The sequence below is a fragment of the Eretmochelys imbricata genome, chromosome 6 (genome assembly GCF_965152235.1).
Source record: "Eretmochelys imbricata isolate rEreImb1 chromosome 6, rEreImb1.hap1, whole genome shotgun sequence".
Lineage (NCBI taxonomy): Eukaryota > Metazoa > Chordata > Testudines > Cheloniidae > Eretmochelys > Eretmochelys imbricata.
The window spans coordinates 28,657,111-28,778,710 of NC_135577.1; the positions used below are offsets into that span (position 1 = coordinate 28,657,111).

Below are 121,600 nucleotides of genomic sequence, written 5' to 3' on the forward strand. Positions count from 1 at the left end.
TTATTATTATTATTATTTATTATTATTTCAAAGTGTCAGAAACCAAATAAAAAATCCTCTGCTTTGTGCTATCCTCAAACAAACAAAAACCTGAACCAGAAGCTAGATTAATTTCAACCTTTTTTTAAGAAATATGTTATATAAAGACATTGCCTCCTGGACTAAAACCCTGTATCGTGTATATTGTGTTTCAGCAAGTAATGAACTGTTTTGCTGAAGTATAATTAGGGATTTATAATGGAAACGCTGGTACAACCTTAACTATCCCATTGCAAATGTGACACTATTAATTAAGGGATCTCTGGTGTGCAGTATGCTCCTTGGTGAATTAGCCTGGTGGAAATTTATTGGCAATTTGCAAATTGGTTTCCAGTTTTGTTTTTAGCTTTTCCCTCTTATTACTGTACAAAGGAATTTTGATTCAGATAATTTGAGATTCTGTTTTACTTTACATTTCTCTTTCATCTCTGCTAAAGAGCACTCTCCCTCCCCTTTTTTTCTTCCATGCCTTAGGTGAGGGCTGTGGCATCTGATGATTCAGCTGGGGAAATCCTGGAGATGTGGTATAATGACTGTATCCTTGGTAAGTCTATTTAGTGCCTGTTTAGTATTGTAGGAGATTATTGCCCTGACCTCAACAACAGGCCAAATTCTGATCTCAACTCCACGTATAAATCTGATATAACTCCTTTGAATTAAGAAGAGTTACTCCCCATTTACACTGGTGTAATTGAGATCAGATTCTTGCCCAGTAGCATTGTGTAACTGGTACCTAGCATTTATTCTATTAGCAGACCTAGAGTAAGATATAAATAGCTTATTAATGCATTGTGTGTGTGTGTGTGTGGGGGGGGGGGTTAGATTGCCTCCTCCCATAGAAAACCCTCTGGAGGGGGATGAAGTTGGGGAATGAAAGACCACAACATTCTTTTTGTGGAGTTTCCTCTGAAGCAGCTTGTGAGGTGTGTCCGACCTCTCCCTTGTGGCCTCAGAATATGTGCTGATACTGTGAGGTCCCCGTGGATCTGATGGAAATCACTGAAGGCCGAGGTTTATTTGTACACTGTCACTGTGCGTTCTCACTGGCTTTTGAGTCCCCAGCCCTCCCTCAGCACCCTGTCAGCAGTGCACAGCTGCCTGCCTGCCTGCCATTTTCAGTCCTTTCACAGGGGTTTTCATAATGTGGAGAACTCAATTTACTTTTAAGTAGATTCCCCATTAGGCTGGTGAGTGAATGCTGTCTGCAGCCCACACTATTCCCATGCATGGATTTCCTCACCCTATAGAAAGGTGGGGGTCATGCAGGAAGAGTGGCAGCCCATCTCTGCTCAGAAAGGGAGCCATCCACTCTAAGGGAGGATTCTCTCTGCTCAGCAATCTTAACAGGAAAATCTGTCCCTGTGTTATTCTGATACACAATTAGTACTTTAAGGATGGCTTTATCATGATTTGAGCCAGTTTTTTCCAGACCTCCTGTATCACCAAGAATTTTGTTTCCTTTTTCAGCATGATATAGGATTTTAATCATCCTACTGAAAATATTTTGTACCCCTTATGGCTTGCCTAGGCATAGAGTTATTCTTGAAAAACTACATGTAGATACTCTTATCCAGAGTAAGAGTCCCTTCTTCCAAAATATCTTAATCCACTTTGGAAGTGGATTAAGCTAAACCAGAAAAGGCACTCCTATTCCAGAATAAGAGTGTTCACATGGAGTTATTCTGGAATAGTTATTCCATTTTAAATTCACACCCTACCTTATTCTGGAATAAATTTAATGTGTAGACAAGCCCTTAGATGCTTATAAACCCCTGGAATGCCTTAAACCAGGGGTTCTCAACCTTTTTCTTTTTGAGGCTCCCCCAACGTGCTATAAAAACTCCACGGCCCACCTGTGCCACAGTTGTTTTTATATAAAAGCCAGGGCTGCTGTTAGGGGGTAGCAAGCAGGGCAATTGCCCGGGGCCCCATGCCACAGGGGGCACCACAAAGCTAAGTTGCTCAGGCTTCAGCTTCAGCCCCTGATGGTGGGGTTCGGGGGCCTCAGTTGCAGCCCCATGAGGCGAGGCTTTGGCTTTCTGCCCTTGGCCCTATCAAGTCTGATGTCAGCCATGGTTGGTGGACCCCCTGAAACCTGGTCACGGCCCCCGCCAGGGGGCCTCGGACGTCTGGTTGAGAACCACTGACTTAAACTATGACTGTACTGATGAGTGTAGAAAAAATTCCTCCTGCATTGTTGAGGTTAGATAATTCAAAAGAGCTTGGCTTGTATTCTGGCACCTAAATGAAGAGCCTAAATTTTTCAACGCCATGCAATCACCACTGTTTTCAGTGAGAGTTGTTGGGTGCTGAGCACTTTCTGAATACCTGATCATTTCATTTAAGTGCCTACTTAGGGAGTGAACTCTTTTGAAAAATCTGGCCATTATAATGACTGGCCTCTTAGTAGTGGGACCATTAAAATGCATCACTTCACAACCATCATACCTCCCCAGGCAGTTTTACAGCCCCCCCCAGCCCCGAAGACAGGCACAGATGCTCATTAGCCATGGAAGCTATTTTTGTTTAAATTTTAGCAAGTTACCCCAGCCAGGCACTCACTTAGGAATGGCATATCCTCTTCGCTGTGGGCACACTGTGATAGGGTTGGTTGCTACGTGGATAAATTTGACTAGCAACTCTTAAACTCAACTAATGTTCTTTGGAAGCATGAAGGGCCATTGGCTACCTACACTCTTGCCCCTCTGTTGGGAGGTCATTGTGCTCACTCATTTCAATAGGAAGTAAGAATCAAGGGATCATGCACCCACAGTCATGTGTGCTGGCAATAGAGTCTTCAGAAAGATATTTACGTAAGAATCAGGCAACTAGTCCAGAGTGTAATGGTGATCATTGCAACCCTCTCCCAGGGAAAGAATAGGTGCTTTCAACTTGTTGATTTTACATAGGAAGCCCCTCATTGTGTAGGATTTAAAGAAGGAGTGAACAGGTTCTGGGCTCCTGTCAATAGTGAGTCCCTGCAAAGAATAAGATAGCAGGTGGTCACAGTTGTGAACAGCAGTATGAAAATACCTGTTAGCAGAACGTAGGTAGGCAAGTAAGAAACAGGCAGGTTCCCTTAAAAGGTAGTCTTCTATGGGGGTGGTGTTAGTTTGCTCCGGAAAACCCTTCCCACAGCTTACTTTGCCTGCTCAGAGGATGCTCAAAGATTTAAGCGTAAGCCAGTTGGTGGAGAGGCCTCACTAATGCTAAATATCTCCATGAATGCTTTGGCAATACCTCTGAGTATACGCTGAATACAGAATTACAGTATTTCAGCTTCTGTACATGGACTAATGCGCATGTGACCTGTTTTTATCCCTTGTATGTTGTTGTCGATCGTAGGCCATATTCTAGTTTCCGTGAAAGAAACTTTTAGCTGCTTGTGTCAACCTTGAACTTCATGAGCTGCACTGCAGAAGTTTTGCATATTAGGAGTGAAATTCAGTTGAATTTCCATGAATTTCCTCCATGCCACTTAAGCCCAGTAATTGCCCGAAGTGACATGAGGTGAGGGAAAAGTGATTAGCTGGCACAGGGGCCTTGACCTCTGCATCACCTTTAGACAGGCTAGTGTGGAGTGTAGCATTGAGGATGAGCAAGGGGTAAGGCTACTGGATCTGCAGTTATGTGGATCTAGCTGTCTTAATATTTCTCATAAATGTCCCAGGCTGGGGGATGTGGTAATTTTGCTTCCCAGCCGTTTTGCGCTATATTTACATAAGGCCCAGCTAGATGAGCCCATCCTAGAGCCCTTAGATGTTAGAGGTAATATTTGCAGATTATATTGTGACCTCTGGTACCAAATGGCACTGTGGCAAGAATTTTGTCCATTGTGGAGGAGCATGTGTTTTAAACAGAAGCAGGAGGTTTCATTTCCTCTCACACACTTATTTTTCTTACATGAGAATCCAGGAAAAATGTAACTGTGCACTTTGTGCCATCCTCGTGAGAGCAGAGGTGCTTGGGTGGAGACAGCTCTTCCACGTGGCTGTGAAAACAAGGGCCCAGATTCCGCTCTCAGTTATACTGGTGTAACTCTGGAGTAACCATTGTTCCTGAGATTGAAGTTCTCCATTGGAGTTCCTCTAGATTTACACAAGTTGTAGCTGCAATTAGAATCTGTCTTGGAGCTTATCTCACCAGACTTCTGTGCCTCCAGTAAACTGACTGCCAATTAACTTGAGGAAGTTAACATGTTTGGAAAGGTTGGTATGGACCCTCCACATGTTTGATCCAAGCTGTTTGTTTTTTACCTTAAACTGATCCCTTGGGTAACCTGGTAACCTTTGTACCTTTGATCAAACATGGGCGGGGGAGAGCACCCACATTGGTCTTTACAAATGTGTTAACTATCTCGAGTTATTAGGCAATCAATTAAAGAGAGGTGCAACAGTCTACTGAAGATGTGCCCTCGCTGTGTTTACTCTGTTGCTTCCGTAGCTGAGACCCTGTTACTGCTCCCCTTGTTTCCTCTCCTGCTGATTCCACTGCACACCCTTTATCAGGTTTCAGAGTAACAGCCGTGTTAGTCTGTATTCGCAAAAAGAAAAGGAGTACTCGTGGCACCTGAGAGACTAACCAATTTATTTGAGCATAAGCTTTCGTGAGCTACAGCATCCGACGAAGTGAGCTGTAGCTCACGAAAGCTTATGCTCAAATAAATTGGTTAGTCTCTAAGCCCTGGTCTACACTAGGACTTCAGGTCGAATTTAGCAGCATTAAATCGATGTAAACCTGCACCCGTCCACACGATGAAGCCCTTTATTTCGACTTAAAGGGCTCTTAAAATCGATTTCCTTACTCCACCCCTGACAAGTGGATTAGCGCTTAAATCGGCCTTGCTGGCTCGAATTTGGGGTACTGTGGACACAATTCAACGGTATTGGCCTCCGGGAGCTATCCCAGAGTGCTCCATTGTGACCGCTCTGGACAGCACTCTCAACTCAGATGCACTGGCCAGGTAGACAGGAAAAGAACCGCGAACTTTTGAATCTCATTTCCTGTTTGGCCAGCGTGGCAAGCTGCAGGTGACCATGCAGAGCTCATCAGCAGAGGTGACCATGATGGAGTCCCAGAATTGCAAAAGAGCTCCAGCATGGACCGAACGGGAGGTACAGGATCTGATCGCTGTATGGGGAGAGGAATCCGTACTATCAGAACTCCGTTCCAGTTTTCGAAATGCCAAAACCTTTGTCAAAATCTCCCAGGGCATGAAGGACAGAGGCCATAACAGGGACCCGAAGCAGTGCCACGTGAAACTGAAGGAGCTGAGGCAAGCCTACCAGAAAACCAGAGAGGCGAACGGCCGCTCTGGGTCAGAGCCCCAAACATGCTGCTTCTATGATGAGCTGCATGCCATTTTAGCGGGTTCAGCCACCACTACCCCAGCCGTGATGTTTGACTCCTTCAATGGAGATGGAGGCAATACGGAAGCAGGTTTTGGGGACGAAGAAGAAGATGATGATGATGATGATGATGATGATGAGGTTGTAGATAGCTCACAGCAAGCAAGCGGAGAAACCAGTTTTCCCGACAGCCAGGAACTGTTTCTCACCCTGGACCTGGAGCCAGTACCCCCCGAACCCACCCAAGGCTGCCTCCTGGACCCAGCAGGTGGAGAAGGGACCTCCGGTGAGTGTACCTTTTAAAATACTATACATGGTTTAAAAGCAAGCATGTGAAAGTATTACTTTTCCCTGGCATTCGCGGCTCTCCTGGATGTACTCCCAAAGCCTTTGCAAAAGGTTTCTGGGGAGGGCAGCCTTATTGCGTCCTTCATGGTAGGACACTTTACCACTCCAGGCCAGTAACACGTACTCAGGAATCATTGTACAACAAAGCATTGCAGTGTATGTTTGCTGGCGTTCAAACAACATCCGTTCTTTATCTCTCTGTGTTATCCTCAGGAGAGTGAGAGATAATTCATGTTCACCTGGTTGAAATAGTGCTTTTCTTCAGGGGACACTCAGAGGAGCCCATTCCTCCTGGGCTGTTTGCCTGTGGCGAAACAGAAATGTTCCCCGCTGTTAGCCACAGGGAGGGGGGAGGGTTGAGGGGGTAGCCACGCTGTAGGGGGAGGCAAAATGCGACCTTGTAACGAAAGCACATGTGCTATGTATGTAATGTTAACAGCAAGGTTTACAGTGAAAGAGTGTAGCCACTGTTTATAAAATGTGTCTTTTTAAATACTGCTGTCCCTTTTGTTTTCTCCACCAGCTGCATGTGTTTCAATGATCACAGGATCTTCTCCTTCCTAGAGGCTAGTGAAGCTTAGAAAGAAAAAAAAACACACTCGCGATGAAATGTTCTCCGGGCTCATGCTGTCCTCCCACACTGACAGAGCACAGACGAATGTGTGGAGGCAAATAATGTCAGAGTGCAGGAAAGCACAAAATGACCGGGAGGAGAGGTGGCGGGCTGAAGAGAGTAAGTGGCGGGCTGAAGAGAGGGCTGAAGCTCAAATGTGGCGGCAGCGTGATGAGAGGAGGCAGGATTCAATTCTGAGGCTGCTGGAGGACCAAACCAGTATGCTCCAGTGTATGGTTGAGCTGCAGCAAAGGCAGCTGGAGCACAGACTGCCACTACAGCCCCTGTGTAACCAACCACCCTCCTCCCCAAGTTCCATAGCCTCCACACCCAGACGCCCAAGAACGCGGTGGGGGGGCCACCGGCCAACCAGCCACTCTGCCACAGAGGATTGCCCACAAAAAAGAAGGCTGGCATTCAATAGATTTTAAAGTTGTAAACTTTTAAAGTGCTGTGTGGCATTTTCCTTCCCTCCTCCACCACCCCTCCTGGGCTACCTTGGTAGTCATCCCCCTATTTGTGTGATGAATGAATAAAGAATGCATGAATGTGAAGCAACAATGACTTTATTGCCTCTGCAAGCGGTGATCGAAGGGAGGAGGGGAGGGTGGTTAGCTTACAGGGAAGTAGAGTGAACCAAGGGGCGGGGGGTTTCATCAAGGAGAAACAAACAGAACTTTCACACCGTAGCCTGGCCAGTCATGAAACTGGTTTTCAAAGCTTCTCTGATGCGTACCGCGCCCTCCTGTGCTCTTCTAACCGCCCTGGTGTTTGGCTGCGCGTAACCAGCAGCCAGGCGATTTGCCTCAACCTCCCACCCCGCCATAAACGTCTCCCCCTTACTCTCACAGATATTGTGGAGCACACAGCAAGCAGTAATAACAGTGGGAATATTGGTTTCGCTGAGGTCTAAGCGAGTCAGTAAACTGCGCCAGCGTGCCTTTAAACGTCCAAATGCACATTCTACCACCATTCTGCACTTGCTCAGCCTGTAGTTGAACAGCTCCTGACTTCTGTCCAGGCTGCCTGTGTATGGCTTCATGAGCCATGGCATTAAGGGGTAGGCTGGGTCCCCAAGGATAACTATAGGCATTTCAACATCCCCAATGGTTATTTTCTGGTCTGGGAATAAAGTCCCTTCCTGCAGCTTTTGAAACAGACCAGAGTTCCTGAAGATGCGAGCGTCAGGTACCTTTTCCGGCCATCCCACGTTGATGTTGGTGAAACGTCCCTTGTGATCCACCAGAGCTTACAGCACTATTGAAAAGTACCCCTTGCAGTTTATGTACTCGGCGGCTTGGTGCTCCGGTGCCAAGATAGGGATATGGGTTCCGTCTATGGCCCCACCACAGTTAGGGAATCCCATTGCAGCAAAGCCATCCACTATGACCTGAACATTTCTCAGGGTCACTACCCTTGATATCAGCAGATCTTTGATTGCGTGGGCTACTTGCATCACAGCAGCCCCCACAGTAGATTTGCCCACTCCAAATTGATTCCCAACTGACCGGTAGCTGTCTGGCGTTGCAAGCTTCCACAGGGCTATCGCCACTCGCTTCTCAACTGTGAGGGCTGCTCTCATCTTGGTATTCATGTGCCTCAGGGCAGGGGAAAGCAAGTCACAAAGTTCCATGAAAGTGCCCTTACGCATGCAAAAGTTTTGCAGCCACTGGGAATCGTCCCAGACCTGCAACACTATGCGGTCCCACCAGTCTGTGCTTGTTTCCCGAGCCCAGAATCGGCGTTCCACAGCATGAACCTGCCCCATTAGCACCATGATGCATGCACTGGCAGGGCCCATGCTTTCAGAGAAATCTGTGTCCATGTCCTGATCACTCACGTGACCGCGCTGACGTCGCCTCCTCGCCCGGTATCGCTTTGCCAGGTTCTGGTGCTGCATATACTGCTGGATAATGCGCGTGGTGTTTAATGTGCTCCTAATTGCCAAAGTGAGCTGAGCGGCCTCCATGCTTGCCTTGGTATGGCGTCCGCACAGAAAAAAGGCGCGGAACGATTGTCTGCCGTTGCTCTGACGGAGGGAGGGGCGACTGACGACACGGCTTACAGGGTTGGCTTCAGGGAGCTAAAATCAACAAAGGGGGTGTCTTTACATCAAGGAGTATTTCAGGCAGGACTTCACGGAGGGTTCCAATAAGAAATGGTGCACCTAAGTTATTGTTCTTATTGGAACAAGGAGGTTAGCCTGGCCTCTGATTGATACATGACTAGATTTACCTCGCTGCACCTTCCCTGTGAGTGACTGCAGTGTGACCTAGAGGAATGAGTCCCCTAGACGGGGGAGGGGGGGAAGCAAATGAGTACAAAACAGATCTGGTCTATTTCTTGTTTTGATCCACTCCATCTACCTTTTACATCTTTGGCTGGCAGCAGATGGTGCAGAAGGACTGCATGCCATCCACATCTCATGGCTGCTTGGCAGAAGATGGTACAGTACGACTGCTAGCCATCCTCATCTCTTGCCTGCCCGGCAGAAGATGGTACAATATGACTGCTAGCCATCCTCATCTCTTGCCTGCCCGGCAGAAGATGGTACAGTATGACTGCTAGCAATTCGTATCGCCTGCCTGCTGACCATAAGACTGACTGCAGGACTAAAGAGAATGACCTGGTCAAGTCACTCCAAATTTAGTCCCTGTGCCCATGTCTGTCTAGGCGCTCCCAGCCGACGTGGCCAGGAGCACCTGGGACGTGACGATGACGGCTACCAGTCGTACTGTACCGTCTGCTGCCACAAGGCAATGGGTTGCTGCTACTGTGTAGCAATGCCGTACCGCGTCTGCCAGCACCCAGGAGACATACGGTGACGGTTACCTGAGCGGGCTCCATGCTTGCCGTGGTATGGCGTCTGCACAGGTAACTCAGGAAAAAAGGCGCGAAACGATTGTCTGCCCTTGCTTTCACGGAGGGAGGGAGGGAAGGGGGGCCTGACGATATGTACCCAGAACCACCCGCGACAATGTTTTAGCGCCATCAGGCATTGGGATCTCAACCCAGAATTCCAATGGGCAGCGGAGACTGCGGGAACTGTGGGATAGCTACCCACAGTGCAACACTCCGGAAGTCGACTCTAGCCTCGGTACTGTGGAAGCACTCCGCCGAGTTAATGCACTTAATGCACTTAGAGCATTTTCTGTGGGACACACACACTCGAATATATAAAACTGATTTCTAAAAAACCGACTTCTATAAATTCGACCTTATTCCCTAGTGTAGACATACCCTTAGGTGCCACAAGTACTCCTTTTCTTTTTGCACCGTTTATCAGTGGCCCTGGGGGAGACACACACAGCATTCACATGCCCAGAGAGGGAAAATCTTAAAAGAACAAAACAAGCAACTACGGGTGAGCAATTGAAAAGAAAATCAGTCTCTGTCATGTTATGTTATAGGAGTCTTGAAGATTCAAAGATCCGCCTCATTTGTACTAGATAGTAAGGGCTCAATTGCCAGCCCTTTATAGGTGTGGAGCTACAATGGAGAGATTGTGCCGTGGGTACTCTGTCTTCCTCCGTCTGCTCCTTGCAAGGTGTGTGTGTGTGTGGGTGGAAGGTAATATGGGAAAGCAGTCTGCTCCGTTCATGGCTCTGCCTTCTCCTCTGAGTCCCAGGAGGAACAGGGGTGAGCAGTCCCTTGTACGCCGTAGAATGCAGGTAGCATAGGGGTTGCTATTGTGTGTAGCCCTTCCACAGCACGCTTGGACGCCTTGGACGCCCCTCCAATCCTGCATTCCCATGCAAGGGCTGCAAACAATCTGGCCCTCAGTATTTTACATTTATAGTGTAGGACATATTGTGGTGGAATCCAGCATACTTGTTTAGATTATATACATACAGCACAGCTGAAATGCCAGCAGCTGTGTGTGGAGAACAGCAGCCAGCACACAGCCTGCTGACCAGTCATCTCACCATTACCTTGTCCTCCCCCGTCTGTTTTCTACTCATGCTGTCTCACATTTTACACTCGGACTATAAACTCTTCAGGGTAGGCACTGACATTTTGTTATGTGTTTGTACAATGGGCCTCTGGGCCCTCCCACCATACAAATAATACTTAGGTAGGCGGTGCACACTTCCTAGCTTGTGTAGGCTGAGCTTATTGCAAGCACCAGGGTCCCCCTTCTCCCTGCCCCATGGATGAGGTTCTCTGAGGGATCCTGGCATGGGGGAAGAGGGGCATACAAAGCCAATAGTGGGGGGAGAAGGAAGGAGGGTATGGGGGCAGACAGAGCCCTGGACATGGGGGGGTAATGGGGATTCACACATTGTCTACATCCTCTCTTCAGGAGCCGTGGTCCTGCTCCCAGCTCAGGGGGATGCGGAAAGGGGTGAGGGAGGGTGCGAGGTACAAAGTTTGGGGACCACTGCCCTACTCTATAGACAAAGGCAGAGGTGCTTAAGGCTGTTGTGTGATATAGGGATGTACAAATTTAACCGGTTAACTGATAAGCATCAGTCTTATCGGTTTCAGTTCAGGGTTAACGATTAAACTCCGCTGCCGGCTGGAGCACAGGCCCTCACGGCCGCCCGGGGCAGCAGCCAGGAGGGACCCCGAGTACGTGGTTGGTAGCGGAGTCTCAGGTGCAGGGCTGTGACCTCGGCCGCGGGGGGCCGGCAGCGGGGACCTGTATAAAACGTGGGGGTGCTGCAGCACCCCCTGCACCCATAGTTCCCCCGTTAAACGTTTCACCGTGTAACCGATAAAATTTTAATTGGTTACACGGTTACTTTTTTTAACTGCTATTTACATCCCTAGTGTGATAAAGAGCTGGCAGGGGCTTTATGTGTCCCCCATTTCCCCTTAGTTTTCCAGTTTTCCTCAAAAGTTAGTTGCCTAGAACGTTCCCTGAATCATAGAATTGATCAGACACAGCATTCAAAAAGTTACTCCATTACAGACAGACAGACAGAAATGCCTTTGAGTTGAGTATAAGGTCTTCGGGGCACAGCCAGTAACAATTAGATGGCATCAAAATGATAACAAGCAAAAGGAATCTTTTGGCCTAGACCCTAAACTTTATGAAATATGGCCCAGGAGCGCATGTTCATGCAAAGCAGAGAGTACCTCACTGTTTTAAAGTCTCATCTGAAAAAGTCACACGTGCATTAAAACGTTAAGGTACTCAGTTTATATAAATGGGAAGAACGAAGGCTGTGTTGAGCCTGTTGAGATTAGGGTTGCCAACCCTCCAGGATTGTCCTGGAATCTCCAGGCCTAAAGATTAATCTTTGATTAAAGATTATGTCATATGATGAAACCTCCAGGAATACCTCCAAACACAATTGGCAACCCTAGTTGGGATGCCACATCAAATTTTATTTATGCATAGCTCATTATGCCATCCCTTCCACTGTACCAATATATGTGGACCCCCATTGACTTTAAAAAGGACATGTTATGTGTCTGGCATGTACTGAATTCAACAGGACTCTGCAAAGGCACAGGGGTCTGTCAACCCATATGGATTCTGTTGCTTTCTTGGGGCCTTAATCTATAGTGAATATATAGTTTTACTTCAAGCACTACATTCAGCTGCTGAAGCTTTGTACAAAACTGAGAGCAGGGCATTCAAAGCAAAAAAACTGAGGGCCTAATCCAAAACCCACCAAAGTTACTGGAAGGATTCACATTTACTTAAACGGGCTTTGGATCAGAATTTAAATTAGGCCCCAGTTAAGGAAAATATCCCTATTTGTGACACACTTAAGTAGATGCTTAAATCCAATTGAAGTCAGTGGGATTTCAAAAAGAAAAGGAGTACTTGTGGCACCTTAGAGACTAAAAAATTTATTTGAGCATAGGCTTTTGTGAGCTACAGCTCACTAAATTTGTTAGTCTCTAAGGTGCCACAAGTCCTCCTTTTCTTTTTGCGGATACAGACTAACACGGCTGCTACTCTGAAACCAGTGGGATTTCAGTATATGCTTAAAGTTAAGCACGTGTCTAAGTGCTACCCTGGAAAGGGGATGAATTTAAGCACACATTTAAGTACTTTCCTGAACTGGGACTTCACTGTAGACCAGTCCAGCTTCCAACAATGTATAGTTACAGACACCTTAACCTGAGGGGTTCCGGTATCTCTGACTGATGCGTACGTAATGAAGATGTAAAAATACAATAAATTGGCAATCATCTTTCTCACCATGTGAGAAAGCAAAGAGATTGTGCCAATCAAATATGCACATTAGATGACTAAGTGCTCCCACACTTTCAGTGTAGGCAGGGAATATGCTATGCTGCCACATATGTGCACCAGACACATACCAAATGCTTTTTATTCTGACTGTTTTGTTTTGGGGGTTTTTTTTAGATGAGAGTTCAGCTCACTGAGCAGGATGTTTATCTCTGTGCCTGGAAAACAATATTGATCATAATTTTTAATGGACAATAGCGTTTTTAAAACAGATAACCAATATGGATGCACCTTGAGTGACATCAGTACCTAAAGTGGTTGCTATAAATGTTCCTCAGGAAAGATTTGAGCATCACGCTTAGCATTTGAGTATATTAGTAAGTACTGAATGAACTTTTTTTTTTCTATCAGAGGTGTTGCTGGAGACGGGAAAGTTTCACACGTAAGCCATATGATTTGGGTTTGATTTTCTTTCCTTGATAAATATATGTGATAAAAAAACCTAACAAAGTTGTATTAAGGAAATTAATTCCATCTAATTCTTGCTCAGATATGCGTATATGAGACAAAATATGCATTCAGACACTACTAGGCCTAGTGCCAGAGAAATAGCTCTTAATAAATACCCATACATGGTTACAGTTATTTGAATTACAGTAGCACCCACAGGCCCAAACCAAGATCAGGGCCCCGTTGTGCTAGAATATGTGCTAGGCACATAGTATGAAACCATCCTTGACCCAAAGAGCTTACAGTTTAGACATGCAAGGCAAATGGGGCAACAGAGACACAGAGAGGTGAAGTGACTTGCCCAAGGCAGCACCACAGGTCAGTGGCAGAGCCAAGAATGGAACCCAGGTATCCTGAGTCCCAGTCCTGTGCCTTAACCACTCGATAATAATGCCTCTTAGATAGATAGAGTGATAGGGAGTATGTGACTAAAAACCAGTAGCCTGTGGTCAAAAGGAGGGCAGATCTGAGAGAGATTCTAGGAAGAGCAGACCTAGGAGTCAATATTCCATCAAAAATGTAGGGGCCAGTCAGTGGTGTTGGAACTGAGGGTGCTGCCACACTTCGTGCCTTGAAGTAGTAATAACAAACACCAAATACACTGTTTCCATCATCAACACCCCACTGTAAAAATTGTTCCAGCTCCCCTGGGGCCAGTCAAGAAAGTGCCAGTGAGGAAGCCAGGCATGGAGTGTATAGAGGCCCATGGAGGTAAAGAGCGGGAAATTTAGGCTGCAGAGCACACGTGGCTGGGAACCCACAGTAGAGTGTGTATGTGGATTCCTCATATACCACCACACCATGAGTTGGTGCAGTAACCCCTGGAGGAGCTGAATAGATCCCAGTGTGGCTGAAGACAAGGTGAAAGAGGACAGATCTTCAGAGGGAGGGTTGTACCCTGTAGAAGATCCTGGGGTAGAAAATTTGGTTTGGAGTTTATATTGGACTTAAACCCCTGGAAGGGGTGGAGTTTTGGACTTAACTGGAGGGCTAAATAATTGCAAGGACCTGACAGCACTGGGAGCTGGTGAATGACTGACACTAAGGGGAAACTGAGGCAGAGAAAGGGTCTGATGCGTGGTTTAAAGAGATCCTTCTGCACAATTCCTATCCAGCAACACACCTAACCCCACACATATAACCCATTTACTTCAGTAGGACTTACCATGCTTAAGTGCTTTGCTGATTCAGGGCTTCAAAGGAAAAGTGGGAGAATATTTCTCCAACAGCATCTTGTGCCATAGTAGTGGTGATGGTGATATGTATTATAAGCCCCACAGGACTTGTTTCCATAAGTTGCCTGTGCAACGACTGTCTTCCAGAAACGAAGACTTCTCCGTTCTTTCCAGCAAAAGAAAAGAAAAGAGTAGCAATTGCTAATCCTCTGCTGCCATCTCACTTTGTGAAATGTTTCCTCTTTCCTAGGTTTGCATTAAAATTCTGTGTAGCATTGCCTGCAGGTGTTAGTGTCTCTTAGCTACTCCTGCAGAGCCAGAGCATGTGTGCGGATGGCTGCATGTACAATTGTGTATGTGCACGGGCAGAGCCTGGGGCTATGTCTGCGCTTAAACCGCTGCAGCGCTGTAGCACTTCATTGTAGGTACTCGTTACGGTGATGGGAGGGGTTCTCCTGTCGCTGTAGTTAATCAGCCTCCCCAAGAGGCAATATCTAGGTCAATGGAAGAATTCTTCTACCGCTGTCTATGCCAGGGGTCAGGTCAGTTTAACTATGTCACGCAGGGTTGTGGATTTTTCACATCCCTGGGCGACATAGCTGGTTGACCTAACCGTTTGAGTATAGACCTGGCCTGAGTTGAAGCTCCCAATGAAAAATCAACCCAAGATCTTAAAATATGAATTTGTGCTAGTACGGTGCACTGGGTGAAGGTAGTTCTGCTTCTGTGAAATACTCTAAATAGGCTTTTTAGTATTTGGCTGTCACTATGCTTGAGTCTCGCAATTCCTTAATAGTCCGTTCGCCGTGACTTATCCTTCAGAGGTTTCAAATACTACAATAGAAACTAGGCTGAATTCTTGTCTAACTTGGAGCCTGACCCTGCAAACACTTATGCACATGAATAACTTTTCTCCTGTGTGTAGTTAGAACTACTCACGTGAGTATAGTTAAGTGCATACAGAAGAGTTTTAAGACACTGTGGCCCTGTTTTTTAAAATCACGGGCTGCCTTTAAAATTGCATTTTGATTTTAAGAGTCTTCTCATACTTACAGGCACATAACAACAGCAGCTTGGCATATCTTTCTGATTTCCTGCTACTATGGGAATGTCCATTCGAGAAAAGCTGTGTATGGGCCAGCCTACCTGAGCTAGCCCCAGTCCAGTGCTGTAACAACAGCGGTGAAAACAGAGCAGTGTGGGCTTCAGAGCAGGCTACAGAGCCAAATCCATACCCAGGGTCCATGCTGGGCTTGTGCTATCCGCACTGAAGCCCATGTGGCACTGTCATCACGGCGGCTGTTACCTGTGCTAGGTGGAGCTCAGGTAGGCTACCCCATGCACAGCTCTTGCCGTGTCGACATGCCCTGAGGACTCCCACACATTCAGATATGCCTGAAATTACTTATGTGGAATGCCGTCAATATCAATTTGAAACGTCAGTCAGGTCTTTTAGTGATTATGCACCAAAGCAGTAGAATCAAATAATTGTGAACAGCTGAATTTCTTCTCGTTTAAGTCAAAAATGGGAGATATGCATGTTTTTCCCTCCCTGTAGTTAGTCTTTAATTATGACGTGCTGTGAGTATTGTAAAGGCCAATATATAACTCATACTATGGTGTCAATTTGTGTAGCTCCACTGAGTTCAGCAATAGATCTGGCCCAGTTATAATTGTGTTGCTTTGTAAAATCAGAGCCGGAGGAAAATGTTAGTGCTGGCTCTTCTTATATTTTTCCTGACGTTAAAGGCCTGATTCCCCACTGCCTTGCACCTGGGCTAGTCATTTATACCAGCGCAAAGTGATTTCAAAGTGGATATAAAACTCTACTGAATCTGAATGGTTGTATTTCATGCCCATGTTGCACCCATGACAGTGACTACATAAGGTGCAAGAGAGCGGAGAATCAGACTCTGTGTCTTCAGAGACATTGCTGAATCAGACAGCTTTGCTTGCTTGCTTTCCTTCCAGTACACTCAAAATGTGTTTAAAATGGGCAAAAAGTCAGGAGCATTTAGTGGGGGGCATTTTTGAATGGTCTCATCCCTTCAAACTAGTGAAAATCAAAAGTGTGCCTATATTGCTGGGGGGAAATGCCTAATTCCAGAGGGCATATGAGAATCTGCCACAGATGCCAAGCAGACAAGCAAAAATAAGATGCAGGGACTGACAAGGCACATATATTAAAAGCCAAATTATGACTCTTACAAGACAGGTACATCGGGGATAGGGGAAAACAGCATTGTGTCTAGGTGCTAGGGAGAGCCAGTGAGAGGCAGCTCTTGCTTCCTATACATTGAAAAGTGTGTAGCCAAGCTTCAAACCGAGTGCAGTCATCCCTATGCTCAGAGATCAGAGCCACCCACACAGATATATCTCCTTCAGGGGTGCCTTCCTGAACACACACAATTCTTGGCCAAAGGAGCTCTGGGACCAAGGAGGGACCTGATACGTCTTCAGATATCTTAAGGGCTGTTACATGCAGGGTTGTTATAGCCTGTTGGTCCCAGGTTATTAGAGAGAGACAAGGTGGGTGAAATAAATGTCTTTTATTGGACCAGCTTCTGTTGGTGAGAGAGACAAACGTTTGAGCATACACAGAGCTCTTCTCCGGGACCTGAAAGCCAACAGAAGTTGGTTCAATAAAAGGTATTACCTTACCCACTTCTTCTCTTTAAAGGCTGTTACAAAGAGAATGGGGATCAGTTGTTCTCCATGACCGCAGAAGCTAGAACAAGAAACAATCAGCTTAATCTGCAGCACAGGGGCTTTGGGTTAGATATTAGGAAAAATATTCGAACTATAAGGTTAGTTAAGCTCTGGAAGAGGTTACCAGGGGAGGCTGCGGAATTCCTGTCATTGGAGGCTTTAAAGAACAGGTTAGACAAACAGCTGTCAAGGATGGTCTAGGTCAGGAGTCTCAAACCTGTGGCCTGCGGGGTTATTTTCTGCGGCCCGCCAGCTCCCTGCGGCCCCCCCCATCATTTACCTAGAACGGCTCCAGCCCGGAGCGAACCAGGGGCAGGGCAGGCTCCCTCCCTGCCCTGCCCTGCCCCTGTGCCACTCCGGGAAGCAGCCGGGACCTGGGGGAGGAGGGGGCACAGGGGTCCGTGTATTGCCCTGGCCGCTCCTCCAGGTACCTCCCCCGAAGCTCCCATTGGCTGCGGTTCCCCATTCCCAGCCAATGGGAGCTTCGGGGGAGGTACCTGGAGGAGCTTTAGGGCAACACACAGATCCCTGTGGCCCCCCGCTTCCCCTCACCGCCCCCCGCAGTTCCCGGCCGCTTCCCGGAGTGGCACAGGGGCAGGGCAGGCAGGCAGGGAGCCTGCCTCACCCCGCACCCCTCCTATACCCCACCCCACTGCCCTGAGCCCCCTGCCGCATCCTGACCCTCTGCCCTGAGCCCCCTGCCGCACCCTGCACCCCTCCTGCACCCCCTGGGGGCAGGGAGGGGGCGGAGTTGGGGTGGGGATTTCAGGGAAGGGGTTGGAATGGGGGCAGGGAAGGGATGGGAAGAGGCGGGGCAGGGGTGGGACCTCACGGAAGGGGTGGAGTGGGGGCGGGGCAGCAAGGAGGGGGTGGTCAGTGGTGCGCCCCTCGGGCCAATGTACTAGTCCTCATGTGGCCCTCGTGGTCATCTGAGTGTGAGACCCCATGTCTAGATATACTTGGCCCTGCCTCAGCACGGGGGGCTGCAACAGATGACATCTCAAGGCCCCTTCCAGCCTTACATTTCTGTGATTCTGTGAAATTGGCACTGATAGAAATACCTGTGTATTGTGACTGTGATGGTTTACAACATATGACTCTATTAGGACTGGTTGAAAACTGTTCTGAGAAAAATTAGATTTGGGTCTAAATGAATTTTTTGAGGGGAAAGTGTCTGCCTGGAAAATTTTGACATTTCATCGAAAACCAGAACACCTGCAAACCAACAATTTTTGGCTGAAAAATAAAATATTTTCATTTAGTTATGCTGATGTAATGCCTCATGTCCCTATTCTCGTTTATGGACCAGGTTCCCATAGAGGAGAGCGTGGTGCATTGTGGGAAATGTAGTCTGACTACGGAGTAGTTCTCAGCCATAATATTTCAACTTTCTCCTGAAAATTTTTAGTGCTTGAATTTTGGTTGAAAAATCAAAATGTTCCTCAGAAATATCCTCCCAGCCATTTTCTGACCAGCTCTGAGGGCTATAAATATGATACATGGATTGTAAATGTGTCCTACATATAACTTTGCTGCTCTCAAAAAATGACATTTGAATGATATTTAACGTACAAGTCATGTGCAGAAAACATATTCCTCGCACTGAACCCAGTGTGCCCGTGTGGTTTCCTTCATGTTAAATTTGTTGTGAAACAAGCATAGATTAATCACTAGATTAAAGCAAGAGCAGGTATGTCTACAAGAGCTACAATTACACCTTAAATTGTGGTGTAGACACAACCTTTAATCTAGTGATTAATCTAAGCTTGTTTCACAACAAATTTAACATGAATTTTAGTCTTCTAATTAGTTAGTGAACTGGGAGTACTCAAGGCCGACCCCCTATACATCACATTTCATAAGGAGAAGGTTTTCCTTTGCCTCCACTCAAAATTCACACCTAAGGTAATTTCTGAGTTTCACGTAGATCAATCTATTTATTTAATAATATTCTTCCCTTAACCACATGCTTCCAATGAGGACAGGAAACTTCACCCTCTGGACGTCAGATGAGCTTTAGCGTTCTACCTACAAAAAACTAAACCAATTAGGAAAACGCATACGATATTTATTGGTATAGCAGAGCAATTGAAGCACAAGTGTGATCTACTCAGAGGCTCTCTAAGTGGATCTCTGGCTGTATCGCTTTTTGTTATCAGTTGGTGGGTCTGCTTTTCCCAGATGTGTTGAGGGCACATTCCACTAGAGCACAGGCAACCTCAATAGCCTTACTTCAAGAAGTTCCTGTATTGGAGCTCCAGCCACACCTTCACGAAGCATTATGCCTTAGCCCAGGCCTCTTCTGCAGATGCAGCTGTTGGGACAGCAGCATTGCAGATATCTATATCAACTGCGCCTCACACCCCTCTCCTGTTTGAATACTGCTTACCAGTCACCCACATGTGGAATACACATAGGGACCGGCATTTGAAGAAGAAATGGAAGTTACTTACTTATAACTAGAGATTCTTTGAGATGTGTGGTCCCTAACTGTATTCTACTACCTACCTTCGTTCCCATCTCTTTTGGATCCTCTCTGATTCATGGTAAGAGGAGGAACTGGAGAGCCTTTGGTCAATACCACACCTTACACCAGTGGTTCTCAAACTATTGTACTGGTGACCCCCTTCACACAGCAAGCCTCTGAGTGCGACCCTTCCTTATAAATTAAAAACACTTGTTTATATATTTAACACCATTATAAATGCTGGAGGCAAAGCGGGGTTTGGGGTGGAGGCTGACAGCTCGCAAGCCCCCATGTAATACCCTCATGACTTTCTGAGGGGTCCCGACCCCCAGTTTGAGAACCCCTGCCTTACACCCTCGCTTTGAAGCATGAGGGGAACAACTGTACAGGTGTGGACCAATAGACTCTACTTGCTAGAAAACTCTGGTCTCCGGCACATGAAGTGCATGCATATCCACGTGTGCAATACAGTTACGGAGTACACATCTCAAAGAACCTCCAGTTACAGGTGTGTAAATTCCATGCATCACCCCAAAATATTTCTTTTCATGCCTATAATGTAATAAATCCCCACTTATGCCTGAAAGACTTAGATTTTAATTTTTTTTATTTTAGGATTCTAGAGTGTAAACCACATAAGGACATAAACTATCATCTCAAAGGGCCGTGTGCCAATCAGACGAATCCTGGAGGAGATTTTGCAAGGGTTTACCATGTGACTAAGGGTACTCACTGCATGTCAGATGGTAAGTACAGAAGTTAATCGTTCATTGCATCACAATGACACTACAATACTGGAGGGGAAAAAAATCCAACAATATTCTTTTTGAGGATTTGTCCTAATTTTACTGTGGAATAAAGGGGAAAGGTAGAGAGGAAAGGGAAGAAAATGAATGCAGGTTGTACACATCTTCCAAAGCCCAGTTAACACAGAAAGAGCCCTTGTTGCTTTTTTTCCAGTAAAGGACAATATTCATGAACAGATCATCAATCCTGACAGGTCCCACCTTTCAGGAAGTATCTGTTCATCTTTCATGTTAATGCTGGGCTTTTCAAAGGCCCATAAGGGATTTAGGCACCCAGATCCCATTGAAATTGGATGGGATCTGGATGTCTAATTCTCTGCGCCTCCTTTGAAAATCCCAGCCTAAATGAACTTCATGGGCATCCAGTGGGTTTTTAGACTGTTCATCATACTTGTTAATGATACTGTGCTGAACAGTTGTTAAATGACTTAGGACCCAGTGGTTTAGGTGCTTGGCATTCTCAAGTCGCGTTGGAGTCAATGGGAGCTGAGGGTGCTCAGTGCCCCATCAGAAGTGTTTAGCACCTTGCAGGATGAGAAGCCGCTGAAGTCAGTGGGAGTCTGTGGGCTTTGAATCAGGCCCTTAGAATAGTAAATCTTTTTTTTTTTTTTAAGTATTAAGTAGAAGGTTGATTTAATTTGCTGGAAATCTGATATATTTGCCTTCCTGTTGCATCATAAATATGCTTTTATACTTCCATTAAATCAGCTTTTTATAGTACTCTGTAGGCCGAGCTACCTTGTATTCAATAATCCATGGCTGTTTTTATGGTACAAAAGTACTTTCAAGCTATGTGAATATGGAATCTGAACATAATTCCATGTTGAAAATTAAGCTTGTGGAAAAGGGGGTAATGTAATACTATACTGGAAAATGTTTGGTGGGAAAAATAATTCGCCTTACAAGAACAAGCTGGTCAGGTAAATGGGATTATTCCACCCACATTCTGCTTATCTCATTTCAGAAGTGATTTTTTGCAAGAGGTGCTGACCTCTCTTTTTTTTACATAAGAGTCCTGAGCACGCATAAGATAATTTCTCATGCAGATATGTCTGATTGATCCTCACATTCTCTGCTGAGAACTGGGATCAGGTGACAGTTTGGCCAGTTGAAGATCAATGTATTCAGTGTTCACTTGAGGGCAGGAAGGAAGTATCTCATAATGTCAATTCACATCACCATGCTAAGGCTTGCTCTTTGCAGCCTTTGTACAGTAAGGAGCTGATCCAAAGCCTTTTGAAGCCAATGGAAGTCTAGGCACAAAAACCTCACATTATTACTGTTCAACATTTATATAGTGGAGCACCTAGAAGCATCAAATAGGTGGAGGCCCCATTGTGCTAGACCCCATACAAATATATAGCAAATGGCAATCACTGCTTTAAAGAACTTGCAGTCTAAATGTTGGTATCTTTGTTAGTTTTGCCTGAATAAGGTTGTAGAGTTTGGTGTTGTCTGTTCTAAACATCCTTAAATTATTTTGTGTTAATTTCAGAGAGTGGTATACACAGTTCTGCTCACAACTCCACTCCTATAACAGACACAAAATAATATTTAAAAAACACTGTGTAAATTCATATCTGGTGTAACTACACTGAAATCAATTGAATTGCACCAGGGATGAGTTTGGACCATTGCCTATACAAAAATCACATATTTAAAAATAAATATTAGTGTTTTCCTGTATTACTTACAATACCTTCTATTATTAAGACAAAAAGATGTAAAAAAATCAAATATACAGTCCTTTTAGCCATTTATGATGTAGTTTACTTTTTGCATTTTTCTTAGCTTGGACTATAAAATGAAACTGACCAGTTTCACTTTTATGTTCCAGTTAGTTTCACTTTCTGCTTTGTATGCACCAACATAATGTTGTGGGTTTGGGGCTCATAAAACTGCATAAGGAATAGTTAAATGAAAATAAGTCTTAATTTCATGAAAACCCTTCTGTTCATATGAGGCTTTGTTTCCCCTTCCATTTTTACTTACCATAATTTAAATTTTGATCCTGAACTAAGAAGAGAAGTGCCCCAAAATTGGATTCTGTTTGTCCTAATTAATTTTCTACTCACTGTGGACCAGATTGTGACCCCTTACTCCCATTGGTGATCACACAGACAGTCCTATTGACCTCACTGGAATTTCTTGGATGTGTAACAGTGTACGGCGAGTAAGGGTTTGTCAATCTGGTCCTATGTGCTTACACTATTTCTGTTTCAGAAATAAAATATAGCAAAACACACTTTGGAACGAATGCTTGCTGCTTGGGGGAGCAAAGAGGAAGGAAGAAAGATCATTTTTATTACTTAGTAGTTTGATGAATACAAATATAGGGACTGCTCATTTAAAAATGAGCTTTCATTACATGGGCATTCCATGATTTCATTATGGCAATTGTAAACAAGAGTCAGCATTTATAATGAAGGCTCCATTCAAAAGGACAGGTTCATGCTTGTGAAATGTATTTGCATAGTAACATATCAGTGGAGTTTGGCTAACCATATGTTTGCATATGGAAGTCAAATAGAACCATGGAAAAATCTACTTTTTCACCGTGAAAAAGAAAATCAACCTGTTTTAATGCAAGATTTGCACTTTGTCGTCGTCTTCTTTTTTTTTTTTTTTGTAAAAATCAATCATGAAGGAGCAGCATCCATAGCATACTGGGTGATGCTAGTGGAGGTCCCAATGAGAACACAAAAGAACATCGGCACTCAAAAGGAGTAACTCCTGTTGGCAAGCTTAATATTTGTTACATGAGGGTGACACACCAACAGTGAACGTTCTGCATTTGTCAAGATTTTGAAGCAGAAGTGGTGGCACAGTGGTTAGTGCATGAATCTGAATCTCCTGTGTGGGAATGAGAGCCTCCCCTGTGGTATATTGGTTAAAAGAGTTGGAGAGATTATAAAGTACTCCTTCCTTTCTATGCATAGCCCCTTCCAGAGAACAGTAAATGATAAGGGAATTGACTCGGTTTTCTTCTCTTTCTTTATCCCATGCATTAATCAGTTTATTTCTAGTTTTCTTGCCTTAAAACTATTTATTCTCCATGGGCCTGATCCTTGGCTATTGTAGACTGGCATAGTTCCATTGATGCCAATTTAGGAACAGGTCCCCAATGTGTTCTTATTTTCTATCCAATCCTTAATTAGTGGCAATATAAGAATTACACTTAAATATTGTCTTTGTTTGATGTCAAAAATCATCATACCATCCATACCAGGGATAGTGCTACCGGTTTTGATTTCTAAAGGAGACTAATAGAATTAGGTGCCAACTCCCCTACAAATTCAACACCATTGAAAATGCCAGCCAGAGTGTTCTGCACTGAATTGGATTCATTTTACTGATAAACCATCCAGGTTTATTTTTTTCCCTTTAATAATAATTTTCTTTTAGATCACAATAAAGAGACTCCAGCTCTTCACATTATGCCACTGAGAAGGAAACCAACGATCAGACCATTTCAGCAAACCCTGTTGAGTTACTTTAATAATTCCTTTGGAAAGAGGTGTGAACTTGGCTTGTTCTGTGCAATGCTGGCATTTTACTGCTGGTGGTGCCTTTGCACCTTTGGATTCCAAGCTGCACTAAGAACTTGCTGCTGTGCGAGAAGGCAAATAGGAATGAACAGTTTCTGTATCCTAATCCTCCCTAAATACCCATTGAAGATGGTCCTTTTCTTTCCTGCAGGTGCTTCCTACCCTGCCTCTGTCTCTTATTTCCCATTGCAACAGTGGAATCATTAACATTTTTTGCTGTGTATTTTACAAGCTTATCCAAACTGATTGAAAGATCAAGTGGTCTCTTGTCTGTTTGATAATGCTGTCTTGTGTCTACGGGAGAGGGATTATGGCACGGTGGCTGCTATAATGAACTGACATAGAAGGCTGATGAGCAATACATTGGGTTTATATGTTCAAATTCACTGATTGCACCAGTTATTCTTTTTGTTTTCAGTCTTTGTACATAAACTGAAGAATATCAACAGTACAATTAAAGATACATGAAGAGGTCAAACCTGATCCTGAAAAGGGAATTGAGGCAAACATGCTTGCTTATCAGGGAGCTTTCTAGATGTTAGCAGAAGTAGGTAGTGTATTTAAAAGCTTGATCTTGCAGTCCTGTCTCAGGCAAAACTCTCATTGGTACCAGTAAAGACTGAAGGATCTATGTTCAAAAATAAAACAAAACAAAAAACCCAACAATATTTGACAGCCTCTCAGGGCAAGGTTGCAAAGATGTAGCAAAATAATCTTTTCTTTTGTGCATCCAGGCTACCACAGCTCCCAAGAGAATCTTAAGGGGCCAGCTCATCTAAGTTTCTGTCGCCATTCATAGGGCACCCTTGACATAGTCTCCTGGCTCTCCACAGGTCTCCCAGTGCAAAGCTTTATCTTCGGAAAGGTCAGTCATAAAGATAAAAGAGATCCAGGACACAGCACAAACCAGACATCAGGGTACACCATGTCATGGCATATCTTGCAGCTAGATGTGTCGCCTCTTTAATAAGACCATGCTCCACCTATGTGGGAATGTGATAGAACTTATATCATTCCCAATTCTGGGTAGTTTACATGTACATAGGAGTTGATATCCTGCAATGAGACCCTTGTCGCTTTCTTGTCAGTGACGTCAATAAAGACTCCATGCCTAGCAAAGGCAACACAGAGTACATATTCTGCATGAATATGCCCCATTCATAGATACGCCCAGCTTCCCTTCCACAAGTGTTCAGGTGAAGGGCTGCCAGAGACATAGGAGATGGAGGTAGGGCTTCTTACTGAGGCTCTGAGATCAGGGTTGAAGCAGGGAAGTTCTTGTTTGCTGCGCTTTTGGCTGATGTTTGCTTTGTGTGATATGAGATATTGCCTGTTGCTGTGTTTAGTTTCCACTCTGGTTATGCCTCCTCTCTATGCTTGTCTTCTATAATGTCTTTTTTCTTTGTTTCTATTATTTCCCCCTCTCTTCCCTCCCTTCCTCTGCTCTGTATCACTAAGCTTATCCTCTTTTCCTCATTCCTCCTTTTTTTTCTTGAGCCTCTCCATCTTCTCTTGTCTTTTTTCTCTGTCTCATTTTTTTCTTTTGCTTCTATGTTTGTTGCCATAGTCACTTTTCCCTAACACATGCCCTGTTCTTTCTAGTGAAAGCATAAAAATGACCTTCAAACTTTAGTAGGAGGAACATTTTAGACTTTGAATAAGTAGCGAGTGGACTGTCTTTCAGGCATGCAGCTGCACACACTAAAGACCTGATCCAAAGCTCATCGAAAATAATGGGCGGACCCCCACTGACTTCACTGGGTATTAGACCGGGCACTAAAAGGTAGCATACCTAATTTGTGTGCATATTCATCACCGTTATATATTTATTGATCGACTGGGAAACTGGTTAATTACACGCCGAAACTAAGAACACAACTGCATATCAAAACTGTCTGAAAATCAGGTCTGTGCAGGCTTAAAAATATATTAGTCATTTTTAAGATTAGGGTCTTGTCTGCATGGAACAGTTGCAGCAATTTAACTTAAATCGTTTTTAAACCAAGTTAGTTAAACTGGTACAAAGCCTGGTTGGAGCCTCTTATTCTCATTTAGGAGTGGTTTATTTCAGTTTAGTTTAAATCTATTCTTAAGCAATTTAAGCTAAACTGCAATGAGCCTGCTTTAAACCAAATAAGAGTGTCTACTCAGACTTTTGCACCGGCTTAACTATCAGTTTCAAATCACCCCTTTAGTTAGACTGGTGCATTTTCCTCATGTTGACAAGGCCTAAGCCCAGAGAAATGTAATCTCTCTTCACTTTTCTCACAGATCGACAGCTCGTGATTTCATGTTTTCCCTCTTGAGATCTCAGCACCTTACAGCACAGGGAAGGATAAATCTCAATGGGAAGATACATTAATAAAAATTGCATTGAGAGGAGGGTGGGAGGGGAAGGCCTCCCCAAGAATGAGAGGTTTTAATGACGGAACATTTTCCTCATTGTATCACAGCTGTAGAAGAGGAGGAGGAGGAAGCCAGAGACTGCTCTATCTTTGTACAGATTCTTATCTCCTTCCTCCCACTCTTGATGGGTACCTATTGCTAATCGGGATCTGCTATGTACATTCATGGGGAAGAAGCTGATCAAAAATATCAGAGTCAGCAGTGGGAGGCCAGAATGTGTCTGGTTCTGCACAAGCTGGGAAGTGGGCGAAAGGAGCCTTCCCCACTTACAGCAGAGGCCAGCCACAATCTGGAGAGGGAGTGCAGGCACTGAGCCTGCCTAGTGCCAAGAGGGGCAGGGTAACGCCATCTGTCCCAGAGGAGCTGACAGGGTATGGAGGGGAATACATATGCCGCATTCACTCCCTGGCTGACAGACTATTAGCTGCAGTATGCACTCTTTGGGAGCTCCTCCTGTAGCACAAAGATAGAGCAGTCTCCTCCTTTGAGCCACCGTGTTTACCCAAGTAAGGCAAGGCATGTAACTGAGAGGAAGAACAGGTGGAGAAATCTGCCTTGGTGCACCTTTCCCAGGACTGATAAGATTCTGACTGAGCGGTCAACCAGACACGTAAACCACCCAAAATTCCCATGGATCTCGTGAGAGAACGTGACCCTGTTACTGGACTAGACGAACCTCAAAAAGACAGAGTGGGGAAGTAGGTAAACACTACAGAATCTGATTATGTGTCCCACCTTGTTTCAGTCTTTGTCATAGAATCATAGAATATCAGGGTTGGAAGGGACCTCAGGAGGTCATCTAGTCCAACCCCCTGCTCAAAGTAGGACCCATCCCCAGCTAAATCATCCCAGCCAGGGCTTTGTCAAGCCTGACCTTAAAAATCTCTAAGGACGGGGATTCCACCACCTCCCTAGGTAACGCATTCCAGTGTTTCACCACCCTCCTAGTGAAAAAGTTTTTCCTAACATCCAACCTAAACCTCCCCCAATGCAACTTGAGACCATTACTCCTCGTTGTGTCATCTGGCACCACTGAGAACAGTTTAGATCCATCCTCTTTGGAACCCCCTTTCAGGTAGTTGAAAGCAGCTATCAAATCCCCCCTCATTCTTCTCTTCTGCAGACTAAATAATCCCAGCTCCCTCAGCCTCTCCTCATAAGTCATGTGTTCCAGTCCCCTAATCATTTTTGTTGCCCTCCGCTGGACTCTTTCCAATTTTTCCACATCCTTCTTGTAGTGTGGGGCCCAAAACTGGACACAGTACTCCAGATGAGGCCTCACCAATGTTGAATAGAGGGGAATGATCATGTCCTTTGATCTTTTGGCAATGCCCCTACTTATACAGTCCAAAATGCCTTTGGCATTCTTGGCAACAAGGGCACACTCTTGACTCATGTCCAGCTCCTCATCCACTGTAAGCCCTAGGTCCTTTTCTGCAGAACTGCTGCCTAGCCATTCGGTCCCTAGTCTGTAGCAGTGCATGGGATTCTTCTGTCATAAGTGCAGGACTCAATACTTGTCCTTGTTGAACCTCATCAGATTTCTTTTGGCCCAATCCTCTAATTTGTCTAGGTCCCTCTGTATCCTATCCCTAACCTCCAGCGTATCTACCTGTCCTCCCAGTTTAGTGTTATCTGCAAACTTGCTGAGGGTGCAGTCCATGCCATCCTCCAGATCATTCATCAAAATATTGAACAAAACTGGCCCCAGAACCGACCCTTGGGGCACTCCGCTTGATACTGGCTGCCAACTAGACATGGAGCCATTGATCACTACCCGTTGAGCCCGATGATCTAGCCAGCTTTCTATCCACCTTATAGTCCATTCATCCAGCCCATACTTCTTTAACTTGCTGGCAAGAATACTGTGGGAGACCGTATCAAAAGCTTTGCTAAAGTAAGGGAATAACACATCCACTGCTTTCTCCTCATCCACAGAGCCAGTTATCTCGTCATAGAAGGCAATTAGGTTAGTCAGGCGTGACTTGCCCTTGGTGAATCCATGCGGACTGTTCCTGATCACTTTCCTCTCCTCTAAGTGCTTCAGAATGGATTCCTTGAGGACCTGCTCCATGATTTTTCCAGGGACTGAGGTGAGGCTCCCTGGCAAATGCTGCAGTACAGGAAATGTGATATTTTAGGAAAAAATTATCAAAATTCCTAAGAAACCTCGCGGCCACCATTGAGGGTTTCACACTTTTATTTCCTACTGTCAGGAAGTGGCAGCTTAATTTCATGAACGAGTCCTTTTGCAGTCACATTTGCATATGTGGAAATAGACGAGCTTATCTGTTGTGCTTTGTGTTTGTTCCATGGCATATTCTATTCTAGTCAAGTTCTGCTAGCATACTATTCAATATCTAAACCTCTCTATACTATATTCTATCCTGTTCAGGTTTTTGTATTACACTCCTTGCCATTGTATTTGAGCACCGGTGAGCAGTATCCCACTCTGTTCAGGTTCTCATACAGTGCCCACCACTGCGCTATTTCCTATATAGTGTATGCTATTCAGGTGCACCATACACCTTACCATACTATGTGAGTGCCTATATACTGTACTCTATTCTATTCTATTCAAACATCCTGCAACCCTTGCTGTGCTAGCCAAGTGCCTGGGTACTATAGTCTATTCTGTTCAGAGTCTTATGTGTCCCCACAGTATGCAAGTGACTATCTAGTTTCCCAAATATCTTGTTTTAATTTATTTTCAACTCAGATTTTTAGCAGAGAGAATTTATTATTTTAAAAAATAGCAATTGCACCTGGAAGTGAATAACCAAGATGATTTTTATTTTGTCCTTACAATAGAGGCTACACGTTGTTGGCTATTGCTATTATTGAGCTCTTTAAGTGAGAACAAACCTAATACCCCCCCCTCCAACACACACAAACAGACATGCCCCTTTTTATAACATATTTATTCATTAAACATACGTTTCTTTTTGAAAGACACAAGCTATTAGCACTTCAAAGTAGAACGCTTTTTTCACTGCTTTTCATAGAAACAGTGCCACAGTGTTATGGAAAAAAACCCATTAACATGCCAAATTTAATTAACTAACTAAATATTCCATTAAAGCTCTTTTCTGCTCCATCAGTTTTGACAATAGGTATATAAATACAATATGTTGATGACTGACCTTCAAACTAGTGTTTTTGCTTTGTTAAGTCTCTGCTGTGGTTTGAATACCATTGTCCCGTGTGCACAAAAAAGCCTCCTACCTACGGAAGCTGGATGGATGGCTAGATGGGTCAAATGAGGGAGGTCAAATCCTGACATTCTTACTCAAGCAAAATATCCTCTGATGTCAGTAGGAATTTTGACTAGATGAGGATGGAGGTGTCAAGCTTGCAAGAGGCTGGATAACTCCTGCAAGGTGCTGGATACCATCAAATCCCATTGGTTACTCTGGGAGTTGAGGGTTATTATAGTAAGCTCTTCAGGGCAGGGATTGTCTCAGTATGGGTATGTTTCAAGCTGGGGGGTGGGATGTCCAGCTTGAGAAGACATTTTCACACTAGCTCTCATCAAGCTGCTGCAGCTATATTCTGTTTTGAGCACACTGGCTCAATGAGAGCTAGCATAAGTATGTCTCCCTGAGGTGGGAATCACACCCCCAGACATACCCGTTGTTATGTGACATAGCAATGGTTACTTTTGTATCTCCCTCCTGAACTTTGCTGTGCTTTCCGTGCTGGTCTGGAGGATCTAGGCCTGGGTCTTCTCTGCATGACTTTAAAGATCCTATGGCACCTCTATAAGAGCAGGGGTTTGCTCAAAAGTCCTTGATGAAGTTCCATTATCCCATGGTGGTTCTGTGTTCCCTTTGGTTGCCACCTCTCTAATCCAGAGGCTGCTGCATTTTAGTGGTGCTGCATGTATGTAGTTTGTAAGGCCCGCTGGGGTCTGTTGAGGTGAAAGGCAGTGCCTTTAAGACAATGTTATATTTGCCTTAAGCAAAAGGACTTGCTATTTCCCTGGTCAGTCTCACTTCTCCTGCTTCTGTCTGTCTGAAACAGGCCATGGCACTTTTACTTTGAAAAGAAATAAACAGTGGATCTTTATTGTTCATTTCTGTCACAGGGTGACTGGCCCTTGAAAGGGAAATTGGTTCAGCCTCACCTGTGGGATACTTAGCTTACCTCCTCAGGTAGAGAAAATGAGCAAAGTCACATAACAGGCAGCCATGTGGCTAAATCAGAGTGTAGATTACTTTGACCCATTAAACTTTTACCCCCAATTGGGGAGATTGCAGATTATGTATTCCTTACGCCACCCTTTCCTAAACCGAATTTCGCACCCCTTGATAATCTGTACCTTATTCCCTGATAACCAGAAACTTCTATGCTTAAACTCTGTACTATTTTCTTTTTACTTCAACATCATCTTAATAAAATTATTAAATCTGAAGAGAAGCGCCTAAAGAGTGACCAGGAGGAAAGAAAGACTCAGTATAGGAAGCAGTGGGAGTTGCTGATAGATAAAGAGTAGTGAGAGGTTCAAAGAGTCTGGGAGTGGCATGGGGCTGAGAAAAGAGACTCTGAGGAAGAAGTGGCTGTGACCAGACTGGGAGGTTGGGTGATCCAGAGTGTGGAAGGAGAAACAGAGGTAGTGGTTAGCACAAAGCCAGACCAGGTAGGCAATGCTGTTACAATTTCCATTATGATGTCACTAACACCAGTGATCCTACTTTTGCTGCAAAAGGCCCACCCAATGGGCTGAGCTCCTCAGCTAGTGGGAGTTGAGAGCGCTCAGGAAAAATTGGTCTGGAGCTTTCAGGACTGGGCCTCAACTAAAGGAGAAAGTCTTGGGTGGGGGCTTGTCTGAAACTTCTATTTAAGCCCCAGGGTGAAGGATGGGATTTTCAAAACCAGTCAGTATTGGCCTAACTCTGGTCTTATTGAAGTCAACTGTAAAGCTCCCACTGGGAGTAGGAGTAGGGTGATGTAACTGCCTCAAATGTCTGTCCGTGCAAATGGAACATTCTGGACAGAATGACAGGAATAGTTGTACTGGTGAGAGGTATAACTGAAAGATGTCCTGGTTCCCACTGATACAAAACTGTCACCTGGACAAAGCAAGTAACTGCCCACCAACACACTAGCAGCATGCCAAGATAGCAGATGAGTTGCATATGCTTAAAAATATAATACACTTTAAATAATGCAAAAACTTCAGAGGGAATAACTGTCGTAGTGTTTTGATGTGGAAGCAATGAGCTGGGACAGCCATGTATGTATAAGAATGTGATCTGCTGTGTTTGGAATGAGATGAAATGTTGAAATCAGGTGCTCCTGAAAATAAATTGATTAATCAAGGAGGCCTGAGGAAAACAAAGGCATTTACCAGCAGTCCCAATCATACACTAAGGAGGTAAAACTGAGCTGATAGGCTTTTATGGCCATCTCTCTATGAATCTATCTGCCCAGGTGCTTATTCTGGTGTCTAGCACTGTAATAGCTGAGCACTGCTTCCCCAGTAGTGTGAGCAGTTCAAGGACAATACTTCACTTTTCAATTCTCAGGAAGAAGAGAAACATCCATTCTTTGGACAGTGCCCTTGGGGCTTACAGTTAATTTTAAGGATTGGTTCCCATAACCTGCCTTGCTCATGAAAGAATGTCTTTGGAGTGAAGGTAATTTTTGATGGTGACTCAGCTAGTGCTTCCTTAGGTGGCTTCAGGGAGGTAAGAAGGCATTTAGTAAGCCAGTTTATACCCCAACAAAATGTCATCAAAAGGTCCATTTTCTCAGCAGGGCGAGAGACGGCCCCATCACCCATGTGCATTAAGGTGCAAAACCCACTACTTCCCAACAGCAGAAAGCTACTTTCAGGCCTATTGACCAGTAGGCAAATAAATCACTAGGAAGTTAGAAACAGATGCCATTTATCCTGTATCACTGCTTAGACAGAGAGTTTATTTTTTATAAAACACTTTCTTTTCATCAAGCAAAATAACAATAGTAACACAAATACAAAATACACTTAAATTGCAGTCTTTAATTTGTGTGAATGGGCTACTGTATTATAAAAGTTTTTTTTAAAATTAAAATATTCCACACTTGTGATTACATTAAATATACCCTTAAGTGTGTGTCTGCCAAAAGGATAAAGATATAAGTAGTATTTTATTTTGGGCTATCCTCTTCTAAGGGTATGTCTTCACTATCCACCGGATCAGCGGGCAGCGATCGATCCAGCGGGGATCGATTTATCGCGTCTAGTCTAGCTCTCCCGTCGACTCCTGTATTCCAGCTCGGCAAGAGGCGCAGGCAGAGTTGACGGGGGAGCAGCAGCAGTCGACTCACTGCGGGTAAAGACACAAGGGTAAATCGATCTAAGTACCTCGCTTTCAGCTATGTTATTCACGTAGCTGAAGTTGCGTAACTTAGACCAGGTCTAAGAGTAGAACTTGGCCCTATGCATCTACATCTACATCTGTATTGTTGACAAATCTCAGTAACGTTATTTTGTCTCCATTAAGCTGATTTGTGGACAGTTAAAGCTGCAACTCTTTATTTTAGCTATAGAATTATAGAGCTTTTCTGTGTGTTTCCATTTTCAGAATTAAAGAGAGAGGTTGCTAGCTAGGACTGGTGTGGGAAAAAGAACATAGCTGAAGGCCATTTATTGTCTGTTAACAAAGCTTAGAGCACCCACAAATTACTCCCATGTATTCCAAAATCTTCACGGAAAAAAAACAGGGAAACAAAGAGAGATGTATCTTTTTTTTTTTTTTTTTAAATTAGACTGTAGTTAATTGTTGGTCAATAATCAGAAGGACCCTTTGTGAGCTGTTGAACAGAAAAGGAAGGAAGGTCCTTGTGCAAAGACAAAAGAAGCTTTGAACAGAGCTCTGATTGAAAGATGGCAAATGCTAATTATGTGTGGGTGTGACAGAAGTTAATATTCACTGCCTCTGCCCACCAAGGGTCTACATTCACTTTTTTAAAGAGCTGTAATTTGACACCACATTTAATATTTTTATTTTTAAAGCAAAACTAACTTAAGAGGCTCCAGCTGTTAGAAATATCATATGCTCTAATCTGGTATGGTTTCCAAGGGGAAAAAACAGGACAGCCCTTAGCAACAAGTCATGGGTTTCAGCCTGTAAATATTAACAGATCCTATTAAGAATAAATCTCTTGCTTACAGGATTTGAATAATCAAAGTACATTTTATATATGCACACATGGGGCTTGATTCTGTTCTGCTTATGCTAGTATAAATCAAGAGTGACTCCAGTGAGAACAATAGAGTCATAACAGTGGACCACCAGTGTGGGAGGAGAATCAGACCCACAGTATATGATGTAATGGCTAGTCTATCACTGCTGTTTTCTGACTGGGTTTTTACTCCTGCTGCTGCTCTTACCATTTGTATCAGCTAGTGGAGTTTCTTCTTTAACCTGAAGTGGGAGAAGCCTATAGTTTTGGAGCAAAAAGCCTGATGAGGGCCTGACTCTTCTCTCACACAAGTATAGCCCCCTCACTTGTGGAATTACTCCTATTTACAGTGGTGTAAAGGCTCAGTATTTCATGCAGAGTGCTGTCTGTGAGCAATGTAGCTGCTGACCATGCTGTCTGTACTGCATGCATGATGAACATGAATTTGTTACAGATGGGCAACCTGGTGGGCTGATTTAATTTAGTTTGTTACTAGATGGGCTATGGGTATTCACTACTATGAACGCCATGTGGGTGGGAGCACTCAGTGTAATTTGTGAGGGGGAGTGGCCCTTTAGAAGGACTAGGCATGCCCAGGAAGGACATATTCAGCAGTATCTAGTGCCATCAGCCCGGGGGCCGGGGCGGGGGGGAGGCCTAGCTGTGTCTTATTCTCAACCTTTGGTGGAGCCAGGTCTGGGGGCACATGACCCTGGCGGCTACATCCTTCCCCTCCCAGGAAGGCTGTGTGGATTAGGACCTGTAATGCAAGATGCAGTTTTTCAGATAATCTGGATTGTTTGCAATGGAAGAACAATAAGAGGTTTAGGGTGTTGTCTTTCAGAAATCATGTTTTTGTTTTTTTTATGTACAATCTGCTAAACAACCTGAAATGATCCCTTTAGGAGAAAAAAATAGGTGGGAGGGAAGGCATTTTAGGGCTTGTCTATACTGGGAATTATTCTGGAATACCTATTCCTGATTAATTCAGTGCGTGAACACTCTTAATTCTGAATTAGTTTAATTCACTGGAATAAGAGCATCCACGAGGGAGTTAATCAGGAATACTTCATCTGTTTTAAATTCATACCCTTGTTTATTCTGGATTAATGTTCATGTGTAGACAAACCCTAAGTGTAACATTGCCAGACAGAGGATCCTAATGGAAACACTTTGGGTCCATAGAGCCCAAGCATACTTTCAAGCTTGTAGGCTGCACAAAAAGCAATACTGAGCCCAGAGTCCCAGCATTAGCTCAGAACAGATTCACTTTCCCATGGGGGAAAAAAGCACACTACACTCTCTTTTGAAGTGCTAATTGTGCTAAATAACACAGAATCATTATCCAGGTTTTACCAACCCCCCAGTTTTCCCTCTAAATACAAACAATAATACTAAGTTATGAATTACCCTGAAAATTAATCAGAGTTGTTCTGACTCAGTATGAAAAGTCAGTGAGTTTCACAAGTGATGTTTCAGAACATTGATTAATAAAACTAGGAAATGTCTGGACATTTTTTTCCTCAATGACCTACAAACTGTATTCTCAAGAAATCTCATTTAAACAAACAAACACCTACTGTCTTGGTAATTTAATGAAATGTATTTTTCTTTTGCACCCAAGAAGAATTGAATCAAGAGAGACCTAAACCTGACTGAAAGCCTCTCTCTGTAATGATTTTGAATTCCAAGTTCACCCTTTTGGCTTAAGTTGGTATGTGAGTGGAAAGGGGATGGCCCAACAGATCATTCAATATCTCATTGTGCTATCATGCAAGACACCAAGGTTTGGAAACCACTCACACATCTTGGGCTTCACTGCAAAAAAAGGTATGTTTTTGCAGCAGTATAACTAACGTGTGTTAGCAATCCTGCTGTGGAATCCTGTTGTAGACAAGGCACCCGTATGTTTAACCATGAGGTAGCTAGATGAGGTCAGCACTGTGCTTCCCCGACCCCACCAATCTGTGGTTGACCTGGTGGTAAGACTACAGTGCCTTGTTGTTACTAGGATGTTACCGTGGGAGGTTAACACGCATTAGTTGCGCTTCGGTGAAAACATACCTTTTTTGGCAATGAAGACAAAGCCTTAGAGTGCCAAATTCTGTGCTTAGATCTGCAAGCATAACTCCTGTGGAAGTCAAGAGGGAGCTATGTGAGCACATCTGACGGCAGCATCTGGCTTTGAAGAATAGCCTCTGTCAAGTTCACTTCCCAAGTTGTTCCCAGTGAAAAAAGGATTACTTCTTAACTCTACTTCCTCCTTCTGCCACCTAGGTGCTCAGGGAAAGAGTAGCTTGACAGAGATAGGGATGAGAATGAGTTTTGGAAGTGGAGTGCCATACCCAGGCCCTATGGCGGTGGGATGTACCTTCATTGGGGAGCAGAGGGTTCTGCTTCCTTTCTGGATGTGTTGGCCTATTTTACTGTCTTGTCATTTAACACTGATCCTTGCAGAAAAGACCTTGCTGAGTGTAGTTGTATTTTGTTTTAATCCTCTTGGGTCATTCCGCTGTCCTGCTGTGATTTATTGCCCTGTAAAAATATTCTGGATAACCTAATTCTGTTAAGCCTGTGGGGGTTATTCCATGCTGATGAGAATCTCATTCAGCTCTTTGTAGAATGTTACTCCATTTCTTTAGTTTCTCATTGAACTGGCTCATCAAAAGGAAGAATATGATGGGCCTGATCCTCGTCTTATGAGTGCAGGGGGCTGCCCCCATGGCTGCATATCTGGGCTAGGAGCCTTAATATTCTCTCAATGTAGTGTAATTTACAGAATTATATTTCACTGACAAGTAAAAAGGATCAGTTCCAACTCTGTTCTGTATAGAGCCAGTAGGAAAATTTCTACAAACACAAGACAAAGCTTTGACCAAAATAAAAAATGAACATTTTGAATGTTTTTCACAAAAATTGCTCCCTATTTTCCAAACTCCTCTGTGTCATATGCGCAGGGGAACATATACAGCCCTTATTTATGCCTGTGTAACCTCACTGCAGTGAATGGAGTTGCATGGGTGTGTCAGAGGGCAAAAATATGTCCCACTGTCTGTACTTTGAGTCTAGAATGGTGACACTAATGTTCTTTAGTGCCTCAAAAGGAAAGATACAAGCAGATCTTGCTTGTAAGCTAAAATGCTGTGCCGTGCTCTGAGTCAATTTAATTTCACCCTTGTGTCTCAACCAGTGGGAAGTATAATGAATAGAAGTCAATCTGCTTTGTATGTGTGGCTAGAGGTTTTAATGAGGTTCCCCAACCCCCCACCCCAAGTCAGGACTCTTCCCTGTATGAAAGCACAGAGCAACAGTTTGGGGAGCATTACTGTCTTCGGTTCTTGCAGTCTCCCAGCTAAACAAATTAGAAACAGAATATTTTTACACTTGCTGTGTAATTTGCATCTGTGCTGTAAATGAGATAAATGCCATTTGAAAATGACAGAACAAAATTAAATCTTTGCAAGACTGTGTTAACTGATATTGCTCTTAATTAGTATTGGGTGAAATGTTGACATGCTTTACTCAGTTTTAAACAGGAAAACTCACATTGGGTTTCAAGGGATGTTTGCCTAAGGGCTGAGTAAAAGGTCTCAGGATTTTACCGTTGGGGCCAAATTTAGGCTTCTACTCCATTTGCTCTGTGGCAGCTGGAAAGCCATTTTTAACTGGTTACCTGGGAAATCCCTTTGTGGAAAGGGCATCTTTCCATTGGCCCCTAGTGTGTGGGGTGTTATCCAGAGAGCCTCTGTGCTTTGGCTACCAGAACAGCTCCTTGGGGCCATGAATAGACATAAAGTAGAGAAGCCTTTGGACTAGGGCTGTTGGTTAATCGCAGTTAACTCACGCCATTAACTAATAAAAATTAATCTAGATTAAAAAAATTAATTGTGATTAATCGCACTGTTAAACAATAGAATACCAGTTTAAATTTACTGAACATTTTTGGATGTTTTTCTACATTTTCAAATACATTGACTTCAGTTACAACAGAGAATACAAAGTGTACAGTGCTCACTTTATATGATTATTTTTAATTACAAATATTTGCACTGTAAAAATTATAAACAAAAAACATAGTATTTTTCAGTTCACCTCTTACAAGTACTATAGTGAAAGCTCTTTATTGTGAAAGTGTAATTTACAAATGTAGATTTTTTTTGTTACATAACTGCACTCAAACACAAAACAGTGTAAAACTTTAGAGCCTACAAGTCCACTCAGTCTTACTTCTTGTTCAGCCAACCACTAAGACAAACGAGTTTATTTATATTTATGGGAGATAATGCTGTCCGCTTCTTATTTCCAATGTCACCTGAAAGTGAGAACAAGCATGTGCATGGCACTTTTGTAGCTGGTGTTGCAAGGTATTTACGTGCCAGGTATGCTAAACATTTGCACAATTAATCACAATTAATTTTTTTAATCACTTGATAGCCCTACTTTGGACTGGTCTCATTTACATCAGTGTCGCAGGCTAGTCATTTACAGGGAGTTAGACCCAGCCTCACTTGTGATGGCTGGAGATTAGATGGCCTTGTTTAATTATTAAACCAAGCTGGGAAGGGTCATGGGATGCCTACAAAAGGCTGTGAGAGCTCAGCTAGGGAGAGGGAACAGCTGAAAGGTGCTTGGGTCCTCTGGCAGGTCCCGGAAAAGGGTGGTCTGGTAGGGAACTGTAGGGAATTGTAGAGTTACAGGAAGGAGGATGGCTCTTATGATTGGCCCTAGGAGAAAGGAGACTCCCAGATGGAGAAAGCCCAGAGTCAGTGCACTGTAGGAGAACAGCAGGAAAACTGAGAACTGAGCCCAAGGAGAACTGAGAAGATCCTTTTGTTTATGTTATACTTGGAACTGTTGTCTTAAGTTTTTTACCAGCACCTTGTCAGGTGATGCAGAGAGAGACTACTGCCTGGGAGAGTTTCCCTGGGTGGAAACTAAGGCAGGGTGAATAGTGCCATGGTGGTCCACAAGGGGGTGTTGCTAAGGCTGACCGTATCACACAGAGATTGGATCAATCTCAAACTTGTCCCCGAATCTGGGGGCTAAAGGTGGTGAATAGACACTGTTCCCCCAACCCCTACTCAAAGCTGCTTTCACTGAGATTTAGACTCCTAAGTCATATTTGAAATTTTTATCTTTAGTGTCTCAATTCCCCATTTTAAAAAATTGAAATAATAATAGTGCTTTCCTAGAAAGAGGTTACTGTGAGAATAAATGCATTAAAGATACCATGGTAGTGGAGGCCACATAAGTACCTAAGGTAGGTAGAAAGAGAGACTTGGTGATGACCTAACAAGTAATCACTCTGAACACTTACGGGTGACAGAATCTGGCCCTTAATTATTGGGCCAAGTGATGTCCTCTGTTATTGGGCCAAGGGATGTCCTCTGTAACTTTAGAGAGATCACATAGGTGTAACTGAGGGTTGAATTGTGGCTATTATGTTGAAATCCTAGTCAGCACAATCCTGTCTGCCTCATGCTCATTATGAAGGTTCAAATGTCCATAACTGCTTGCCCCTGTTAAACGGTGAAATGTCTCTGAAAGGATGGTGGGTAATTGCTGTTGTCATTTTAGAACCTTCCTTAAAGCTTTAGAATGAAACCTTTGCGTATAGCCTCCAACAATAGAGACCACCAGGTTGCCAGTGCAAGTTTGTTCCCTTCAGTATATCTTCTAGCAAAGTTAAGACTCTGAAGGGGGACTCAGGAGCTCTAGATTCTATTCTCAGCTTTGCCACAGACTTCCTCAGGCAAATTATCCATGCTCTGTGTCTCAGTTCCCCATCTGTGAAATAGGAATAATACTTCCTTTCTCCCACCCTTTCTGTCTTGTCTACGTTGATTGTACAACGGTTGGGAAAGGGATTATCTCTTACTATGGGTGTATATGTAGGTCCTAGCACAGTGGGGCCCAAATCTTGGTTGAGCACCCTGTAGTACTAATACTATTAATAAAAAATAGTGCTGTGCTCAAGGCTGGAGTTTCCATCATTTCCCTTGGAAGATTGCACAGCTCTATCAATTTCAATGTCAGGAATATTTTTTCCCTGGTATCTATATCTAAAAGTTCCCATTCTATATTGCATCCTTTTACTCCTAGTTATTCCCCCTTTGTATCATCCTAACCTTTAAACCTTTGTATATTGTTGGGAACATAGAATTGTCAGACTGGATCAGACCACCTGGTTCATCTCGTCCATTATCCTGTCCCCAATAGTGGTCAACACCAGCTGCTTCAGAGGAAGGTGCAAGAAACACTGTAGTAGACAATTATGGTAAAACCTGCCCCAGGAAAAGTTTCCACCTAACCTCCAATCCTTAGAGTTTGACTTACGGCCTGAAGACTTCTATCCCTCCCAAAATTCTTGTTTGTTTTTTTAATATTGTATACACTGGAGATTTTCATTATCCATATAAATGTCTGATCCTTTTTTTAATCCTGCTGCTCTCCTTGGCCTAAGTGATGTCCTATGACAATGAGTTCTACAAGTATGATGACTGGCGTGCATGTGTATTGCCTTCCTGTTCCTGTTTGTTTCCTGGTTCCTGTTCCCTGAATTCAGTGCATGTGTATGTAGGGTTGGGTGTGTGCAGTTACTCAGGGACTGCTGCTACATACCTGCCATTTGGACTGTTATGTTTTGTTCAGACTGTTGCTCTGTTAACTGGTTCATGGTTATTACATGTTTTGTTTGACCACCTACTTGCGTGTCTGCTTCTGTTTGCTCGTGTTTGGAGATTGCTGTTCTAGGGAACTTCAGAGCATAACAGGCTAATAGTGCACTGTTTGTAAAAATATTGCCATCTTGGGTTTTGAGTTTGCTCAATTTCAATGACTGTCCCCTGGTTCCTGTATTACCAAACAGGGTGAATAGCGGTTCCTGATCTGCCTTCCCTATACGATTCATTCATGTCTCCTATCTAAGGTAAACACTCCCAATCCTTTCAGTCTCTTTTCACATGAAAGCTTTTCTATGCCCTAAATCATTATCATCACCCATCTCCTTCCTCTGCTGCTGCTCAGTGATATGGGTATCTGGTGCAATGGAATAAAGGGTCACAATCTGGCTCTATTGGCAATTAGCATTGAACCCCTAGTGGAAGGGTGTGTGTGTTTGATGAAATCTTGTAGGCAGTCCTGTAAAGTGGACTAAAGCTAGGTCTACCCTGTGAGCTAGAAGTGTGATTCACAGCTTGCATACATATACTGGGCTCTAACTCAACTCTCATTGAAATAGCACGAGTATAAATAGTAGTGTACCCGCAGTCCCATGGGCAGCGGAAGATCGGCTTAGCTATACTGAGTACGAACTTGCCTAAAACCAGTAGGCATGTGCTTGGTAAGGCTAAGCCATATCTCCACTGCCACTGCCCATGCTACTGCAGCTACACTTTTATACACATTAGAGCTAGTGTGAGGATCTGCAAATTGGAAATCACACTTCTAGGGGCATGGCTACTCTAGAAACTTCAAAGTGCTCCCGCGGCAGCGCTTTGAAGCGCGAGTGTGATCGTGTGCGAGCGCTGGGGGAGAGCTCTCTCAGCGCCCCGGTAATCCACCTCCCAGCGCTCGGAACCTGTCCACGCTAGCGCTTTAAATCAATTTTAAAAATTGAAAAATCACCCCCTGAGCAAAGCAAGTCTGAGCGCTATAAAATGTAAGTGTAGACAAGCCCTAGGTTGTAGTGTAGCCATAGTTAAAGATCGGATTTTCAAATGCACCTGACTTAGGCTCCTCAGTCAGTTTTAAATTTTTTTACCCTAACTGATTTTATGTATTTATTAAAGGCCAGAGTAAGGCCCCCCAGTCCTTACCCACTTTGAGTAGCACCCGGCTCTTGGAGGAAGGTACCACTCACCCTGAATAAGAGAGGCAGAGTGTGGCCCTAGCTGTAAATGAAATGCAGGCTTTTAAGGCCTTAAAAGCAGTTACTGCAAAAGTACAGCAACTGCCTCTTCTCAGACTTTGTACTAAGCATTGAATCTGTGCATTATGAAGGAAATGAAAGGTTTGCTTCATTCTTTTCAAAGGAGTTTTGATGTGTGCAGGAGTCGGCTGTGTTAGAAGAGCGTACATTATGTTCGTCAAAGTGTTCATCAACAAATAGGCAATGTGAAAAATGTTCATTATTAGCTCATATCATTGCTGCTACGGCTCTTGAGAGGAGGAACCGTACTCAGCCATAAAAATCTGCTCCAGGCTGACAATTTGCATTCACTTCAGTTCAGCCCAGAAATGAATAAATTGCAGATTCTAAAAGAAATTAATTAGGCTGTTTTTAACAAAAGAGGACCCCTCTCCCGCAAAAAGCAGCACCTTTGATCCAGATGCTGTTTTGCTTTCCCCTAACTTAACTTAAAAGAAGAAGGTTGCATTGAAAAATGTATAGCCCATTCACTGCTAACCAATGACTGAAGAACCTGATCTTGCAAACAAATTCACACATATTTAAATGTGTAATCTCATTGACTTCCGTAGAGCTACTCACAAGCTTAAAGTTAAACAGATGTACGTGTGTTTCCTGGATCATGGCAACAGTGAAGATGTGCCTTAATGCATTAATAACCATTATTAGGGAGGAAAATACTAGGTTAACTCCAGAAAAAGTTTGAATCATTTTGAACAAAAGATGATGTTCTTTATTTGTTTACAAAACACATTTGAAAATGTCTTTTATAATCACTTTATATATACCAACCCAGGTATCACACCAACCAAATGCATGTAACTGGAATTTATATAGCTAATGAATGTGTATCTTCCCTGCAAAAGTACAGGATGGGTTTGTGTTCACTTCTAAATAAAAATAATTGTCATTTGCATTGACATCCATTCAAATTTACAATAGATTAATGCTATTAAAATGTAGAAGAAATTATTATATTCTGGTTTTTAGTTGTCTATTTTGAATACTAAAAAGTTAACTCCATTTCTAACTATTTTATAATCAATTGCATTTCTTGGAAGAAAAAGTATGGCTCATTTCAAATAAGATCTTGTAGAAATCAAGTGACATCCTGTGATAAGAAACTAGAATGACCGGTGCAGGAAATGAAATCAGATATTACAGTGGAGTAGTAATCATGACTGGAATACAGGTATTGAAGGGTATGTGCTGTTCAGGAAAGGCAGAAATAAAGGTAAAAGTGGTGGAGTAGCATTGTATTTTAATGATTAGGTAGACAGTAAAGAAATTAGAAGTGATGGAATAGATAAAATGGAATTTGTTTGGGTCAAAATCACTTTGGGGAAGAAAGGTAATATAGGGTCCACTGGGATAGTCCTTGGGGTCTACTACAGACTCTCAGGATCCGATATGGATAGAGATGTCTCTAATATTTTTAGTGAAATAAATGCTACTGGGAATTGTGTGGTTATGGGAGACATTCATTTACTAGATATAGATTGGAGGACAAGTGCTACTAATAATGGTAGAGACCTTATGTTCCTGGAGGAGATAGCGGATAGATTTCCTCACCAAATAGTCACTAAACCAATAAGAGGTGATGCTATTTTAGATTTAATATTGATAAGTATCAAGGACCTCATAGAAGAACTGGTTGTAGAGGTCAACATTGGTTCAAGTGATCATGAGTTAATTCTATTTAAATTAAATGGAAGGATAAACAAAAACAGGTCTGCAACTAAGGTCCTTGATTTCAAAAGGGAAAACTTTCAACAATTAAGGAAATTCATTAGGGAATGGACTGGGTTGAAGAACTCAAAAATCTGTATGTGGAAGAAGCTTGGAATTATTTTAAGTCAAAGTTGCAGAAACTATCTGAGGCCTCCATCCCAAGCAAGGGAAGGAATTCATAGGGAAGGGTTGCAGACCAAACTGAACAAGCATCTTGAAGAGAAAGCAGAAAGCCTATAAGCAATGGAAGAAGGAATGGATCAGCAAGGAAAGCTACCACTTGGAGGTCAGAAAGTATAGAGAAAAAGTGAGACCTGCAGAAAGCCAAGCAGACCTTGCAAAGGAAAGTAAAATCAGTAGTAAAAGGGTCTTTAGCCATATAAATAAAAAGAAAACCAGGCAAGAAGAAATGGGACTGCTAAATACTGAGGATGGAGTGAAGATTAAAGATAATCTAGGTATGGCCCAATACCTAAGTGAATACTTTGCCTCAGTTTTTAATAAGAGTAATGAGGAGCTTCAGGACAGTAGCAGGGTGGCTAATGGGAATAAGAGTATGGAAGCATAAATTACCACATCCGAGGTGGAAACCAAACTCAAACAGCTTAATGGGACCAAATCGGGGAGCCTGGTTAATCTCCGTCTAATAATATTAAAGGAACTGGCACCAGAAATTGCAAGACCAATAGCAAGGATTTTAAATGAATCCATCAAGTCTTGATTGTACCATATGTCTGGACACCTGCAAATATAGTACCTACATTTAAGAAAGGAAAAAAATGATCCAGGAAACTACAGGCCCATTAGTTTGACCTCAATTGCATACAAAGTCTTAGAAGAAATTTTGAAAAAGAGAGTAGTTAAATGGTAAATGATAATTGGGTTAAAATATAACATGGTTTTATTAAAGATAGATCATGCTAGACTGGGTGGGTAAGTTAATATCTGTTACTGGATCAACTTCTGTTACTGAGAGAGACGAGCTTTTGAGATTATACAGAGCTCTTCTGGTATTCCCAATATGGAGGAGGACTGGAATATCATACAGGAAAATTTGGACAACTTTGAAAACTGGAGTAATAGTGCAAAGTGCATGGTCATGAATTTAGGGACTAACCACAAGAATTTTTTGTATAAGCTGGGGATTTATCAGTAGGTAGAGACAGAGGAGGAGAAAAAGTTGGGTGTATTGGTCTGTCACAGCATGACTGTAAGCCACCAGTGTGATGCAGCTGTGAAAAAGGCTTCTGCAATCCTAGGATGCATCAAGTGAGGTATTGCCAGTAGAGATCGGGAAGTATTATTATCACAATACAAGGCACTGGCGAGACCTCCTCTGGAATACTGTGTGCAGTTCTGGTCTCATATATTTAAGAAAGATGAATTCAAACTAGACCAGGTGCGGAGAAGGGCTACTAGGATGATCAGAGGACTGGAGAACCAGTCTTACAGGAGTAGACTTAAGGAGCTTGTCTTATTTAGCCTAACAAAACGAAAGACAGGGCAACAAAATGGCAGATGAAATGTAGTGTCGATTAATGCAAAGTAATGCACATTGGAAAACATAATCCTAACTATACATATACAATGATGGGGTCTAAATTAGCTGTTACCACTCAAGAAAGAGATCTTGGAGTCATTGTAGATAGTTCTCTGAAGTCATCCACTCAGTGTGCAGCGGCAGTCAAAAAAGTGAACAGAATGTTGGGAATCATCGAGACAGGGATAGATAATAAGACACAAAATATCATATTGCCTCTATATAAATTCATGGTACGCCCATATCTTGAATACTGTGTGCAGATGTGGTCGCCCCATCTCAAAAAAGAATGGAATTGGAAAAGATTCAGAAAAGGGCAACAAAAATTATTAGGGGTATAGAATGGCTTCCGTATGAGGAGAGATTAATAAGACGGGGACTTTTCAGCTTGGAAAAGAAGTGACAAAGGGAGGATATGAAAGAGGTCTATAAAATCATGAGTGGTATAGAGAAAGTAAATAAGGAAGTGTTATTTACTCCTTCTCATAATACAGGAACAAGGGGCCACCAAATGAAATTAATAGGTAACAGGTTTAAAACAAACACAAGAAAGTATTTTTTCATGCAACGCACTGTCAACCTCTGGAACTCCTTGGCAGAGGGTGTTGTGAAGGCCAATACTATAACGGGGTTCAAAAGGGAGCTAGATAGATTCATGGAAGATAGGTCCATCAATGGCTATTAGCCAGGATGGGCAGGAATGGTGTCCCTTGCTTCTGTTTGCCAGACGCTGGGATTGGGTGACAGGGCATGGATCACTTGATGATAACCTCTCTGTTCATTCCCTTTGGGGCACCTGCCATTGGCCACTGTCAGAGGACAGGATAATGGGCTTGATGGACCTTTAGTCTGACCCACTATGACCGTTCTTATGTTCTTATGAAAGAGGAGGGGAGATACAATTGCTCTCCATAAATACATCCGAGGGATAAATGCCAAGGAGGGAGAGGAGTTATTTAAGTTAAGGACCAGCATTGGCACAAGAACAAATGGCTATAAACCAGCCATCAATAAATGTAGTCTTGATATTAGATAAAAGTTTCTAACCGTCAGATGAGTGAAGTTCTGGAACAGCAGTCTAAAGGGAGTAGTGGAGAAGAAAAATCTAACTTGTTTTAAGACTAAGCTTGATAAGTTTCTGGAGGGGATGGTATGATGAGATTGCCTACAATGCCATAAGGCCTATCCACGACTGCTATTAGCAATATCTCCAATGGACAGAGATGGGCCACTAGATGTGGAGGGCTCTACACAAAAGTTACTACACAAAATTATTTCCCTGGTATCTGGCTTGTGGGTCTCACCCATATGCTCAGGGTCTTAACTGATCGCTATATTGGGGGTTGGGAAGGAATTTCCCCCCAGGTCAGACTGGCCGAGACCCTGGGTTTTTCCACCTTCCTCTGCGCCATGGGACATAGGTTTTAACAAGAGAAAATGGTGGATTATCTAGAACTTGAAGCTTTTAAGTCAAGATTTGAGGACTTTATCCAGAGGTTTTGAGCCTATTACTGGAGTGGGTGGGAGACAGTTTGTGGCTGCGATGCACAGGAGGTCAGACTAGCTAATCGTGATGGTCCCTTTTGGCCTTACAGTCTGAGTCTGTGATGAGTATCTATTTATTGTATTACCTCAGCAATGGTACAAAGCTGAGTGTAAACCATAAAGGGTGGTTCTACTCTGAAAAAAGAGTATGTACATTTGCATCTTCTTGCTCAGCGTATTTGGTCCCCATGTCACTTCAGAGTCACATAATTCATTTTACAGATTAAAATAATCATTTACTAGTTTTTAACTCCTGTTTAGCTCTTCCTCGTCAATGAGCTGGATTCTTTACGGGCTCATAAGTGTCCACAAAATTGTTAATAGAATTCTTATCTTTATTTTTTGAAGAAGGATTCAGGGGCCCTTGGACATTTTAGTTATTTTAGGAGTACCTTTCCATAAAGATGGCCTTAGGCGGGATGTGATCTGCCCAGATGGTATTTTTAACCTGTCATCGTGCTATCTTCATTCAGCAACAGTCAATTACTAGGCAGTGGCTCAAAAAGTTTTGGAGTGTAGAAAAATTACAGCCTGATGAAGAGCTTTTGTGATGCAGAGAACACAGGGACAAACTCAAGGGCTGATCCAAAGCTCATTGACAGACTGCCCTCCCTTTGGAATAGGCTCTCAAGCACTAGAAATTAAAATGACTGGTTGGGAATCTGCTCAGGCTTGCAACATGCTAGCTGGGACTGTAAGAAGAGGGGGAGGCAGTGTGCCATTCCCTCTGATTATTTTTTTCAGTACCCCTCTCTGGCAGCTTGGGTTCCTGTTCTTGCTTGTGTCCCGGCATACCGTAAGAATGGGCATGGGTGAATGAGAATATTTCTTCTGACTTGTTTCAGAGTAGCAGCCATGTTTATCTGTATCTGCAAAAAGAAAAGGAGTACTTGTGGCACCTTAGAGACTAACAAATTCATTTGAGCATAAGCTTTCGTGAGCTACAGCTCACTTCATCGGATGCATGCAGTAGAAAATACAGTGGGGAGATTTTATATACACAGAGAACACGAAACAATGGGTGTTACCGTACACACTGTAACAAGAGTGATCAGGTAAGGTGAGCTATTACCAGCAGTGGGGAGGGGGGAGCTTTTTGTAGTGATAATCAAGGTCGGCCATTTCCAGCAGTTGACAAGAATGTGCGAGGAACAGTGGTGGTGGGGGGGGGGGGGGGAATAAACATGGGGAAATAGTTTAACTTTGTGTAATGACACATCCACTCCCGGTCTTTATTCAAGCCTAAGTTAATTGTGTCCAGTTTGCAAATTAATTCCAGTTCAGCAGTTTCTCGTTGGAGTCTGTTTTTGAAGTTTTTTTTGTTGAAGAATTGCCACTTTTAGGTCTGTAATCGAGTGACCAAAGAGAGTGAAGTGTTCTCCAACTGGTTTTTGAATGTTATAATTCTTGACATCTGATTTGTCCATTTATTTTTTTACGTAGAGACTGTCCAGTTTGACCAATGTACATGGCAGAGGGGCATTGCTGGCACATGATGGCATAAATCACATTGGTAGATGTGCAGGTGAACGAGCCTCTGATAGTGTGGCTGATGTGATTAGGCCCTATGATGGTGTCCCTGAATAGATATGTGGACACAGTTGACAACGGGCTTTATTGCGAGGATAGGTTCCTGGGTTAGTGTTTTTGTTGTGTGGTTGCTGGTGAGTATTTGCTTCAGGTTGGGGGGCTGTCTGTAAGCAAGGACTGGCCTATCTCCCAAGATCTGTGAGAGTGATGGGTCGTCCTTCAGGATAGGTTGCAGATCCTTGATGATGCATTGGAGAGGTTTTAGTTGGGGGCTGAAGGCGACGGCTAGTGGCGTTCTGTTATTTTCTTTGTTGGGCCTGTCCTGTAGCAGGTGACTTCTGGGTACTCTTCTTATGCTCAAATAAATTTGTTAGTCTCTAAGGTGCCACAAGTCCTCCTTTTCTTTCTTCTGACTTTGTTTCTTTTTCTCCCCTCCCACCCTTCCCATATGAAATGGCAGGTGGACTGAGTGGGAGCAGTGTGAAAATGAAGTGGAGAGAGTGTGTGACTCAGCAGTTGAGCTGGGAACTTCTGAGCAGAAAGTCAGCTAACTGGGCTCAAACACTCAGGTGCAAGATTCCCATTCAGTTCCCCCAGAGATTAGGATAGACCCTTATGGATTAATGCACCGGAAAAAGTGGCTGTTTGTTTTTCTGCAGGCTTATTTACAGTAGAGAGGAGGAACACAAAATGGTTGGTTTGTTCTCGGAGTTTGTACAGAAACTCACAGAGCAAAGGAAGGATGTCCTGGTGGTTAAGGCACAGCCATGGGTCTCAGGAAATCTGGGTCCAGAACCTGGTCAAGACACTTGATCTCTATGCTTCAGTTTCCCATTTGTAAAACAGAAAATAATACTTCTGCTTATAGGTTGATCCCAGTTGGGAAGCCCAGGCACTGCCTTTACGCTAAAACTAATTAGTATATTTTCTTAAATTCATGCTCTGTACGGAAGATGCTGTGATTTCAATATGTTAGTAATTACATAGTGCCTAGCATGATGAGGCCGTGACCCTACCTAGGGCCTCTGGTGCAATTAAAATATACAAATAAGTGGTAATAATACATTTATGTAGTACTAATGGACTGACAGCACTGTGACACCTATTCGAATCTTGCTCTCTGAAGTGCTGTCTACCGTGGATCTAAAATCCAGTTCCCTTTTGCTGCTCCCCACACACAAAGAGAGAAGAGTGACAGATTAAAGGAGTTGGCGGATGTGATTGCAGAGCCATTGGCCTTTATCTTTGAAAACTCATGGAGATCGAGGGAAGTCCCGGGCAACTGGAAAAAGGCTAATGTAGTGCCCATCTTTAAAAAAGGGAAGAAGGAGGATCCTGGGAACTACAGGCCAGTCAGTCTCACCTCAGTCCCTGGAAAAATCATGGAGCAGGTCCTCAAGGAATCAATTCTGAAGCACTTAGAGGAGAGGAAAGTGATCAGGAACAGTCCGCATGGATTCACCAAGGGCAAGTCATGCCTGACTAATCTAATTGCCTTCTATGACAAGATAACTGGCTCTGTGGATGAGGGGAAAGCGGTGGACGTGTTGTTCCTTGTCTTTAGCAAAGTTTTTGACACGGTCTCCCACAGTATTCTTGCCAGCAAGTTAAAGAAGTATGGGCTGGATGAATGGACTACAAGGTGGATAGAAAGGTGGCTAGATTGTCGGGCTCAACGGGTAGTGATCAATGGCTCCATGTCTAGTTGGCAGCTGGTATCAAGTGGAGTGCCCCAAGGGTCAGTCCTGGGGCCGGTTTTGTTCAATATCTTCATAAATGATCTGGAGGATAGTGTGGATTGCACCCTCAGCAAGTTTGCAGATGACACTAAACTGGGAGGAGAGGTAGGGATAGGACACAGAGTGACCTAGACAAATCGGAAGATTGGGCCAAAAGAAATCTGATGAGGTTCAACAAGGACAAGTGCAGAGTCCTGCACTTAGGATGGAAGGATCCCATGCACCGCTACAGACTAGGGACCGAATGGCTCGGCAGCAGTTCTGCAGAAAAGGACCTAGGGGTGACAGTGGACGAGAAGCTGGATATGAGTCAAGAGTGTGCCCTTGTTGCCAAGAAGGCCAATGGCATTTTGGGATGTATATGTAGGGGCATTGCCAGCAGATCGAGGGACGTGATCGTTCCTCTCTATTCAACGTCGGTGAGGCCTCATCTGGAGTACTGTGTCCAGTTTTGGGCCCCATGCTACAAGAAGGATGTGGAAAAATTGGAAAGAGTCCAGTGGATGGCAACAAAAATGATTAGGGGACTGGAACACATGAGTTATGAGGAGAGGCTGAGGGAACTGGGATTGTTTAGTCTACAGAAGAGAAGAATGAGGGGGGATTTGATAGCTCCTTTCAACTACCTGAAAGGGGGTTCCAAAGAGGATGGATCTAGACTGTTCTCAGTGGTAGCTGATGACAGAACAAGGAGTAATGGTCTCAAGTTGCATTGGGGGAGGTTTAGGTTGGATATTAGGAAAAACTTTTTCACTAGGAGTGTGGTGAAGCACTGGAATGGGTTACCTAGGGAGGTGGTGGAATCTCCTTCTTATACAGGTTGACTGTGTGTTATATGAAGAAGAACTTCCTTATGTTTGTTTTAAACCTGCTGCCTATTAATTTCATTGGGTGACCCCTGGTTCGTGTATTATGTGAAGGGGTAAATAATGCTTCCTTATTCACTTTCTCCACACCAGTCATTATTTTATAGACCTCTGTCATATCCTCCCTTACTCATCTCTTTTTTAAGGTGAGCAGTCCCAGTCTTTTTATCTCTCCTCGTGTGTCAGCTGTTCCACCCCCCCCTAATCATTTGCATTGCCCTTCTCCACACTTCTTCCATTTCTAATACAGTAGGACCTCAGAGTTACAAACACTAGAGTTATGAACTGCCCAGTCAACCACACTCCTTATTTGGAACCGGAAGTATACAATCAGGCAGCAGCAGACACACACAGACAGAAAGACACGTGCACACAAAAAGCACAAATACAGTACAGTATGGTGTTAAAAGTAAACTACTAAAAAAATACAGGGAAAGCAGCATTTTTCTTCTGCATAGTAAAGTTTCAAAGCTGTATTAAGTCAATTTTCAGTTGTAAACTTCTGAAAATACAACCATAGCATTTTGTTTAGAGTTACGAGCAACCTCCATTCCCAAGGTGTTCATAACTCTGAGGTTCTACTGAATATCTTTTTTGAGAGGAGGTGACCAGAACTGCATGTGATAATCAAAGTGTGGGCATACAGTGGATTTATAGAATGGCATTATGACACTTTGTCATATCATCTATCTCTTTCCTAATGGGTTCATAACATTCAGTTAGCTTTTTTGACTGCCGCTGCACATTGAGCAGATGTTTTCAGAGGACTATCCACGATGACTCCAAGATCTTTTTCTTGAGTGGTAACAGCTAATTTAGACCCCCATCATTTTGTAGGTATAGTTTGGATTATGTTTTCCAATGTGCATTAATTTGCATTTATCAACATTGAATTTCATCTTCTATTTTATAGCCCAGTCACCCAGTTTTGTGAGATCCCTTTATAACTCTTTGCAGTCACCTTTGGACTTAACTATCTGGAGTAATTTACTATTGTCTGCAAACTTTTCTCCCTCACTGTTTCCCCACTTTTCCAGATAATTTATGACTATGTGGAACAGTACTGGTCCCAGTACAGGTCCTTGGGGGACCCTGCTATTTCCCTCTCTCCCCATGAAAACTGAGAGGTTTCAGAGTAGCAGCCGTGTTAGTCTGTATTCGCAAAAAGAAAAGGAGTACTTGTGGCACCTTAGAGACTAACAAATTTATTTGAGCATAAGCTTTCATGAGCTACAGCTCACTTCATCGGATGTTTATTCCTACCCTTTGTTTCCTACCTTTTAACCAGTTACTGATCCATGAGAGGACTTTCCCTCTTATCACATGACTGCTTCCTTTGTTTAAACCCTTTTGGTGAGGGACCTTGTCAAAAGCTTTCTGAAAATCCAGGTACACAATATTCACCAGATCACCCTTGTCCACATGTTTTTGACCCCCTCAAATAATTCTAATAGATTGGTGAGGCATGATTTCCCTTTACAAAAGCCATGTTTGCTCTTCCCCAACATATTGTGTTCATCTATGTGTCTGATAATTCTGTTCTTTATTATAGTTTCAGCCGATTTGCCTGGTACTGAAGTTAGGCTTACTGGCCTGTAATTGCCAAAATTGCTTCTGGAGCCTTTTAAAAAATAGGTCTTATATTAGGTATCTGCCAGCTATCTGGTACAGTGGGTAGATTTAAGTGATAGTTTATATACCACAGTTAGTAGTTCTGCAATTTCATATTTGAGTTCTTTCAGAACTTTTGGGTGAACACCATCTGGTCCTGGTGACTTATTACTGTTTCATTTATCAATTTGTTCCAAAACCTACTTTATTGACATCTTAATCTGGGACAGTTGCACAGATTTGTCACCTAACAAGAATGGCTCAGATGTAGGAATCCCCCTCACTTTCTCTGTCGTGAAAACCCAGGCAAAGAATTCATTTAGCTTCTCCACAATGGCCTTGTCTTCCTTGAGTGCTCCTTTAGCACCTGTCATCTCGTGGCCCCACTGATCGTTTGGCATTCTTCCTGCTTCTGATGTACTTCAAAAAATGTGTTGTTAGTTTTTGTGTCTTTTGCTAGTTTCTCTTCAAATTCTTTTGTGGCCTGTTTAATACTTTTACACTTTACTTGCCAGAGTTTATGCTCCTTTCTATTTTCCTCAGTAAGGATTTGACTTCTAATTTTTAAAAGAAGTCTTTTTGTCTCTAACTGCCTCTTTTACTCTGTTGTTTAGTCATGGTGGCATTTTTTGGTGCTCTTACTGTTTTGTTTTGTGTGTGTTTTTTTAAATTTGGAGTATACATTTAGTTTGAGCCTCAGTTATGGTGTCTCCATGAAGTTTGCTGGCATTTCACTCTTGTGACTGTTCCTTTTAATTTCTATTTAACTAGCCCCCTCATTTTTGGGTAGGTCCCCTTTTTGAAGTTAAATGATACTGTAGTGCAGGGATCGGCAACCTTTGGCACACGGCCCAAAAGGGAAATCCCCTGGCGGGCCAGGACAGTTTGTTTATCTACAGCGTCCGCAGGTTCGATCGATCGCAGCTCCCACATCCCTTGGCCCACGCTGCTTCACGCAGCCCCATTGGCCTGGAGCGGTGAATCGCGGCCAGTGGGAGCTGCGATCAGCCGAACCTACAGACGCTGCAGGTAAAAAACTGGCCTGGCCTGCAAGCGGATTTCCCTGATGGGCCGCGTGCCAAAGGTTGCCGATCCCTGCTGCAGTGGGTTTCTTTGATATTTCCCCTTACAAGGATGTTAAATTTAATTACATTATGGTCGCTATTACCAAGCGGTTCAGCTATATTCACCTCTTGGACTAGATCCTGTGCACCACTTAGTACAAAGTCAAGAATTGCCTCTCCCTTTGTGGGTTCCAGGACTGCTCCAAGGAGCAGTTGCTCCAAGAAGCAGCCATTAGGGAGATGAGGGAAAGACGGAACAGAGCAGAAGGAGAAAGGGAGAACTTAACTAGATGCGTGAAAGAGGGCAAGAGACAACATAAAACAAGAAGAAAATGAGGGCGGGAACATGCCACCAGCAGATGCACTCACTATTTTCAAATCTAAACTTATTTCTTAATCTCTTAACCACATCTTCAAAAAAGCATACCTTTTTGGGCCAGCTTATTCCGCCCTGTGGCTCATCTGCCATATTCCACCCCAGAGATGGTTGCATTTCACTGGGGGGGATTGATTCCTACAGTATAGGCAGCTAGAGCAATATGTCCACACTTGTCTCGTGGCTGCACTTGCACATTTCCCATTGAAAGCCCATAGTTAACTTAATAAACTCATTTGGGCTCCTGTAGAATGAAAGGCTTTAAGAGTTCCTTATTATTATTTCATTTTTCATGTGGTTTTTGATCTGCTGTTAAATGGCTTCAGGTTGTTCTGCAACTTCCCTCTACTTGAAAGGACTCTCAGTTCATTTTGATTCTGGCTTTTGTTTCTCTTGACGTTTTCTTTCTTTGCTAGTCATTAGAGATGATCTCAGACAGCAGCCTCAAATTCTAGCATCAGTAAACATGAAAGATGGAGTGAGACCTCATCTTTGTGCCTATCCTTATTCACTGATAATGCCCACTTCCCTACATTACAATTTCTACATCTCCCCAGAGATCACGTGCCATCCCCACTACTGAACCTCTTCCACAGCCTGCATACTGTGCTGAGGACAATCACCTACTAAGGTAAGTTTGGATGAAGCTAAGTCTGGGTCACTTAGCTTCATCCAAACTGCCACTTCTGGGGTAGCTTAATAGCAAGGAAGGCAGTTTTAAGGATGAGCACAGGTATCTCTGGATTGTCATCTACCACACCAGCATCTGGCCAAGCATTTGAAGTCTTTCATTTTTGGAGCTAAAAAGGGATTTTTCTTTTTTGTTTGTTTGTTTGTTTTTCCCTTTCAGAAGGGAGGAGGGGATGAGATAGATATTGCTCCAACAATAGACTGAAGAAAAGTAAGTGGGCACTTTCTATCTGTAGGTGCATTTATGTAAGATCCTATATTCAGGGTTCCAGTGTGTCACACAATTCCACAGCTGCAGAATTGTGTTCTAAGTCTGAACTTTAATTTAAAAAGGTAAAATCTTTCTAACCCTTTCTGATGACATAGATAGCATGGAAAAGGGAACCAAGTCTAAGCAGATCATGTGATATCTTCCTGTGTTTGCAGAGAGCCTGAAACAATGGTTCTGAAAGCTATAAACTTCCCCATTCCTCTCAATTAGGGTGTTAACCGTGAAACCCTAAAGGTGGTAGATTAAATCCCAACATTGTTAGTTATTTCAGCACTGATCATTTTAGCCTGAACATCTAGCCAATATGCATATGCTGCCATCCCAAGCAGATTCACTGAGTACTGAAAGTCTCAACTGTACCCTACACAACTATCAAAACTTCTAGTTTCCTTCCACCCTCCAACTTTTATGAGGCATTAGGTGTTTTCAGTGCAAAAATGAGCAGAATATTGAAAACTGAAAATGTGAGGACAGTGTCAAATAAACGGAATTTAGTGTCAAAACAAATACGACAGGGGATTCAGCACCTCTGAAAATCAACTCTCTGGTATACATATTGATTCCTTTTTGGGGAACTTCTTTTTCTCTGCAACTGAGACAGTAATCAAAGCCTGTTCCAGCCTCTTGTTTAGAATAATTATCATTGTCCTATTTTATTTCTTCTTTAAATCCCCTTCCCCTTCTTTATTTTAGGCTCCAACTGAAGCAAAGTGTTGTAGTTAACATTATAAATTGCATGAAGGAGTGTTGAGGGAATTCCATTGGCTTTCAGTTAAATATCAAACTGGCTTAAGAACTGCTTTGATGACTTACAGCATAAAGTGATGCACAAATTGGGACATATGGATTTATCCAAGTTGTTTCCAGTGTTTGAACCGAGCTGTCTGATCTTCTGAAATGGGTCTCTTGGTAGTTTCACATGACAGGCTTACTGAACAAGTGCTTTTGGTTGCTCTGTATGCTAAAATCTGGACTTCCTCCAGAGAGGATTTAAAATATTGAGTCGAGTTCATTTAAGTCAGGGCCCCTGATTGAAAACCACTGCTCTAGAACAAATGGAATGAGACCATGTAATTAAAGACTGTCGTCACCTGGTCAACACACAGATTAGCACTGAGTTAATTAAAGGTGTGTTTTAAAATGGATATAGTTAAATCAGCACAAAAGCTTGCATGGACGCTTCCACTGGTTTATATAGGTTTATCTGCATTTGGTACACTTTTTCAAAATTGATTTTAATTAGAGTGGTGTAACTTCTTTGCATAGAAAAGGCTGACCTTAATTCTGGAATTTCCTAACATCTGACTTCTTGACTTTGAAGTCATAATGTTATTTTAACGTACATTTTGTATGTAATTTCCTAGGTTTTTATATAGAAAACTGGAAAATAAAAATATCCATTCTCTGGTACCATATTGTCTCCCTACATAAGTTATCAGCAGGGTTTGAACCTAGGACTTTTAGGTGAAATCAATGGGAGTTTTATTAATGTGAGAAATACAAGGCTGTCACTTTCAGATGTAAGTGACAAATTGGTTAGTCTCTAAGGTGCCACAAGTACTCCTTTTCTTTTTGCGAATACAGACTAACACGGCTGTTACTCTGAAACTTTCAGATGTGGAGCACCCCATGCCAGGTGCTGAGCACTCTTAGCTCGAAGTGAAGTCAGTGAGTCGTTAAGTGTGCTGAGAATCTGATAGGAAATTGTCAGCACCTCCCTAACTCCTACTGATTTCAATGGGAGTTACATGCCTAAAAACCTCTGATGTGGGCTCATCTCTTGTTCTCTCAAACGGGCACCATAAGATCCGCACTGTCCTTCACTTGAATAGGAGAAGAACAGCCAGATAAGGGAGAATAAGAAGCTTGTGACTCTGTCCTCCACACAGTATTCTGTTTTAGAAGGGAGATAACATGCTTCTATAAAGTCTTATCTTCTGTGTTTAAGGTCAGATCCTCAACTGATGTAGATCCACTGTTCTATTTACTTTAGTGGAGCTGTGGCCAATGGACACCAGCTGAGGATCTGTCCCAAAGTTTGCAGTTTTTGGATCTTTAGAAAAATAAATGATGAATGATGATGCATCCTGAAGGAATCTTAGCTTAGCAAACCACAATGATAGCCCTTTTGTGGCCATTATCCTATGCTGGTGTGCTTGGCTTAGGATTTCTTGCCATGGCTATGGTCTTGTTCACAGGGTAATCTTTGGGCTTGATTCTCTACTAATGTACACCAGTATAAATTAGGAGTAATTTCATTGACGTTAGTGGGCCTGATTTCTTGCTGCTTCACAGCCTGTGAATTCAGTTACACCTATACAAAGTGGGGATAAAATGCTACTACTCTGTGGTTAGACAGTTGGCTGGTGTAATTTGGCATAGCTCCATTGAGGCCAATGGCACTGCACCAATAGTAATCAGCTATCAGAGCAAAATCAGACCAGTCTATTTATTACTTTTGCTACACCTAGAGGTTGCTACCAAGATCAAGGTCTGTGTTGTGCTAGGGAACTGTACAAATATATAGTAACAGACTGTGTCTGTCTTGACATCTTGCAGTCTAAATAGACAGGACTGGCAATGGGTAAGAGGGGAAACAGGCAGAGAGAGATTAAATGATTTACCCAGCATCATACAGCAGGTGAGTGGCCAGAGTTGGGAACCAAACCCAGGGCTCCTTAGAAAAAAAATGAAGAAGAAAAGAAAGATGCAGCAATGTAAATGAGAATTTATTAACAACAAAGCCCCAGGTTCCGTTACAACAGAAATAAAAGAAAAATAATTTATCCACCCACGCTTACTTTTTCTGACGAAGGTAAGTGAATACTGCTGTACTAATAGAGTGTGACGCTTGAATCTCGAGCTGCACTTAAGGATGCAGAACTGAGAGGTAACCAACATCTTTACAAAGATAATATTCCTCAAAGCCTCCATGACGGCTGCAGAGTTACACTGCTTTTCATTCCCTGCACATGTAATTTGCATTTGAAGGTCTCTCCAAGCCAACAGTGATGGAGTCAATTGATGAAGCTGATGGACAGCAAGGACAGCAAAGAGGGAAGGAACAATCCCAGAAAGCCTCACCGAGAACTCTGCAGCATGGCTGGGCTGCCTGGTGGAACGGATTAACGACAGGAGGCGGTGTATATTTGTTCGCCCTCTTGCAGATATTGGTAAGGCACTAGCATACTTTATAACTAGATCAACATGAAACCCTAATTTTTAAAACTGTTCTTGTTGTTAGAGATTTCAGTCATGTGTTGTTGTGTAATTCCCAGCTGGTGTCAACTGGCATAGCTGCATTGAAGTCAGTGCTACACTCATCATTACTACAATTACTGTGCATCACAGGCCACCCTCGCAACCTTAACTCTGCCCCTCTGCATATGCCAGCCTTCCATCGCCCTCTTTAACCACCCTTCTGCAAACACCCCTTTGCCAGACTGCCTTCTCCCAACACAGCCAACTGCTATACCAAACATCCATAATGTTGGGGAAGAATAATCTGGTTAAGTGTGCGAACGGGGTGGGGTGGGGATAGAGTTAAGATTGTGGTGCATGGTATGTGATATGGTAATGGTAAGGTTTGTGCTTCTGTGTGGAGGAGTAAAGGGTATGTACATGTAGGTGGCTTAACTCTTCATTTTCTTGTTTTGGGGGGTTGGTGCCAGCCATGTTGTGAGTAGCAATCCTAACTGCTTGAAATGAATTTTTTGTGTGTATTAACATATATATGTGTATATATCTATATGTATATCTGTCTTGATATAGCAAAAGCTTTATACGTTTATAAGAGTTGTGTTACTGTGCATTTTATGCATTCTAATATTCTTGAATTCTTAATGGAAGCCTAAAATGCTCTCTCTCTTTATTCCCTTAGCCAGATTTTTGCTGGTGTAAATCAGCGTCACTCTGTTGAGCTCAAGGGAGCTACACTGGTTTACACCAGCTGAGCATCAGGCTCGCTGTCTTTTTATTCTGGTTAAGCTGCAGCATAGAAAATACCTGACTTCTGAAAGTGAAAATGATGATCAACATAAAATCAATGAGAACTAAATTAGTTAATTATGCAGTCTTGAAATGAAAATGAATGTTTGTCTAATGAGGAATGCTTATTATGTATTATCTGATTGATTTCACAGCTTTTCTGCATGATGTTATGGTACAGCGGTTTCGGGACAATCCCAACAGCTCAGAATGCCTTTGACCTGCTGTCCTACTTGCTAACACCATTTGAACAGTTCATCTCAGATCCAGGAGAGGTAAGTTTGCTTGTTTCTCTCTATTGAAGTGCAGGGCTAAGGTCAATAGCCTTGAGTAATCATTTTGGTATCTTCTTGGATTAAATGTATAAAAATATGTACTGTATTAAAACATGGTGATTGCTGTGCTGTGTATCTGCTCTGGAATGGAGAAGAACTTTCTCCGGAAACAAACGTCTATTGAATTAGTCTTTAAAAATCCAAGGCCAGATCTTTTTGGCTCTGCTATTAAATCAGAATGAAGACCTTTGCACCTGCTTCACAGAGAAGTAAAAGATTACATAGGGAGCAAGGCAGGGGAAAATCAAGCCCATAAGGTTTACTTCACCATAAGGGAAGGGCTAGAACTCAATTTCTGAAGGCAAATAAAATATCTTAGATTCTGCAGTAGCTGATGGAGGCTCACAAGACTCACCAGAACAGTTTACCAACTCAATTCCAGCCTTCGTTTAGAAACATAGCGGGCCAGAATCTGGCCTCGGTTATACCCATGCGTCCCCACTGGAGAAGATGAACGTAACCTATGTAATTTCATTAGAAATGTGTTTTAAATCATTAACCTCATGATAAATAAAAGTAATTCTCCTGATTATTTTTTAGAGCATTTTAGGCTGTGTTTACATTAGAAAAATTTGCATTGGCAAAACTATATCTATGAAACCTCCCCAGTGCAAACTCCTAGCGTGTGACACCACTCTAATGCAGGATTTACACCAGTGTGACTTAATCTGGTGAGTTACCAGTATAATTACATTGGTGTAAATGTCTCTAATGTAGACAGAGCCTTAGGGTGTGTCTACACTGCAGTCAGAGATGTGATTGCAGCATGGGCTGGTATACTTGCACTAACTTTAGCTAGCATAGCTAAAGCACAGGCTAACAATGAGAGTATGTACCCAGGGTCCCTAGCGTGCTTGTACAGCCCATGCTGAAGTCCATGCCAGTGCATCTTTGCTGATATATTTAGCCATGCTAGCTATACCAAAGCTAGCCCAGGCATGTCGACTTGTGCTACAGCCAATTGCCATATAGTCACCTCCGTATGGGGCTACAATGATCAGCACCTTTGAAAATCAGGCAAAAATATTTACCATGTGGGTGTTCAGAGTCATGGTGCATAACTTTTCTAGTAGTAGCTGTGCAATGCATATAGGGGATCTGACTGCTTATATCAGGTGCTTAAAGTACAGTGGAGACTGCTTTCAGTGTTCCCTGAACAGTGTTTGTGAACTTGGATATTACCTGGCCTTTCGTTTGTTATAGACAAGTGCTTTTTATATGACTTTTTCTCAGTTGGATTCATTGTGCATAATCAAAACTCCTCCTGCAGCAGGAGGCACTTAAATTATCTGCATGTTATTTGCAGTGTAATTTGTCAATCACAAATTAATTGTTCAGCCCAGAAATGTCCTGACTTACATGACTTTAAGTAAAAGTAAACATAAAGCAGGTTGAGTATGGAGGAGTGTGATTCTCAGAATGCAGCACAATGAGACGACAAGTCTGAAAGTACATTCGCCTGCAAAAAAGCCCAGCACTCCTCTCCAATTTTTGAATAGAAACATTTGGTAGACATACCTGGTCTGTTAAATATGTGTACATAGAGATTTCACTCAGTTTAATAAAATCACTAAAAATGACATAGGTAGTGTAATGATGCTTACTCTGTAATATGGTAACATCCTGTTACATAGAAAGATCTGATTACTATATTCCCATATAATGTCTCTCTAACAAAAGCTAACTATTGCAGTGGTTGTTTTGTTTCTGGTATTTACATGGCAAGAATTTGTAAACCTATTAAAACTTCCTAAATAAATAGTTTAAAAAAATACTACAAGTTTGCATACGCACAGATGTTCATGCATATCATTGGTTATTATTTATTACAACACCATTCCCTTGCAAAAGAAAGCTTTAAAACAGTAAAGAGGAAACAATCTGCTAACGTTCAGGAAAGTGACTCTTCAGCATGGATCTCCTTAGCTGTACTTAATGAGCCAATTCTGTAAAAGCCTGGCTTTATTGAAGTCAGTAGGAGTTCTGCCACTTGCTTCAGCGGGGCCAGGATTTCATCTCTGATCTTTTTGCACTTCCGTACTGGGCCAAATCCTGCAGTCCTTATTCAAGCAAAACTCCTGTAGAAGTTATTGGGAGTTTGGGATTTTGTTCCCATTATTGACTATCATATTGAGTGAAAGTCACCCCTGTGCAGAGGGCCAGCATGAGGCCTATGCACTACTTACTGCCAACTTAAGACCTGCAGATAGCACATCGTGCAAAGGCATGGATTTCGCTCATGGTGCTGTAAATAGACATAGCACTTTACATAACATGTAAAAAAACCCAAGGTTTCTGGATCATAGAGTTTATGCTAAAGAAACATGGCATTATAAAAAAACTTGTGAAATGAATACCAGGTACAATAAGTAGAGTTTCTCACATGTTCCCTTATGTCCTATCCCTTAATCGCTCTGTGAGTGGTTGTCATTTCTGTTGTTTCACAGGACCTGACCAGAGTTGGAAGCATTGCGATGTTATATTTCCTGCTGTCCTTAGTTTCGATAGGATTGTTACTCATAGGAACTCTGGTAAGCGACCGTATTAGAAATCCAATGTTCTTATTGAACAGTGCTAAATGGATTCACACCCTCTTGCAATGTGTTCTTACAGGGTGTCTCATTTACTCTGAGTTGTTTGATTTCAAAATAATACCTTTGGGCTATTTCCACAAATTACTGCACACTTTATGTAGCAAAAGTGTGGAGTGCACTTTCCCCTGTTCGGTTTCCTTGATGAATGGTGATTCATCAGATCCCTTTATTTCCTCCACGCGCAGGTGGAGAATGTATTCTTACATTGAACAGGAGGGTGGAGTCCAGCAAAAGAAGGATCTAATCTTACTTCCTTAGCAGTCAATTGCAAAGCACCCATTAACTGCAGTGGCAACGGGAGCGGTCCCATAGCACTGAAGAAATTTGGGGCTGTATGCACCTATATATGTAAGTCAAGGCCCTACCTGCTTAGTAAGATCAATCACGTCCCTACCGTTAACGTTCTGTTAGCTCTCAGTCAGCTGGGAACAGAGGGAGAGCACCCTGCCCGTCTCCACTGATGGTGTAGCTGGCATGAAAGCATGCGCTGCCTGAAAAATCTAGGAAGAAGTCTTTGTGATTCAGGGGACTCCAGTCACACACCGCAGGGTGCCAAGGCCCTAGTATATTTTTATATTGGAGATAGGGAATGAAATTCTTGAAAATAGCATTTACAAATATGGAAATGCTGATAGACTATGATCTTGTGCCCTTTCTGTAATATACCTTCTGACTGCCCAGGAGGTAACAACAGTTAACATGCATGTGGTGTGCATGAGTAAGCATTGTAATGCAGTGTATACCATCGTTAAGTTCACTTTGGGGCAATATACTGCTGAAGGGTTCTGCTTAATGTATCAGGCTGAATGTGCTTTTTAAAAGCATGCAGAAAGCACAGTAAATTAGTGTTAATACCTCCATTATTCTGATCACTAGTGTGGGCAGTGAGGTTAGCCTGGCTGTGTAATTTTCTACTTTTTTGATGCCGCTGTTCTTTAGCCAGGTGTATTGTGTGATCAAATAATAAACTTCTGACGAGTGGTGCAATTGCACTTATTAAAGTACAAGAATTGGACTTTTCATCTTCTCTATGAACTGTGTGAAGTTAAGGCAGTTTTACAGGGAAACACTCCAAGCTGCATTATGAGGTAAATCAGAATAACAAGGGTGCGATTTCCCTAGGGAAGTGTATCTAACCCGTTTGTAGGTGTGTTAGAACGTTATGGGGCGCCTTTATAGTCAAGTCATTTATATCACATGAGTTAACTCTAAGTAAAAGTTCACTATGCGCAAGAATTCTGATCTCATTTTTACTGCTGTAAATCAGGAATAACTCCATTTAAGCTTAGAGTTACTCCTGATTTACACCTGTGTGAAGGAGAGCAGAAGTTGGCCCAATGCAGTCACTGTAATGTGTTGAAGTAGTCTGGGACTTTTGTGTAACAAAGCAATTTCAAAACAGAGTCTCCTGGTTTACTATAAACTAAATGGGAATTCTACAAGTCGGCTGTGAATAATGGGCAGTGCAGGGTTACTGCACTGGGCTGAATTTCACTGTTTGCTCATAGTACTCCACAGACAAGTCACAATGCAACTCCTTCTCATGCCAGGTCATACGGGTTTTACAGTTTGAACAAATCTGCTGTTACAGGCATTTGCAGAACAGCATCATGGAAATAAAAAGCTTACTTACCAAGAAATGGGAAAATAATGCAAACAGTGGAGCTTGGCAGTGTTCCTAGAACCCCAGCTTGTAGGAGAATGACAGTTTTATCAGTCGGTTTTTCTCTATCTCCCCCCAGTCTCCTCTCAAACTAGGCTCTTCCGATTGCTTTTTCTGGTTCTTTAACCATGATCTCTGCCTAGAAGGGATTTGCATAGGACGAAGGCTAGAAGGCGATGTTTTCCAGACGGAGAAGTGCATTTATGATGAGATTAGTTTTGACCAAAGAAAGAATCCTGCATACTGTTCTCCCAAGAAAGACAGAAAGGGAGAGTGTGATGATCTTTAAAATTCTGGGGCCTGATCCATCCCTGCACTGATGCTAGTGTCAAAGTCACAGACAGAGGGGAGGCAACTTATGCATCCCCTATTCAGGGGCTGCCCTAATTTATGCCCCTGCTTCACTGGCATAGGCAAGGGGGTCATATTGCCCAAGTCCAGGTCTGCCCCAACATGCCTCCTCTTGCCCTTAGTCCAACCTTCCCACCTCCAGCCCACGCTTGCCCTAGAGTACCCCCTGTTTGCAGTGGAGGCAACGAAGATCTGGCAAAGCTGACTGTGCACCTGGCGTACAGGGTCCCTGCACTGGGGGTATTCCCAGAAGAGTGCACCTCATGTCTGCCCTGTGGCCTCTTTGTAGTAGCACCTCTATAGCGCAACAGCAAATCGGGCACCTAGATTCTCCTGAAGCAAGGTTTATTCAGCTCTTCCTTCTCTGCAAGATGGTACATAAACTGAGTGCAGGCCCTTGCGCGTGGGGGGTATCTTACAAATTACACCTTCAAAACTGAGGTCCTGTCTGCTCTGTGTGCACATTAAAGATTGCCTGAAATCCAGAGCCCAGCTCATCCCTATGGAATATTAGAGTTCATAACTCCAGAAAACGTGTCTTTATTCATTGCGTAAGTTATGACGCCCTTTCCTGGGAATCCTGGCTGTGATGCAATGTTACCGAACACAGTGATTCTCAACTGTGGACGTGGACCAGCTCTAGCCTAATGGGTCGTGACTGGGGCTTTTGTAAGTGGTGCAGTAGGCTTCCCTCACTACCTGAGGACTAGATTGTGCCCTGATACTCACCCCTGCAGAAAAGGCCGGCACAAAAGCCTCTAGAACTTAAAACCAGGGTTACGATTTTCCAAACTGACTTGATGAATTTATCATCTATTAATTTAGTTAAAATTCTATTAATTTTAAATGTAATGTAATTTCCTCCAGTCTCTTCATGATCCTTATTCCCCACATGCCTTTTCAGCCTAGAGGAAAGCGCCTTTGTTTCTAAAGCAAGTTCTTGTGTTCCTTTGGGTTTCCAGCCCATTGAACCACTGACAAACTCACCCCTACCTGGTTGGTCAGCTCTGCACAGGAGTCCATCATGCTTAAGAGTTGCCTAGGCCTTGAGCAGGGCCCTCTGCAGAGGTGATTTACAGATGCACACACACACACTGCCTCTGTGCAGTGACTGGGCACGTTCATGTTTCCTGTGGTGCCTGCAGCATGCGAACGGCTCCATACAAGTGCCCTGGCAGAGACATCCCAGAGGGGGCAGCGGGACAGGTATGCAGCAGAGAGCAACTGAAAAGTTGTAGCGGTGAGTGGTTTGGGGGACTCAGAGAGGAATTTTGCCTTCCTGAATTGGGCTGGCTCCACATCACCTCCAACATGGGTTTAAGGCACAGCGGAGAGCCCTTAGTGTTAAGCTTGTGACCGTGGAGTTTAGGCTGCTCATTAGCATATGGAGGGCCCCAGCTCCACAAATGGGTTAGAGCATGCACAGTGGCATCAGAGGTGACAGGCACTGGCTGGTACACAGGTACTGTTGTCCAAAGCAGTCCAGAGCCTCTGGTTTAACAGGCTGTGTGACGGGGGCTCAGTCACCACGCTGGTGTCCCCTGCTGGCCGTCTTGGGGATTAGTGTACACTCTCTTCCAATGGTGCTTCTCTTGCTGTCACGTCTGCCCTCTGACCCGTATCACTCCAGGGCGTCCTCTTCATGACACAGCCCTCCAGCTGTGTCACCATCTCTGCTTTCCCCTTGTGGGGTTTAGAACAACTGTCCAGCCACTTCCCCAATGATGAGTGGGGGGACCAGGACTGCCTGCTACTCTGGGTCCCGACCCAGGGTCCCTGTAGATAGCAGCCATGTGTTACGTCCCCTCCAACTTCTCAGTACATTTTCCTGGGCCACTTCTCCACAGTCCCAGCACTTTCTTTACCTCATGGCCTCATCATGTCAGTCCTAGCAGTCAGCCAGGAGTTCCATCTCACTCCCCCGTTCCCTGCCAGCACTGCTCTGTCCATGGTGGTAGCTTCCATCCACCTGCTAGGAAGTAGTCCTCCCTCCTTACGCTCCAGGCAGTGATTGACCCTGCTCTGCCCTGTGCTTCTTCTTATATGGGCCTGCTGGGCCCAGATTGACTGCCCCAAACAACTCTCTCCTATTGGCTGCTTCCCGCACAGCCTCCCTAGGGATCTACTAACCCCCTACATGCCAGTGTGAGGCAGATGCCCCATTACACACCCTTACCCTCAAGCCTGCAACCCTTGGGGGTAGGGATGCCTCTTGCCCTGCACGTGCTAAGCTGCACCCACAGGTTGTCCCTCTCTTGCTCTACTGCCCACAAGAGGAAACAGATATTTTCCTTCTCTTCTTTAGCCTACCGTGCCTGGTCCTTCTGGAACTCTGAGTTCCTCTCCATTATTTGCAGGGCCTCCTTGGATCTCTGCAGAGCCTGCTCGGTAGCTACCAGTCTCCCCTATAGCTCTTTTTACCTGCCTTGCAGATCCCCAAGCACCCACTCCTCCAGGGTCTGAGACCCTACCACAGCCTGTTCTGCTTCAGTGCAGTTCCCTTATCTGTTTGGGCCCTTTCTGTCCCAGTCATCTTATCCACTTCCTCCTTATCCCGCCTTGCTGAGTGTGGGAGATGACTCCCTGCCAAGGACACATGGGGATGGGCGGAAGGGGGCTGCAGGGACACATGGGGACAGGGCAGATATGCCTGACTGATTGGAAGAGGCTAGGGGTCAGTCTGCATGAGTGAGGCTCCCCAACTCCCTAGCAATCGCTCCCCTCAAAAATGCTACTGTTCTTCAAGTGCTTGCTCATGTCCATTCCATATTAGGTATGTGTGTGCTTGCCACGTGCACCAGTGCCAGAAGTTTTTCCCTCAGCAGTATCCGTAGGGAACCGACTTTGGTGCCATCTGGAGAGGCACCCCCATGGCGCGGTATAAGGGACACCGCCGGCTCCCCCACCCTCAGTTCCTTCTTGCTGCGCTGATGGTGCTGGAACGTCCGCTGCTTTGGGTAGCGCTGTTCCATTCTTTGTTCTTACAAATTTTGAAAACCTGTAATATAGTTCGTAGTTAATTAGTTACCCTTAGTAGTAGTTCTCAAACACTTCATTAGTCCTCAAACACCTCATTAGTCCTGAACGGGACTCAGTCAGGGGATGGGGCATGCCCTGGTCCCCAGGCTTTAAGCCCTGTGATTGCTGCAAACGGCCTATGTCCATCAGCGATCCACATACCAGCTGCCCATCTTCAAGTTCTTTAAACCTAGGATGAAGAAGGAGCACGATATCTGTCTGAAAGCGCTCCTAATGGAGTCGGCACTCACTCCGGCACCAGAGCAGCGGTCCGACTCCGCACCGAGCACTGCGGCCTCTGTACGCAGTGCTCCGCAAGCACCTTCCACGAACCGGCACTGGTCGCCCTCCACGACTCCGGTCAAGAAGCTAAAAAAGACTGTGAGGATCTCCTACCTCCCATAAGAGAAAGGAGAGGGCAGGGGGCAAGCCATGACCTATGCTGGGCAGCTCAACGCCCCCTTCGGGAAGTCAAGCCCCAGCTCACGTTGAGCAGTGCAGCCCATCCCATGCCTTGCCTGCGACTCCGGATAGCGGTGTGGGCCCCTGCCAGCTTCAGGTGCCGTTGATGCCCGAAGCCCTTCAAGCAGTTCAGGAGATCCTGATGCTCCCAATGCCACCCACACCAGCTCCAGCAGTATCCCGGTCTGGGGGAAAACCCGCTTTGGGACCTATGCGTATGTCCCCGCCTCAGCAGCACCGTTCGTCATCGAGAGGGGCGTCCCACCATCGTTCGCCTGCCCGCAGCCACCACACCTCAGGACTAGAGAGGCAGGCTCAGCGGGGTCACCAGTTGAGATGTACCTCGCCGGTAGATTGGCACAGACCCTCTGAGACACGCACCACCCGGCAAGAACTCCCGGACTGTCCCTGACTGTCTCCAGGGGCCCGGTACCGATCACGAGACTGATCAAGGATCAGAGATTGCAGATTGCCAGGCCATCATCGTTCATCTCCAAGCAGTAGGTTGCTCTACTCAGGAAGATCTTCCTGACAACCGGCCCATATTAGCTCCCGATCCCATTGGACATCCCAGTACCATTTGAGTAGCATGAGGCATGGATTGCTGGGTGTCCGATGCAGATCTACCAAAAGCCATGGGTCCTCGAGATCCCGAACAAGACGCCCATCTCACTCAGACAGGTTGGCTTCGGGACACAGTGACCGGCACCGGTTGGACAAGAGCCACCGCTCCGCCCAGTCCTGGTCTCTCAGTACTGACTACTCTGTTTATACCTCCATCTTGGAGCGAGGTTCCCTGCCCACGGGACAAGCCCTGATACCTGCAGGGCTGCCTAGATCATCAACATTGAAACCTGTCTCATGGCCCCAGGCGGAGTGGCCAGTGCCATGGTACCCGTGGAACCCGTCGGGGTTTGCCCAGCCTTCCCAGGCTGCCTGCTCGGTGTTGGGAGCCTCCGAGAGGCCAGAGGTATCCCATCCCCCTCCGGTGCTCAAGCCTTTGGGTGGGAAGACCGCACAGGTCCAGGGGGACCCAGGAGAGCAAGCTGCTGGACCACCAATGGAAATGGAGGTTCTTGTGGCACCGGCATTGTCCTTGTTGTCGCCACACAAGGCTATCATGGGGCCCCCTCACCCAGTTCCTCAGGATGACACCCAAGGTGCACCAGGAACTTTTGAAGAGGGTCACTTCCAACCTGAGGCTTCTGGAAGAGCACTTGGACTCTCTGTTTGATGTCCTCAGCTCCTGAGGTGGCCCTACCCCTTCATGAAGGGGTTTCCAAAATCACTAATGCTGTGTGGCAGACCCCCTCTTGGGTTGGGGTGCTTACATGGGCAATCGCATGGCACAAGGCTTCTGGACTCTATGGGAATCCAGAATGCATATCAGTGCACTAAAACTCCAGGCAGTCTGTTGAGCCTGTGACACCTTCCTCCCACTCATCCAATCCAGATGTTGGATAATATGACAGTGATATTTTATATAAGCAGGGGGAGCGAGGTTTCTCCCTCTGTGCATAGAGGCAGTCACCCTCGGTGCATTAGCCATCACATAACCCTGTCAGCAGTGTATTTACCAGGGGTGCAAAACTCCCCAGCGGACTGCCTGAGCAGGTACGAGTAGGTCTCATTATGACCCCACCCTACATTCATACCTAAAGTAGTTTCCAGGTTTCATATGATAATCCACTTACTAATATTTTATTCCAAAACCCATGTCTCGCATGTGGAGAGACAGCTGCATTCTCTAGAGGACTGAAGGGCTTTGGCCTTTGCAACTGCAAAGAACAACGGATGTTTGAAAGGCACCTAAACTGTTCGTTTCCATAACAAGAGCCCAAGGGGTCAAGCTATATCGATGCAGAGACTTTCAAAATGAATCTCAGATTTATTATCCTTTTGTAACCAACTAGCTCGTATTCCTCCTCCCTAGAGAGAGAGGGCTTATTCCACTAGGGGGCTAGCACCTTCTGCTGCATCACTGAGAGATGGTATCTTCTCAGAGATATGTAGGGCAGCTATTTGGAGCTCTTTGCATACCTTCATGAGACATTATGGTCTGGTCCATTTGTCAGCTGCGGAGGCAGCTGGGGGGACAGCAGTACTACAGTCAACTATCACTTCTGCATCCCTGCACCCACCTGCTGCCTGACTACCACTCGTTAATCTCCCATGTGTGGAATACGGACAGGGGCCGTCACTTGAAGAAGAAATGGAGGTGACTTACCTGTAATTGGAGATTCTTTGAGATGTGTTGTCCCTCTGTGTTCCACTATCTGTCCTCCATCCCCTCTGCTGCGGACTGTTTGAACTGCAGTAAGACTGGGAAACTGGAGAGGCATGGATGCCCATTCCCTTTCAGTATTTGTAACACAAACCAGCCCAACCACCTTTTATGCTCTCTGTTTGGCATGTGTGGGCCAGTGGACAGTCCTTGCAAAAAATTCCAGACTCCGGTGCATGGTGCACATGTGTATCCCACGTATCTTGAAGAACCTCCAGTTACAGGTAAGTAACCTCCATTTCTGAGTACATACAAACTCCAGCTCCATCACCGGTCATCAGCTGAATGTCAAGTTACAAACATTATCACTATCAAAACAAAATCCCATTGGCTGATCTTGTTGGGTGTCATATATACAATATATTCCTGAGGTTTGGGGGAAGATTTCACTTGGTCTCTCCATTCCACCTTCTTTGCCCTTCTCTCCCCTATGATGATCTCTTTGGGTCAGGTTAGTAGCTGATACAACCCCTTGCTATGCTGAGTACAAAGGAACCATCTGGCAGATAAACTTCTTAGGCTTGAATAAAGACTGGGAGTGGTTGGGTCATTACAAAATCTAATTTCCCCCTACTGTTACTCACACCTTCTTGTCAACTGTTTGAAATGGGCCACTCTCATTACCACTACAAAAGTGATTTTTCCTCTCTTGGTATCCTACTGTTAATTGAATTGGCTCGTTAGACTGACCTCCCACTTGGTAAGGCAACTCCCATCCTTTCATGTGCTCTGTATTTTCTACTCCACGCATCTGATGAAGTGGGTTCTAGCCCACGAAAGCTTATGCCCAAATAAATTTGTTAGTCTCTAAGGTGCCACAAAGACTCCTCGTTGGTTTTTCTTGGAGGGAGACTGTGCACCAACTCCACAAGATCCCCAGAGGGGGGCAGCCAGAGAAGGGAAGTGTTCACATGACAGGCGCATATGTTCTAGACTGTGACAGCGTGCATAACAGCCTCCAACTGTCCTTGATTAGGAAAGGCTGAAGTCATCTCCCCTCAGTCCCTGTGCCAAAGTGAATCTGCCCCTTTCTGTCTCCCCCCCACACTTTTCTGCCTAAGGCTGGAGCATTTTTGATCAATATACTCAGTGTACAGCAGACCCCCCCTACCCCGCCATAACAATTTGGGCTGTCATTCAATTGAGAGAGGAAGGAGGATCTGTTGATTAAAGTGCTAACCTAGGACATGGGAGATCTGGATTCTATTTCCTGCTCTGTCTCAGACTTCCCTCTGTGACCTTGGGAAAGTCGCTTAGTCTCTCTGAGCCTGAGTTCCCTATCTCACAGGTAGGGGTAATATCCCTGCCCTACTCACAGGAGTGTGGTGAGGATAAATGCTTTAAAGATTGGGAGGTGCTCAAACATTACACCCTGATGGGGGCAATAGAGGTCCGTAGAACTGTGGCATTTGCGAGTTCCAAAAGCGAACTTTGGAAATAATAACGAGTTCATGCGTCAAGCCAAGCTTCAAAGGGCACTGTCGATTCATATTTGGCCCGAAGTTTTTCTAAAACATAAGGCCAATAGAAATGTTTCCATACTTTTTCTTTTAAATAATTGCCATGTAAACAGATATGTGTAAACAGATGCCCGTTCCCTTTCAGTGTTTGTAACCCAAACATTGCAGTGCGGTGCTAGTGTGTGTGAACCTAACATTGAAGCTGTCTATAAGCAAAAGTGAAAACTTGTTTCATTAATTTTCATTGTTCAAGCTCAGAGAAATGCCAAAAGTAAATGACAAGTATGTCTAGTGACAAGAAAATTGGCTTTTAAAATCCTCTCTGAGTTAATATTCTAGGTCGTTGTTTATAATGTAAGGAAAGAAACTTGATTTTTTGACAGTGCACGACTTTCACATTTGACAGTGTCCCTTTAAAATAAAGAAAACCAAGAAAGGCTTTATCCTGCAAGATGCTGAGTGCTTTCAGACGCCCACTGGACTCAAAAGGAGTCGAGGGCACTCAGCATGCGAAAGGAGGAGTGCAGCACTTTGCAGGACCTAACCCCAAATGAGTTTGAGTTAGATTGTTCCTAGCCCTGTGCAGTAGAGACCGGCTCAGCCCAAGACCCAGATCCAAACATCTCAGGACTTTGGCAAAGTTCAGATCTGATCTCAGACTTTGCCACTAGGGCCTGTTGCTAATTGGAAATAAATCCAACCTAATGTTCCCAAACAATATAATCTGCCACAGCATCTGTGTAAACCAGTGTGGCTGGGATTTTCAGAGGGGCCTAACTTCCACTGAAAGTCAGTACGCTGGGGGAGCGAAGCAGTAGGCTTAATTTAGGAGCAATGAAGTTTCATTAACAAAACATATTAGCAATAATTGGTGCCTGTGCATTAGTCAGTATCGCTCAGAGAAATGGGCTTAATGCAAGAATTATGGGTGAAATTCTATGATCTGTGGTATGCAGGAGATCAGATTAGGTGATCATAATGGTCCTATGGTACAGTCGTCTTTAAATTTGCGCCATTCTCGATCCTTCCTTTTACTATAGACATTTAATTTAACATATTTATTTCACATAATTTAACAGAATTTATTATACAGCTTGTCTTGTTTAAATCAGATTATTAGATTGCAGAAGAGGTTTCTATCACTGAACTGAAAATGGATGCAGGCCATTATGAAGCGCTTAACAGCCATCAGAAACCGTTGTAAAATGGGGGTTTCATGAAAAACAAATGTGAGTTTGGATATGAATTTGGGATACGGTGCCAGATCATCGGAGATTAAGGTTTAGGAAACTGGTATTTACTTGTTTTAAACCCAACCAAATCCCAGATGGACAGCATCTAAATCAGGGAAGGTCATAATCTGTAGATTAACAGAGTTTTGTTAACACAGTGAAAGTTGATCAATTAAACAAAGGGACAGTGATTTCACATTGGCATGTATGTAATAGTCACAAGCATAGAATACTTCCACTGTGTTCCAGAGCGAAGCCTGATGGGCTACAGGGAACACTCTGTGCCTGGAAGCAGAATTAGAATAGGAAAAGGTGTATTCTTTGTGATCTGTACAGGAAAGTTCCTCTTGTATGGAACTCTCCTGTTCTCTTTAATGCAATTCAATTTTGCTGGGGCATAATGAATGATATTATTGCTCAAAGGGTGTATCTATCTTTAGATTTACAGAAAATCTGGAAATACATAGATAGTTTTAAAACTGTTTTTGTTTCCTCCAGATTTGGTATCTTGTGAAAACCCATCCGGATCCCCCCTTTCCCCTACCAGAGGACAGGCGTCAGTCTGTGAGCCGCCAGCCTTCATTCACGTACTCAGAGTGGACAGAGGATAAAAATGAGGATGATTTTCTAGATTTGGATCCAGTGCCAGAGACGCCGGTCTTTGACTGCGTGATGGATATTAAAGCAGAGACGGATCCAGCGACTCTGACAGTTAAATCAGTGGGATTGCAAGAAAGGTAGGATAGTTCTGATGGAGAGCAAGGCATTTGGCACAAGTTGTATAGAGTTTAGACGTTCTGAATGGACCAAATTGGTAGTTTCACTGTATGAAATTAATGTATTTTGTTTTAAAACATCAGTTCTAGACTGAATGGCTATTTAATTTGCTCTTTGTTTCTAGGACAGTCACAACTATGAGATATATAGTGACTTTTGTTTTATCATTATTAACTTTCAGTACAAGTGTTACCAAATCTCATTCATAATCTGTGTTTGTTGCCTTTAGAAAACCTATTTGTATTTGGTCAGCCTCTTATTTTTGTCTGTATGTTTATTTTGTTTAGATTCTGAAAATGGTAACTGTATATTATAAAATCTCTTTGATCCTGATATAAGACTCTCTGTCATCTTTTCTACTGAACGGCTCTCCCATACTTTATTTCTTCATTTATTTCTTCATTGTTGTCGGACTGGTCGTTTCCAAAAATAAATTGTCACACATCTGACTACTCATAGTAATTGTGTTATAAACGGGCCATTCCCCAAGTCAGTAACCTTCTTTGGATTGTAAACTAATAGACCCACTATTGATTAATTTACTGCTTGCACCAGCTGGGGAAGTTGTGTTTCTGCTAGAGGGGATTCACTCCTGGGGAAGGGCAACTTTACAGTGGAAGGAAGGAGGATTATATGTCAGAATATCAGATATTCATGGCATAGATTTTTCTTTCTTTCGCCCATAGCTCTGTACTTCCGTCACACAAAAAATTCAGGCTGTGAGAGGCATTGTTTGGAAAGCACAGGTGTCCGACAAGTATTTGCACTTCAGGATGTGTAGTTGGGAGTCTGGAAGAGGTTTTTGAGCATTCAGTTGGCCTGAATTATGTCTGAGACTTTCATCCCCAGGATTATTTGTTTCATTCTGACAATCTAAAGACTAAGTGCATGTTTATGAGAGAAACAGGGCTGCCTTCACATACATTGAAATACATTCAGCACTTCTGTTCACTGCAGCTAAGGCTGAGATAAAGATCGTTTCCCCCTTTCTCTTCATCTCAGTGTGGGCTGCAGCCATCGGAAGCCTGAGTTTTATCAGTTTCTTCACTGCCCGTAACTCTTTCTCTTTCCTCCTTTTTCCTATCAATTGTGTCAGTCAAACAGAGGGATCCTGAGGATGGAAATCCCATCCAGGGGAGCTCTGCAAAACCCTGTTTGAGGGCCAAGATAGCGTGAATGAGAATAAGGTCATTTAAGTATGCTACTGTAGTAAGCATCTCCCATCTTTATTCCCATGTTTCAGGCTTTGTCAGAGACACTAGCTAGTAGTTAATTCATTCATCTGAAGCTGAGAGCAGGATGCACACGATTTAAATCAGATAATTAAAGTGTGTCTGACCTAGTGATTTTTCAGAGCTCCAGGGAGTTGCTAAATGATATACAAAATTGGGGTTAAATAAGTGGTTTCCGTCTAGCTGGGTTTAGAGTAGTTTTTGCTCTCGCAGTTTAATGATTTTGTTGCATTGTTTGTCGTGTGTGCCATCAAACTCCTTATGTTGCTTTGCTCTGTAATGTGACATTCCAGTGACCTAGGGCATGACCCCTTATCTACCCAAATCAATGATCCCTTTGCCATTTTTTACAGGAAGAGCAGGTTTAGGCTGTGAAATAACAACACGGTCACTTGTGCATTCTGCTGTCCCCAATTACTGTCCATACTTACTCGTAAACACATAGGTGCTGGAACTAGGGGTACTGAGGGTGCTGGTGCATGCCCTGGCTTGAAGTGTTTTCCATCATACACAGGGTTTACAGTTTGGTTCAGTGGCTCTTAGCATCCCCACTATACAAATTGTTACAGCATCTCTATATAAAAAAACTCATCGCTGCTTTTTTGTCAGGGGACACATAGCCAGTAAGGAGGATACGAACTATTCCAGTTTGTTAGAAGTAGCTAATGTCAATGTAGATTTTTGCGGCAATAATAAAACTGTCAGTTGGGAAGGAAGGAAGTGACTGACTGAAATCCTTTCATTAGGAGAAATATGTACAATTGGGATGTAAAATAACCTTTTATTCCCAACAGAAACATATCTTGGGAAGGCAAATCTCTATTTCAGATGTGGATTATACTGTAGCACGGAGCAAGGAAGTGTTTGTCAGTCTTAGTTTTTATGCTATTTTGTTGAATTATCTATCCACCCTTTCTCCCAACCGCTCAAAATATTTCCACCGCTTTCTTTTCCGAACCATTTATGCTGGAGAAAAGAACCCAAGTATCTAAAGGCATATGGCACTAAATGCTAGTTCTTGAGATGGGGAAGGAACTCTACCGAGTCACCTCCATCCCTGGAGGAATATTAATAATATGTTTGCATAGCATCTTCCCATCCTGAAAGAACCAAGTCACTTGAGCTGTCACAGCAATACAGCCACTTCTGGGGTGGAGTGTGACAGTTACTTCACAGTTCACAGCAATGCTGCACAATACTGTAGGATGGGAAGTGAAGAGAATACTGTTTCTATCTGAAACAGCAGAGGAGAATTTAATTAGGCAAAACATAAATGTATGAACTGGATTTGAGGAGGATATGAGTAAACATGCCAAACTCTTCTGAAAAGTGCCATTTAATACTCCATGACTGTAAGTGTTTAGGGCCTCAGTTTTGTGTCTCATCCAAGACCATTCCCCTCTGACTTTGTGTCGTGGCTGCTGTCCTGACAGAGAGCTGGGCAAGACTTCTTTTGGAGACTATCAGCGCCATTCCTTAATTAGCCAAAGGGCAGTGATCCATGCAACTCCTTCTGCCCCTGTCTTCCTTGAGGCAGACAAATATACATACTTCCTGAGGCTAAGGCATCTGCCTCCACAGTAGCCCCAGACTCCGCCAAAGGAGAAAGCAAACATAAATCTGCTGTATAGTTGTACAAAGCCTTACAACTAGGTCCTAGTAATCAGCCTGTTGTATTATTTTTAACACAGATTCAGTGGTGGCATTTGGATTTTACTGTTGAATGTTACGTGTGAACTTGGCAGAAATTTGTGAAGCCTTTTAAAATTGAACAGATACTAATCTAAAATCAATCAGCAATCATAAATTCAGGGGACGTGATAAAGCTTATCTCTCGGTATCACTACATCTACAAGCAATTTCATTTTGGCTCTATCATTCTGTTACTTGAATAACCTGTATAAATTAGTCATTTCTACACTCATGGCACTCATTTTTATCATTACTTTTAACCTGCTGGGACTTGAGGTTGTTTCCCCTTGTAGGGGTTGTTGATATTTTAATGGAGAGAAAAGCTCTTCAAGCAGAAAGATGATCCATTTTAATGGATCAGATTTTCCTACCCGAACTCACGTTGAATAACATGTTATCCTTCCTGCTGTTCCACTGAAATAAAGTGGTTTAATGATAAAGTGGAATTCAACATGAGTAACGAGTCAGAATCTGGCCTAAAGAAAACTATGGCCAAAATTTTCAATATTGTACCTAAAGCTAGGTAGCTCGCTACATATTTAGATACCTAAATAAATGTGATGTGATTTGCAGAGGTACTGCAGCTTCCCTGGAATTTCCTGCTCCACATCTTTGAGAATGAAGTCACTTCTATTCAGGTGACTAAGTATTGGTAGAGGTGCCTAACTTTAGGCATTCGAGTTTTGAAAATGTTGGCCTGGGTCTACCAATACCTTCACTCCACATCAGTGATAGCCTGACTAGTTGCTTGAGCTCTTGTCTACAACAGAAAAATTACCCTTTCCTGACCAGTGGGAGTCAGCAACAAATGCAGCGAACCAGTGCTGCACATTTGTCTATGCCTGCTGCTAAACTGCCTTAGCACTGATTCAGCTGCGCCTATTGCTGATACCTGTTGTCAGCAACAAGTCAGTTGTTTCTATTCTAGACAAGCTCTGAGAGTTCCAAAATCTTCACTGCACCATCAAAAGCACCATTGTCTCAAGGAAAGCAGATAAAGGCCAAATGGGAAAACATGTTTTAATTAATGCAGAGTGTTTCACATAGCCTTCATAACTGATGTCTTCACTTGGGGCTGTGTTTTGCAGGAGAGGTTCAAATGTTTCACTCACACTGGACATGTGTACCCCAGGCTGTTCCGAGCAAGTCTTCGGCTATGTGATGTCACCAAGAGAACAATCAGCCCGAGAGTACCTACAAACGGCATCAAATATTCTTACTGCAGAGGAGCTACACAAGAAAGCATTAGATCCTTTCATACTCCAGGCAGAGTTTTTTGTGAGTATTTTGACTTCTCAAGTAGAGAGAAGAGTTTGTGGTATCTGAAAAATGGGACATTGCCACCTCCTGTGACTCTCACGGGAATTTTCTATAAGTTCTTCTGGAAGACCAAAATAAATAAATACGCACTCCAGTTCCTTCAGTGAAGAGCTTTATTAAATCCCCAAATTTGTTACACTTGGAAATGACTGGATTAGAAGGCTTTCAGCTATCTTTTCATTTGCAGTCCTAGTCTTGGTAATGAAGATCTAGCTTTGTTTTCAGAAGCCTTTTTCTCACCATGTTACTTCTTAACAAAAATTTCACAGTTTTGCACTAGACTAAAGAAAAAGAGTCAAATTTGCTTTGGGTATAACTCTTGAATCCCAGAGGGTTACCCCGGGCATGACTTCAGCCTCGTATATCCACTTTACTGGTGGATACTCTGTACAGAGTTGCTCTTCTGAATTGTCTGAAAGTTATCCAGATGGGTGAAACATAGGGTGTTTGTCCCACTTAACAAATGCCACGGAGAATTTGCACTAACTATCCTTGTCATCCACTTAGAAAATGTTCATTAGATATTAGCTGCTTTTTCAGTTGACAGTATGAATCTGAAGTATCTTTCCCTGACTTCATGTATCCACTTTTATTTTTGGGGAGCATTGTGACTCTGCTTTTGGTGGAAATACAAGCATCACATACAAGTAGAATTGGAGTTTTTGAGCAGCCTTGTGAAAAGACCGGCTATGTTTAATTGCAGTTAGCACAATGGCTTTTCAGTTTCTCTGCTCTTTATCCAAGCTTCTGTCCTAACTGCTCGATTCTCCACTGTCATGCAACTTGTCATTTGTACCTGGGCAAAGTGAGCGCAAAAGGATAGTATGAGTGTGAGTGAGTGGAGAATTCTGACTTAGCAGTGTATTATGCCCATTTTACATGAGTGAAAATGACTGTGCAGGATGCTAAGCAACAGAGAATCGGGCCCTTTGCTTCACCTGCACCCAACTTCTTGCCTCTTTTCATGCCAGGGTCTTTCAGAGCACGCAGGTAGGAACCGCCTAAGTTAATGCTGACCCAGTCTGCATTCTCTTAAGCATGGAATCCCAGCAGAGTGGCAGGAAGATGATGCCTTGCACAGCTGTTGTCCCCAGAGCCCACCTACTTCCTGACCTGACAGAGAATCCATGGAGGACCTTTTATGGAGCAGAGAAAGGAATGGAACAACACCTCAGAGTACTCCCTTTCTATTTCCCCACACCTGCAGCTGCTGGGCTTTCTTCCCTTTCAGAAGCACAGGCAGAGAAGACATTTTGGGGCACAGTTTCCAAACAGAAGGCCAGACCCTTGTGGTCCTTACTCATTTTTTACTCAGTTTTCCTTCAGTCCCACACTCCCTTTTGAGGAAGCACTGAGGAAAAGCTGATTAAAGACCTTAAGATTTGGCCATCAGAAAGGGCTCAAAAGCGATAGGCTAAAGAAAACAGGAGGCAGACAAAGCATCTGTCAAAGGAAAACCATCAAGCCAAATCCACTTTGTGATTCATCACTGATTCCTTGGTGGCTGTGAGTAATGTAATTAGTTATCACATTACTCTGGGGGAGGAGCACGGTTGTCACTACTGAGGCCAGGTCTTCACGTAGTTATACCCATACAAAAACTACGTGGGTAAGAGGTGTGATTATTTTTACCAGTATAGTTTATACCATTACAACCCTTGATGTGGATGTAATTATGCAGGTATGAAAGTGCCTTATACATAATATGATATAATATCCTTATACCTTTCCCATATGGGAATAATCGGTATAAGCACCATAATATCAATATAGCTATGTCTACATGAGAAGAGTGATATCTCTTTAACTATTCCGGTATAATTAAAGCAGTTCAACTTTTGGGTGTAGACAAATCCTGACTGTTTAAAAATGAAACATTTAATAATGGACAGTGCTGTTTTAGAGGAAAGTAGTTGTTGAGATGCATCTTTGCTGAGGAAGTGCCTGAGCTGGCTACTGTAGTCAAGGTGGGCAAGTCAAGAGTGAATTGTTGTAGCCCATGTGGCCTGCCCTATATTACAGGTTAGTAAAGTGATATTAAAGCTAGTCAAAAATGTACTTTATTTTCAGTGGGGCAAAAATAGAATTTTTTTTCCATAAAATGTTTTGTCAAAAAAAGATTTATATGCAAAAATGATGACCAGCTCTGAATAATAAATAAACCCTGAACTTGTATGCCATGTGCTCTCAGTCTGTCTCTTACTCGCATGGCTAGAAATGTTCGAATTCATGGTGGAGAAAGCATCAAATTGTGTGTACGCTTTGAAGGGAAAGTCAAGAGCAATATCTGCTGGTCCGAGTGTTGAATGGCTTAGGGCTTGTCTTCCCATATAGCAGCGCAGCTTCAGCGCGTTAGCGAAGATGTTACTGTGCCGACAGGAGAGTTTCTTCCATTGGCGTCGTTAATCCAGCTCCCTGAGAGCTATCTACATGAGGTGTGAGGTCAGTATAACTACGTTGCTCCAGGCTGTGCATGTTTCATGCCCTGGAGTGACGTAGTTATGCCAATATAGCTCCGTAGTATAGACCTGGCTTTAGTTTTTACTCACGCAAGCAAATTCCCCTTGACTTCAGCAAGAGTTTACTGGAGTAGTGAGTGAGTAAAACCCGAGGAAGACCCTTTGGATTTTGCCCTAAACAGTACACCTGGAAAAGGTGGAAATTAGTCCCATGAAATGTTGGGGCTTAACAAACAATTTGTTTGCTCAGTGCTGTACAAGACACACAATGCGTACAGCTCTTGCCCCAAAGAGATTAGAATCTAGCCCAGAAAACAGAGGAGCACTGAGGAGACGAGAGAAATAAATAGCATGGGCTGGGAGTAGATTTGGAATTGCTATTCTTACTGTTCAGTTTTATCATTGTTTGTGGCCCTTCCTGTGGATATCTCAGATGGGGATATTCAGTGCAGAGATGGGGTGAAGGGTGTCATGATGAAACGGGAAGAGAACACTTCATTGATAATGGCTGCCATCTTGTCTGACACACCAGAGATAACATGGAAAAAATCATGAGGCCTGGAAGGAGAGAAAGAAATGAATGAGATTGCGTAAATGGCATCATCAGCAAAGCAGAGGTGGTTAGGAGTGGGGAATGGATGTAGTACGAGACAAATGGTTGGTGTCAGCCAGAGTGGAATTTTACAGGGCCTTCAGAAGACAAGGACAAGACACTTAAATTTGGTGCAGCATACAAGTGGTGGGAGCTAGTGAAAGGATTTGCTCAGTTGGGTGACCGTCAATCTGACTGGTAAGGAAGGTCACTTGAGCAGCTGCATTTTGAGTGAGTACTGTGGGCATCCTGGAGGCTAGAGAAAAGGAAGTGCTAGTAATAAAGGTGGGAGATAATCAGGATGAGGACAAGTGTGTCCTATTGGAACAGAAAAGGGATTTAATTCATTTTCCCATGTTTGAGGAAAATTGTTATCAACAATGATTTACAAGTTGTCAATTTTTCCTTTTATTTGACAGATTAAGAGAGTGTTGATTGTAATAGGGATTGGGGAGACAAAGTATGATTTTTTTTCAGTCTTTTTATAGCTAATTCTTGGATACATTATAAACAGAATTCTAGCTAATAAAACTGGCTGCAAGAAGAGACTCTGGGTCAATTGCATTACCAGTTCCAACTTGCTCATCTGTCCATCTGTCAGAGTAAACACCTCGACCTCTGCATTCAGTTCCCTATGGGACCCAATAGGAACTGATTTATGAGGTTTTTTTTTTCAAAATTAAATTGAATAAAAGCATATAAAAATGTGGCCTTTCTGGTGTATTCTGGGACATCATCTCCCCAAAATCACTGATGGTAAGGGACAGGGAAAGCAAGGAAAACACATGGCTAATTGCAAAATAATTAGGTAAAGCAAAGATCAGCAAAACTGCATTTGCAAAATAGCATCAACCATGAAATATGACCTCCATTCTAGCAATGTATTTATTTTTTAGTTGGGTGCTTGCTAAGGTTGAAGATTACTAACGCTTTTTCCACCATGAATTTGAGTTAGAGGCAGGCTGAGAGCACCTGGAGTAGAAAACTCAGTGTTTAATTTTAACAGTCTTCTACCTTTTGTTTACCCACAGAACATATTAAACACAGAACCAGAACAAGCTCTGCCTTTGTGCCTCTATCCTGTTCTGAAGGGGAAAAATCAGGGTCTGGGGGAGTTTAGTCTCTGTGGTCACATTCAGTCCTTGGTCTCTCACCTGAGAGTGCTTTACATGGCTGTGCATCCACTATGAATTGATCAACTAATTTCACATGCTGTAGCCCACTGAAGAGCAATCAATTGGCTCCTAATGAAACCAGCCTGAGCTCTGAGATTTCAGTCTGTAATATAGATGTGAAAGGCTCCATAACCCATTGCTAATTCTCTTGTTATTTCTCCCTGTGGCTGTTTCTGATAAAGAAGTAGCCCTGTTAAAGCTCATTTAAGAAATTACTATTGTTATGTAATATTTATATCATGGGTAGAGCCCAAAGACCCCACTGAGGATCAGGGCCATGCCCGGAAGACCTCACCCTCTAAGGGCCAGTTAGTGACTTGGCCTGCACACCTGTGTAAGGGAGTAAGAACCTACCCCTGACAGCCCTGTGTGAGCTACCTGGACCTTGGGTTTAGTTGTATAGGAGAGGTAGGTGTACACACAGTATCTCCTTACTGTCCCCCCTCCCAGAGAAGGTGGATGGGGAGGGGCAAAAACTGAGTGGTTCCTTGTTTCCACTCCCCATTCCCATACTACTGACTAGTGCAGGTGAGCTGTGATGGAGGGTGTTGTACTTTGCAGATGCAGGCCAGCAGCAAATTACTGACCCGGTTTTAATAAGGAGGAAGAAGGGGAGGGATTGTGACTCAGAAGGGCGTGTCTGAAGTACGGTGCTTCCTGAGGTGCTGCACCTTACGCACCATCCTTGGCTTACATTTATGCCTCAAGTCACAATACACTTCTAAGAATATTAGGAGCGGAAATAGCGCCATACTGTGCACCACTCACAGAATTAGTCATCCGGAACATTTTTTATATTCATGATTTCAAAAAAGAAAACCGTTGACACAAAAAGGAAACCATCAGTCGTGCTTTGGTGGTAAATTGCTAGAACTACTATACCATATGTCTCAATTGACTTAATCTCTGCTACTCCTCCACAGTCAAGACGTAATGGTTTTTTCCCCCTCGTGAATCTATTAATATAGTCTATTGTGCATCTTCCAACAGGAAATCCCAATGAACTTCGTTGATCCAAAGGAATATGATATTCCAGGATTAGTGCGGAAGAATCGCTACAAAACAATTCTCCCAAGTAAGTTCCAGACCTATTTTGTCATTCTGCAATTCGATGACGCAGTATTTAGAGAAGTCTCAGTATCCAGTATTTGCTTAGTTTCTTGCTTTTGGTGGAATGAATTTCACAAATCCTCTCCAGGATACTTCGGCTAGGCTAAAGCTAACATTGAGCAAGGGTAATGTTTTCAAGAGCATCCACGTCCCCTTTTCATTAGAGACTAAGGCCTGGGCGGGGGGATCGATCTAAGGTATGCAACTTCAGCTACGAGAATAGCGTAGCTGAAGTCGACGTATCTTAAATCGACTTAGAATCACTTACTTCGCGTCCTCGCAGTGCGGGATCGATGGCCGCCACTCCCCCGTCGACTTCGCTTCCGCCTCTCGCTGTGGTGGAGTTCCGGAGTCGAAGGCAGAGCAATCAGGGATCGATCTATCGCGTCTACACTAGACGCGATAAATCGATCCCCGATAGATCGATCACTACCTGCCAATCTGGCGGGTAGTGTAGACGTGGCTTAGGTGCTTAAGTCTTATTGAAAGCCAATGGGATGCAAGCTCCTAAATCACTTTTGAAAATAGGAATTAAGCTCCTAAATTACTTAGGTGCTTTTGAAAATGTTGCCCAAAATCTTGATGCTTTATTCAGGTTTTACTTCATTTCCTCTGGTAAACTCGTGTTTAAGGGCTAAATTCTGACACCCTTTCTCATGCTGAGCAGTATTTTACTATCCAAGTGCTTCCTTTGAAGCCAGTGGGATTACTTGAGTCATAAGGTGCCATAAGTCATAAGGGCATTGGTCTAGTGCCCTTTAAAGTCAATGACAAGATTCCCACTTAAATCACTGTGTGCTGGATTGGGCCTAATGTGCTTAGCACTTCTCAGGATCAGGCCCCAAGTGAAAAATGAATAAGGGCCTCAGGATTTGGCCCAGTCTCTTCAAGAAAATATAATACATCTTTCTTTTTTAAATGTAAGGTTTTTCATTACTTATAGCCAAGAATGGAAATTTTGAGAAACATTTTGCTTGGGATTGATTTTACAGCCATTATCGTTTTCCCCTCTGTCACACTTAAAGATAGTTTGGAAAGTGATACAATTATAAGATGTCGTGTCTGAATATTAATGTTTTGACAGATCCTTCTCTTTTCTCTAAGCCATTGTCAGATAGATGCTGCCATCAAGTTCTGTTGCAGCTTTGTTAGGGAAGCCCAAATGGTTCAGAGTGCTAGTTAGGCTCAGATAAATAAGTATCCAGAAATTAGAATCTGATCAACTATGCAAATCACTTTAGTCTGCAAAACTGGAGTGGAAATCTGGCAAGAATAGGCTTTCTCCTGAAACCCCCAACTCTTAAACTTCCAGTCTGAGTCAGAAATCCCATATAGATACCCCTTCTGGGACCAGAAGTGTTAAAAACACTCAGCCAAACATTTCAGAACCTTCGTCCTAAAACATACTAACGGTTGGGTGCCTTATCATTTCTTTCAAACTTTACGTTAGTTTGGACATTACAGCGATGATTTTCAAAAATGACTAGTGAATCTGAGTGCCTCCATTTGGGAACCCAAATTGATATACCTTAAAGGAGCGTGATTTCTAAAGGGGGCTGTCCAGCACTTTTTTGAGGATTGGAGTTCTTTAACGTGTCTCAGGTTAAACACTCAAAAATGGAAGCACACAAAATTGCTAGCCACTTTTGAAAATCTTGTCCTATCACTTTTAATGAGGTTCCAGTTAGCTTTTCCCCTGTGCATTCAGTAAGTGCTTGGTCATTCCTCAGGCTAGTTCTCTTGATGCTAACTTCACCTCAGTCTTACAAAATCTGGTAATGCTCATTTCCATTGCTGTGAGCCATCTAGATGGGAGGACTGGCTCCCACTCTAGACTGATGATAAATGTTAACAAGGAATTTATCCAGAGGAAATCAGACTTTTCCACTGACTGGAATAAAAATCAAGAATTTCAAAGTTTTGGGGAGTCTTTTTAAGGGGTGAGGGTGTGTTTGATTTTGGAGATGTGTCAAGCTAAGCAGATTAATTTGGCTGTTTCACAAACTGCTAAATTTGCATGTTGACAGAAAATCTGAAACCTCTTCCCTTATGGAAAAGTGCCACAGAATCGAATAGAAAATGATCATTTTTCTATAGTTTTTTGGATTATCTTGTAGAATGTGATATTTTATCCTTGCTATAGAACTCCATAGAGGGTCAAAATCTAAAAAGGAAAGATATTATATATCATTCTCTTTCAGTCTTTTTGGTTCTAAGCAAAATTTCTAGGCAACCATATTTAATTGTATACAGCCACATTGCTTTCACTCCTTATTAAATTTTGTAAGACTTTTCAATAAGTGTTATTGTTAGGGAGGCAGTGTGGCCTAGCAATAGAGTACTGCGATGGGCCTTGGGTGAACTGGGTTTTATTCCTGGCTCTGCCACTAGAGCACGTCGTTTCATCTCTCTGGGCCTCAGTATCTCCATCTGTAAACTGGCATTAATGATACTAACCTACTTTGAGATTTACTAATGAAAATTTGTATCTATGAACTAGGTATTATCATCTGTCACTTTAATTTAAAAAATCTCAGCCTGGGGAGATCCTACTACAAAACCTAGTGTAGGCTCAAAACACTCTTAGAAAAGTCTGTAGAAAAATAACTAACATTGTTTTGCTTCTTTGTGCTGTGAGTGTATGACAGTACTTTAAAGGACACTGTCAACTTTGGCGTGGTCTGCGCACTGTTTTTATACTGGTATAACTATTTCAGTTATTGGTTGGGGGGTTTTTTTGTTTGTTTTTTTACCAAAATAGTTATACCAGTATAACTCCTCCTGATGTGGATGCAGTTACAATGGTATAAAAATAGTTACGGTGGTATGGCTTATTCCCCAATGAATATGACCTGGTCTACACTAGGAAATTAAGTCGGTATTACTCTGTCACTGAGGCCTGGTCTACACTACGAGTTTATGTCGGATTTAGCAGCGTTAAATCGAATTAACCCTGCACCTATCCACACAACAAAGCCATTTTTTTCGACATAAAGGGCTCTTAAAACCGATTTCTGTACTCCTCCCCAACAAGGGGATTAGCGCTGAAATCAACATCGCCATTTCGAATTAGTGTGGACGCAATTTGAAGGTATTGGCCTCCGGGAGCTATCCCACAGTGTACCATTGTGACCGCTCTGGACAGCACTCTGAATTCGGATGCATTGGCCAGGTGTACAGGAAAAGCACCGAGAACTTTTGAATCTCATTTCCTGTTTGGCCAGGCGAGCTCATCAGCACAGGTGACCATGCAGAGCTCATCAGAACAGGTGACTATGCAGTCCTAGAATCGAAAAAGAGCTCCAGCATGGACCGAACTGGAGGTACTGGATCTGATCGCTGTATGGGGAAAGGAATCCGTGCTATCAGAGCTACATTCCAAAAGACGAAATGCCAAAACATTTCAAAAAATCTCCAAGGCCGTGAGGGACAGAGGCTACAGCAGGGATGCAACACAGTGCCGCGTGAAACTTAAGGAGCTCAGACGAACATACCAGAAAACCAAAGAATCAAACGGATGCTCCGGGACAGAGCCCCAGACATGCCGCTTCTACACTGAGCTGCATGCAATTCTAGGGGGGGCCGCCACCACTACCCCACCCCTGTCCATCTACTCCAATGATGGGGTACTTTCCGCCATGCCTGAAGATTTTGCGGACGGGGAAGAGGAGGAGGAGGAGTACGAGCTTGAGGAGAGCACACATCACACCGTTCTCCCTGACAGCCAGGATCTTTTTATCACCCTGACTGAAATATCCTCCCAACCCAATGAAGCTGGAGAAGGGACCTCTGGTGAGTGTACCTCTTAAAATATAATACATGTTATAAAAACAAGCGTTTTTTAATGATTAAGTAGCCCTGAGGACTTGAGATGCATTCGTGACCAGTACAGCTACTGGAAAAGTCTGCTAACGTGTCTGGGAATGGAGCAGAAATCCTCCAGGGATATCTCCATGAAGCTCTCCTGGAGGTACTCTAAAAGCCTTTGCAGAAGGTTTCTGGGGACAGCAGCCTTATTCCATCCTCCATGGTAGGACACTTTACCACGCCATGCTAGTAGGAAGTAATCTGGTATCATTGCATGACAAAGCCTGGCAGCATATGGTCCCGGTGTTTGCTGGCATTCAAGCAACATCCGTTCTTTATCTCTCTGTGTTATCCTCAGGAGCGTGATATCGTTCATGGTAACCTGGTTGAAATAGGGGAATTTAATTAAGGGGACATTCAGAGGTGGCCATTCCGACTGGGCTGTTTGCCTGTGGCTGAAAAGCAATCCTCCCCGCAGTTAGCCACACAGTGGGGCGGGGGGGGCATTGGCGCTGAACTGTTCGCGTTTGGCTAGCAGGGATCTTCCCTGATACCAGCCATGTGGTGGGGTGAGGGGTAAAGCGATCATCCCAGAGAATTGGATGGGGTGGGGGGTTAGTTTGGTTTCTGTTGCTGCACGTTAACAGGAAAACCGCAGCACTAAACGGCCAACTCAACGTGCTTTGCTTGGTATGGAAGAGGAGGGCGCTGCTGTTTTGAAGATTGCAGAAGCCAAAAGGCTATGGCTTACCATGGCCTCCTGCAAACCGAATTCTGTTGCCCGGCCCGCGTGTGTGATCTCTAACACCAAAGCCACAGGCACTCAATATAAGATGCAAAATGCGACCTTGTACCAAAATCACATGTGCTCTGTAATGTGAATAGTGTTGTTCATTGTGAAAGAGTATAGCCATTGTTCTGTAAAATGTATCTTTTTAAACACTTCACTCCCTTTTTTTCCTCCAGCAGCTGCAAATGTTTCAAGCCTCCCTCCTCCGTCCCAAAGGCCATCTCAGATAAGGCGGCGAAAAAAACACACGCGCGATGAAATGTTCTCTGAGCTCATGCAGTCGTCCGGCACTGACAGAGCTCAGCAGAATGTGTGGAGGGACACGATAGCAGAGTACAGGAAAATAGCCGATGAACGTGAGGAGAGGTGGCGGCAGGAAGATCAGAGGAGGCATGAGGCAACGCTGGGGCTACTGCGGGATCAAACAGACATGCTCCGGCGTCTGGTGGAATTTCATGAACAGCAGCAGGATCACAGACTGCCCCTGTTTAACCGCCCTCCCTCCTCCCCAAGTTCCATAGCCTCCTCACCCAGACACCCAAGAACGGGAGAAGGGGGAGGCTCTGGGCACCCAACCACTCCACCCCAGTGGACAGCCCAAGCAACAGAAGGCTGTCATTCAGCAAGTTTTAAAGTGGCCTTTTCCTTCCCTCCCACCCTCCTCCCACACCCCATCTGAGCTACCTTGTGAGTTATCTCCCTATTTTTATAATCAATTAATAAAAAATACATGTTTTTTAAATGATAGTGACTTTATTTCCTTTGCAAGCAAGCTGTGATCGAAGGGTGGAGGGCGGCTGGCTTACAGGGAATTTAGAGTCAACCAAGGGGGCGGGTTTTCATCAAGGAGAAACAAACAGAAGTGTCACACAGTACCCTGGCCAGTCATGAAACTTGTTTTCAAAGCTTCTCTGAAGCGCAGCGCTTCCTGCTGTGCTTTTCTAACCGCCCTGGTGTCTGGCTGCACATATTCAGCAGACAGGCAATTTGCCTCAACCTCCCACCCCGCCAAAAACATCTCCCCCTTACTCTCACAGAGATTGTGGAGCACACAGCAAGCAGCAATAGCAGTGGGAGTATTGGTTTCACTGAGGTCTGAGCAAGTCAGTAAACTGCGCCAGTGACCCTTTAAACGTCCAAATGCACACTCTACCACCATTCTGCACTTGCTCAGCCGATAGTTGAACAGCTCCTGACTACTGTCCAGGGTGCCTGTGTACGGCTTCTTGAGCCAGGGCATTAAGGGGTAGGCTGGGTCCCCAAGGATAACTATAGGCATTTCAACATCCCCAACAGTTACTTTCTGGTCTGGGAAGTAAATCCCTTCCTGCAGCCATTTAAACAGACCAGAGTTCCTGAAGACGCGAGCGTCGTGAACCTTTCCCGGCCATCCCACGTTGATGTTGGTGAAACGTCCCTTGTGATCCACCAGTACTTGCAGCACCATTGAAAAGTACCCCTTGCAGTTTATGTACTGGCTGCCCTGGTGGTCTGGTCCCAAGATAGGGATATGTGTTCCGTCTATCACCCCACCACAGTTGAGGAATCCCATTGCAGCAAAGCCATCTAGTACGACCTGCACGTTTCCCAGACTCACTACTTTTGATAGCAGCAGCTCAATGATTGTGTTGGCTACTTGCATCACAGCAACCCCCACAGTAGATTTGCCCACTCCGAATTGATTCCTGACTGACCAGTAGCTGTCTGGCGTTGCAAACTTCCACAGGACTATTGCCACTCGCTTGTGAACTGTGAGGGCTGCTCTCATCTTGGTATTCTTGCGCTTCAGGGCAGAGGAAAGCAAGTCACAAAGTTCCATCAAAGTGCCCCTATGCATGCGAAAGTTTCGAAGCCACTGGGAATCATCCCAAACCTGCAACACTGTGCAGTCCCACGAGTCTGTGCTTGTTTCACGGGCCCAGAATCGGCGTTCCACGGTATGAGCCTGGCCCAGTAACACCATGATCTCCAAATTGCTGGGGACCGCGGTTTTAGAGAAATCTGTGTTAATGTCCTCATCACCGCGCTGCCATCACCTCCTCGCCTGGTTTTTCAGATGCTGGTTCTGCATAAACTGCACGATGATGCGCGAGGTGTTTACAATTGTCATAACTGCTGTGGTGAGCTGAACGGGCTCCATGCTTGCGGTGCTATGGCGTCTGCTCAGGCAATCCAGGGAAAAAGGCGCGAAATGATTGTTTGCTGTTGCTTTCACGGAGGGAGGGTTGACTGACGACATTTACCCATAACCACCCGTGACAAATTTTTGGCCCCATCAGGCATTGGGAGCTCAGCCCAGAATTCCAATGGGCAGCGGGAACTGCGGGAACTGTGGACTAGCTACCCACAGTGCACCGCTCGGAATGTCGATGCTTGCCACGATACTGTGGATGCACTCCACCGAATTAATGTGCTTAGTGTAGAAGCACGCACTTAACTTTATACAATCTGTTCCCAAAAACCGACTTCTGTAAAATCGGAGTACTTTCGTATTGTAGACATGGCCTGAGGGATGTGAAAAATCCAGTTAAACTGACTTAACTCCTGGGATGGTGAGCATTACGTTTATGAGAGAATTCTTCTGTCGATCTCTTGGGGAGGTGGATTACCTATGGAGTGGATTACAGGAGGGGTTCTCCTGAAGGGCTACAGAAGCACCCCTGCAGAGGTGCTGCTGTAGTGGTTTATGTGTAGACAGGCCCTAAGATATATCAATATAACTGCATCCACTCTAGCACGGGTTGTATAGCTTTAACTATACCAACATAGTGAAAATGGTGCAATTATTCTGTGTAGACAAGGCCTTAATTTAAGGCCAAAAAATAAGGTTAGGGATAGAGTTTATAAAACCAAATAGGGCAAATCTTGAGGTCCTAACACAGTTTTTACTCAGTCCTTACTTAGGCAGAAAGCCTCACTGAAGTCATTACTTGTTAACACTATTTGCTAAATAATACTTTAATGCACGTAAAAATGAAATTAATGCAAAAGCAAATTACAGTAATGTAGTGAGCTTGCATACGTTACATGAAATTTATCTCAAAGCTTAGACATAGATGACATAGTCAAATGCCAAGAATCATTCAAATGCTATTGCAGTTATAAATGATGAACTACCCCTCTACTTAGAGCAGTAATATTAATTTAGTAAGATATTTAATTTTGTTGCATGCAAATATCTGTTGATAGTTGCACACTGAAAGTAAATGCAGTGATATATACACACATTTCAATCAGAGACTCCCCAGTGCCCCCTTTAGAGCATCGCAGGTATCTGTTGTGGCGACTAATGAATATGCCTGAGTAATTAGCTGTATTACTAAAGGTTAGAAAACGATCTTAAAAATCTTTTACTCCTCTTGACAGATAACTATTAACTCTCTCTTTACACACTGTAGATCCTCACAGCAGAGTGTGCCTTACCTCAACTGATCAGGATGATCCTCTTAGCTCATATATCAATGCTAACTACATCCGGGTAAGAGCTCAGCAGTCCAATGTACTTGCATAGACTGTTTGCAACTGATCATTTAAGAATAATCGCCATGTCCATTGGCTTCTAAAGACCATCTTGTTTTTTGGTTTCTTTTTCTGTCTTGTTTTTCTATTATTGGAAGCAGAACCTCAGAGCGCAACTGTAAAGGTTCTGGTCCAATAAAAACAAGATATTTGCATTTTTTGACATGAAGTTCCCTGCCTCACTGGCTTGATGCAAGCAAAACTCCCAGCAAAGTCAATGGGAATTATGCTTGCAGGATTTGACCTAGAGTTAACACCAGGCTGTTGTAGCATGAATCAATCCCATTGCCATAGTATTGCCTGCTGCTTGTGTAACCTGAAGTTGTACCTTCTACCTTGCCTGTGTGTGTGTGTGTACGCGCGGGAGGAAGAGTGCGCGTGAGCACAATACCTCTTGGATTGATAACTGTTGACCTGATACTGCAGACTTTACTCAGGCAATAATCCCATTGTAGACAATGAGAGCTTTCCCTGGGTAAAGATTGACGTGTCCAGGCATGTGCGTGTGTGCGCACACTGTGTGATAGTGATTTATTGTTGCTTTGTTGGCAGGGCTATGGAGAAGAGGAAAAGGTGTATATCGCTACTCAGGGACCCATAGTTAATACTGTCAGTGATTTCTGGAGAATGGTGTGGCAGGAGCGTTCTCCCATCATTGTCATGATTACCAATATAGAAGAGATGAATGAGGTAATGATATTACATATGAGCTATGTCTCAATCCTCTATTGTAGCAGGTATTTCACAGGACAGGTGCCAGACCCATGGAAATAAATGAGTTGGTTCAGTGACCAAAGTTTATCGTGCTTTGCAGTTACCTTTTTTGAAGTCATCGCTGAAGGTTTCAAAAGCAACACCCCCACCAAGTTCAAGCCCTATTAATTTTTGTATATGAATACCTATAAACAATAGAGTAATAGAGACTGAACCTCTTTATCCTGTATTTATTTTGGCTTATCTTCTGCATCCTTTTTCCATTAAGCTGTCCTTGCTTCATTAAACATAGTATGTCTTGTTATAATGTTAGTTATGTTGAGAAGCAGTTAAAGCTGATTTGTATGTGGAGGACTGCCCCAGTTGTTTATCATTTTGGGGAAATGCTGTTATAATATTGCAACTATTAAAATGTTCCAAACTTTTTTGAATCATCCCCTGCTATAAGTGGTATTTATGAGAGTTAACGTCTGTGGTTATAGAATGTATTTCTACCAATCCATCCCATACAGTTCTGTCTGCAAAGTTCCAGACTTCCAGAGTTTGCATCACCACTGTTTTGGGATCCTGTGGCCAGTATCATAACATTATTCCACAGGATCCCAAAACAGTGGTGATGCAAACTCTGGTAGCACGGGACTTTGCAACACCAACGTAGAAACTGTGAGGCCAGAAATAAGAGTGGGGTAAAATTTTCAAAGTGCCCAAATGATTTAGGAGCTAATTTTCTAAAGTGTTGCAAGGCCTACGTGATTTAGACAGCTAAGTCCCATTTTCAAAAGTGATTTAAGCACTTTGGACCATTGGTCTTGTTGAAAGTCACACTTGAATGAGACTTAGGCTCCGAAGAGGTATTGCAACACTGAGCAGAGCAATGTCTACATACCTTTAAAAATCTGGGTCTGAAGAGCCTAGCTCCCATGGACTTTCAATGAGACTTAGGGCCAGATTCTCAAAGGTATTTAAGCACCTGAAGATGCAGAAAGGTGCCTACTGGGAGTACCTGTGTGCCTAACTCCCATTGAAATCAATTACCTTTAAAAATCTGGCCCTAAATTCCTAGGTCACTTTAGAAAATGGGACTTAGACTTCAAGATCACTTAGGCCCTTTTGAAAATTTTACGACCCTACACTTGAGAAGGAAGAAGAGACCAAGAAGCGATCATGTCCTTCATTGTCTTCTCTGCTCTGAAGCTTTCCCACTGTTGTTTTTACATCTGGGTTGTACCACTAGAATGCAAAATAATCTTTAGCGTCAGTGTTTCCTGTTATTCAACACTGACAGACTATCCCACCTGTCATGTCAGCCTCAGGAAACACTGCACGGCCATGCTACCGACACAGTAGTGACGCTGGCTGCAGCATATATCTAACATAGAGAGATACTGAGTCTTTCCTGATACCTGTGGTATCAAAAATTAAATGGTTCTGTGGGATTCAGACATAAATATAGGGTAAGCTCTTCCATGCCAATGTCTTCTATATTCCCTTTTTTTCTAATACATATTAATATATAAATATCAGGTCTCCACAGTGCGTAGATTCAGAACTAAAACCTTTGTTCTGCTATGATGCTAGTAAGGAAGTCTTTGTGCTTCTGCTATACACAGTGGCTTTGCTAACGTGAGGATGAACAGCTCAGTATCCCAGCCCTCTGTCACATCTAATCCAAACTGACAGACAGCCCACAGAAATGTGTGGGCGATCCTACTCCACTCATTTCAGCAACATAACGTCTGTGCTATTGATAGCTGCTGGCGCATTTGACGCTTTTTACCATGGATTCTGCAATTTAGGAGGAGGGGAAAAATTCAGTCTGCGTTCACAGTGACATAATGGGCCACGTTTGTTTCTAGTGTGAAGTGGCACGGCTCCATTAATGGAGCAGCAGCCGTTTACACCATAAGAGAATTTGGCCCAGCAACTTTTCAAGACACTTTTTAGTTCTTGGCCCTTCCCTTCCAGCAGATTTTTTTTTAACTTGCTCACAAAGTTTAAGGTTAAGGGCCAGATTGTGCTGGATTTTGCAGAAGGGAGGGCTTGCAAGTATTCTCTCTCCCTTCACTTATGTGGGTGCGCAAAGACCTCCCACAATAGCAGCCCCTGTACTCTGGGGAGCATGCGGGCTGCTTGCTCTCTGCTTTATCCCTGGGGAGCCATTTGTTCAGAATTGACCCCCCTCCACATTAGTCCCTGGAATAGGCTTACAAGGGGAGCAATCTCTGCTGATGTGAAGAGGGCCTACTCCGTGTGCACGGAGCAGCCCCAGGAGAAATTGTATCGGTGAGAGACAATCTTTCCCAGTACTTTCCCTGGGAAGTTTTGCTCTCCATTACCTCTCAGGCAACACTGTGGCACAAATGCCATAATATATCCTTAAATGTGGACTATAGCTTCAGTTATTCAGACTGTTTGAGTTACACTGAATGAGCCCATAGATTTGGCCAAAGTGATTTAGCAAAACTAAAATCTGTATTCTGACACTTTCTTCCTTTTTGTTCCTTTGCTTTGATGTAGGATCTTTTCCCATTTTATAGTGGGGTTTTGAACACACTCTATATTCCAAAATCATTTCCAGTCATGTCCTTTTGTAGGGAAAAGAAATGCAGCTTATAATTTCAAATTCAGAGAGCAATGGCTCTTTATTAGAGACAGAAAAGGTGTACTGTACATTTCCATATCAGTTTGTGCACAGCACAGAAATATTAATGATCAAAGAGCAGATTATTTATGAATATCAGTCATTATATAATAAAAATGAATAGAATAGAATATTAATAAACCCTGCTACATTTCTTTCCGGCTTCCCAAATGAAATTTTAAAACGTGCATATACATCACATGGTGCACACTCACAAATCAAGTTTTATGCACGTGAGTGAGGTAGGTAATTGCACATTGGATTTTAACCAGGTGACTGCAAAGAAGACTACCTGAAACTTTGGCCCCTATATTTAAAATAAAAAGTTGAGTTGCATCCTGTTATAGAAACATTCTGCGTCCTGATCCATCTAAACATGCACTTGGCACAGTTTCTGCATAGTGAAGGGAACCACCGTTGGTGTCTCCTTAAATATATTTTATGTTGCATGCAGAAATGTACAGAGTACTGGCCAGAGGAACAGGTCACCTATGAAGGAATAGAAATCACAGTTGACCAGGTCATACAAGCAGATGATTACCGATTAAGACTCATCACCCTGAAGGTAAGATCGCTCAGATGTATTTACAATAGCGTAGAAATTCAAAGCCTTAAACAGGACTGTTCATGGAGAACTGAGTACAAATCGTATCCACTGTGCACTACTGTGCATATATCCCTTGTCGCTACTGCATTTGTGATGCCCCTGATCAGATCCCAAAAATGTAAACAATCCAATAATAAAAGCAGTCAGAGATGTAGACAGTGAATGCATACAGTCTAAAGACTTTCAGACCACTTGTAACAGGAATGTGTTCATTCACTGGAAGAGACCAGTGAGTAATTCTGTGCAAGTGTCTTCTGTGCTGACATGCTAGCTTGGGGATAGTGTCTTACCTAACTTTGAACTGGCCTTTATAAGTCATACTAAAGACATTGGCTTTAGGTTAACATCATGAACTTAGTGATGATGTTGTATGGAGTACAAAGAATTTTATGCAATAGGGGTCAGTTCCTCAGCTGCTGTAAATTGGCTTCGCTCAATTGGCTTCCCTGGAGCTATACTGATGTATGCTAGCTGAGGATTTGGCCTTATGTGAGGTTTTACATTTTCTAGGTTGTGTAGAGATCTCTGGAAGCTGTTAATCTTGGAAAAGCTTAGACTGTGCTTCTAGTTTTCACATTAACATTACTAAACTTCTTGTATACTATTGTGTTTGTCAAATTGTTGGGTGCAAAATGTTATATAGAAAGCTAAGATGACTTTTGTGCCACTGAGAATATGCAGTAGAGCTGGGAAGGGAACTCAGGAATCTCAGTCTAATGTCCTGTCCCTCCTAGACCATCTGTTCTACTCCTTTGGCCTCTGTGTTGTCTCCTCCCCGTTTCCCTCAGTAATGTGTCCACCGATCTATTTAGCAGATGCTGGTGGTACAGTAATTCCACTACTGCTCAATGCGGCTAACCCTTTTTTGATCTGTATCATCCTTATTATTCTATTAAGCAGTTAGGTGAACTAGCACTGAAACTGCTTAAAGGAAATATGCTACAGTAAACAGAATAAAACTGCTGGTAGCTTGTTGAGCACTTTTCCACCACTACATCCCCAGAGTTAACTTTTCTAATTACGGTATCCTTTCTGTTAACTGTTCGAAATAAAACACTTAGATTTCCCAACGAATAACAGCCATGCCACCATGTGAATACTGAATTCCAGCACATAATTATTTTGTTAAATACTCTATTGCTACCTGATCCAGGATATCACCATCCTATTTTACAACTCACTAGGTTCCATGGTCTCAAGGCATATACTTAAATAGGAAAAGTCTCTTCGTATAATCTTCACACATCTTTTCATGTATCAGATCCAGCCCTGAACTCAGTATAGCAAAGCAGAATTGCTTCCCAAACTGCGAACAAGCCTCCTTTCACACAAACAGCTTTGAGTCTCACCAGCCATGTGCTAATATGCAGGGAGCCGGCTTATGAAACCCTGTGTCTGGATCAAGAGCATGGAGAGTCTGTCAATCATGCATTTGGCGCAGAGGATGAGTTGAAGATCACACCCTGAGACAAGTGAGAAGGGGAAGGAAAGATTACTTCCAAGCATGTGCAGACTTGCATAATCCTTAAATACAACCATGTCTCAGACAGTGTGACACAACAGAAAGAATAAAATTGAGCCAAAGTCCATTTGAGTCCCCTTGTCTCACAGACAAGGCTTTTGTTAATTTCACTCAGCTACTGCAGCTATCTCAGTGAAATTGAGAATCCCGGTCAGGGTGCAGTGTCCACAAGGTCATTCAAGAATTGTGGTTAAATGCAGCAGTTTAATACTAGCGATCAGGGCTGATCAAAATTTTCCCGTCAGAACTGTTTTTTGACAGAAAATTGAGTTTTCAGCCAAATAAAATTTTTTGCAAGACATGTCTGTCTGTTTTGCATGGAAAAGTTCAACAAAAAAAAACAAAAGCACAAAAAGTTTTCAGTTAAGAAGCACCAGGCAGACTGCTTGGTGGGCCGGGAGCCCCAGACTTCCAAGGTTCAATGCTCCTGGGCAACCCCGCCAAGCACACTGTATAGGGCCACAGCTCTGGGAAAGCTCCTTCACATGCACTGTTCCTGGGCTGGGGACTCCAGGCTTACCAGGGTCTGCGACTGCAGGGCAGCTCTGCCATGCTAGGGATATCAGGGTTTCCAGACTCCCTGCCGTGGAGCAGAGAGCTTGAAAGTCCTGGGAATCCTGGCTCTAGCCGGGGCTTGGCTCCTGGGTCTGCACAAGGGAGCAAAGAAGCCCCGAGAATCCTGGCCGTGAATTCTTATGGGAATTTCTGCTTTGTGAAAAATTTAAAAAAATGTGGTTTTGTTTGGAAATCCTGATTTCAGCCAACTCTGCTCAGATGTGCATTTAGTGCAGGGGTAAATCTGGCCCCTTTTATGTATATAGTTATGTAGGATTCTACCAGGGAAAAAATAGAATTTTAAAACCAAATTGTGGTTTGGGATCAGGGATGTCTGATAACACCAGCCACCCCAAGGCAGATGAAAAGAGGTGGAGAAAGCAGGCAGCAGATATAAAAGGAGAGAGGACTAAAAACGGTTTAAATTTATAATCTATATCCCTTCAGGAAATGAGAATGTTATGCTGACACACATGACAGTGAAGCTTTGATTGGCATTGCATGTGTCCAAGCCCATAGTTCCTTTTCCATACAACCTGTTCCTTTCATTCATTTTAAGGTCACATCCCCACTTGGTTATTCAACTAAGCAACACTTCAGCTTTCAGCATCAGTGGGACAGTACTAAAAAAACGAAGCTGATAAGTGAATGGTTCCGAGCTGCCAGAAGAGAAATAAAGGAGCTGTTTAGTGAGATGTCATTGTCTGGGACTGTTCTTTCATCATATAATGGCAATAATGCCTGTCACTCTGGACCCATACTTACAATAAATGGCATGGTAATGAAAACCATTACCATTAATTGCGTCACATTCTCCAATGCCATGGACATTCTCCCTTAGATAGAGGTAGGATGTTGCAGCATCTAAACTGATTAGAAATTTAATGTGATCCACCAACTGCACTCCAGAGACTGATGTGCATTTCTCAGCAACAAGGTTTGAGGATGGTTTATCATAATTCTTTCAGGACAGAGGTCAGGCCTTAGCAGGCTTTGGGAATTCAGAAACAAATAAAGCAAAAGGGAGAAAGAAGCCTTTTTCGTTTTAAAAGGAACCTAACAAGGGTCTAGCCACTGACTGATTATCCCAGCTTTAGCAGTAACATGATTCTGGGCTTTGAACCACCAATTAAACCTTGTTTCTTCCCAACCTAACCCCACGCCTCCTGAATCTCAATGAAGCATAGATAAAAGAGTATTTTCTTTTCAGTAGGAATGGATGTATACAGTGTCACTGAATTCAGGGTTCTCTGATTGGAAAGTTTAAAATTGGGAACAATGTAAAGAAAACTAAATGTATCTTGAACTAGTGATTATTTTTTTCCAATCCCCTGGAAGAGTAACTTCACATAAGTATTCTTGTTTCTTTTCTTCTGGCATTTGTGTTTTGGAACCACTGTTTTTCATAATATTTGGAATCTGTTTTCAAAATGTAGTTATAAAACTAGTGCTCTTAACTGCCATGGCTTGACTCTCAAGGAGCCTAGGGTGCAATTTTAAAAATGCCAAATGACTTAGGCTCGTACATCTCATTTTCAAAAGTGACTCTGGGCCCAGATCCTCAAAGGTGTTTAGGCAATTAACTCCCACTGTTTTCAGTGGAAGGTAGGAGCCTGAATACCTTTGAGGATCTGGACTTAAAGTGCCCAAATCCCACTGAAAGTCAGTGAGACTTAGGCCTAGATTTTAAAGGTATTCAGGTGTTTCTCTGCTCAGCTTTGCAAATCCTAACTGCCTTGAGAGCCTGTCTCATTTTCAAAAGTGACTTAAGAGTTTCAAGTCCCTGTAGTGAGGAGGCATGGCCTCCCTCAGAGAGTGACAGGGAGGGACCACGACACGCCCTCTGGTGGGCAGAACCAGGGGAGCCACGTCTGCCCCGCCATAAACGGAAGGGCGGAACAGGAAGCAGAAGTTGAGCTGGAGCTGTCACGGGAGACAGATGAATCCCGCCTGCTGCTGGAGCCTGCAGAGGAGCTGCGGGGGTTGCCTCCTGAGGACTGGCCAGAGCTCCCAGGGTTGCTGGCCGACTGAGACACCGAGGAGCTGCTGGGGCTACCGGCTGAGGACTGGCCGGATCTCTCCCGGCTGCCAGCCGACCGAGATGCCAAGGAGCTGCTGGGGGCTGGGCCTGCTGCCTGAAGACTGGCCAGAGTTCTCCAAGATGACAGATGACCCCCACAGTACAGAGGTACCAAATTCCAGGGATGTAGGAAGTAGCCCAAAGGAACTAGATGACTGGTTGAGTGTTGGCTGGATACAAGGTCAGCATATTGCTGGCGGATCCCAGCTGACCCAGTGGCGGACTACTCTGCCACTGTTAAGGCCTTGGGTTGGGATGTGAGGGAATTGGGTGGGTCCACATCCCCCTACCACCTACCTTTGGGGTGGCAGCACCCCCATCTTTGGCCAGAAGGCCTGTGGTACCCTACTGTTCAGCCCTGCTGGAGCCTCTAGACTCTGCTGGTGCTCACCCCTGCCGGAGCCTCTAGACTTCGTTGGTACTCGACTTTATCTGGGGCTCACATACTGCTTGACCACTCTGCCCTGATTGCAGGTCAGAGCCTACTAACTATTTGCAGCCCTGCCCTGGCTGACGACAAACTGCCATCCTTCTCAGACAGACGGAGCACTGGGTGCAGCTAATTCCTCCCTTTTGAGCTCACCTTTACAGGTACATGGCAGCGAGGAGGCATGGCCTCCCTCATAGTGTGACAGGGAGGGATGGTCATGCAGCCTGCAGTCCCATTGACTTTCAGTGAGACTAAGTTTCCTTAGTGTATACATCACTTTTGAAAATAAGACTAAATTAATTAGGCATTGCAATGCTGAGCAGAGCAACACTTTTTAAAAATCTGGGCCTTAGGCATTTTTGAAAATGTTACTCCTAGTTCTTAGTCTGAAACCAAAATTGCTCTCCACTGCTTCCTTAAAACTCAGTCAAGTGTTTAAAGGAAGTCTGTGGAAGCTAAAGGTTACTTTCCTTGGACGCTTTCCTGCCTTTTGAAGAGAATTATTTAGCCAAATGCTGGCTGCTCCAGACAGTCTCTGCAAGGCTAAGCCCAAGACTTTGAGGCTCGTTAGCTCCATTTAGCACCTCTGAAACTTAGGCCTAAGGTGGGTTGTGTTGATGCCCAAAAGCTTGAGGCCATAACTAAAGGCACAAATCTCGCTTTCCTCAATGTCTCTGAATGTCTTGCTGTGTGTGTGTATATTATTATTTATATAAAATATACAAACAGAAAGGGTAATCGATCAATTTATCTGAGAGTCTATCAAATACTTCATTAAAACAATTGTGTTATAAATCACTGTAGCCTTCCTGAATGAATCTGTCAGGAGGAGAGTAAGATGGCTGTAGACTGGTATAAAGGAGACATCATTTTGCACACAACTCTTGGCACTAATGTGGAGGAGCTGGGACAGAAAACTCTGAAAAAGGACATGAGAGTTTAGCAGCGTTTTTAGTGAATTTTTTTTAACAGTTTGCTCAAGTGCAGTAGTGAGCCTTGAAATCAGAATTTCTGCATTTTGTGGCTTTGTGTGTGGGTGCTCGTTTTCCTTTCGCACTGGTTTACTTCTGCTGTTCTCACAGGGTGTGGCTACACTGCATTTTGAAACTCACAGCAGCAAGGATCTATAGACTTGGGCTTGCGCTGTGGCACTAAAAATAGCAGTGTAGACATTGTGGCTCAGGCTCTGAAGCCCCACCATCCTCCCTGGACTTCAGAGCCAGAGCCTGAGCCTGAGTCTGAACATCCACACAACTGTTTTTAGCCCTGTAGCACAAGCCCTGTGAGCCCAAGTCTGTCGACACAAGCTCGGAGACTCGCTGGTGGCATAGACATGCCCAAAGAAACAGATTGTCATAGTTTATCAGTTTTGATGAAGAATCTTTGAAAATATTTGCAGTAGTGTACTAATTTTCTGTATAACTGGGTCACAGAAAGGTGGTGAAGTAAGAAACCTGCGACATTACTGGTATACATCCTGGCCAGACCAAAAGACACCAGATCAAGCACCAGCCCTCTTGCAACTGGTGCGGGATGTGGAAGAGGCCATGCAATGTGCAGAAGAAAAGAATGCCCCAGTCATTGTCCACTGCAGGTAAGTTAATGCTGTATTATGTCTCCATGGAGCTCTGGGACATAGAGTGTCTTAAAGACCTAGCAGAGAAAAGAAAAATTCATGCAATTGCAAGGAAACAGGATGAGCATCTCCTTAAACGTTTATTTATAATCTGTAAAAAGAAAAACTGCTTTATCACAGGGAAATTCAGTCTGGGAGACATATGCTGGAGGTCTCATGCAGCCACTAGTAAAATATCCTTGGAGTTTCTAAAAATTATAATTATAATTTTATGACACAAAAAGTATTGCAACTGACTTAGGGCAATTCTATATTAGATCTCATGCTGATGCATAAAGAGGAATTGATCACTGAGCTAACAACTGATGGTGGCCAGGTACAAGTAATCAGGGAGCTATTACCTCTGTATATAATTAATTGGAAAGTGTTCTGAAAAGAGCTACAAGAATGATTCATGATAATCATAATGGTCCTCTTTGGCCTTAATATCTGTGAATCCGTGTATGTCTCACTGAAATCTCATGGTAGCTTTCACAGGCAATACTGACTCCAGTCCACAGCTTCATATTTTGCTTTGCATGCTTGTTTTACTCTCTCGCCTACTGCTTTGTCTTTCCATCTCCAGTAGCATACTGGTGATTTTTGGAAATGCAAGACATTTGGTCATTTTTCTTACCTAAGTATTAACATAGAGGGTAGTAGGCGTCTAGAGAATTTTATATGACAGCTGGTGACTAGAGCAGTGTCTGATTTTTTCAGATGCCCTTTTGGAAAAAATATATGCTGTGAATGTAGTAAACTGTATGTATTCAAGATTAGGAAGTGTACCAAACCTTAGCCTATGCCCTAAAATGTGCTGAATCCCACAATTCCCATTGGCTTCAGTGGAAGGTGCAGGTATTCAGCAGCGCTCAGGATTTGATCTTCTAGGAGAGCATAACCACTGCAAAGATGCCGATACTGTCAGCCCTCTTAAATACAAAGTAGTAAACCTTTTAAAAAATCAAACATGAGCCTAATCCTGAAAGTATTCTTAATAACAAGTACATGTTAAAGGTAGGTTGTCATTCCTAACATAGACCTGTGGGTAAGGCACTGGACTCAGAAGACTTGGTTTCTATTCCTGCCTCTGCCACTAACCTGCTATGTGACTTGAGCAAGTATCTTTACCTCTCTTTGCTCAGTTTTCCAATCTGTAAAATGGGGGTGCTACTTACCTTCTTTTGTAAAATGCTTTGACATTTATGGATGAAAAGCATTGTAGAAGATCTGTATATTATTTGTTATTTGTATCAGTGTAGCACCTAGAGAGCCAACCATCCTCCAGGCCTCAGTGAACTAGGTGCTATCCATACACATAGTAAGAGACAGTCCCTGCCCTGAAGAGTTTCCCCTCTAAATAGACAAGACAGACAAAGGATGGGAAATGGGATGCAACGTGGAAGAAGAAGGTTGGGAATTGAGGTATAGAAACAATGACTTATTGAAGGTCATACAGGAAGTTTATGGCAGCACCAGAAATTGAACCTAGATTGCCTTAGTCTTGGTCTATGCCTGAAAAGTAAGATCGTCCTTCTTCCTTTGTAGTGCCTGCATTTTGTCATTTTAACCATGTTCCTGCTACAGCTTAACACCATTTAAGCACAGTTATTGTTAGCCCCATTTTCCTAACCAGCTTGGTCAGGAATTTCTCCCTGAAAATTTAAATAACGTGGTCAAAATCCTGTCTTTAGTGGTCAGGGAAACCATGCTGGAACTTTGCTAGCCACAGCCATATATAAGTCCAATTGTTGCCTGAACACTTGTTGCCAGTGTCTTTGCACTATGATTTTAACACTGTTTAAATGGATGTAGGTTCTCTGGAGATTGTGAAGGGTAATTATTCCTGAGACTGCTCACTTAATTAGTTAACATGCAGAAGTGTTGTCAGCTTTGCTGCTCATTCTTCATGGTGGTAGTAAGAGGAGTTCACAGCTTCTCTTTGCCACAATAGCATAGCACATGTGAGAACAAAATCATCTCTAGTCATTAACCAGGGCCTGAAACAGATATACAGAAAAATGTCTTTACATTGATAACAGAAGAGAAAAATCAGTGGTTTCTTTAGTGGTGAATTGTTGTATCCTGCACAAATCCAGAGAATTGTGAGATTCCAGATCTGAATGACTTTGGAAGTGGCATCAGACTTACTGCGTGTGTTGCTGTTAGTCATAATTATTTAAGCAATATTTGTCACAGCATGTATGAATGAAAACTCATCTTGAGACGTGCACACCCGGGAGATCTTTCAAACTTAATCTGACCAAGGAATAATGGTTATTTGTATCTCTGTTATTTAGGGTATGTCTACACTGCAATAAAACACCCATGGCTGGCCTGTGTCAGCTGACTTGGGCTCACAGGCCTCAGGCTGTGGGGCTATAAATTGCAGTATAGACGTTAGGGCTCAGGCTGGAGCCCGGGCTCTGGGGTGTTCCCCCCCGCCCTTGCAGGGCCCCTCATCTAAGTGCTAGGTTCTCTTGAAAAAAATAAGCTCATGGTTACAACATGGTTTGCTGTGTCTGACTGTCCATTCCACGGATTAGTAAGTAATTGCTTCTGAGGGGGAGGGGGCAAAGTACCTACTCCCACTTTATTTTCTAATCTCTTTTGTACATGGAGGCCATCCCTACTCCACCATGAGATATTCTCAGCTGACACCAAGTTTCTGTACTTGGCTTGCCTCATCAACAATGAACCAACCAGCTCCTAGGTGGTGAGGGAAGGATCAAGGTTCAGAGTCATGGCAGGCATCTTTCAATCCCTGTTTCACTGCGGCCCTGCATTCCATAGGAGCACCTCCATCCCATTTTACATCAGACCCCTGCCGCAGTGGCATCACCCCCAGCCGCAATCAGATGTGCTGCTTCCCAACCAAACTGAGCGGTGGACCAGCCATTGGCATACACCTCACAGCATTCCAGTCCTTCCACCTTCCCGTGTGCAAAATGAAGGTCCATGCCTGGGATTCAGTCTCTGATCCTCTGTTTTGTAGCATGATGCACCAACATGAGGTCATATCTCTTTTTCTTTATAATGTGCATCACTAAAATTCCTTTGCTGCTGAATACAGCCTTTTGGGGAGAGTACCTGTTATTTTTTTTCATAATCATGAAATATTAGCAACATCTAATACTCTGAAACATGTCAAGGGAGTGAAACTACTATCTATGAGATTTCAACAGACACCATCTTAGTGCTCAGAGGCTACAGTGATGGGCCTAACGTGGAAGACCACTTTACTATCTTGTACAGTACACCACTGAAGCTAACTAGAGCCATGCAAACCTTCCCCATGCTACCATAGAAAGGCAGCTGGGCCTAGTGGATAGAGCACTGAACTGTGACTCTGGAAACCTGTTTCAGAGTAGCAGCCCTGTTAGGCTATATTCGCAAAAAGAAAAGGAGTACTAGTGGCATCTTAAAGACTAACCAATTTATTTGAACATAAGCTTTCGTGAGCTACAGCTCACTTCATCGGATGCATCCTGGGTTCTTTTCCCAGTTCTGCTGCTGGGTCACCTTGGGCAAGTCACATCGCCTCTTTGTAACTCATTTTCCCCATCTTTAAAATGGGGATAATGATACTGACCTCCTTTGTAAAATGCTTTGCCATCTACTGATTAAAAGTGCTGTATAAGCTGTATTATTATTACTTAAGTCCCAGTGAAGCTAATGTCTTTTATTAGTAATGATTTTTCCATACACACGCCCCTAGGGATGATGGGAGATTCTGTTTATTTCACACATTTGACAGCAGCCTCCGTACATTATAAATGAAATTTTAACATTTTTCTTTCTGGGTTATTTGCCCACAATTTTTTTCCTCCCCAGTGCAGGGATTGGGAGAACTGGCTGCTTTATTGCCACCAGCATTTGTTGTAAACAGTTGAAGCACGAGGGGATAATTGACATACTGAGAACAACCTGCCAGTTACGGCTAGACAGGTAAGAGAATTTTCTTCCTTTAAAAAAAAAATTTCCACATGTTTAAGGGGGAAAAGAAACATGAGGGGGGAAAAAAGACAAACCTTAGGTCAGTGGGTAAAATTTTCAAAAGTACCTGAGCCTAAGTAGTGGCTATGAGTCAAGTCCAATTGACCTTTAGTGAGACTTAGGCTTCTAAGTCGCTTGGGCCTAGATCTCAAAGGTATTTAGGTGCCTAACTCCCAGTGAAATCAATGCGAGATAGGTGCCTAAACACCTTTGAAGGATTTGGGCCTTAGATACTACTGAGAATTTTAAATGGCACCTCTCATCTGTGCTATGGTATTAGCCTGTGATACCAAAATTATCAAATCCCAGCAGCAGACGACAACCCCAGCAAGTCACAGTGGGGGCAGATCTTCAGCTGACATAACTGCCTTGACTTTAATGGAGTTACAGCTGATTTATTTTAATGGAACTACTGCTCATTTACGCTGACTGAGGATCTGGTCCACAGTTATAGCTAAAAGAATACGGCTGAGAGGGCCATTGCTCTCAGAATCACAGACCAGCACACAGCTGTGAGGATGGAACACCAATGATGAAGAAAATGAACATAGTCTAGCTGGAATCGCAAGCCTCAGTGGAAGAGCACTGCAGTATGGAAGCTGCTGATAGTGTAGGCTGGGCGATGTTTCTTTACGCACAGGCAAGAGATGTTTGCAGACATGCAAAAGGAGATGCAAAGCTCTCCACAATCAAAAGGTTTCTGTTTAAGGGCTTCTCATCATGCCAGTTGCCTTTGGGTTTGACTACGACGTGGAAGGGCCTGAGTTTTGCACCAGAGAGATTATTTTTCTTCTCTCCTTGATTTGAAGCTCTGTCAAAACGTGTCCCCATGCTCTCTCTAACGATAATAATAAATGGAGTGAGGGGAAGAAATGTCATGAAAAACATATCAACGTTCTTTAAAAAAATGAATGAAAAACACAACCCCACGCTGAACCTTATTTCAGGTGAGTCATTCTGCTCAGTGGGAGGCAGAAAATGAAATGCTTTTCACTCTGCTGTGGTCTTGATAGGCAGAAACCTGCAGAGATGCTGGGAGTTTGGCTGTTTCAATGAAGGTCAACCCAGACAATGAACGGTCACAAAAAAAAAAAGAAAACATTGAACAGAGCCTTGGTTTGTCCGAGCACAGAGAGAGTCGCTGGATCTGAAATGCCCTCCACTTACTTCTGTCTGAGCGTAATATGGGGGGTGCATTTCACAGCCAGGTAGCCACAGGAATGAGAGCGGAAAGTGTCCAGACAAACACTGTGCTTGCTACAAGAGGTACATTTTTTAATGCTGGCCTGTGGGGATGGGAGTTCAGAAGAAGAGGAGGGCACAGCAGGTATTTAAATGTGCCTAATACCTACTGCTTCATCAGAGGGGGAGCAAGACCGGGGCCCTGCAGGAGCCCCCGATACATTGGGAAAGATCAGGCTGGGAGGCCTGCCTCTCCTCTGTCCCTGAAGGTCCCTTCATGGGATGAGGGTAGGGGACAGCATTATGAATCACAGGAGAGAGGCCTGATGGCTAGCAAGGTCCTGCTGCTTCCAGGGAATGGGGGGAAAGGGGCTAGCAGCCCCTTTGAAACCATCTCTCCATGTGTCTGTCTGCTGCCACCACCGCCCCTCTGGCCCCGTGTCTCGTTGTGGCCCCAGGAGCAAGCACATGGACGGCGGCAGCCACTGCAAAGGAGCATAGCAGACAGCAACCTCTTTGACCCATCACCATTATACCAGTTGAGTCGGCAGAGAAAACCAGTTGAGCAGGGATGGAAGAGCCTCCAGGGACATGGTGGTGTTGGGGGATGAGAGGTTGGAATGAACATTTTGAGCAAGGGAGGTGAAAGTAGGAAAACACTGCAAGACATGCAGAACAGTAGCCCTACGACGAGCGTTGGCACTAAGAATCCTCCTCTTGCGTGTGAACAGCAGGGAGCATCTTCAGACAGTCAGTGCCATGTCCAATATCTGGTTTGGGGAAGCTAATTTTACTGACCTGAAATAACAGACACCAGCACCGGGAAGGGGAGGCCTTCCTCAGGCCCATTCTGGAGTCTGGCATTATAAGGTGAATGTGATAAAAGAGTAGTGCAGTTACCACCCTCCTGGACTTCTGACCTTTGCTATCTGCAAAAGAAGTGCCCTCTTTTGCCATGGAGGGAGAAATCCTTTTGCCACAATAGCTGCAGAAGGCCCTAGCTGGAGTGTCACTACACTGGTTCTTTGTCTGGAGAGAGACTGCATAGAACCCCTGGTGGGTAGGGGCGATACACACCTCCGTGTGCTGCTGCTAAGCACTGCTCCATGGAAGAACAAATACTTCTAGGGTAATGTCATCAGTGGATCTGTGACTACACAGCAGTAGTTCCTATTAAAGCCAGTGGGGTGTTTTTCAGCTTGCTGTCGGGTTAACGGGACAAAGATTCCTTCTCCCTAGGTCCCTTGCAAGGGCCTGTGTATTGGACTTTGTACAGGAGTCCAGCATTTGGTCCGAAAAATAGTCGACGTGACAAAGAACAGGCTGAGCAATGCTTCCTGCATCCCTTCAGCCGGTGTTCAGGGATGTTGGGTACCTTCTGTCAGTGAAAAAAACATGTATTTGAAAGGTCTCTGTGGCAAAGAAGGGTGAAAATGTAGATTCTCGAGTCTTTGCCAAAGCTTGGACAGTGAACTCATGATGTGTGGGGAGGAGTGGGGGAAGGGAGGAAGCAGCAGCATAGCAGAAAATGAGATAAAAGGAAAATCATTTCCTGTGGTCTGAAACTAGATGGCCACCCCACTGCTTCTGTTGCCACAACGTCAGGGTCCAACCTAGCTGTTAATGGAATTGCATGGGGAGTAATCACCGGATATGACTAACATTCCTTGTGTGTCACAGCCTGATGGAGATACATTTTCAGTGCTGTGTGCAGCAGAAATGCGGTGCACAGAAACACTCTGAAGCAGGCGAACAAAGATGCTGTTCTAAATAGAGCAGATTGACAAATAGGTATGCTCAGCTGGTAATGGGGTTTCTTTGAAGGGGTGCAGCGTGTGTTCCCCACCCCTGCCAGCTGGTGCAGGGGTTGTGGGGGGACACATGACACCACCATCTTCCTGCCGACTTTGGAGCATCTGCCTCATGCAGTGATTGCACTCCTTGAGCTGCTTGAGCAGAGGAACTGGGATTGGGCACAGCCACTACGCAGGGAAGTAAGGGAAGAGGCCACTTACGTACAACCTCGCCCTACGATTACAATGAGTGTAACAGCAAATCACGTTTCTCTTCTTGCCTAGTTATAGTATGGGTTCAGGTGAACTCGGTTTTCATTTCAGGTTTTCAGTTCAGTTAGACTGAAAGCTGAGTGAAGCCCAGATTTCTATGTTGAAAGTCCTTACTAATCAGGATGTGGGTGGTAGTCAGTTCAGAATCTGAGCTATTCTCTGTTGAAATGTCTTTGCCTAGTCTGAAATCCTACTGGCACTTCCTGGTTCACTGGAAGTATTCTGGAATGCATCATCCTGTGACATCAGAGAGAGAAAGAGAGAGGAAATCTAATTTACTGCATGGGAGACAGTGAGACCCAGTTGATAGGGCACTGGTTTGGGATTTAGGCGACCTGGCTTCTGTTCCCAGCTCTGCCATTGACCTGCTGGGTGACACTGGACAAGTCCCTTAACTTGTTTCCCCTCACGCCTGTCTTGTCTATTTAGACTGCAAGCTCTTTGGGGGCAGGGACTGTCTAACTATGTATTTATACAGTGCCTAGCATGACTCCTGTAACACATAATAAATTATGATATTGTCAATGAATTAGGGTCTCACTGAGAGAAAAGCAAAGGTAAAACTTATTTCTGTTCTGAATACCTCTCATTTACTGGTTAGCAGAGGCACTTGAGGCCAGATCCAAATGCAGTGCAGTCAGTGGCAGCTTTTCCATTGACTTCAGTCATTGGGCTTTGGAATAGGCTCTTGGAGCGTAAATCCATTTCATTTTAGCTGTGCCATTCACCATTAAGTGCACTGTTTACATGTAACAAAAGGACTGTTTCCCTCCCCTTTTTTTCTGCTTTCCTTTTCAGGGGAGGAATGATCCAGACTTGTGAACAATATCAATTTGTCCACCATGTCATGAGCTTGTATGAAAAACAGCTCTCTAGAGCAGCAGAAGAATAAGCTTTCATGATATTCCTAGTGGTTAAAACCAAGAGAACTCTTGACGGGAGTCAGCTATATTTTAGATCTGATAAGAGACACATGGTAACTTGGCAGTCTTTGTTGAAGATAGATATATATATATATATAGATATATATATATATATATTTGTTTTACTTTGATATTGCTTTCTTTTTGCTCTTGTTTGCATCAACTTTTAAGAGCTGAGATACTGCTTGTCTTAAACATGTGGCAGAACATAATCACCAAAAAAATGGCTTATTTATACTGTAAATAAGAATAGTAGCTTCATTTGTTACAAAATCAAAAAAAAAATTCACTAGCTGTCTTGAGTTTGCTGTTTTTAAAAAATGATTTAATTGCTAATAGATCCAAATACAGTGTGGAACTCTTTGAAACTGTCATGCTGAAATATGTATGGTATGTTGACTAAGCTTGAAATTAACTTTTTGCCTTTTTCTGATTGTTTTTACATTTTAAACTACCGAATACTGTGTATATCATAAACCTTCTGAGCCTCTGCATTAAATGATTCAAGTTGATTCATATTGAAATCATGTTTTACACCTCATGTTTGCTTGTGAAAAAAGAAAAATTCCACAAAATGTAGCAGAACCAAGGGAGGGGAGAAAAAACAATTCATTGACATGAGGCGATTGCCACTTCTTTATCTCCAATATACCATGGAATCAAGAAAAGAATGGAAAAGTATGGTGACCATTAGAGATGAGTCTGAACCAAACCCTGAACTCAAGCATTCCCCCAATCTTTGTGAGCATTATGAAATCTTAACTTGGATCCAGATCTGAATTTGGCAAATAGCCTCTCTTTATGAGCCAGACCAAAATCCATGATACAATTTCCCATGAATTTTGGGATGTTTTAACACAGATTCTGAATGTTGTGACTTGAGCTCTTCTCTAATGAATACATAGTAAAGGAGGTCACGTGTGCACTGTGAAGTTAGGTTGAGATTTTCAAAGCTGTCTAAGGCCTGGTCTGCACCAGGAAGTTAGGTTGATATAACTATGTTGCTCAGGGGTGTGAAAATTCCACACCCCTGAGTGACGCAGTTAAACCAACCTAAACCTGACTGTAGACAACAGTAGCTCAATGGGAGAATTCTCCCATGAACCTAGCTACCGCCTCTCAGAGGTGGAGTACCTGTGCCAATGGGAGAAGCTCTCCCTTTTCACTGAAGAGTTACAGCTGTGACGCTGCAGTGTTTTAAGTATAGACAAGCCCTGAGAGAATGTCTACGCTGCAGTTAGGTGTGTGATTGCAGCACGTCGGACATGCTAGATCAAAGGTAGCTCGAGTAACAATATCAGCAAAGCAGCAGCAATCACCTCCTGGTTGCAGTGTAAACATACCTTAATTGATCTGAGTGCCCAGTTCTCATTACAATTAATGGGAACGGGGCATCCAAATCCCATAGGAAGTTTTGAAAAACCTCAGCCTTAATATGTTGGCCAGTGTTTAGAGATTTGCCTTTGAAAATCAATTCAGACTGTCATTGTCTCTGGTTCCTAAAACCCCTGATCCGTGCAGCAACAGTTCCCTTTAGGCAATAGAGACTCTGCTGCTCTTGGCTGTGTTCTAGGCCCCAATTCAGCAAAGGACTCCAAGCATGCACATCGTTGCATACATGCTTGAGCACTTTACTGAGCATGGATGGACTTGACTATGTGAGTTAAGTGCTTTGCTGAACTGGGACCCTAGTGAACAATTAAAGCTATCCACAACTTTTTTTTAAAAACAAAAAACATTTCTAGGAAGTGCTGAAAATTCTGAGAATTTATGGCACTTGTTGATCAAGAAGGGATCAAAAACAGCATTCAGAACAATAAGGGCTTGCGCCTGCTCCCACTGATGTTCTGCACAGGATCGGGCCTGAAGAGCTGTGCGTATATACAACTTACTGTGTCACTGTGGGGAAAGCTTTCCCAAAAGTTCAAGACATGTCTTCTGTTGGTTCAGTACCTGTGTTTACCTTGTATCCGTGCCTCTGTAAAAATCCTGTCAGCAGGGTTTGCATGAATGTGGCAAAATGTGTTATCTTTAAACCACTTGATTTTATTGCTGTATTTAAAATATTTCCTTCAGTGATACGCTAACCGAGTGAACTGGCGTTCTTTTTTTAAAAACTGTTGGTAGTCATTAAATAGAGCAATAAACTTAAGCATTTTGAGCATAACATGACTGTTAGTTTTATGTAAAACTTACCAGGTATCTACTCCCCTTGCTACCAACTTTTTTATAAGGGTGACATTACCCTCGTCTAATGACCCTTTCATAGAAACAAGCATCACTGATGGTCAGAATGGCATTGTAAATGGAAACTGCCCCTCCCCCTCCAAATAATGTTTTAAGATGTTTTGTGCCCTTCAATTCAAACCAAGTAAGTGAAGAAAATGACATGTTTTCTCACGATTTATGCCATGCGTCAAATAAAGAATATTTGTTGATGAGGGATAGCGATGTGGGTATGGGACAGTAGCTGAATCTAAACATTTGTCTCTTTTCTGAGGAGAATTCCTAGTAGAGAATCATTCCACAGCAAACAAAGTAGGAACTACTGTAAATAATGCTCCATAAGATCAACACAGAGGCTTAGATGCTCAGCTGGTGTAAATCAGTGTAGCTCCATGGACTTCAACCTAAGGAAGACTAGCCTGCTGCTCACTCCTGTTTTGCATTAATAGCATGCTCTGAGGGGCTCTTGAAAATGTACGGCCAGTTTCACCAGTGCATTTTCACTGCTTTGCATCCATTCATTGATACAAAGCAGCCATAAACCTGGCTTAACTGACTGGTTCAAATGGCTTTACAGCTGCTTTGCATCACCACAGGCAGAGCATTCTAGTTACTCATGCCCAAAATGTTCAAATGGCTCATGAGATGGTATTTTGTTTTACCAACTTGGCACTAATCCGCCTATTTATTGCTTGGCCTTGCCATAATTAACATCATTCACATATTTCTCTCTCCGGTTATAAAGTTTAAGAACTGAAGGGACAATTAGATAAGCATTTGAATATAGCAGAGGAAGGAGAGCTCCTGTATAAGGAAAGGTGTTTAAAATGGGCAGGATTACTTCTTTCCTGCTACTTAATAGGTTGAAATTTTTAGCTGCCCTGCTAAGGACAGGGGGAACTCAGCTGATAATGGGCACTACCACTTTTCTTATTGGAGACACTTTATCTAGTGAAAAACCACAGGCCTACCACACTTTTACCTCCCTGCTCCACAAAGTTCAGCAGGTGGTCTTATATCAGAGACCTCACTTAGCATCTGTAGTGCACAGCGTTTCCCATAGGACCACAACAAATTCCTGTGTCCAGCGTGTGGTTTCGAAACACACCAAAAATTATTTTTCTCAGCATAATCAGCGGTAGTCTTTCTTCTGTCTTGTCATGTGAGCAGTTCCAGCTTGTGAAACGTGGTGTGAATGGGGCATGAAGACTGGTGGTGAGGAGGGATCTGGGTTGTGCTTGTCACTCATTGACTTGCTGTATGACTTTGGGCAAACCACACCTCTTGCTTCAGTTTCCCCCCAGCAGTAGAATGAGAGTGATGATGCTTCTCATCCTTTGTTAGGTGCTTTGAGATCAACAGATGAAAAGTCCTATGTAAGAGCTAAGTAAAATGCTTGAGATTGAAGAGGTCTGTAAACAGCAGCTTTATCCATTTCAGTTCCCTGCAGTTTCAGGCAGAGACAGCAGGGGGAGCAGAGGTACTGTGTAACTTGCACATGGGCAATCTTATGAGGTGCATGTTTGAATCTGGATTGGGTTGTAAACCTGAAAACTGGGATTTCAATGTTATGGCTGGTGACATTTTTATCAGGGGGAGATGTTAAACAGAAAATGAGAGGTTAAATTTACAACTTCTTAATCATAACTGGGTCCTATTCATTGGTGTTTTTAAGTGAAACTAATATTTTGTATTTTTGCTTGAAAAAAATTAAAGCATATTTTCTGTGAGGTTAAACTCTCTTCCCCACCCTGCCAAGCCTAAATATATGTGTATAATTTCTGACATCTGTGAGGGTAAATGCGAGTATATGGTAATAAGGGGCAGCTCAGGATTCCCGGAGAGAAAAATAGTTTCGCAGCATTCAAAAAAGAATTAGAAATGCAAATGAGTGAAAGTAACATTTGCAGCTGTACTTGTGAGGGCAAAGCATTCTAAGGGCTGACAGTCCTCGTGCTTCAGTGTGCATGCTGATTGCCTTCTGAGGTCAGGAAGGGATTCTTCCCCTACCCCAGACAGTTGAATGCATTATACTGTGATAGAAGGTGGAGTACACTTTCCTCTCAGACTCCAGATACATTAGTACAATAGACTCCACATTCCAAATGGAATTCAGCAGCTGGATGTGAAATTCACTTCCATGTAGATGGCCTACACAGGCCACGTACGGTACATCTTCACTGGAATAGAAGACCTGCGGCACAGTTGCAGCTGGCCCAGGTCAACTGATTCAGGTTCAGGCTGCTGGGCTAAACATTGTTATGTAGACTTTGGGCTTAGGCTGGAGCCTTGGCTCTGGACCCTCCCCCATCCCAGAGTCCCAGAGCTCAGGCTCCAGCCCAAGCCCAAACATCTACATGGTAATTTTACAGCCTTGCAGCCCAAGCCCTGCAAGCCAGTCAGATGACCTGGGCCAGCCACAGCTGTTTAATAGGTGAGTAGACATACCCTTAAGGCCCAAAAAGGCTACTTAGTATTATGTCCACTTTACTGATGGGGAAGCTGAGAAGCAAAGAGAGGTTAAGTGACTTATTCAGAGCTATGCAGCAAGTTGGTTTCAGTGCTTGCAGTATGGCTTGTAGTATCTGAAAGAAAGCTACTATGTTGATGGTCTGCTGTACAAAGCCCTAAGATAGATATCTGAGTAGCAGCCATGTTAGTCTGTATTAGCAAAAAGAAAAGGAGGACTTGTGGCACCTTAGAGACTAAATTTGTTAGTCTCTAAGGTGCCACAAGTCCTCCTTTTCTTTCTAAGATAGAGAGAATGCCAGTATCCTGATTTCCAGTCCTTTATTCTCTCCACCAGACCCTGGTGTTCAGGTGCTGTTTTTCTTTGTCTCGTCTCACTCTCAGGCTTCTCAGAATGCAAACAAGGAACCACGCAGCTCCATTATTATTCTAAAATGTTCATTGTCACTGTTTTCTGGGCATTATTCCTGCCCTCTAGAGTGTGTCCTGCCAGTCCCCTTCCAATGTGATCAGCTTCCTCCGGTTCCCCTTTAACGTCAGTACATCTTTGAGTCCACGAGACAGAGAATTCCTGCAGCAGCATGTGTCTTATTACAGAGATTTCTCTTTTGAGAAGTTGTAATGCTTCCCTGAGTCAAAGTTTTATTATTATGTCTGACTTGAGTTCCTCTGGTCCCAGTGGCAGCTGCAAGTCTTCTGCTTTCTTCTTATAAGGCAAAGGCTTTTTGCAACAGCACTTCTCTCCGGGGATCAAAAGGAAAGAGTCCGGCACGGCCCCTCCTGCTCTAATCCTTCTCCTTTGCATGCTTAAATGGTGTGCCCCTGGACTGTGCATACGAAAAACGGATGTAAGAAATGAAGACGCTCTGGCATATTGGTAGATATCCATTGAGCAAAGGAAAGAATAGCTTAGTGGGGGTTCTTACATTGTAGGGTGACCAGATGTCCCAATTTTATAGGGGCAGTCCCGATATTGGGGGCTTTTTCTTATATAGGCACCTATTATCTCCCATCCCCTGTCCCGATTTTTTACACTTGCTATCTGGTCACCCTATTATATTGCCCATATCAGAGGGAGAGGAAGGGGAGGGAATGTGTTCTAGTAATTAGAGCAAAGGACTGGGAGTCAGGTGATTGAGGTTCTATTTCTAGATTTTATACAAAGTTCCAAGTTTTTCAAAGATAGGTAACTAAATATGTATTCAGGCACCTAACTAAGTAGCCAGAATTCCATGAATTTACCATTTGAAAGCTTTGGAGGTTTTACGTGCAAGTCATTTCTCTCTGATGACCTTTGGAAACCAACTAGTGATGGAGATTTCTTTGCATTCAGGTCTTTGTTTTGCTAGGCTCCTATACTTTTAAAAAGTAATGGTGGGTTATTTCCCAGAGTCCTCCTGGACCAGACTCAGCTCTCATTTACACCTAGCATAAATCCAGGGTAACCAGACTAACAGCACTTTGAATGGACATCAAACGATGATAAGGTGTGGTCGCTACTTCAGCCACGGCACAAACAAGAGGTCTAGTATGGATCCTTTGGAATGGAAAGTGCTATATAAATGTAAGGTGGTTGTTGTTGCTGTTACGTATTTATTATTTTAGCATTTCTATTATTATGTCAAATAAAAAAAGAACTAAATGATTAGATTCTGCTACCTTTACTCATGCTGAGAAACACCCTGTTCTGGGAGAATTCCCACTGATTTCAGCAGGATTATTCCTTCAGTAAAGTACTACTCCACATGGAAGGGTGGCAGAATCTAGAGTTTATTGCTGAATATAAAAGGGTAGATTTTCAAAAAAGCTCAGTTCCCATTTTCAGAAGAGCTCCGTTCCCATTTGGACACTTAAGTCAAGTGGTCAGGTCTGTGAACAACAGAAGCTGCTAGGCATTGAGCACTTTTTAAAAAAATCTGGCCATTTCATTTAGGTTGTTCAATGAGTGCTGAGCTTTTTTGAAAATCAGGTCTCTTATTTAGGTGCCTTAAGAGAAGCTCTTGGGTGTTGAATTCTTTTGAATATCTGACCCCAAATGTTTTATATTTAAAAACAAACAAAATAAAACAGTTAAGTTGAATATAAAAAGGTATCTGAGCTTGGTCAAGATCTTGAAATCACACCCTGACATATCTTGAGAAAAGCTCCAAGAAGCCATCTCTTTGACCTTCAGACGGGTTATTCTTGTTATATAGCCATCCTTGCCCTGAGATTTTATCATCCTATTCCTCCAAGCATGTGAAACTGCTGAAGTCAGTGTAATGGATGTAACTACATAGCCCCCAAGAGGCCAGTATGTATTTAAAGTTTGAACTACTTAGATCCATATTTGTCCTGTGCTGAGGGACCCAGCTGTCTTCCTGAGACTGGAACTCTCTACAGTGCTTCACATCAGCCAAAGGATACAGAAGGATCCACTGATGGTCTGAAAACTCATAGTAGGGCTCAACCAGGACCGTGGCAGCTTGAAGAGAAGGTAAACTTTACATGAATAAATATTGTCTGTAATGTTAAAGCATTCGATATTCACTAACTGTCTTTGCTGTGGGTATCTGGAGTGGCAAAGAGTTCTCTGACATGATTAGCTTTATTTTAATTTTTGTTTTGTTCACTGTTTTGGGGTGGGAGGATTGACAGTTAAAAAACAAGGAACCTCATGAAATACCACCTTGAAGCACCATTGCTTGAGGCATTTAAAACTAGGCTTAAAAAGCTTTAGAAAATATCCTGTAGGGAATAATCCTACACTAGCTGGAGGATGGACTCGACAACTTGATCTTCAGTGACTGACACAAAATTACCATTCTTCGCACTGAATCTTTGTCACAGGTACTTTAATGGTGTTGGCCATCCATTTCTCAAGACCCAACTTTACTTGCAGATGTTTAATAAGATGCAATCATCATAAATATGGTGAAGTAATCACACTAGAAAGAATGAGCAAAAATCACCTCTGTGTGGTGGGGTTACCCAATTTATATATGGTCCCCATGATTTATCTCTGCCCCAAGGGAAAAGGATTTGCCTACACTATCATTTTGTATTCTTTCTTGCTCAAAGACCTAGATACAAATTGAGCCCTGGTGATGGGCAGCAATATATGACAGTAAATGCCTTATCTTTAAAGTCCGATATTTTGGGCCTTTGAAGCTGGTACTAGTCCCACAGAGAAGCAAGTCATCTCTAATGGTATAAAGCTCTGTGCAAAGTAGCAGACCTTAAGCAATGACATTTTTATGTATAGAAAAGTTGTCGCTGGCCTAGGATTGAAACTTTCTTCTTCTTTGGCTCAGACAAGGGTAATTTGGAGGGAGAGGCAATTCCACATTTGGGAGGAGAGGAGGAAGCATTCCTGTGGAGGTTGATTTTTAAACAATGGCAACTGTGTGAAGTTGCTTAGGGTTTCGAAATCTTAGAATAAGTCCCAAGCCGTATGGCTTACCAGGCAGAGGAGCAGGTGAGATGATCAAAGGAGTGTGATAAATAAATTTCTCCCATTAGCACCTCTGGGGCTGCAGCACCCACCAGCCACAGCTGTTGGGCGGAACTCCCAATCAGCTGTTTGAAGGCTTGGGGAAGGGGTTGGAGGAAAGTGGAGAGCAGCGAGCAGTGGGGGCTTTGGGGAGGGAGTGGAGTGGGGGCGGGCCTCAGGATGGAGTGTGGGTGAAAAAGTGAAAGACGGAGCCTATGGCTTCCAGTGTAAATGAGAGTAAAATGTGGTTTTTCCCAGTGTGTTTGGTATTAGAAAGAATTTCCCCTTTCCTATCCTTTGCCCAGTCCCATCACCTGTGCCAAAAAAATATTGTATGTTGGGAAGGAAAGGGTGGGAGAAGAACAAGAGATGTGAGGGGAAGGAAAACATTTAATGTGGTCTATGAAAGCAGAAATCTTCCTTCACCTCCCTCTTAACAAGCTTGTTGTTTCCAGATAGTCACAACTTTTCCAAATCCTATCAGTAAGACCACGTCTGAGTAGAACAGAGAAAGCCACAGGGGCCGAGGGAACTCTGGGGAGGTACTGGGGCTGGAACTGTGCCTCCCCACCTGTCCTCTACCCACAAGGAGTCAAGCGAAACTTCCCTCCAGTACAGGCATAGTGATGCTAAACTGGCCTCCCTCACACACCCTAGGGGCGGGGTGGGAGGGGGCATGTCAGTGACAGGAGGGGGATTCACCCTTAGCCCATGATGCTATGGAGATTCTGGACTTTGAGGCAGCTGATGGGAGGCCGCCACAAATTAGAGCATCCCTGGAAAGGCTCTCATTTATGCTGGGAGCCATCTTGTCCCCGCTGGCAGCCTAGAATCTCATGCTGTGGTGAGGTATATAAATCCCACACTAGAACTGAAGAGGTTACGGAGCAGTTTGGGTCCCAGCAGAGACTCTGCCCCTTCCCCCCAACCTTCAGAGCATGCTCCTGCTGGAGGAAGGATCTAAAAAGGAATCAGACAACTCAGATGGGGGTAAGCGGGGGAACAGGATAGATCTACCCTGAGAGCTCCTGACCAAAGGTGCCACAGAAGTCTCCACTGGGGAGCAAGGGACTACCAGCGGAGCCCAGCTGGGCTGATGGTTCAGTTACCCTTTTCCCCCATTGCTATTTTAAATTGGACTTTGAGACTGCAGAGGGGGGTGGATGGTAGGAAGCGGCCCAGCAGGGCAGTCTTGGGGCACTCCCTAATGCCTGTCATAGTTTGCTTCTCAGAGCGCCCTGGGTCAAAGCCTGGTGGAGTGGAAGGCCTAGGCTCCCCTTCCAACCTCCCAGATAGGAGCATAAATCTCACTTCCACCCCTCCCGGGTGTAAAGAGAAGATAGAGATGTTGGATCCTCGTGGCAAGGATAAGCCACCTACGGGGGCCAAGTGATAAAGTGAGGGTCTTTCCAAGTTGTAAGGATGCAAGGCCCTCTACAGTTCATTGGACACAGCTACCCCGAAAGGGGGCGGGGGAGTTCAGCTAAATTGGTGACCCAGACAGAGGGCTGAGTTGCCGCCCACCAAAAGGTAGGCCATCCCACTACTAGAGGAGTTGCCAACAGGTGGCATCAGAGACTGAGAGAAGGAAATTTGAGTGACCAACGACATAACCACTAGGCGATGCCACCGAGAAGCCTGGCCTCCGGTCACAACTAGTTGCCTAGAGGCAGCATCAGAGACTGAGAGGGGAAATTGAGAGCCCAATGACCTAATCACTAGGCAACATCACTGATAAGTCTGGCGTCTGGTCACACACAGTCATAAAGGTGGCTTAAAGTTCCCCTTCCCCATGGATTGTGCCTTCTGTCCTGCATCCCCTGGAGGTGTAACACATAATCCCAACCCACACCAGACCAGGTCATTGTTCCAGGAAAACGGGGTGAGAGGAGATCAGGTTCCAGATGATGGTTCTCTGACATGATTCGTTAACACCACAAGAGTGTGTCAGGGACTTGGGGACCTATGTTCTAGTCTTTGTTGTATATCGGTTGCCAAAGAGGACTTTTAGCACTAGGGAAACAAAACATTAAGGTGTTAATGGTACCCAATCTTTGGGCAAGCAGAGGGAGAGTCAATCATCCTTCCCACTCCTACAGTGCACTGGATGGGCATGACCAATAGCCATTGTGATCGCACTAGTGCAAGGGTTACTGGACTCTAACACTGCTGTTGGTATGAGAGTTGCTAGCAGGAGCAGAAAGAGGGTTTGGCCTCCTCTCCATGCCTTGCTGAGGAGGAAGCGGAATACTGCACACTGTTCCAGGGTAGCGCAGTGGGTATGCTTCCTACAAGCTCCTTTCAGTGGTGTTGTGCCTGCCTGACACACTGCTTCCTGCAGCTCCACCCAGGGCATATGGTCCTGCCTGTCCCCTACTGCAGGCTGTGGGATGCACCCAGAGTTGAACTTTCTGCTCTGGGCCTTGTTTAGGGAAATTCTGTCCCTCCTTCTCTGATTCACTCTTTAAAATTAGTGGATTAAAAACCCCTGAGTAAAATACAAATGAATAGGCATCAGGGGCCTAATCCTGCTCCCGTGCACATCAGTGGCAAAGCTCCCATTGACTTTCGTGGTGCAAAATGAGGGTATAAGTGCCTAATTACACGAACAGTCTTTGTTTCAGTGGGTGGACTTCAGTGAGGTTACTCAGGTTAGTAAGTGCTAGTTACATGAGTGAAGGTTGCAGGGACACACCCTAAAACCTTTTAATAAATGGTCAGAGCTGATGCAGTGCAGCGTAGTTTATGTTCTCAGCCAGCTCCTCAGCTAAATCGATCTAGCTGAAAACACCAGTTACACTGGTTTACACCAGTTGACGAGCCAATCCTTAAAGAATAAATAGCTAAAAGCACTCCTAGTGAGGGAAACAGACAGGAGCACAAGCTCTGGCAAGTCATGTGTAAAAGTTTTAGAAGTCAGGCCAAGAAAGAATTTGAAGAACAGCTGGCTAAGGATATAAAAACTAACAACAACAAAAAAGTAAGTATATCAGAAGCAGGAGGCCTGCCAAAGAGTCAGTGGGGCCGTTGGACAATCAAGGTACTAAAAGAGCACTCAAGGACAAGGCTGTTGTGGAGAAGCTAAATTAATTTTGTGCATCAGTCTTTACTGCAGGGGATGTGAAGAAGGGCCCCACACCTGAGCCCTTCTTCTTAGGTGACAAATCTGAGGAACTGTCCCAGACTGAGATGTCAAGAGAGGAGGTTTGGGAACAAATTGATAAATTAAATAGTAATAAGTCACCAGGACCAGATGGTATTCACCCAAGAGCTGTGAAGGAACTCAGATATGAAATTGCCAAACTACTAACTGTGGTATGAAGCCCATTGCTTAAATCAGCCTCTGTACCAGATGGCTGGAGGGTATCTTACGTAGTGCCTATTTTTAAAAAGGGCTCCAGAGGTGATCCTGGCAATTAAAGACCAATAAGCCTAACTTCAGTACCAGGGAAACTGGTTGAAACTATAATAAAGAAAAAAATTATCAGGCACATAAGCCCAATATGTTGGGGAAGAGTCAACAGGGCTTTTAACAAGGGAAAATATGCCTCACCAATCTATTAATGTTCTTTGAGGATATCAACAAGCATGTGGACAAGGGTGATCCAGTTAATATCTTTCAGAAAGCCTTTGCCAAGATCCCTCACCAAAAGCTCCTATTCAAACTAGGCAGTTGTGGGATAAGAGGGGAGGTCCTCTAATGGATCAGTAACTAGTTAACCGATAGGAAACAAAGGGTAGAAATAAATGGTCAGTTTTCACAATGGAGAGAAATAAATAGCAGGGTCCCCCGTGGACCTGTACTGTAGTGTTCAACATATTCATAAATGATCTGGAAAAAGGGATGAACAGTAAAGTAGCAAAATTTGCAGATGCTACTAAATTACTCAAGATAGTTAAGTCCAAAGCTGACTGTGAAGAGTTACAAAGGGATCTCACTAAACTGGGTGATGGGCAACAAAATGGCAGGAGAAATTCAGTGTTGATAAGTGCAAAGTAATGAACACTGGAAAATCCCAACTTTATATACAAAATGATGAGGTCTAAATTAGCTGTTACCACTCAAGAAAGAAATCTTGGAGTATTCCTGGATAGTTCTCTGAAAACATCTGCTCAATGTGCAGCAGCAATCAAAAAAGCGAATAGAATGTTAGGAACCATGAGGAAAGGGATAGATGATAAGACAGAAAATATCATATTGCATCTATATAAATCCATTGTATGCCTATACCTTGAAAACTGTGCAGCTCTGATAACCCCAACTCAATGAGGATATATTAGAAATGGAAAAGGTGCTGAGAAGGGCAATGAAAATGGTGACAGGTATAGAACAGCTTTTGTCTGAGGGGAGATTAAAAAACTGGGACTGGAAAAGTTTAGTTTAGAAAAGAGATGAATAAGGAGGGATATGATAGAAGACGCTAAAATTATGAATGATATGAAGAAAGTGAATAAAGAAGTGTTATTTACCCATTCGCGTAACACAAGAACTAGGAGGTCATTTGATGAAATTAATAGGCAGCAGGTTTAAAACAAACGAAAGGAACAACTCACAGTCAACCTGTGGAACTGGTTTCCATAGAATGCTGTGAAGGCCAAATGTATATCTGGGTTAAAAAAAGAATTAGATAAATTCATGGAAGATAGGTCCATCAATGGCTATCAGCTAAGATTGACAGAGACGCAACCCCATGCTCTGGGTGTCCTTAAACCTCCAACTACCAGAATGTGGGACTGAACGACGGGATGGATCACTCAAAATTGCCCTGTTTGGTTCATTCCCTCTGAAGCATCCAGCACTGGCCACTGTCAGAAACAGGATATTGGGCTAGATCAGTGGCTCTCAATCTTTCCAGAGTACTTTCAGGAGTCTGATTTGTCTTGTGTACCCCAAGTTTCAGGTCACTTAAAAGCTACTTGCTTACAAAATCAGACATAAAAATACAAAAGTGTCACAGCATACTATTTCTGAAAAATTGCTGACTTTCTCATTTTTACCATATAATTATAAAATAAATCAACAGGAATATAAATATTGTACTTACATATCAGTGTATAGTACATAGAGTATAAACAGGCCA

The 121,600-nt window shown here is 43.5% G+C and overlaps 1 protein-coding gene across 1 annotated transcript; it reads left to right on the forward strand.

Annotated features, from left to right (window-relative positions):
- Positions 1-519: 519 nt before the first annotated feature.
- PTPN5 (protein tyrosine phosphatase non-receptor type 5) lies at positions 520-108,321 on the forward strand. The gene is made up of 13 exons (XM_077820044.1): positions 520-583; positions 57,154-57,335; positions 58,305-58,424; positions 60,932-61,015; positions 72,047-72,285; positions 76,338-76,527; positions 81,786-81,870; positions 89,901-89,980; positions 90,574-90,711; positions 93,831-93,941; positions 100,004-100,164; positions 104,020-104,133; positions 108,228-108,321. The coding sequence occupies exons 1-13, from the start codon at positions 559-561 to the stop codon at positions 108,319-108,321; spliced, it is 1,623 nt and encodes a 540-aa protein (XP_077676170.1). The 5' UTR covers positions 520-558.
- Positions 108,322-121,600: the final 13,279 nt, after the last annotated feature.

Coding starts and splice junctions, on each gene's coding strand:
- PTPN5 (XM_077820044.1), top strand. CDS start 559: ATGTGGTATAATGACTGTATCCTTG. Junction 57,336..58,304: donor TCGCCCTCTTGCAGATATTG/GTAAGGCACTAG, acceptor TTGATTTCACAG/CTTTTCTGCATGATGTTATG. Junction 100,165..104,019: donor CCAGTCATTGTCCACTGCAG/GTAAGTTAATGC, acceptor TTTCCTCCCCAG/TGCAGGGATTGGGAGAACTG.